Source organism: Molossus molossus, unplaced genomic scaffold, assembly GCF_014108415.1.
Source record: "Molossus molossus isolate mMolMol1 unplaced genomic scaffold, mMolMol1.p scaffold_m16_p_20, whole genome shotgun sequence".
Taxonomy (NCBI): Eukaryota; Metazoa; Chordata; class Mammalia; order Chiroptera; family Molossidae; genus Molossus; species Molossus molossus.
Genome location: NW_023425356.1, coordinates 40177807 through 40321985, shown reverse-complemented (window position 1 = coordinate 40321985; position 144179 = coordinate 40177807). Strand labels below are relative to the sequence as shown.

Below are 144179 nucleotides of genomic sequence, written 5' to 3'. Positions count from 1 at the left end.
TATCAGGTACTGTGCTGGACCCTGCTAGAGGGGTTCTGTAATATGAAATGTGATAACTGTTTACCATTCTGAAGCGCTTGGAAATCTGAATTCTTTTTTTTTTTTTTTAATCCTCACCCGAGGACATTTTTACATTTTTTTGTTCGGATAGAGCGGGAGGGACAGAGAGGAAGAGAGAGAGAGAGAAACATCGATGTGAAAGGGACACATCGAGTGGCTGCCACCCACACGACCAACCAGGGCCGGGGACAAACTGCAACTGAGGTACATGCCCTTAGCGGGAACCGAACCCAGGTCTCTCCGGACCGCAGGCCGACGCTCCAACCGCTGAGCCAAACCGGCCAGGGCAGAAATCTGAATTCTTAATTCTGAAACACATCTGGTTGCAGGGGTATTTAAATAATAGATATTATGGATTATTCTCGATAATCACTCACATAATAATAAATACTGAACTTCAATTTTGGTTCCTCTCTTGCACCCAAGAGCAGGGCGAACAGACACATGTTTAATACAAATGCTTGTATGGGGTTACTTGGCCTAAAAGTCCTCAGTCGCTTAGAGCAGAAAGGAAATATCTATGGTCTCTGCAGGTCTGAAGATGGTTTGTAACCTCAGTTTGGTATTTCATTCACAGGATTCACAGTTCCCGGAGTCCTTTATTAATATATCCATCATCTCCTGTCTTCAATTATGGCCACAAAGAAATGTTACCACCTCCAAGAAATGATTTAGTTCTTTTTAAAAACAAAACAAACAAACACTTCTTTTTTTTTAGTACGTGCCCCTAGCGGGAACTGAACTCGAGACTCTCTGGTCCACAGGCCTACACTCCAACTGTTGAGCCAAACCGGCCAGGGCAAACAAACACTTCTTATAAATGAGACCCAAAACTTAAGAGAAAAACAAAAATAAACACACACCTGTACAACGTGTACTTTCTGATGTGAAATCTCCACCATCACCGGTAAGAAGACAGTTTTCTCTTCGTGAACCACCAGTAGGATGACCCTGAACCAATAAAAGACTGTAAGTCAAGGTTCCTCTCCTAGTAGTGACCCAGGCATTGTGATATATACACCAACACTGTAACAAAACAACGTGTGGGTGCCTGGTGACTCTCAGTGCAGTTTTGAAAACACTAGATTGAGGTTTAATGACAGAAACAAAAATCCCAACAAAGTGAGACCTATTATTTTAGTGCGCCTCTTGTTGGGCATTGAAAGCTATGAAGATCCCTGAAATTTTATTTAAACCAAAGTGGTTTGGGTGCCGTATACCTAGGCCAGTGGTCCCTGGACCAGCGGCATCAGCATCACCTGCAAACTTGCTAGAAAGGCAAATTCGTGGGCCCACCGCACACCCTACTGAACCAGAAACTCCAGTCTGGGCGAGACAGCATTGTGTGTTAACAAGCCTTCCGCTGATTCCGATGCAAGCCAGACCTCCAGAACTACTGGCCTGTGCAAATGCCCCATATATCCCAATTTCATTTGGAAAAGGCTTGATATAACTTCCCCTCTCACAAAGGCGTGGTTCGCATTGACTGCATGTTAAAGGCTCTGAGTAGTCTTGCGGCAAAGGAAACATGAAAGCATAGAGCCCAGAAGAATGAAAGCCGGGCATGACCGTGCCCGGAGACAGAACTTCGCTCTGTAGAGACTTGATCTGCTTTTCCTTTAAGCAGAGCAGTACAAATTATCTTGAATAATCATTTCTGTTCTCTTGTTGCCTTGCTAGGTCTCTTGGTCTTTATGTAGGGCACATCTGTGCCTATAATGAGGTATGATAACCCGCTCTGGTCCCCGCAGGGACCACACATGCTTGGCAACCGCTCCCTGTCAGGGGCCAGGCTGTAGCCTGCTGTGTTCCATAAAGGCAAAGCAGGAATGTCAGTCCAACCAGAGACAAGTCGCAAACACTCGGAAGCTGTCACAGACGGGGTTCATTAGCAATATTCTGAAAAGGCCGAGGGAAGCCAGAGTAGAACATTCTCTCCCTTGCTCTCTCTCGTTCTCTGTATGATATTCTTTCTTTCTTGTGCATAGCAGACTCATCCTTCGCCCTTTCAACATCTGTTTAAAATTAAGAGAGCAATTTATGATCAAAGATTCTGATCGTCATGCTGCCTTTTTATTTTTATTTATTTTTTATTAATTAATTTTTGTTACAGATGTTTCTCCTTTTTCCCCCACTGATTCCCCCCTCCCCCTCCCTCCCTGCCCTTTCCCCAGTCTGTTGTCCATGTCCACTGTTCATGCACACATGCATATAAGTTCTGTGATTTATCTCTCCCCCGCCACCCCCCTCTTTAGGGGATTGTCATACTGCCTTTTTATTAAAAAAACAAACAAACAAACAAACATCTATTCTTCCTGAAACCCCAGGCATGAAAATGTAAGGCTCAAATTGATCTTTAAGAAGTAAGCAACCCTGGTTTCATTACTGTCATAATTGTGCCATAATAAGCAAAAAAAGGAAAAAATACTTTTTATTCTCAACAGAGGTACAGATCAAACTATCAGCCTTATTCTTGCCTCCACACACCCCACCTCAATGCCCCCTTGGAGCAGCCTGCTCTCTTCCGATCTGCACTACACTTGTTATGGGGGGGGGGGGGGTTGTTGGCCGTGCTGCTCTCCATTTGCTTCCTTTACACCCTTCACACCTTGGCAAAGATTTGTCGAGTAGCCACGGTATCTGCCCACAGATATACAACGTCATGTCACTTTTTTCCTCGAAGTACAAATGAAATGATTAGGCAGATAAGCCGGGCAGTTGGGACCGGTCCAGTGGCAGCCCAGACAAGGAGGGGGTGAGGGAGGACTGGGAGGAGCTACGCTGCCCAGTAGCAGAGGCTAGAAGGCTGTCTGCGCTCCCTCCTTCTCCACGGGAGATAGGAGCTGGGGGATGAAAGGTTGTTGAAGTTCAACATTTTAGTGGCTCGAAATTAGTGCTGTTTCAATAAAGGCCTTATGGCTAGACTATATAATATATAAATAGTTCTTTTAAAAATCAAGGAGAAAATGATTAAAAAATAGCCTGATTGGAAAAAAAAAATTTTTTTTAAGATTTTATTATCGATTGTTTTAGAGAGAGAGGAAGGGAGAAGGAGAGAGAGGTAGAAACATCCAGGTGAGAGGAAAACACCGACCGGATGCCCGACTGGGAATCGAACTGGTAACTTTTGGTGCCCAGAACGACACCCAACCAACTGAGCCACACCAGCCAGGGTGAAAAAAATGTTTGATGTAGGAACAGACAGTACACACACACACACACACACACACACACACACCTCTTGAACATAGGGAGAGATAGATGTTCAACCACACTTATAATTGAAGAAATACAAATTAAAAGTACATTTTGTCTTTAACATATAGGCAAAAAATGTAAAAGAATAGCAGTGCATTCTGGTGGTGGGCTGTGGAGAAACCATCACTCTCATATACTGCTGGTGGGATGTTTTGAGGGAAATTTTGCAAATTCTAACAAAACAACGTCTGCACTTAATTTTTGACCTAGCAATTCACTTCCGGCAATTTACCCCGAAGCTATACCTCCAATGATACAAAAGTGTTATGCACAAGGTTATTGTGCGCAGTGCTGACCATAACTGAAAAGTATCGGAAGCACTCGAATGCTTACACAAAATAATTGGATAAACTATGGTACATCTACACAGCGAAGTACCACACAATGGCAGAAAAGAATAAGTACAATGAACAGATAGGGAATCTGTTCCAAAATAATTGTTAAATAAAAAGTCAAAATTCAAATGAGCATCTATAATATGAAGAAAGTGGAAAAAGGGAAATACAAGTATCTGCTACATTGTGCAAAAACAAGCAAACAACCAGGTGGGATAAATCAGAAACCATAAGATTGGTTCCCTGTAAGAAATGGGGGTAAACGTGGGAGGAAAAGGTAGGATGAGGGAAATGTCCTGACTAACCTAACCCCAACGGAGTGGCGTGGGAACCAAACCAAACTAACCTAAGTAACTTTGGATAATAGTCCGTTAAACTCTATACTCCCAGGATAAAGACAAAAGGAACTGTGCACAAATACAGTGCTCAGTGAGTAGATTGTTTTTCACAGGGATACAGGTCAGCCTTTGAAACTACTTTATGTGAACCCCGGGACTAAGGACACACGCCATCAAACAAGTAAACGTGTTGTGGAGGAGGAGAGCCAGGGCTGTCACCGTTAGAATAAGGAGATGAAAGGCGCGAAGAATAGAATGCACACTGTTGTGTGGGATTGGAATTGAAGGTTTCAGTATGAACATGTGGTTTTAACATACACACAGATGGACTGCTGTAGAAATAGATACAAGGTGTGTGTGTGTGTGTATGTGTGTGTACGTGTGTGTGTGCGTTTCTCTGTCTCTGTTCCCTGGCATCCCAGCCCCAAGGAGCACACCTAGTGCTCCGATTTTGGTTTCTAAACAACATTCCCCCCCAAAATAAAAGGAATCAAGGCTCCCTGGAGAAGCGGCTGATTCTAGTGCTGCAGGAAAAATACAAGACGGGAACACCTCGTGATGCCAGAAAGAAAGTGCTCGAAGGAAGGACGGGGCTAAGGCACATGGGATCCAGCTTGGAAGGGCTCCCAGTGGCCAAATCTGGAACAATTTGAACAATTCACTAATTGCACTAGAATCAGCCGCTTCTCTAGGGAGCCTTGATTCCTTTTATTTTGGGGGGGAATGTTGTTTAGAAACCAAAATCTGAGCACTAGGTGTGCTCCTTGGGGCTGGGATGCCAGGGAACAGAGACAGAGAAAAGTAACAGATTATAACTCATCTAATAAAATCAGGATCTATGAGTTCATTCTGAACAGATAGAAAAACGCTCCCTTTTAGTAGAATTCCAACTAGCAAATGTTGACGGAATGAAGAAATTGAAAATGACCATTTACCCAGCACCGCTGTGGTAACTGTTTTAGGCAGAGATCACCATGGATGCTAACGCGAGTGGATGGAATGATAAGGAGGAACAGAATATGTAGTTTAAATGCTCTCCTCACAGATATTTACTAATTGCAAAGGTAACAGAAAAAGGTAACGTTCAAGTGAAGAAACTGGCAGATGGCACCTTAAGGAAGCAATTCAATATGCGAAATGTGCCTACTGGTAGGATATATTGGTAAGAATATGACATCACTTCCGTGCTATTCTTTTTGTTGCTGTCAATTCTCATTCAAGGATACTGGACATTTTTTTCATTAATTTTTAGAGAGAGTGGAAGGGAGGGAGAGAGAGAGAAACATCCATGTGAGACAGACACATGGATAGGTTGCCTCCTGCACCCCCCCCCCACCCGACCAGTGTGGGGATTGAACCTGCAACCCTGGTAGGTGCCCTTGACCAGGAATTGAACCCAAGAACTTCCAGGGCGAGGGCTGATGCTCTAACCACTGAGCTTCACCAGCCAGGGACTTTGTGGTGTTCTTGACAAAAATGCATAACCGGAACTTAATCATGAGGAAAAGTCAGACTAACCCAAATTCAGGGAATTCAGCATAATAGCTGGCCCGTAATCTTCAAAATTGTCAATGTCACGAAAGAAAAAAAAATTTGAGAAAATTGTCTAAAGTCAAGGAGAATAAAGATACATGACATACAAATACAGTGTATGATGCTAGATTAAATCCTGGGTTAGGAAAAGGAGTTTAGTGGAACAATGAGAGAAACAGAAACAAAGTCTGTGAATTAGACAGCAGCACTGCGGTAATGTTTCTTGACTTCGAAATTGTGGGCTGTACCATGTTTGCCTTTAGGAAATCTGGGTAAAACATATGTGAAAAATTTTGCATCATTTTGCAATTTTTTATAAATCAAATCATTTCACATGGAAAGTTTAAAATAATGGTTTTGAAGCCCGGCTGGTGTGGCTCAGTGGATTGAGCTCTGTCCCATGGACTGAGAGGTCCCTGTTCCATTCCCGGGTTGCAGGCTCGATCCCCAGTAGGGGGCGTGCAGGAGGCAGTCAACCAATGTTTTTCTCTCACATCAATGTTTCTCTCTCTCTCTCCCCTTTCCCCTCTCTCTAAAAAATAAATAAATAAAGTAGTGCCCTTGTTAGCAATCGTTCTCTTTCAAAATATGTTATCTGAGTTATAAAAATATACTGTTTTCTCTATAAAGCTTTTTATTTTTAATTAAAAAGTGCAAATTATAACCATTTCAATTTTTTCGGAATTGCCATCATGAAAAAAAAGGGGGGGGGGCGGAATGAACCAAAGTTTGTTATTTTATTTATTTATTTTATTACTGAAAGTATTACAGATGTCCCCCTTTATTCCCTTATTGACCCCCTTCTTCCTGCTCCCACCCTCTCCTTGAAGTTTGTTATTTTAAAAGTCGGTGAGGGATCCTTGGAACCTCCATGGGAACCAGTGTCAAGGTAGCAAAACCAGGACTTGAACTGACGAGGTGCTGGAGGCTCAGCTGGGACAAGGCTGAGGGTTGAAACCTACAATGGGACCCAGTCCTAGGGGAGCTCCCATACTTTTGTGAGGTTTACCTCGGAGCTCCCAGCAAAGCGAGGGGAGAGGGGAGCATTTTAAAATACACCAGAACACTCTCTTCTTCTTCTTTTTTTTTAATGTTTTTCTTGATTTGAAAGAGACAGAAGAGCCCTGGCCGGTTTGGCTCAGCAGTTAGAGCGTTGGCCTGCGGTCTGAGAGACCCGGGTTCGGTTCCCGCTAAGGGCATGTACCTAGGCTGCAGTTTGTCCCCGGCCCTGGTTGGGTCGTGTGGGTGGCAGCCACTCGACGTGTCCCTTTCACGTCGATGTTTCTCTCTCTCTCTCTCTCTCCCACTCTATCTGAACAAAAATTGGAAAAAATGTCCTTGGGTGAGGATAAAAAAAATAATAATAAAAAAAAAAAAAAGAAAAGAAAAGAAAGAGACAGAAGAAGGGAGAGGGAGAGAGAGGTAGAAACACTGATGAGAGAGAAACATTGGTTGGCTGTCTCCTGCATGCCCCCGACTGGGGATCGAGCCCGCAACTCGGGCATGCGCTGTGCGTGCATGTGTGTGTGTGTGTGTTGGGGGTGGGGGGTTAGAGAAACATTTGTGAGGTTCTCCGTTCAGGGGCAAAGGCTCGCTAACAGACGGAGACCTAATCGTAGGGTTTCTGCTCCCCCCCCCGCCCATGCCTTACCATCGCATTACCAAAGGCCTGTTTACAGCAGTTTCTTTTACCAAGTATATTACGTCTGGCTACAAGCAAAACTTAAAAATATAATAAAAGGCCCCCAAACCCCACAGCTTGAAGATACAGAGCAAGCAGAACCAAATATGGCAGGGATGTTGGAGTCATCAGACCAGAAATGTAAAACAGGTGTGATTACACGCTAAGGGCGCTAATAGATAAAGTAGACGGATACAAGAATTGGTGGACACTGTAAGCAGAGAAATGAAAATCCTAAGAAAGAATCAAAGAGAAATGTTAGATACCAGAACTACTGTAACAAAAATGAAGAATGCCTCTATGGGTTCCTTAGTAGACCGGATAGGCCGAGGAAAGCGTCTTTGAACTTGAGGAAGGATCAACAGAAATCTCCAAAACTGAAAAGCAGAGAGAACACAGACTGAAAAAAACTATAACAGAATTTTCAGCAACTGTAGGGCAGTTACAAAAGATAAAACAGATCTGTAATGGGAATACCCAAAGGACAAGAAAAACACAAAAGAAATAATAATAATAATAATAATAATAATAATAATTGAGAATTGGTCCCAAATTCATGTCAGACACCAAACTGTAGATTCAGGAAGCTCGGAGAACACCAAGTAGGAAAAATGCAAACAAACAAAGAAAAACCCCAAAACAAAAAAACTACACCGAGGCATACTGTTTTGTTTTGTTTTGTTTTGTTTTGTTTTGTTTTGTTTTGTTTTAATCCTAAAAGAAGCCAGAGAGGCGGAAAGTCTTACCTATAGAGCAACAAAGATAGAAACTGTATCTGGCTTCTCAGAAACGATGCTGGCAGGAGAGTGGAACGAAAGTGTGCTCTAGGTTTGAGAGAAAACGTGTAACGCATTGTGGAGTGTGACATTTAACCACTCCCCATGAGTGCTGAGCTCCCACAATGGCGAAGTTCGGGGTGATGCAGCTGAAAGTCATAACGCTACTCGCAGTTTGAGGCAAGGGATTTTCCACTCATTCACCGCAGACACTTCATAAAATTACCAGAGGTGGGACTGTTCTAACATGCTATCTCAAGGGTATGCTCTACTTTACTGGAAGAAAAATCAATTTATATTTGACCAGTGTTGTAAGATTGTTGTATTAGTCAGGCTATGCAACCTGCTACTTAAAAAAAAAAAGAAGAAAGAAAGAAAGAGAGAGAGAGAGACAGGCAAGCAGCCCTGGCCAGTGTGACTCAGTTGACCGGAATGTTGTCCTGAACACCAAAAGGTCATGGGTTTGATTCCCAGTCAGGGCACATACCCAGGTGCATCGGGGTGCAAGTGGGCATGGCTCAGTGGTTGAACATCGACCCCTGCACCAAGAGGTTGCCGGTTTGATTCCCAGTCAGGGCACATGCCCAGGTTGTGGGCCCGATCCCCAGTGGGGGACATGCAGGAGGTGGCCAATCGATGTTCTCTCTCATCGATGTTTCTATCTTTCTCTTCCTCTCCCTCCTCTCTCTGTAAAATGAATAAAGATTTTAAAAAATCAGTAAAAGCATGTCCTCGGGTGAAGATTGAAAAGGGGACTCTAGTGCACTGCTGGTGGGAATGCAGACTGCTGCAGCCACTGTGGAAACACTATGGTGCTTCCTCAAAAAGTTAAAAATGGAACTGCCACTTGACCAGCGATCCCACTTCTAGGAATATACCCTAAGAAGCCTGAAACACCAATCAGAAAGAATATATGTACCCTTATGTTCACAGCAGCACTATTTACAGTTGCTAAGATCTAGAACAGTCCAAATGTTCATCAACAGATGAGTGGATAAGAAAGCTGTGGTACATATACACAATGGAGTACTATGCAGCTGTAAGAAAGAGAGAGCTCTTATCCTTTGAGACGACATGGAGGAACCTGGAGAGTATTATGCAGAGCTAAATAAGCCAGTCAGAGAAAGACAAACACCACATGATCTCACTTATTTATGGAACATCATGAACAAAACAATCTGTCAATCAAAATAAATGCAGAGTCATGGAAATAGGAAACAGACTGACAAACCTCATAGGGATGGGGGGTGGGAGGGGTGGAAAGAGATACTGTAAACCAAAGTAGGAGGGGGGCAGGAGCAGGGAGGAGAAGGTCAATGGGGGGAAAAAGTGGGACATCTGTAGTACTTTCAAGAATAAACAAACAAACAAAAAAAACAATAACAAAGAAACAAACAATAAAAGCCCAACAACTTCCCAAACCTCTAGAATACCAGCAAGGTTTATTTCTTGTTCGTGGCATAATCTAATACAGGGATTAGAGGAGGCCTCTGATCCACAGTCATTCAGGAGTCCAGGCTTCTTCCGCGTGGCAAATTGTCATCATTAGGGCCTTGGCGTCCTCCGCTTTGGGGCCAAGTGAAAGAGGTAAACACCGTTTCCACTCATGATCCCTTACAGTCACACGGCCCCACCCACTGTACAGGAGTCAGCAAATGCACTCCGGCCGACTGTGTGGTCAGTTTCCCGCCCCCGTAAGTCTTGGACTAACTGGCTCCACATTTCTGATTTATTCCAGCAATGTTTCTGTGACAGTTTTCACATGGTCTTCCGATCCCTCCATCTGCTATTGACTGGACGTTGTCATGACTCTCACATTCATATCATAAACATTTTAATATGTTTGCTTTCTCACTAACTCTTTCCTGTTCATATTAATTTAATACGGCAGACAAGAAAATGAGTGGTGTTCACAAAACCTATCTGAACATATTTCCTCTTTTTTTATTTAACAGAGAATTTATTTTACTGAGGCATTTGAATGACGTGCTACTTTATAGGAACATTTATGACTCAAAAGGCCATGGTTACAGTTAAGTCATAAAGTTAGCCTTAAACGTTCTAGCAACTAATATGCGTGTTGAAGTATTATTTGATCATATATAGATCCTAATTATTTATCATCATAATCATTTCAGAAGATATTTTGGAAGGCTATGGAGAACAGAGGCAAGAACCAGAGAGGTGCCAGGAGTCACCGAACACCAAAGGGTCCTTTTCCTACCTTTTGTAAAATTATCACAAAAGTTCACACACCTATACAAATGCTGAATGTACAAATTATATTTTGTGTGTGTGAAAAAACAGCAATAACATCACATAGAATGAGTAGAGCTTCATATCCAGGTTTGACCCAGGTGAGTGACGGGTTTGGCGGGGGGGTGGGGGGGGTGGGGTGGCACTGGGTTCGGGAATAGGGAGAATCCAGATGAGATTCTGTGACAAAAGTGTACCGTGTGCCAGGGAAGTCTTCAGATTCCAACCTACCCATTTCCTTCTCTACTTTAAATGCATTTTCTATTGGACAATGTTATACTCTTTCATATGATAATTGAGTAAGTCTCTGAAGACTGTCTTTTGACTGTGGAGTTAGGTATATCACCAGGTAACTCTTAAACTTATGTAACAAAAACAACAATGCTAACGAAAGGCAACTTTCACTGCAAATTCACTAGGCAGCTGGTATTCTGGGTGCTTTACATGCATCCACACACGTGGATCACTACAGCATCCTTCTGAGGCAGGTAGTGTGGGTGCAGAGAGGTTACATAATTTCCCCAAGTTTGTACAGCTAGTGATAGGCAGAACCAAGGCTTGAGTAATTTTATTATAGTTATTTTTTTTCCATTTTTTGTTCAGATAGAGTGCGAGGGAGAGAGAGAGAGAGAAACATTGATGTGAAAGGGACACATCGAGTGGTTGCCACCCGCACAACCCAACCAGGGCCGGGGACAAATTGCAACCGAGGTACGTGCCCTTAGTGGGAACCGAACCCGGGTCTCTCTGGACCGGCCAACGCTCTAACCGCTGAACCAAACCGGCCAGGGCTATTATAGTTATTTTTATATAATATTCTTCCAATCAACAGGGCAGTTTTCAAAAACTTTTCAAAATGTATAATAGATCACCAATGAGATTATTTCCCTGTTAGTTCACAGTATAAATGATCAAAACAGACACCTCATCTGTCTTACCTCATCTATGTGTTATTACTGCCAAAGATGCCCACATATTAGATACCATGTAGTATACTTAAATTTATAGTGTTCTATTATATCTGGATTTGCCTCCAAATTTACACCCCGTTCCCTATTTTATGATTATATAAGGTCACAACCCTAATTGTAAGAAAGCCACTCAAGTCTGCTCATAATTCCCTGATTAATGATGAATTGGTCAGAACCTCTACATGATTCCTTTTCCCAAAGTTCAATATGAAGCCTTGCTTATTAAATGCATACAGGCAAAGTATTTATACTAAAGGTTGACATTGTAATTGCAATTATGGGTTTCCATGGTTTTAAAATATATTCTTTTCTTTAACTAGATAGATGTTTGTTAATGTCTATAAAAGCAACTCAAGAAAGAATATGAAAAAAATATATCAAGGTTGCACATGAGAAAAAAAAAAAGTATCATACTGACCTGGGGCAGAAGTTTATGATCTGATGTGATTGGTTGCTCCTTCCCAGAAGAAATTCGAATTCTACTTGATAGATTTTAATGAGTTTTCGAGCCCTCTCTTAACCTCACCTCGTGACCTCAGTCCTGGGAGGAACCTAATAAACGTTAACCTTTACCCTCTCAAAGAGTAATGACCTTAGACTACACTAGTTTATTTTCTTATCTAATCTAATTATAAGAATATAAGTTCTCTACTTTCCTATTTAATGTCTCTATCAGGGGATAGATCATTCAATTGATTTTCTCAGAGAACGTTTCCTTTGCAGCAAACTTGAAATAAATATGATATTCCCTATAATGATTTTTGTCTGAGGGATTGGTTTAGAAAAAGTGTTAATGGAACCTCGTGATTTTTATTAAAATTCAAATTCAACTGAGATAGAGGTAACACTTAAGTCTTTATCAGCCTCATTGTTGAATTTACTCATTTCTTTTTCAAAGGCTAGTTTTTGATTGAGGGCTAGGGTAGGAGCTATAGTCCCAGGATACTGATGCCCTAGGGGATGAGAGGGAGATTTCTAAAGGGAAGAAAGTAGTAGATTAGAACATGAGCATAATTAAAATCCAAGAGACACCCAAGGACACGATTTGGTGTGTTCTAAAAGATAGTCCCTCTCCAGCTCTGTGACTATACACCCTAAAAGCCAAGTGTGAGTTCTTATACAGTCTTGCTTTGCTTAACAACAGGGATAGTTTAGAGAAATTAGTAGTTGAGTGATTTTATCCTGTGCGGACACCACAGTGTACTTACACAAACCTAGCTGGTACTACACACCTAGACTGTTGTGTAGCCTACTCACTTCTAGGCTATACACCTGAACAGCTTGTTACTATACTGAATACTGTGGGCAACTGTAACACAATAGTATTTGTGTATCTAAACATAGAAAAGGTAGAGTTTCTCTGGGTGAATTAGTGAGAGGCGAGTGAACGGGAAGGCCTGGGACAATACTGTTCGATACCGCAGACTTCATAGACACTGCACACTTGGGCTACGCTAATTTATTTAAAATCTTTTTACTTCTTCAATGCATCGTGCTACAACAGTTACGATAGCTACGACCTCACTAGGCGACAGCGTTTTTCAGCTCCATTATAATCTCATGGGACCACTGTTGTATGTGGTCTGTCGTTGACCAAAACGTCATTATGCGGCTTTTGAGTGTGGATGCATGTCTCTCCACTTTATAGATTACTTATTTAATGCAAGTTAACTTTCGAAAAATATGTCAATTTCCCTGCGCATTCTTTATTTCATGATATTATTTGATAATCCCTATGGATCATACAAAAACTAAGAAGAACGACTTAACTCTAATATCTGCTCTCTGAATGACTGGGATAGAGTTGCCCCCACTGACAGAAACTATAAAATTTATGCTTTTGAAAAATATGTAGATTTTTTATTTTCTTATTATTATTATTTTTATTAATTTATTTCTGTTACAGATGTTTCTCCTTTTTCCCCCATTGACACCCTCCTCCGGATCCTGTCCCCAATAGGTTTTTTGAAATACAATAAACTCATCAATGTTATTTAAAAATGTATTAATTAAAATGATCCTTTGAGGTACTGTTCAGTCAAATAGAGTTGCCTCAAAAGGTAGAAAGTTAAAAAAAAAAAAAAAAGACACCACACCTGACTTCCGGGTTCTCCAAGCAGCTGGTTTGTCTATTGAGAAAGGCTGTAATTAATGTTTCCAAGGTGAGGTGGGGGGATGGGGGAAGGGGTTGGGGGATTGTGGTGGTGGAGTCTGGTCAAATGTCCACCAGAGGGCGCTCCACTTAGTCAGGTGTCAGCCTTTCCTTGCTCTGCTCTGTCCGGTACCAGTCACAAGATGCTATTCATTATTGTTCCTGGATGATCAGAATGGCTGGGTTGTCCTCCACCTCCAACCTGGCACCCTGGAGAGCAATTACCTCCTCAGATCCAAGTTTCAGATGGGTGACTCATTCTTTATTTCCTTAAATTCCCGTCACTGATTATTACTTGTTTTATGTTCTACAATTCCCTGCTGGTACTTTCTCACTAATGCTAACAGTTCTGTAGTTGGCAGCTTTAAGCAAAATACACTTTTCTACTGAAATTTCTATTATGATTCGCCCCATATAACTTTTAGACTCCCCCTACCTTTGATTTTTACAAGATTCAGTCAATAACCGTGTACTTGCTGGTCTGTCTGTCCCATGGGTCAGACTCCTAGGGTGAGCCCATCAGTTGTCACAGAAATCTCAGCAACAGCTGCAAATAATTAGCACTAGCAGCTTCTAAAAGAAATCTTCTGAGGAGTGAATGATTTGGTGTGTTGCCAATGGCAGGACGCCTGCACTAGCAATTAGGTTACCCACTGAGTCTTTGAGTCATAGGTTTGCTTTCCTGTAAGAGGCTTTAAAAAATCAGAGTTGAACCCAACTTTCCTTGATGCAATAAAACAGCAAAAGAGCCCTGGCTGGGTGGTTCAGTTGGTTGGAGTGTTGTCCCATACACCAAAATGTGGCAGGTTCGATTCCAAGAAAGAGCACATACCTAGGTTGTAGGTTCAATCCCTGGTCAGGGCATATGTGGGAGGCAACAGATCAATGTTTTTCCCTCTCACATCTATGTTTCTCTCTCTCTCTCCCTCCCTCTTCCTCTCTATCTAAAATCAATAAAAACATATCCTTGGGTGAGGATTTAAACACACACACACACACACACACACACCAGAAAAGAATGTTCAGGTGAAATTCCAAGAGCAAAGGGAGGGAAATAGTAGCTCAAACTGCTGGCGGCATTGGGAGCAGCCAGGTGTTCGACCAGCGGGGTCAGACCAGACCTGGATTCAGCAACCTAGTACTTGAGTTCTGGCTAGGAAAGAATTCGGAGCCAAGATTCTAACTAAAAGAGAACATTTATTTAGAAAACCACAGAGGTAGAAGAAATAATTCTTAGAAGAAATGAGCTTAGGAAACAAACTGTAGAGGGGAAATGAGGGGCCCTTGGAGCTTGGGGGTGAGGAAGGTCAAGGTTACATACCTGGGAGAAAGGCACGGCGCGGGGGCGGGTGCTCCTGGGAGCGAGAGTGTGCTGGGTCCTCCTCCTAAAGGTTTTAAGGGTGAAGACTTTAGGGGTGGCCCTGGGGGAAGATCTCAATAGAAGATTCATCAGCTTCCCAGGTGTGTCCTTTCAAGGTCGGGGTCTCCATGAATGATTGGTGGTACCAAGGCAGGGGCTCATTATTCAGTGCAGCTGCGCCTGAGGCCACCTGTGGTGTTGCTTGTCTGGTTTGGCTGCTTTTCTGGGCCTGGAGCTGAAGTACAACTGAGGCCTAGATGTTCTCTCCAGGGGGAAAGGTCAGGGGTCCAAATCTCATGACCAGCAATACGCCAGGGGAGGAGAAGTCACCCTGGGGACCAGGTCTTACCCTACAACTGTCCAGTGCTAGACACTGGGGCTTTCCACCCTGGTGACCTTCAGTACCTGGCCCATGTCCTTGCTCTGCTCATGTCTGTCTAACTGCTGGCCACAACACCAGAAGATATAAAGTGGCTTATTACCCAAAAGTTGCTGTAGCCTGTTGACCAGTTTTCCCATAATCCCTTCAGTGAGTCACTGGGGCTTGTCGGACTTCATTCCGGTTTGGAAGAGGACATCACTTATAAGAATCACCAGCAAGGAAGGAGGAACTGGCCATAATCCATGAATAACAGCCACCTTCTCCTTTCCCTTTTCATGTGTCAAAGTTCTCCCTTGCTGTTAGAATTGTGTTCTTTATATCATGATTCACTGCTGTTCAGTTCGATGAGAGAACGAAATATAAACAAGCGCCACGCTGCTGTCTCTCCAGGCCTTAGATACCTCCACCCAGGCCTCTGGAACTGCGGCTTGAGACCAAGAATCAGCCCAGCCCGGGAGCGGGCAGGGATCGGCTCCCCCTCCTTCCACATTAGCCTCCCAGGTCTGGGAGGTGTTCTCTCGAACACTGTGATGACCTCTAACTATAACTTCCCGTGTTGGAGCTATCCATGCTTTCAGCCCATACCCCTCCTCGTGCTTATACCCCTCTGAAAGCTGATCTGACGACGACAAGCCTTTTCCTGCCTTGTCACATATTAGATCTCGTCTCATTATCTAGTTTCCTTAGAGGCCAAGTATTGGAGTAATCCATAGTAACTTTCCTGGTTGTGCCCAGTGCCAGCCATGACTCCTCTCTCTCATTTTATATCTATCTCTAAAAGAATCTACTGAAATCCACTGATATCAAGGTGTTTGTGCAAACCGTGGGGTTTATTAAAGATTGTGTAAGGGGCAGGGAGAGGAGGGGTCAGCTACATTCTCAGCACACAGCGCGTGACTTGATACGTGTCCACCAGTCAGTGGCTGTTTATCTCAATCCCGCCTCCACCCCACTCTCACCCCACTGGAGATCTGTCTCCTCCTCCCCCTCCGCATCCCACCCCAGCCCCCTCTCTGCTCCTGCTGCCTCCCCCCTGCCGAGTGCCGGAACACCTTTGCTGAGGGTTTATTACAAATCTTGTTTCGACAAATGGGTGGCTCTCAGGAAGGCAAGACAGGTGGAAAATGGGTTGTTGTTTAAAAAAATAATTATTCCAGCCCTGGCCGGTTTGGCTCAGCAGTTGGAGAGTTGGCCTGCGGACGGAAGAGTCATGGGTTCGATTCTGGTCAAGGGCACGTACCTTGGCTGTGGTTCGCCCCTGCCCCTGGGGTCATGTGGGAGGCAACCGGTCAATGTTTCTCTCTCTCTCCCTCCCTCCCTCCCACTCTATCTGAAGATCAATAGAAAAATATTATATTAAATATTATACAAATAACATTATTATGATTCCAGATCATGACATTATACAATACGTAATTTCTTTACTTAACCATGTTAAACTAATTTTTCAATCCCAAAACAGAGCCACAAAATAGTTCACTTGGTTTCTCAAAAGTTTGAAACAATTCCAGTTTCAGTTTTACTGGCATTCACAGAGATGACTACTTTTCCCCTCTGCGATTCCTACCTGCCTTCTGCCAGGCAGGAGATGGATGGCGGGTGGAAGACGTCATCTATCTACCTCAACACTTATCTTCCCTGGCCCTTCCCGCCCTCCCACCACATTCCACAGCCTCTCCTACAAGAAGCACACAAGAGATAAAGTGTATCGGGAAAGAAATTAGTTTGGGGCTATGTTTCTCAACTTTGACCTTCTGTGTTTATTTGATAACTTTCATCCGGCAATGTTTTAAGAAAAGAAAAGGAAAAAAGGGAGAAGAACCAAAGCAGGTAGCTGCTTGTGTTTTCAATGCAATGGAGAGCTGATTATAACTTCCCTGAGTCCCGGGATCGTTTGATGGAAGCTTCCTGCGGAAGGCACTTATTTCCAGTCCTACTACCTTGTCTTACTGGTTTTTACAACCTGTTCTCCAAGGCCAGAAGTCACAACCATCTGTTAAGTCTTTCCCTTGTTGCACAGGGGAAAAGGGAGCTTGAAAATGCCTATGATACTGATGACAATTTTACAGTTTCATTAAATTCAATTTGGTATTTCATCAAACGCTTCTTATGTGCAGTCCTTTGCTAGATGCTGGGGATAGAAATGTACAGGAGATGGTTTCTTTGCCTTTGATGAGTTTACAATCTAGACTGTCCTTTGACAATAGTTAGCGAGTCATAAAGATGTTCCCACTCTTAATAATTTATTTTAAAAGGTAAAATTCAGTGCATGGGGGGAAAAAGGAGTTTTTTGCAGCATTAATCATAAGCAGAACTGGAAGCAACTTGTTCAGAGGTCAATAATAGAACATCATTAAGTAAAGATTGAAATAAATATCATCATTTAAAATAATAATCCTGAAGACAAAATAGAAAGATTAACCCTGAGGGTATACTACTTGTATTTACTAAATTCAACTTCATTATGAAGGTATGCTCAATCTCATTTCCATAGTTAATAAGACAGATTTAAGGACATATATACCCTAAGATCTATGGGATATAGGACCAGGGAATTTATAGAAATTAGGACAAGAAGAGACTAATTCTTTTTTTTAAAATAATTTTAAAAAACTGATTTCAGAGAGAGGAAGGAAGAGACAGAGAGAGAGAGAGAGACATTGATTGGCCGCCTCCTGCACACACACCCCGACAGGTAATTGAGCCCGCCACCTTTTGGTGCATGGGACGATGCTCCAATTAACTGAGCCACCTAGCCAGGGTGCAGCTAATTCTTTTAAACACACTAGTACTGTACACTGGCCACCAGGAGGAGACTTCATAATACGTATAATTTTTCTTTAGGAACCAAAGTTTAAATTTATGCAGTTAAACTCTAGATGTTTCTATGACTGCCTCTTCGAACCTCCAAATATCTCTTCTATGCAGAGCCACCAAGTTTTCTTTAATAGAAGAAAAAAGCTAAATGTAAATTTTTATTACAAAATAGCCAAAAATTGTCTTACAATAGAGAAATAGTTCAATAGAATTAAATGATGATACTTTAACTACATGGAGTATTATATAAAAATTAACATAAGCCCTGGCCGGTTTGGCTCAGCGGTTAGAGCGTCAGCCTGCGGTCCGGAGAGACCCGGGTTCGGTTCCCGCTAAGGGCACGTACCTCGGTTGCAGTTTGTCCCCGGCCCTGGTTGGTCATGCGGGGAGCAGCCACTCAATGTGTCCCTTTCACGTCGATGTTTCTCTCTCTCTCTCTCTCCCTCCCACTCTATCTGAACAAAAAATGGAAAAATATTCTCGGGTGAAGATAAAAAAAAAAAAAATTAACATGACATTTATGAAAAAGCATAAACATGTTTGTTAATTCAATAAGTAAAACATCAAAATTATAAAGTACTATTGATCTTGAATACATTTATAAAATTTTAATTGCATGAAGACAAAATCCACAAGAAAAATATGTAAGAATGGAAACAGTTGTGTTAGGGTGGTAAAATTATAGCTGAATGCTTTTCTTTTATCAATTGAAATATGTTTACAACAAAAACAAAAAAGAAAATTAGAGAGTTAGAGTTACTTGTCTTCTATTGAGTTTATCATGACAGCCCTTATACTAAGGAGGAAGACACATCTATCTTTTAAACTGAAAAATATTTTAAAGATCTCAACACATTCCATGTTAGAATGTGGAATCTAATATCAAAGGAAGTCTACTTCTGTAATGTTCAGGCCAATGCAGGCTGGAACCCACTTCTGCCATTTTCATAGGAAAAGCTGCTGAAAGTCTGATGCTCAGTCTCCTTATTTATAAAGAAAATAATTTTTAAAAACCTACTTCGTCATTTTGTCTTGTTTCTATTCATGTTTGTTTTGCTTTAATGACAGTTAGGTGCCTGGTCCCTACTTGGTACTCAATAAATGTGGATGGTTGGTGAGAGTGTTATCCAAAGCCTTAGAGGACTCTGGGGACATGACTGTGACCTTGAGTTTGCTTCCACTTAGGTCATGGCTCTTCACTAAACTACATCAAGGAGGATTTGGGGGGACAAAAAGATCTGGTCCTGCTAATGCCCCATTGTGAAAAGAGCAGAATACAAATACAAGGATAAAAAAAATACCATTTGTTTCTTCGCCCTTCTCCGCCCTTTCACTCTTGAGGTCTGGTTGGCACGTACAAAGAACCCAGGGGTTTGTAAACACCAAGGTCCTCCTTTCCAGTCCAAGGGAGAGGCTGGACAAGGGCTAACATTAGCAGTGACGTTGCCCCATTAATCCATTCAACCAACATCTAATGATCCCCAGAGATATAAAGCTCTTCTGATGTCTAATTTCATGTAAGATCAGCAAAAAGGACCAAGAGAAAGGAAATGCTGAGTTTGGTTTTCTGTATCAAGCTTAATCAAAGTTTTATTGGGGCAATTCATTGCAAACGTCCTCTTGACAGAAATTAGCTAGCACTGCAGGGAAAGAGATTTCACAGGGATTATTATGAAGTGTTGTACAATCAGCCCAAACTGCATTATATTCAATATCTTTAAAGAACCTGGTGTTTCTGCTGTGGAACAACTCGAGGAAATGTCCTCAGATTGCCTCTTGGGAGACTTCTCTGTTGTCCCACCTATCTGTGGTCCTTTGACCACACCCAAACTTTGCTCCCACTCTCTGAATTTCCCAATTCTCAAATATTTGTCACACTGAGTTATTATAGAACCCAGTTCACTTTCACTCACTTAAACAGCTATGTGGAAATTACTCATGGTGTTGGCTACTCGGAAATAAGTTTGTAATGATTTTTGTCTGAGTTGTGACATAGCATGCTGCCTTGACCTCTGGAATCCCAGGGATGTAGACCAGCACTGGTCACGAAGCTTAGTGGTGAGAGCTAGAAAACAGGTATGGTGGCAACGTGGCCATCGGATGAAAGACAGTAAACTTAGTTTGAGTTCAACGGGCAGATACGGAATTAGCGATCATGCACAAAGAGAAGCTACGCCGTGGGAAAGGCTGCAAGGTGAGCAGGCTGTAATCATTCTGGAACCTCAGGCAGCTTAGGGCCTCACAGGAAAGTTGATATCGATAAGTGTAAAATGTCATTTTAAGAATTCAAATAAAGTTATGGTAGGACCACAAAGAAAGGAGTTACTAATCCTGACTATTATAGCATATAGGTCATCGGACTGGTTAAAATAATGGGCTTTGCGGTCAGAGAGACCTGAGTTAAAATACTAAGTTCACCACTTACTAGCTTTCTAGTTTTGTGATCTTGAGCAAGTTACCTCACCTTTCCGTGCCTCAGCGATCTCAAAGGTAAAATGCGTTTAATAATAATTATTATCTCAAAAGATCACTGTGAGGTTCGATAAGGTCTTCCATATGCGCCATGTGACAAGCAAATACTCAACATGTTACTTATTATTATTAGGTGATAAAGGGTCCACTAGAGGCCCTGACCAGGCTTAGAGCATCATCCTGATACACCAAGGTTTCGGGTTCGATTCTCAATCAGGGCACATACAGGAAGCAACCAATGAGTGCATGAATGAGTAGAACAAAAAATTGATGTTTCTCTGTCTCTCTCTCAAATCAATCAATCAATCAATCAATCAATCAATAAACAAATAAAGTGGCCCACTAGGAAAAGACTGTATTAGGATGATTACAAGGTTACTTTTTACCTTCTGCTGTTCAGTTCCATGCAGGAGGAAGAAACCAGATTATTAAGAGCTAAAGAACCAACAGGCAAGAGGAATGGGAGAAGCTCCAGCTCACATGGCATCCTTCCGTGAAGAGTTCCGCAGGCGGAATTGGCGCGTCTTCATTCCTGTTCCCATAGCAGTTTGTAAACAGCGCTAGAATCATAACCATAACCACAATCATAACACCTATCATTTGTTGAGCACCGGTCACTAATATGTAGTGTCATTCTCTCTTATCTTTGATGCATCTCTGCAATGCCAAATTATAACGGGAGTTATCACTCCCATTTTGCAGATAAGGCCACTGAGGACTAGGGAAGTCCAAAGAAATGTATTAACCCACCAGGTGGAACATTTTGAAGCTGAGGTTTGAACGGGAGTACAACTGATGTCAAAGGCCAGTTCTAGCTGTTTCCCACATTGTCTCCTCCTTTTCACAGGTGATGTGAACTAGTGATTTAAATGTTCGGCTCCCTGACTGGACCGAGAAATCCAGGGACCAGAGACACGAGCTTGCGTACATACAGCACGTGTCCCCGGTAATCACACGAGGGCTGACACGCAGTGAGCACTACTTGCTCATCAGAAGACGTGAATGAATGAACAAACGAGGGCGCTCTTACTTTTTGAATATTCAAGAGAGGCACCACATCTGGGCTTCTGCCTGACAGTGGTCGCAACATAAATCCTGTTACTGATCTTGTGTCATAGGATCTTGATAAATTCATTTTTTAAGCTTTTTGTAGATTTCTCGGGTTTTTAAGCTTTTTGTAGATTTCTCGGGTTTTCTACACAAACAATCATGTCATCTACAAATAAAAAGAGTTTACTTCCTCCTTTCCAATATCAATAGTTCATTACCCCTAGTTCCTTCTTTTGCACTGTTGTGCAGTCTACAAACCCATTCTTTGGAATATGACTTCTGTAAATATTTGGGGATTTCCTAGGATTTCTATGTTAGGGTAATATCTAAGCTGAAGTAACAAAAACAACCCAAATTGGAATTGTCCAAATAAAATGGAGATGTATTTCCTCTGATGCAGCCCTCGGGCCGGTCCGGGCGGAGGAAGTCACATGCGTTCCCTGGGGATGCTGTTGCCCAGGCTGCTGTTCCCGTCTGCGTGACCCATGCTGGCGTCCGATGTCCGCCGTCCAGGCTCGGGAAGGTGGGAGAAGAAGTCCAGATCTAACAATGTCCTGTTAGGACAGCAGAGCGAAATTGCCCGACCCCTTCTGCTCACGTTTTATTGGTTATATATAGCTGGTAGGGAAGCTGGACTATGTCACCTCTAGCCGGCCCGCTACGAAAAGGTAGGGAAAAAAATCAGGAGTACTTCTAGACTGCCATTGTCTCCAAAAGCAAATGCAGTAATACTTATCTTATCTAATGGTCAGACTTCTGATCAACATCCAGGAAAAAAAAAAATCATGACCCTATCCGGTACGTGAAAACCACAGCCAGTCCCCATCCAGGTCTCTACCCCAGATGGGAAGGGAGGAGGTACCCCGCTTCTAGAGCACACTGACTTAGCACTGTGAGCAAAGCTGGGCACTAAAGAGCCAGCCTGCCGCTGTGCCACCCCCTCCCCCCCCCCAGCATGCTTGTTTCTCCTAGGCTGCTGCTGGAACGAAATGAAACACATCGAAGACGTGGAAAGGTGAGAGGAGCCACTAGGCACAGACACACGGGCTATAGGACTAAGTGACAGCTGACAGCAGCGTTGGAGACAGAGCACGCCACGTAGAAGGGCACCAGAACCTGGGAGGATTTACTGCAGAGAAAATACCCCTCACACACTCGCGTGTGCTCTGAAGGAAGCACCGTGGGGCTGCCAAGGACAGGAACTGGGCTTCACGAGCGTGAACTGCGTGGAAGTCACACCCAAAAGAGGAGTAGAGGATCCGATATTATCTACGTCCTTTTCATCCCCTTACTCTCCCCGCCTCCCCACGTCTGAAAGCCAATCCTGTGATCACTGTATCCCAATTAAATGAGATTCAAGTGAACATTAATAAAATACCTTTACTAAGAAAAGAAATCTCAAAGGGGGAACCTAAACCTAATGGAACATTTGCTGTGTGATCGACCAAGAAGGTGGAATGGCCCAATAGTTGCAGAAGAAAGTGTTTAGTAGAGTTTATAAAGATATATTAAATAGATAAAATTAAAAGGCTTGCATGCTTTAGGGGCAAATTTTATTTTCCCAGGCAGCCTCATTACCCAATAGAATTATGCAACTCAGGTATACATAAGTTAAACCTCAGGAACTTGATATTTAATAAAGTTTTTTATTCTTTGCTTTTTCATAATTATACAGAGAAAACATATTTGATGACAATGAGAAGGTATTAATGGGTTGGTCATAATAGTGTGTGTGTGTGTTGTTTTATTTGTCAGTTTTCCAAGCTTACAGCTTGAATTTAAGAATATATGTTACTGGAGCAGATTATTCAAACCATTTAAGAATGTCATTTGCACCCTGGCCAGTTTGGCTCAGAGGTTAGATCATCTCCCCCTGACGTCCAGAGAGACTCAGGTTTGGTTCCCGCTAAGGGCATGTACCTCAGTTGCAGTTTGTCCCTGGCCCTGGTTGGGTCGTGCAGGAGGCAGCCACTCAATGTGTCCCTTTCATGTTGATGTCTCTCTCTCTCTCTCTTTCTTTCTCTCTCTCTCTCTCTCTCTCTCTCTCTCTCTCTCTCTCTCTCTCTCTCCCTCTCCCCCTCCCTCCCTCCCACTCTATCTGAACAAAAAATGGAAAAATGTCCTTGGGTGAGGATAAAAAAAAAAAAGAATGTCATTTGCCATCATTATAATAAATTTGTCTAAAGGAGAAAAATGTTAGTACAGATAAGTTATAAGAGGCAATAATCAGAAAACAATTTACATTCGTTTTGAGACTATGTGTCTGTATGTATATCTTTGTCTGATTTCCTGGTATTCCCAGCATGTCAAACAAATAATAGAAAACACTGTCAAGGTCCGACTTGAAAAAAAATTACAAAGCTTCTAGCTTCCCGCTCTTGACCTCAGTAAAATTAAGAACTAAGAGAATTTGGTTTAATTCCATCTAGTAGGGTGTTTTGAACATCTACTATGTTTTGACTAGAGAGTTAAGTAAGAGAAAGCATCTTCAGCCAGCTTCAACCCCCAAGAGGGGGTCTGTCATAGAGACACAGAGCAAGAAGGCACCTGGATCTCAGGGACACAGTATGCAAGACCTAGAGAGCTACCAGAGCGCTCTGCATGGCTGCTTCATCCTTTCCCTCTATTCTGAAGCACTTCCTCTTACTTCTAGACCATGGACAGAAATGAACACGTTAAACATCTACCCAAATAGACTTGCAGTCTCTGAATCACTCTTCCCAAATTGCAGGGTTGGGAGACACACGGGTTCAGTTTAGTTTAGGCTCATCCTGTCAGCTGTGGTTGGTGTGACAAGATCACATGTTTGAAAGGGGCTAAAAGGGAAAGGCCCCTAAAGAGGAGGTAGTTCCCAGACAAAGGACATTATTTAGACGGTGGCAGATAGTCCCTCAATTGTCTTTGTACTTAATATATTTAACTCAGAATAAGCATTGGGAGAACAAAAGAGATGCCTATAGCATAATCTCTGCCTTTTCAAAGGTCACAATCTCATAAACCTACATGTACCTGTGAAGGAGTAAAATTCAGGACTATGATTAAGTACCGAAGCGATGGCTTTGATTCAAAGGGAGCTGGATATAGCGGAACTAGATGGAATTTAAAGCGAAAAGACATAGGTTCAAATCTTCGCTCTGGTTCCAACTCCTGTGTGTCCTTAGACAGGCCACAGATTCTTCATTTGTGGGTCTTCATCTCATTTGTAAAATGTGGGTAATTAAATTCAACTTCAAGGCATTTTGTAGTAATTCAGTGCAGCACCTAACCACTCCACAGCGTGGTGGGATCCAGGTTTGCGTCAATGAGCCTGTGTCGAACCAACCCGGGTGAATCGCTGGACTAGATGTTGGAAACAATTAATTGACACTGGTTGTCCTCGCAGGAATCCGTCCGTTGGGGTGGCAAGGAAACAGAAGCACAGATCATTTCGATAAAATCTAGTACGTTTGTTGGCTATGATTCTGGATATGATTGATCTGCGATTGATCCAGGATTTCACAAAGGGGCTGGGGCATGAGCAAGGGCTTATGCAGGTAGGATGTGAACAGGAACATTGCTTCTCAAAATCGGTTCAAGCCTTGAGCTGAGCTGCTGCAGCTCTGCAAAATGTGGTAGTTCCCATTTTCTCTGCGAAGCTGAGCTAGTCATTTCAAAGACCTCTTCCAAACATGGCTGGGCTTAAATAAAGGAACTAACGGAGTGATATAACTTTTAAGCAGGTTTTTACTTGGTCAAGGAACCTAGAAAATCCACACTGTGGATTATGCATGTATAAGTCATTCAGAGCATGTTTTCCGAGTTCTATGAAAACTAAAATACTCAATGGGAGGAGGGGGAAGTACATCTGATTGAACACTGTAAGATAAAAGAATACATGCCACAACCTAACACTAGATCAGTTTAAACCCACTGTTTTTGCTAGATTAACGGGAAGAAAAATAAAAGAAAGCGATGATACCGGCGTTTGACATTTTCAAGTTGCTGTTTCAGCCCACTGGGCAAGCCTGCCAGCGTGCTTTGCCATCTCAGAACAATTTGTTCACTTAGAAATTCGAGGTGTTTGGGCCAATATAACGAAATGTATTTTGTAGTAGTCATTTTTCTTAATGGAAGTGTTTTCCAGATGTTGCCTAAGTCTAGTCGTCTGGGCTCTCTTCCAATAAATGAGGAAAACTTGATTTCATAGGTTGTCACTGTTGATTTTTTTCTAACCTTTGGACTAAACGGTTCATCCCAATTTATCTGCACTGATATATAAGCCTTCCAGGACACTGGAGAAACTCATCTATCCTCTTACGGGTAAGTGTCCAAGGAAACTTGCTGCGTGGAATTAAACGTGTTTTCAATTCAGTAGGGATAGACTTGGTTAAAGGTATTTGAAAAAGATTTGTAAGGATAGTAGTTGGAAAGTTTTGAAAAAGATCACATTTATGCAATACACCTGTTGGAAGCTTGTAAATTTATATGGAGAGTTAAGGGAAAGTTGGAACAGTAACTCCTGTGTTTATTGAATTACATTTTACTGAAGCTGGTTATTTTTCCCCTCAAGATAAGATTTAAACCTTGCACTGTAAGTACATAGTTTTTATTTGAATAGAGTTTTAAGATCAATTTGTATTCTATTGGGGGGGAATTTTAAAGAATTAAAATGTTCAATAACATGACTGAGATGGTGACTTGATTTCTTCTGCTTAAGATTCAATTCAACGGTCAAATAGGCACTGGAGAATTAATGCTGATTGCTTTAAAAAGTCTAGTTTCAAGAATGGGATGGTTTTACCTTTGAATTGCTTTTTAAACGTGACTGAAACTCTATAAGCAGCTCAGATAACAAAACACTGTATAAGCCAGTGGGGGGATTAAAGTGTAGTTTTCTGATACGTTTCTTCTCTTTTCAGTGATGGCCATGGAGTGGAAAACACTTCCCATTTCCCTGCTGCTGCTGCTTTCTGTTGTCCTGATTCAGCACGTTTCTTCTCAAGGTACCTCGACTACTGAAAAGTGTTTTATTTCACAATTATTGCTAATCATGCAGTTCTGACTCTTATGCCAACAGCAACAAAAAACAGATTTCTAGAAGTGTATATTTGTTTGAGTTTAATGCAGAGTACAACCTTATAATTATGTGAAAATATGTAAGTTTATGAACAGTTTGGAATTCTCACTTTTGTCTACGAAATCTTTCAAGAAGTCTGGAGCTTTTCCTATGGATACTTTTTTGCATTATTCATTGTTCCCGTGGTTCTCTCAAAAGCTAAAAAATATGCAGACATCAATGGCATGATACACTATCATCTGATTAACTGATAAGAACAATATTTAAATCGCATATACATTTTATCTACATGTTTACAAAGAAATGTATCCAATCCTTTACATCAAATAAATTATTGATATATAACTCACTTTGGCATAATGTAGATATAAATATCATGTTGCAATGGACATTTGCAATGCTCGAAGTGGCATTTTATTAATCTTGAAAATGCTCTCTCATTCTAATAAGGACTGTTCATCTGGACCCAGACTTATACAGACACGAATGTCATTTGCTATTAGGTGCATGGTGGTTATGGTGCAATCACATTTATAAAGTAGACATTTCCAGTAAAATAATTACAATGCTCATGAACCTGCGCAAGAAAGATAACTGCCTGCCACGGACATAGTTTCAGAGTCATTTAGATAAGAAAAGACAGGTAATGTACGAAGCCAATACAAACATTTCAAAAGGAATGATGATAGCTCTGGTATCTCCAGACCCTGCCTCTGTCTCGTAATAAAACTACAGGGTTCCCGGCACGGGGTGTGCTGGGTGCTTTTCCTAGTACACCTCTCCTCTGTGACAGTCCACTGTCGCTGCAATGGTTTTACTCTCCTTTAAGGAAATGAATTTGAAAGTAGTTGTTAAAATGAAACGCAATAGGACAGACTTTTAATCTATGAACATAAACTTTTCCTGTAAAGACATTTGATTTCATATTTCAGAAATCTGCTGACTGTAAAGTAACCTTTTGATGTTGTCTTGCCTGCTTTTCTTGCCTTCTCAACCTCTTCCCATTCCCCCTTTTATATATAATATATGTATTTATTTACATACACTATATATGCATTTTTGTGTATTGTGTGCATATGTATGCAAAAACTTCTGAAAGTTTTCCTAATAGTTACTGTTTCATTTGCATTTTAAGATCTTAATTCTCCTGGACTCATCATTTTGAGATTTTTTTCTGGTGTGTTTCAAAGAGCCCTCTATGGATTTAGGACATTGCACCTGCCAATTTCTATTCCAGAGATGGATTCAATTATTATATTTCTGTGGTTATCTCTCAGGGAGGTGTTCAAGGTGTTTTCCAAATGATTTTGAAAATATATTTGAGGATAAGTTTGCTTTTGTTTTATTTCACCCAGAAAAGCTCTGTTCATGACCTTTATATTTATGTCCAGATGCTATTCTGAGAGCTATCCATTTTGCAGTCATTTTACTAGTGGTTGTAAACATCCGACTTCCCCCGAACTTCAAATAATCCAGTTGCCCCCACCCCTAAAACGAAAGGAAGCCCAGGGGAGTTCGTGCTGGCATAACCAGCTCACTTTAAACTCATCATCGAGAATGAGAGGCACTGTGATTGGTAGAAGTGTTCGGGCTTTAGAGTCAGATATATCAGAGTTCAAGTTCTACATGGGCTGTTGATGTAAGATGACCCTATAACTTAGGATTCACATCAGGACTTCTGAGAGTAAAAGAGGTCAATACAAATAATTAACAGGCATTCATTGACCTGCCATACACGTATACTGGGTCTACTCACTAGCTGGGTGCCCTTGAACAAGTTATTACAATTTCAATGTTTCAGCTTCCTTATCTCTAAAAAGAAGCTACTCATACTCTCTTGGCAACATTTTTATAAGCATTTGAGATAATGTATGACTCAGTGCCCAGCACAGAGATGCTCCAATAATGGCAACAATCCATCATCTTAGCAACAGCCTCAGTACACCTGTAGCTGCAACCCTGCTCCCAGGAGGGGGGCAAAACTCTTTGACTCATTTTCAAAAGAGTATTGATCTTCTCAGTCTAGGAAAGAATCAAGTGGGCCTCGTAAAAAAAAAAATCAGGCAAAGATCACATGGACCTATTGCTGATGATCATTCCCAACCTTTTCCAATAGACGAAATATTCTCTCACCAAATGGCTTTTGATCTCGCCCTTTCTGTACGGTGGTGTGGCCATGTTTACATTATATTGTATAATTTTAGATTTATCAAGCTGTGCAGGGAGATGTGGGGAAGGGTATTCTAGAGATGCACCCTGCAACTGTGACTATAACTGTCAACACTACATGGAGTGCTGCCCCGATTTCAAGAGAGTCTGCACTGTGGGTAAGTCCTGAGCTCTGGCGCCTCCTCGGTCAAGCACCTCTGTTCTTGAGAGTCCCTTGCTGTGCTGTGTTCACACTATTTCACTCCTCTTTGCTCAGTTTTCCCTTCACTTGCATAAATGTCGCAGCGTGCTGTACCTAAGGATGGTGTCAAAGCTTGTCACTGCTTGGGGAGGCCAAGGGTGCCTGGAGATCTGTCACTTGCACAAGGTTTTTGACAAGTGCCAAATAAAATGTCTTGTTTTCAGTAGAGACTTAACATTGTGACTCCGGAGTCATTAAATAAATAGCAATGAGATGAAGTTGTTTAGCAATGAGGACCTTCAGACGTTTCACCAGAAGAATCCATGGACATAAAATAATCTTGTCTACTACTTGACTTTTTTTTAATATTAGCATGTTTCTAAATTATCTGAAAATGGCACTTTAAAGATGAAGCATTAGTGTTTAATGACTAGTTTTAAGGAAAACCCAAAGGGTTTGAATTTCCAATGAAGGGTAGTTTATTTGGGGCCATTTTGTTGTTAACCCAGAAACATTTCATATTTAATTTATAAAAAATTATAATAAAAATGTTTTGAAAGTTATATTTGCTGCCCTGGCTGGGTTTTGCTCAGTGGTTAGAGCATCAGCCTGTGGACCCAAGGGTCACAGGTTTGATTCCTGGTCAGGGGCACGTACCTGGGATGCAGATTTGATCCAGCCCCGAGGGAGGTCGTGCAGGAGGCAACCAATCAATGTGTCTCTCTCACATGGTGTTTCTCTCTCTCTCTGTCTCCCTCTCTGCCTTCCACTCTATCTAAAAAGCAATGGAAAAACATCCTCGGGTGAGGATTAAAAAAAAAAAAAAACCCACAAAAAAACAAAGTTATATTTGCTTTAGAATTTGCATATGAAGCTCATAAATATATTGTCGTACAATGTATGTGTTGTGTAATTATTTCAAATAGGCCTAGTTGGAGTCATTGCGCCTCGAACCAAGGCTTTAGTTTTTGCTTTTAATAAGCAGGCCTGTCCGACAAGCCCAGCTCTCAGTGAGGCTGACAGCTTTCAACTGGACTCCTCACCCAGCTTGTCAAAATGATCAATAATGTTGAGCTGAAACATGGACCCACTTCGAATAGCAGCGGTGGGGTCTGGATGTTAAACTAACTAAAATCTATCACAAAGCAGTGGTAATGGATAAAGGAGGGAGGGATTCCGTGGGAAGGGGAATTTACTGCTGAGACATCCCCGTTTTCCATCGTCCAAACGCGTAAACCACGCGGGTAGCACCGGGCTGTCTCTTGGAGCCTTGAAGGGCAAGAAACGCTTCCCCGAGTCCCCATCTCTCTTGACTTGACTGTCTTCCCTTGGGAACCACCCACCCTCCTAACTCGCGGGCTCGAGACGGACCCCGGGAGCCGCGCTCGGCCCTCCGCGGGCGGGCGTGTGGCTGCCTCGTCAATAACCACCACGTTTTGTTTGGCTCCGGGCAGAGCTCTCCTGCAAAGGCCGCTGCTTCGAGTCCTTTGAAAGAGGAAGGGAGTGTGACTGTGACGCCCAGTGCAAGAAGTATGGCAAGTGCTGCTCGGATTACAGCGCCTTCTGCGAGGAAGGTAAGCCCGCCCCGCCGGCCCGCGCGCCCTCTCCAGGTCTTGCTGGAACGAACTGTGGCGCTTTCACGCGGACTGTTTCATGGGGATGGATCGGGGAACGCAGCATCCCCACTGCACCCCGGCTCAGCCAGGCCCGTGCTCGCGTCGCGGGGGGGCGACAGGGGCGTGGCCTGAGGGTAAACGCGTGGATTGGGGTGCATCCGCGCAGCCGGCTCACGGGGTGCTTTCCTGGCCGCCTGAACGGTGCGGACCCCACGGGGCCAGCTGCCCCTGGAGAGGCCGGCACTTCCCACTCGTGTGTTTCAGTGGGCACCGTGGGGGCGACCGGCGCTCAGCTTCTCTGAACTGGCACATGTATGAGTTTCTTTGAGGCACTATATTGACAAGCGAACCTGCCAAGAACGTAACCGTCCATTGTGTGTTCCTTCCCACCCCACAGTCCTCCCAACGCCCTCTCCGGGCCCGCGTGTGACAGGCGGTGGAAAGGGAACGTCCCATCTTAAAACGTCCTCTGGTCGCAGGTCCCGCAGGAGTACCCTGAGGGTGTGATAAAACCCCCCATTTCCCCAGAAAGCCAAGACTTTAAAATAGACTTTAAAAATGGTATATATTTGTTTTATATTTGTTTTGACCAAATGTCCGTTGTTCAAGCCTCCTTTGTCAAAAGGAGTATTTGTGGAAGAGTGGAAATAAGCCCTGCTGGCGTCACGTGACGAGTCTGGTTCACCGGGCTGCGCCTGCGCCCCGGGAGCAGTGGAGGCGGGGCCGGGCTGAGCGGCCGAGCCGGGAGTTCTCGCTGCTCCGTGTTTTCCCTGGAGAGCTTTCCAACGAAAGGAGATGCCGCCCTTGTGATCAAAAGCTCCGGGCACAGACGTCCCGCAGCTTCCACAGGGACCCCCAGCGGGCGGGCCTATTTGCTCGTCTCCCTGGGAGTTGCGTTGGCTGGGAGCCAGGAAACAGTGCACTTGGGGCAGGGGGTGGGTGGGGAGCGGCGCGGTCGGAGCGCCGCGGAGCATCGGAGAAGCTGTGGCTGGGGACAGGCTCCCCGCTACTAAGGGGCGGGTCAGATTGCCCGGGGTGTAAGGAAAGCTCAGTGAAAAGCACTGGTGAAGGGAATGAATGCTACGTGGACAGAATTCACAGGGGTAGTTGGGCTCCCAACGGAAAATAAAGGCACACCCAGAACTTCAGAACTTCTTTTGCAAAGAATAGCAACCCCACTATCTTGTGATGCAGCGCCCAGCTGTTGCAGGATGGCGAGACACTGCCCGTGGGCACCTGTGGCCCCAGCGTCCTCACACCCAGCGCTGCGGGGCTGGGCGCCGGGCTGGGCTGGGCGAGAAAGGCCAGGGGCCCGCGGGCTCGGGCGGGCAGCGCAGTTTCTCTAACGGAGGCGCTTGCGGCCGGTGCTGCGGGGAGGGGGAGGGGGAGGGGGAGGGGGAGGGAGGAGCGGTGGGCAGGAGGCTCCGCAGTGGAGTTCTGAGATGTTCCCTGAGAGAGGCAGGACTCGGCGACTCTCCGCTGCCAAGCTTTCACCACCCCCTCTTTCCTTCCGGTTCCTCACGACCAACCCCTGCCTTCTCCTCCAGACCTGAAAAGCGGTGGGAGGCGGGGTGGCAAAGCGTTGAAGAGAAAGGCATCAAACCATATCAGCTGTTTAACTTGAGGAAGCATAGGGTGAAGCTGTGAGGTTTTTGTTTTTTTTAACAAGAGTCAAATATTCACGGAGAACTTTCGTAATTAAAAAAAAAAAAAGTGAAAGGTAAATCAACATTTATTTTAAAAGAATATGAAAACAAAAAAATGTAATTATTGTATTTCTCATCCACGTGCAGTAATTATTTTGATCACCACAGAAGGCAGGCACAATGGATGGCGTTTATAAACTCCAGTATTTTTTTAGACAAATACTTCCAAAAAGCACCTAGAATAAATATCTCAGTTCGCAAACAAGAAAACGAAGTTCAAAACGAATTCACCCATTTCCCCAAGGCCACCATGGTAGAGCTTGGCAAGTCTAGGACCAGAATTCTTCTGAGCCCTGAGCCTTTGCTCCCCGTCCTAACTCAGAACAGTCTGAGAATCGGTATTTTATAGCAATGCATCTGAGCATTAATTGGTTTGAGGTCACTAGTGTTGGGCCAAAGCCTGTCTACCCTGGTTTTCACCAGCATCCATCTCGAACCCAGAGGCACCCATGGCTTTCAGTAGAGTTGCTGAATATAAACATGTTAACCGACCTGTCTTGCTTGGCCTCAGTGCATAACCCCACATCACCACCATCTTCAAAGACTGCACCTCCACCTGCAAGACCTGAGCCCACCAAATCAACCACCAAACGTTCACCCAAATCAACAAACAAGAAGAAGAATAAGAAAGTTATAGCATCAGAGGAAATAACAGAAGGTAGGAAGATGTAACACAAGGAGGTTTCTGAGATGAAATAACCTGTAGGTGACCGCTTTTATGACTCCTCATAGAACAGGATCATTTTATGAGCCGTTAAAGGCTCATTACACTTTTTGTTTACTTGTTTTAAGTAGAAGTTTAAGCCAAAGTATAAACCTCAGATATTTATTTTCCTTATTCACTGAACCCAGTATGGGTCTAGGTTAAAATAATCAGAATAAAGAAGTCTTAATGTTAGGACTATGATTTTTATATTTTATTTTTTGAAGAATAGATTCTGTGAGATATGAAAGTTATAGTTACATTGCTAATATCTATGATAAGCTCAGGTATCTTTCTTTTAACTGACCATTAAATTAGAAGGGCAGTTGATCATGTTAGTGATAAAATCAGAACACAGACATTTATCGATTAGTAAATGGCATTTCTTGTTGCATTTGGACTGGCGGTTCTTTTTTGCTTTAAATCACAATTGGTGTGATCAACCTTTTTATTTGATTTATAGAACATTCTATTTCTGAAAATCAAGAGTCTTCCTCCTCTTCTTCCTCTTCCTCTTCAAGTATTCGGAAAGTCAAGTCTTCCAAAAATTCAGCTAATAAAGGATTAAAGAAGAAACCCAAAGGTTTGAGCATTGATAAAGATCAAAGACTATATCAATGCCATAATTACCTAAAAGTCATGCGTGTTGGTAGAGTGATTTGAGGATGTTTCGATATGGGGGCTGGGAGGTGGGGAATAACTTTAAAGAAGTTACTTTAGAAGGTACCAAAGCAAACTTCCTATAGGACATGAGTACCAAGTGGTTGAGAAACCTACTAAAGACAAGGCTAAGAAGATGCTGTAGCAGTCACTGTGGAACCACAGGATGGCGCCAAAGATGACTATGATTTTCTATTTCAGTTCCTTCCTACCTGACATCATTTCTTTCTTCTTCTTCTTCTTCCTGTATCTTCCTTGTGTTTTCACTTTTCCTTCCCCGGACTTTTTATTTTATTTAACTAACACTTACATGCTGCTTTACGTACTGCTCTTAAATGTTAATTTATTCAATTCTCATACCCCTTTCTGGGAAAGGCAATATTATTCTCCACATTTTACAGATCCTCTTTATTGTTTTCCTACTGAATTGGATGTCATATCTGGCTGTTTTTTCTGTAGTAGAAAATGTGCTACAGAGTAGGCTATTATCTCTGAAAAGAGGTTCCCTTTGTTCTGCTTTTTACTTCCTGAAATTCTAAACTACATTCTCTTTCTCTAGGAAATGCTGGATTTTGGATATTGGAGTTTTAAAGAACTATTTCCTGGGTGGTTGTGCCTTCCCCGAAGCCTTCTCTCTAGCTGAATAGCCAGATATTAATCTTTGAGTCATCCACAGAGTCCTGCACACAATGGAAGTGCAACATGTTTGCTCATTGAAACCCACCTGCCATGTGCCCCTGGGGCTCTGTAATTCACCCAGCGGGAGCTGCTGTGGCAAATCCTGTCAAATAGGGTCTTTTTGCTGCCATGGTATCGAATCTCCATTCTATACCCCCTGGGACTGGGCAGGGGAAAAAGAACAGCTAACAGCCCTGGTGTGGACACAGGGCTCAGCCGAGACCATGGGGGTGACTGGGGCATCCTTGGATGTAGTTGTAGAGGCCTCTCAGCTGACTGATGCAGTGAACCTACAAGATGTTGAACGAGGAGGTTTCCAGGAGGAAGGACAGGGCACTGAGCAATGAGGAATGAGAAGTGGAGAAAGGGAAGGCCAGGGAGCTTGAATGTAAAGAGATGAATTAGTGTTATTGATCATGTGGGTAATTTCAAATTTGCCACTTGTTTCCACATATTAATTGTATCGTTTTACTAGTGCTGTTCACCCCACCCCTTATCTCATTTATTCCCTAAAATAGCCCAATAAGATAGGTTGAGTATTTAACATTTTATAATGAATTCACAGACATATTAGAGATTAGCAACCTGCCTAGAGACACATAGCTAGTCAGCGATAAGGGACCTTTTTATCATTATTAAAAACAAAACCATAAACTACTGAAAAATAAAAGATATCTATTTTTTCTCTAGTAAAAAATAACAACAAGAAACAAACTCCTAAAAAGAAACCTGCCCCGGAACCATCAGATGAAACCGGAAGTGGAGCAGACAATGGCGATCCGAAGCCCACACCAACTCCTCAAAAGTCTACCACCCAAAGTAGTCAAGTTACCACAACTTCCAAGGTCACAACAGTGAAAACAACAAGTCCTAAACCCAGTCCATCGCCTAGTTCTGAAACATCCAAAGAAGCATCTTTGACAGTCAATAAGGAGACAAAAGTTGAAACTAAAGAGACTTCTAAAACAACTAAAGAGACAGCAGCTAGTGTATCAAAGAAATCGACTTCAGGTAAAGAGACACGAAATGCAGAAAAAACATCTGATAAAGATTTGGAAACCACATCAGTTTCTGCTAAATCTACAACCGAAGCTGAAACTACAACCAAATCTCTTACCACCACCACCACCACCACCAAGGAGCCTACAACCACCCCCAAGAAGCCTGCACCCACCACCCCCAAGGAGCCTACAACCACCCCCAAGAAGCCTGCACCCACCACCCCCAAGGAGCCTACAACCACCCCCAAGAAGCCTGCACCCACCACCCCCAAGGAGCCCGCTCCCACCACCCCCAAGGAGCCCGCTCCCACCACCCCCAAGGAGCCCGCACCCACCACCCCCAAGGAGCCCGCTCCCACCACCCCCAAGGAGCCCGCTCCCACCCCCCCCAAGGAGCCCGCTCCCACCACCCCCAAGGAGCCTGCACCCACCCCCCCCAAGGAGCCCGCTCCCACCACCCCCAAGGAGCCCGCTCCCACCACCCCCAAGGAGCCCGCACCCACTCCCCCCAAGGAGCCCGCACCCACCACCCCCAAGGAGCCCGCACCCACCACCCCCAAGGAGCCCGCTCCCACCCCCTCCAAGGAGCCTGCTCCAACTACAGAGGACTATACTCCAGCTACCACCATGGAGCCTCCCACTCCTCCCACAAACCCCGCTGATTCATCTCCTGACTTTCCTGTGGAACCCACATCAAAGGCTCTTGAAAACAGTCCTAAGGAGCCTGCTCTACCTACAACCAAGGCTCCTGAAGGGACCCAACCTGAAATAACTACCACAGCAAAGGATAAGACAACAGAAAAAGGCATGCATACCACAACTGAAATTACAACAGCTACATCTAAGAGTACGACGAAAGAGACAGCAACTCCAACAGAAGACAAGACCACTGAATCCATACAGGTGACATCCACCACAACCAAGGATACCACAGCAGCGTCCAAAGTTACTCCCAAAGTGATGGCTGCAACAAAAAAGACTACAACTGAAGAGACTGTGAATACATCTAAAGAAACAACTGTATCAGAAGATACAGCTATCAAAGGGATGACTCCTAAACCCCCAAAGCCAACTAAAGCACCCCAAATGTCCACATCTACCAAAAAGCCAAACACAACACCTAAAGTGAGAAAACCAAAGCCTACACCATCTCCTCCAAAGACGACCCCATCAACAGTGCCTACAGTGAACCCTGCCTCTTCGGGGGAGGACGTGCTCCAAACCACCGCCAGCCCTAACCACGACCCTAACTCGGAAGCGGCTGAAGAAAAGCCGGAGAACGAAGACGCCAACGCCGCCGGAGAACAGCCTCGCGTGATCCTCAGGCCCCCTGCACTCACGCCTCTCCTCGTTCCAGGCACTGACATCGTAGTGAGAGGACCCGGGCCAGACACTGGCGTCCACCCCATGCTTTCAGGTAAAGAGAGCGCTTTGTCAGGTTCGTAATGTCAACGTGAATCTACCAGAACCGAGATGCCCTGATTTAATGTCACGTACAACACCTAGAACTGTTAACCGGGGAAGTTTTACATCTTCTCTACAGGTAAGCAGAGGAGTAATCACAGTAAGATTATTTGATCTCTGGAAAATGGAGTAATGACCTAGTCTTAGGAACTTAGTGCATCTGTAAGCAGAGCCAGCATACGGAATGCCAAAAATATTTAGTTGGAAAGTCTATCCTTATTTATTTATTTACTTACTTACTTATTTTGGTACGTGCCCTTAGCGGGAACCGAACCCGGACCCTCTGGTCCGCAGGCCAATGCTCCAACCGCTGAACCAAACCGGCCAGGGCGGAAAGTCTATCCTTAAAAGAAAATACAACATAAAGCAAAATCTGCAATATTATTTTTTACAAACCAATTCCAAAGGGAACTGAAAAATGGAATGTCATGTTGAGATTAAACATCCAATAAATAATAATTTACTTGAAGATCAGGTAACCTGGTACATTCCAATTCATCACTTACTTTTTAAAATTTTATTTTATGGTGGGGGGGCAAGAGAGAGAGAGAAGAGCAGAAACATCAGTGTGTGAACCATCGGTCGGTTGCCTTCCGCATGGTGAAACATGCTACCTGGGTACGTGCTCTGCCTGGAACTGCACCAGCCACCCAACGGAGCTACACTCGCCAGGGCCATCACTTATTTTTATATACTTCTTAAATAGTATCACTTTTCTCTCACCTATGCAACACACACCTCAAACTATATACCCTTCAAGAGCTTAGGAAAGGGCAGAGGAAATGGAGTTCTGTGGGGGGACCTGGAAAAAACCACTTTCTCATTTTGTTTTGTATTGAGTTAACTTCTTGTTAATTTGCTCTAGATGAGACTGACTTATGCAATGGTAAATCGGTAGACGGACTGACTACCCTGGCCAATGGGACATTGGTTGCATTTCGAGGTGAGCTGTGCACACACTTCTGCCTGTCACTTTGTCCTTGGCATTTATGAGAACCAAAGCCACGGCGGTCAGTAGCCGGGGCTGAGCTTCCTGAAGAACCTAATTAATGACCTTACCTCACACAATTTATGAAAACCTGAGATTAATTACCAAAATACTAAATTAACAAAATTAGACATATTAGAGTAACAAACAAAACAAAGAGCTTGAAATGATACTGATTTTTCCTACTGTTAGGAATTAAAAGGTAGTTCATATTTTAATTTCATATCAAATAAAATGACATCAGGATTTGTTTTCCCTGCTCTATTGCATTTGAAAATAACACCCCGATTGTGAAGTACTCAACAGTGTTACACTCTGTGGACGAATCACAGAACAGCAATTACATGTGAATTCTCTGTCCTGACACTAGTTCCGTCTTAGACTCAGACTAAATCTGAAGGGAAGGAAGTCATAGACTTTGCTCAATCGAGGCTGAAGAGATTTTATTCGTTCTTGAGTCATAACTCCTTAATTCTGAAAGATAGAGAAATTAAGAGAAAAGTGATTTCTGTAAGTCACAAAGTCAAAAGGCTCTTCTGGAGAAACTAGATAACTAAACTATTTCTTCAGTTTATGCTACACCTCAGACTTGAGAAAGATCTCCTCTCAGAAATGTCCAAACACTGTTCTGTATGAGTACAGTTCTCTCTAAACTTTCAGTCATAGAATGCTTGCTAACCCATTCAGTGTTTTCAGTACAATTAAAATTTGTTTCATTTTGGTGTCTCTTGTGATGGGTTTTAGTATTCATTCAGCTTGTAGGTTGATTTATCACTTTCAATTTCAGGTCATTATTTCTGGATGCTAAATCCACAAAGTCCACCATCTCCTCCTCGGAGAATTACTGAAGTTTGGGGTATTCCCTCCCCCATCGATACTGTTTTTACTAGGTGCAACTGTGAAGGAAAAACTTTCTTCTTTAAGGTAAGAAAAGTATCTTTGTAAGAGGAATCAGCAAATAGTTATTCTTTTATTATGAAAACATAAATCAGCTTAACCTCTGCTTAAGAATGGTTTAATTTTTTATCCTTACCTGAGGACATTTTTCCATTTTTTGTTCAGATAGAGTGGGAGGGGGAGAGAGAGAGAGAAACATCGATGTGAAAGGGACGCATCGAGTGGTTGCCACCCGCACGATCCAACCAGGGCAGGGGACAAACCGCAACTGAGGTACGTGCCCTTAGTGGGAACCGAATCCGGGCCTCTCTGGACCGGAGGCTGATGCTCTAACCGCTGAGCCAAACCAGCCAGAGCAGAATGGTTTAATATTTTAATAAACTATTCTATCATCAAAATTCAATAAAGAGTTAACACAATTTGGTAACATTAATGGTCAACCTATTCAAACACCTAAATTAAAACTTTCTCCGTATACTTAAATCTATGAATTTCTAACCTTTTCCAAAGCTGTTAACATCACTTCTTCTTTTAAATGATCAGGATTCTCAGTACTGGCGTTTCACCAATGATGTAAAAGATCCTGGGTACCCCAAACAAATTGTAAAGGGATTTGGAGGACTAAATGGAAAAATAGTGGCAGCTCTTTCAGTACCTAAATATAAGGAGAGACCTGAATCTGTGTATTTTTTCAAGAGAGGTATGTATTACATAATTGACAAAAATTATACAATTTTCAATAACTGATTTGCCAGGAAAGTTTTATTTAATATTTTCATTTACTACTGGATTTACTGTCAAAAGATATCTTTAAGGCTGGATCAAATATTTCCAATAAAAAAAAATTGAGGGCACTAAGAAGTATTTAGATCTCTCAACATGCAAATCACAATTTCACCTGAGTTTTCTGGTCGTTGATATAAAGAATGCCATCATTGACTTTCACACAAAGTTAATTATTTCACTATACAGTCTGTTGGCTTTATTCATTCAAGCATTTCAGGGTTTAGTAATTATTTCCATAATGACTAGCAGCCATTACTGTCTAGACACACTTTATGACAAACATTGTTTCTTCCACCTTATAAAAGCTCTTTCCCATCTTTTGGGGGGATTGACATGAACTTTCACTTATACGTGATTTTCTAATACGTACCAGGCGGCAGAATTCAGCAGTACACTTACAGACAGGAGCCCACCAGAAAGTGCACCAGAAGCCGCCCTGCTCTGCACTACCCAGTGTATGCGGAAACCGCGCAGGTCAGGAGACGTCGCTTTGAACGGGCTATCGAGCTGCAGCCACACACCATCAGAATTCACTACTCGCCACCCGTCAGAGTCGTTTACCAAGACAAAGGTAGTGTTTTTTACTCTGTTAAAAATTCTGACACATGAAGTAGATGAAACAGAGTTGCTTATAAAGTAAAGATTATTAACTAGAAATCCGGACCCAACAACCCTAATATTTTAAGCTTATTGATGCAAAATATCAATTTGCCGCAGTGAATGACCAAAGATCAACACTTTCTTTGCCTTTGTGGTAAGAAATGCAGTTTGAATGTTTGTTGATTATAATACATACCATTTATCAAGTATCTCTGACCAAGAGCATTATACACAAATCTGTCACCTTTGAAGCAGTGAAAAGGTCGGTATGCACGCCCCATCAGAGGGCCAAGCCAGGCCCCAGTCAGGGAACACCCAAGGTAAGGAACGGAGCTACCACGTGACCAGACTGGACGTGGACCAGCATGTCCGACTCTAACAGCTGCCCTTTCCACTGCCATCTACGCACAGGCTTCCTCCACAACGAAGTCCAAGTGAGTGCGATGTGGAGAGGACTTCCCAACGTGGTCACTTCAGCGATATCACTGCCCAACGTCAGAAGACCCGACGGCTACGATTACTATGCCTTTTCTAGGGGTGAGTTAAGTAAAATCTTAATAACTTCCCACAGATGTGATCTAATCTCTGAAATACAAATATAATAAAAATAAAAACACAAGTGTTCGATGGGACTGAAGGTGAGAAGTTCAACTATAATACTTATTCTAATTGCCTTGAAGAAGAGAAAGTGTAAAATTTTGGTTTGCTTTCCTATTACATAGAAAGGATTACAACTGAATTCTGCCCTACCCGTCTTTCATGAGATGAAAGTCTATTATGATAAAACTGATTACTTATGTAAAATTGCTACTGAAAACAGTATTTGGCATTTAATGGAGGCCCTGTTTGCCATCAAGTTATACCGAGTTGCATCATTACACACCCCATAAGAGCTGAAATAAGTTCCTGAGAAACTTAATTTTCTTAAATAAATTATATTTCCTGAGACACTTTTCTTTAAAAAATCCAAAAACCTGTTACTCTGCCTATATAAATGACATCAGAATTCTTAAAACAGGATAAAATCCAAGAAAATTATTATTTGAAAAATTAACTTGGTTTTCTCAGATTTTTACTTTGAAAAAGGAGAGTTAAACGTAATTTTCTTCAAAGGTGGAGAAAGGTCAATCTGTCAAGGCAGTTGTTTTTCTTTCTGTCAGAAAGTTCAAATTGATTAGAAACATTTCTGATATTAAAATGATAAACACTGCCTTTGAGTATAATAATCAACATAATCTATTTTTTAATTCAAGTGTTTTGTTTTCCTTTTAGTTAATAAAATGATTTCTCTTCTCTGTAGGTCAACCCTATAACATCGATGTGCCTAGCAGAACAGCAAGAGCCATTACAACTCGTTCTGGGCAGACCTTATCCAAGGCCTGGTACAAATGTCCTTAGACCAATGGACAAAGGAAGAGACAATTAAAATGAAGAATGATAAATTTTGACACTGAAATGTACCTTTTATTAATAAAGAACGTTGAAATAAGCATACCATTTTAAATACAAAAATGTTTTTAAACTCGACAATCATAACACTAAAACAGATTGGACAATCTTATTCACAGTTATTACAATGTATAGAACATTTAATTAATATTTCCTCTATTTATTCCTCCTCTCCCTCCCATTGCATGGCTCACACCTATAAGAGAAAAAAAAAAGAATCAAACTGAATGTATCTTTTAAGAAGATAGTCCAAAACTAGAGTATTTGCTTACTCTAGTTCATTACAAAAATTGTTTTAAAAAACTTAGTGTGAACATTCAAAATCATTAAATTTAGATTAATATTTTTATGACATGAATGCAATCTCTAACAGTTACATTAGAAAACATGGAGATATGAAAGTTTTACCTTTTTTTTACTAGCTAAACAAAGTCACAAAGCTTTATTCTGTTGTATAAAAAGTATAATAGACAAAGATGCACCAAATGACTACATAGCACTTTTCCAAATCTTACTTTGAGTCCAAGGAAGAAAAGAATAAACAGAAGCACATATTCATTACACACCGATGGCATACCTGTCTGTCTACAAGAAGCTTATAGATTAGCAAACATCACACACTCGATGCATAATTATTTAATGAATCCTTGGAACATTTTTAAAAAATGAGATACAAGTTGGAAGCTTAAATAAGGATCAGAGAAGCTGTTCCATTTATTACCGTCCCACACCCTGTCATGTGCTCAGTATGTTAGAAATGTACCTCTCTGTCTGTTAAACTGTCGACCACGAACACCTTGTCTCAACGTTGTCTGAAGTCTTACTCGTCTGAAAGGCTTTGGCTGACTACTGCTAGTATCTGAGAAGAAAAACGTTAAGACATAAGAAAGCAAATTAAAAAAAAAAAAAGGAGAAAGCAGTTACAATGGCAAAAGTAACCATATGAATGCAGGGATAAAATGCAGGGGAATCCATTTGTTTTCAATATTTAAAAAGTTTTTTAACAAGGAATTTTTAACCACCAAAAAAAAAGGTAAAAAAAAATATTTCCTTATTTGAAAAAAAAGTTCTTGATTTTTTCATTCATTCACTCAACTAATTTAAGAAATATTTACTTAGTGCCTGTCTATGTATCATAAACTATGATAAGGCCTGGGGAATACAACAGAAAACAAAAACAGGAAAAAAACAGTCCATTACAATATACTGTGAGTCACATCTGACTCTTCTCTTTTCCAGACACCCCAAATCCAATCGTCTGAAATCCTGCCAGCTCTAATTTAAATAGATATCCCAAATCTGACCTCTTCTCACAACCTTGACTCTACAATCCTGTCTAAAACATCATCATCTTTACCTTAAATCATTGCAATACTCTCAAATATTCTCGTTTCTGTCCACTATTCCTTTTCAGTCTCTTCTCTACACAGAAGCCAAGATGATACTGTTAAGTCTTTAAGTCAGATCATGTCACTGCTGTTTGAAGTTCTCCAAAAACTTCCTTTGTCCATGAAAGTCAACGCAATCACAGTGATCTACTAGATGTACCCTTCCAATACCCATCTACTACCTGCTAGTCTCTCTGTCCTTACTGTAGTCTAGCCACACTGGCCCCCTTGCTGACCTTGAACACATCACACTCCTGCTGGTGGACTCTGCATCTGCTATTTCTCTCATCCTAGAACAGTCTTCCCCCAAATGACTGCACAGCTTCACTCCTGAACCTCTTGTAGGTATTTACTTACATTTCACTTTCTTTTTTTTTCTTTATTGATTTTAGAGAGAGAGGAAGCGAGACGGAAACATCAATGAGAGAGAACATCGACTGGCTGCCTCCTGCATGCCCCCACTGGGGATTGGGCCCACAACCTGAGCATGTACCCTGACTGGGAATCAAACTGGCGACCTCTTGGTGCATGGGTTGACGCTCAAACACTGAGCCACATCGGCTGGGCAAGTGTCACTTTCTTAACAGTGCTTTCTGTGAAATTGCCTGGCACATGGTATTTGTTGACAAAACGGGTAACTGCTCAGATGGGAAAATTTAGTGTTTTATATCATCAAATACATTAAAAGAGATCCACATTGTACCATAAAAGGGAACAGGGATCATATTTTTCCATGCAAGTTCTAATAACTAGTTCCCATTCTTTTGAGAAAAAACAATTCCCATGAGACATCAGAACATAATTGGAGATACCAAACTTCAATAATTATATTATTAGTAATTATGATGGTCATAATTTTTGTAAGGTATCAAGTGATATAATTTATATACATTATTTCTAATCTTGGCTGCAAGATTAATTATTAACATACACATTTCATAATAAAATGTGCAGTGATGTCAAGTGACCAGCCATTAAAGGTGGATGAGATGGGAGACTAAGGGTGTTGGCTATGGGTTGGTGTGTCAGAGAAGCAGCTGATAGGAAAAGAGAATTGAGATGACAACGTTCCATGACTGAAACGTAGTAACTGAGCGTGTCTTCCATAAAACCTGGCAGAACTGAAGAATGACTGCTACATCAATTCAAAATGAAAATAATCAGAGTGGATGGCTGAGCACTGTATTTGTTTAATAATAAAAGTAACTCCCTACCTAAAAACTTTGAGATAGGTAAAAGTTGGTATAATATATTGTTTGGACTCTCTAGAGCCAAACTTTGTGAGCTTGCACTGAGCTTACCCATTCTTCACTAGCTGTGTGACTTTGGAGAAGTTTCCAACCTCTCAGCACCTCAGTTTCCCTAACTATAGAATGGGGATGAGTGCTTACCACATTGGGTTGACGTGAGAATTAAATAAGTAAATATACATAAAGGGCTTAGCATACTGCCTGATATACAGAGTAAGTGTTCATCAAATGTTTTTTAAAAAGTACTGCAGAAATAGTTTTATTGTAGAAAAGAGACAAAATAGATTTTTTTGAAGTAAATTTCAAAAACATGAAAAACCACACTTTGAAACTGTTTCCATTAGTAAATTTCAAACATTTTTTAAGGAAAAGACCCCTTTCCTCTCGGCTCTCTGTATCAGATCTCATGCAGAACCCTAAATTATAGAACAAATAAAAATGGAGTTGCTCTGGTTTAAACAGAGGCAAAAGAGAGCGAGCCTGGAGCACAATTCCTTAGCTTCCCTCCGAGTAACCCACCCCCATGGCCCTTTTAGTACCACTAATACAACCAATTCCCTTTAATATAGACCAAGTTACCTGTAGTGAAATTAATTTTTTTTTAAATAGAGCATTTTAAAATTCAGAAAAAAAGATGACAAAATTGCTACTACATGTGTCTTTTGCAAACAAGTTGTACGTGTGAAGTTACACTGCAGTCAGCAGCAGGCACTTACCTACAGAAGAGCTAGAAGGAGGGTCTTGGCTGGTGGAAGGAAGATCTGACTCATCAGATGCCTGAACAGGCTCTTCTTCCTGCTGGCTATCAATTTCTAGGCCTGCTTCTGAACTAATACTAAGAAGGGAAAGCAAAATGGATTAGAAAATACAAAACTGATTCTAGAGTGTATCCTATCATTTCCAACTCTTTTCCATATAGTTTATCACTTAATGCAAAGCTCTACTACAGCTCTAACTTGTGAACTCTGATGCTGGGAGCCAGATTTTTTTTTAAAGGGGCAGGGGATACGTTGCTTCTTCTTCATTCCTCTTCTCACTAGGACACAGTCCAAATTTAGTTTCCCCCCCCCTCTTTTTTGTTATATTTTTTTCCTTTTGTAAAGGGGCATTTACATTCTTAACATTCACAGGAGATATACTATCCAGATTTTAATAAGTCTCAAATAGTTTCCTAGGAAAGTAGAGTAGTAAAATAATCTACAACGCTCACTCTTAACAACAGACCCCTAACTCAGCAAGGTAGTGCAGATGAGACAGGCTGTGGATAGAGCCCCTGGCTCCATGGCTATAACTCCATCTCTCTCTCTCATTCCAGAAAGCACATCAACAAGCAAGTGAGACGAGAGTATACGAACAGCTTCAATTTGCTCCAGTTTGTTTTATCATCTGCAAACTTTAGTATAGTTATTGGTAACAATGTATCCAAAAGCTTGCTCTCATGATCACGTGATGATGTTGAAAAGCTGATGAGGGGTAAAGGTGTAAAGCCAAAGCACATGGGGCTGAAGTCAGTCACCAGAGATACATGCTCTGACTCCGAGCTTTCTCATCTGTAAAATGAGGATACTTTGCAAAGGTATTGTGTGGGTTAGAAATGACATATGAAGCGACCTGCATACATGGTATGGAATTAATGGTAGTTTGGTATTGATAACCTCCTCAGAATTAAGTAGTGCTGTGTTAGGCATAATAAATAGACCTGTTTGTTTCCTCATATGCTAGAATTGGCCTATAATTACACCAAGAAAATACCATAAATAAAAGCTTTGAGCTCCACCTAGGAAATCAGTGTCTACTCCTACTAGCTATGCTTTTGACCCATGAAGGAGTCCAACTTATTTAGGTTTCACCTTGAAAGTTAAACGTCTCCAAGACCACTTTGTTTATAACAGATGTGTTACAAATGTAGTTAGGTCTTGAAAACTACTAGATAATTTCTAATTTGTATGAAGATTTAAATGCACATAAATAAAGGGTAAGTGAGGTTTACTTGAAAGCCCACTGCTAAATGGAAAGTTGAGCCATGTCCTAATTTTCACAGAAAGACTTCTTTCTTGGGGAAAGTTAAAGCAGCTACATTAATGGAAGGGTACCAGTGATTTTAAAGAAATACTTTGTTCTAGAATAAATATAAAATTTTAAGGGAGCTAACATTTATCTTCTGTAATAACAACTCCCAACTCCCCAATTATTATTATATGCAAAAATTAAGTCTTTCAAAATATATGGCTTGGTTGACTTTTGTAATAGGATGCTGTTGAAAAAACAGCTCAACAGATTGTTTCCTGGCTAAAGGAAAACAAATGAAAATGTCTGGCAAGTCTAAAGCAAGGAAATATTACAAAGTAAACATTTACCCTTCAGATTCTGCCTCTACAAATACTTCATCTCCATCATCACCTGTTGCTGTTTCATTGGTTGTGGATAAAGGGCCAGTCGATGTTGTCACCATTGGAACAGACTGAGAGGCATGTTCTGAAGCATCAGAGGTGGTACTCTCAGTAAATACATTCACTTCAAAATAAGACCAGAAAAGTAATGAACACTTTAACTTTGTGGTTTACCTAATTTTCAGCCAAAAGATGCCTCACAAGTTTCCATTTTACAAATAAAACATACACTCTACTAATCTGCCTTTGACACCTACCTGGAGCTGCTACTTGTAGAGGGGTAGTGGGAACACTTCGGCCACCTGACTCTTCTTCATGAGCTAGGAAGAGGGGTGTTTCATACATTCCCAAACCTAAAGACAATTCTGAATATTAATAGATAATTGAAATAAAGTGTCAAGATGCGAGACATCTGAAAGAAAGCATTAATCAGCAAAGATATACAACTCTGTTAAAATCCACAATTAGCCCTGGTTGGTATGGCTCTGTGGTTAGTGTCGGCCTGTGCACCGAAGTGTTGCTGGTCAATTTCCAGTCAAGGGCATGTACACCTGAGCTGCACATTTGATCCCTGTCTCTCTCCCTCACTTCCATTCTCTCCAAAACTCAATGGAAAAATGTACTCTGGGGAAGATTAACCAAAAAACAATACAAAACAAACAAACAAAAAAACACCCCACAATTAGCCCAGTAAGCAAACATCAATCCCTCATAAATGTAAATATAATTCAAACACATCCTTTAAGCTCCCTAACACAATATAAGTACCCTTAAAAAAAACAAAAAAAAAAAAAAAACAGCTAAAATGTTGTTCTTATACTTTTCAAATAAGTTAACTTTACTGAGTATCCAACTATGAACTAGGTAACTATGTTGAAATCTATGTATCACCCAAACTGCAAGGTATTATTAAGACCCTTTTTTGCTAACAAAACTAAATTTCAAAAAGGTTAACCAACTTTCCCAAAGTTACAAAGCTAGTAAGTGGTGGCATTCCAATTTAAGCTTAGAGAGAACTTCAAAGTCTAGAAATTGCTCTATAATACCAAGCCACGTACAAGTTTTAATTTTTTTTTTTACCCTCACTTGAGGACATTTTTCCATTTCTTTGTTCAGATAGTGTGGGAGGGAGAGAGAAGAAGAGAGAGAGAGAGAGAGAGAACATCAACGTGAAAGGGACACATCGAGTGGTTGTTACCTGCACGACCCAACCAGGGCCGGGGACAAACTGCAACCAAGGTACGTGCCCTTAGCGGGAACCGAACCCGGGTCTCTCTGGTCCGCAGGCCGACGCTCTGACTGTTGAGCCAAACCGGCCAGGGAACGAGTTTTAATTTATATGAAGTGAACTCACAATTCCATACTGGTAGAGGCATTCAGTGTTAGAACTAACATCCTAAACCATCAGGCATACTACATGACTTATATGAGGGCTGCAAATTAATCTTTTGTTTGGGGCTCATTATTCAAGTAATGTGAGTTCCCTATTCACTTATAAAATGCTGTAACAGCTTCTCAGAAACACAGTGGGCTATATGGGTATCAGATGAAGATTAAAAGGTAATTAATTCCAGAAATAGTATAACCAACTATTATTACTTAATTTAGGGGTCATTTTATGCTATATATTTTTAACATTTAATTTTCTTATTTTAATGTTAATGGAAAATATCTAACTAGTTTTATGCATTTAATTAAAAATGTTAACTGTTAAACCAAACAGAAAGTATGTTAAATTCCTTCTAAAAAACTTTAAAATGGCTGGTAGTAGTTATGTGTATTTACTGGTTCAAGAAATATTTCTGAATAGTTAGTACATGTATGATGCTATACTGGGATCCAGAAGAGATACAAATATAAAAGCTAGTCTCCATGTTCAAAGAACTCGGAACTTTGTTGAAAAGATAAGATTTATATATAAGGTAATATTTTCTAAGTAGTAAATGTATTATAGCTTTTCCCATAAATCAGCAAAGGAATTTTTTACATATCAACATATTTTATATGTGCTTACTTTAAAAAAATCACATCTAAATAGTTGATTACCAAATACACGCAAACCCAGGAGCCGCAAGCTTTCATGCAGCAGTTTACCTCCTTGCGAAGCCAGCTGGCCGAGATCAGAGTGACTGGAACTTGTTTGTGGCATGTCTTCAGGTGGCCCAAACCGAAATCTGGGAACGCCAGCAACCTGTGGGGAACTTAACAGACAAAAATAATTTAAAATGAAATTTAAAGTTACCCTGTTTAAACCACAACACTATAAAGAATACAGAAAGAATGAACATAAAATGGGAAGGAAATCAAGTGAAAATACAGTTGATAAAGGAATTCTTATTTATACAAACATTTTAAAAGTTTCAGTGGTCAAAGAATCTGGTAACATGAATAAAATTCATAATATATGTGATTTATACATACATGATTTATATATAAATAACTTTAATTTCTCCTGAACTATATGCCTCACATTACTTGACTCTGCTAGAAGTCTCTATGTATATATTAACATATACATTATATATTAAGCATATCTCTATGCATACATTAAACATACATATTTTCACATGGAAAACCTATAGCACAACGGTTAACACAGGTTCTAGAGCCAGACCGACTGGTTTAAAACCCAAAATGCCACTTGCCGGCGGACTGACCTCTGGCTAATTCATTAACATCTCTGTGCTTCTTTATCTATTAAAGAGCAACAATAACACTCGCTTAGCTATGAAGACTAAATAAACTGATTCATGGAAATGCTCAGTAAGTATAAGGTATTCTTTTCCATAACTCAATTCAATGTTGTCCCCATTAAGTCCTCTCAGATTCTTTCCTCCTAATTGTTGAAATAAATCACTTCTTCATTTGTGTTAATAAAGCCTACTGGTTATGCCTCTATTATCCTAGATTAAGATTACAGTTATTTGCTCATATGCTTAGCTTTACAATACTATCCACCATGATCACTATAATTATCAACACCATCACCAACACCTACAAAGCATTTTACTTTGTGCAAGGTAGTATTTTAAACATGTTTACATAAATTAATTTATATTTAATTCTCATAATTTACAATGTAGCACCTACTGTATCAATATTCCCATAAGTCATATGAGGATACTCAGGAACAGAGAACCTAAGTAATCTGATACAGCTAGTAAACAGCACAGCAAGGTTTCATACCCAGGTATTCTAACTCTAAAGTCTATGTTTTAACCATTGTTATACTGACTCTGAATTTCAAATTCCTGATGGAAGCAAGTGTTTCATTCACCTCTATATAATTTTCCCCAACACTACATCCTTAATCCTCCTACCCTACCTCTAAAACTCAGTTATAGAAAATAGAGGACTCAATGACTAATGAATCAATAAAATGTAAACAAATTAACAGGCACACTGGAAGAACTGGATCAGTCACAAAATGTTTCTCTTCCATTAACTTACTGAATTGCTTCAGCAAATCCATCGGTACGATGTGGCACCACGAGAGTTGGGGTACTTGGAACTGTTCTGTCTTCATCATCAAAAAAATGCTGCTGCTGAAACAAAAACAGAAAACAGAAACTGAACAGGCATGACAAGAATCGACTACACAAATATTTGCTGAACAAATAAACTGACTTTACAGGGGGGTAGGTACTTACCATGCTACCAATTCCTGGAGTCAACTGAAGCCCTCGTCCTACAGACTGTCTTCGAGTCATCTGAATTCTCTGTGTCAAGAAAGGAATCACCTTTGTTTTGAGGAATTATATAATGAAACAAACACTAAATAATCAATAGATGTAGCTTATTATGCTGGTAATAAAATAACCAAAATGTCAGCAGATGATGTAATAATCAAGATACTTTCTCAGGGAAAATTGCCACTAATCCTACACTAGAGAAATCAGTTTTAACCAGTGACAACTTTTTAATTATACAGACAATAATATTACCAACAGACAAAATGTTAACCAATATTTAAAACCAATCTTTGATCATATCTTATTTCTTTGTAACAAAATTTATTTATTAGTAAATATGCCTTTGGATCTTATGGTTTAATTATCCTTTAGAGTTCAAAGAGCAGTACTAACTACATATAAACCATTTCCCAATTTAGACAATTCTAAATTGATAGATTTGGTATATTTTGCGGGATCCATACACAATCCTTTAAGACTTAATATTTTTACATAATGTGGTTTTCTTCACCAATGGTATCTTAGTAGAATCTATACTTGAAAATGTTCCATACACTAAAGAGTTAAGACTCAAGCTAGATTATTAATCGAGCCTTTGTACTTTTCCTGTTTCTGCAAGAACTTCTGATTAAGAGATATCCAAAGAGTGCTACATGTAAAAGATCATACACACTTTCATTAATTTTAAAAGTGGGAATGAACATGTGTGATTACTAAAAAACGAGAAAAAATGTTTTGTTAAGCAGAACAGAAATTCCTTAAAAAAAAAAACATGTGCACCTTTGAGAAAGAAACCTTCAAAACAGACAGTGATCAGTTTTTAAAATACATTTACATTAATTAAAATCCAAGAAAATCTTTTTCCTTTTGTAACCTACAGAAACAGTTACCAGAGCCCTGGCCAGGTGCTGCTAGTGGTCAGAGCACCAGCCCAAGCACCCAAGGGCCTCGGGTTTGATTCCTGGTCAATGGCATGCACTTGGGTTGCAGGTTTGATCCTTGGCCCCAGGAAGCCATCAATTGATGTGTCTCTCTTACATCAATGTTTCTTTCTCTTTCTCTCCCTCCCCCTTCCACTCTTTCTGAGAAAAATCAATGGAAAAAAATATCATCGGGTAAGGATTAACAATAAAAAGAAACAGTGACCAGATTTTTATTTGCTACGACTATAATTCAACTTATACATATCATTTAGTCAGCCTTGCCTTTTCAAGGAAAAGAAATCAGATTCATTTCAGTTTAAAAAATTTACAAAAATAAGCCAAAAGGTTAAAAAGTTCATTTAATTTCTAAAAAAAAAAAAGTAACATCTAATATAATGGGAGAAAGTCCATTTTTCAGGATGACCACTACTTTTAATACCTGAACTGGTGGTCCCAACTCTTGAGGTGGGGCATGAATGGTCAGTCTTGGGGGAAGTGGGTGTGGTGGGCGTCTTGGTGACTGAGGTGCTCGAGGGGTCTGTCTTTCAGATGCTGACGATGGCTGTTCTCTAGAAATCTCCTGGGAAAAAGAGGACTCTGCAGTGCCTGTATTTCCTTCACCTACAGGAAAAGAGAAGCTTATTTTGAACTATTAGACTTATCACAAAATAACTTGGGACAATCCTTAGAAGCATGAATCTTGCCTCTAGGAATGTTCACCTCACTAGTATTTTCAGAAGGAAAGTAGTGAAGTATGGTGGACCCAGAGCTAATGGGTACACAAATATCAGTAGTATGGCTTTTAGGATGGTCCCTTAACTTCTTTGAGTCTATTTGGTTGATTAATGGAACAAATGTAACCTACAAGAAAAGTTTTTCTGAAGATTTCAAATAGTAAACACAAAGCACTTAGTCTAACACATGATTAAATAAACATTTAATAAATTTTGGCTCATATTATTAAAATGGGCAAATTACCTAAAGATCAGATCACTGTGGTATCAGTATTACACTCAAACAGGATGGAGAAGATTGAGAAAAAGCCTTAAAACGACAATCTTATATTTTGGTTTTCCTAAATTTTGAATTTGAGGGTCCTTCAGATGTTTGGGTCTTCTACCTACATGGTAGAAACAACTGAAGCTGTTCTTTACTTTGAAAGTTCAATAGGACATCACAGAGTTTAGTATTTTAAGTCAGGTCTAAGACAGAATCAAGCTCTAACAGTTAATAGCTTTATGACCTTGGTTAAGTCACTTGGCTTGTTTCTGCTTCTGTTTCTCAGAGTTTACGCTACCTGACAAGCTTATTGTGAGAATTAATTCAATACAAGCATACATGTTCAGAAAGAGCATTTTTATAACTATTGGCAATGTACATAATCTATCCACTAACTTAATTTTATCCAGAATACTAGGCCTATTTTCCTTGATTGTAAGAAAGAAAAAAAAAAACTCTCTTAAAAGTATTCAGTGAGCATCATGTTATATGCTTTGTATCTGGGAAAAGTAGCTATGAACACTTTCCTTCAAAAAACTTAATGTTTAAGAGATAATACCTAGAGATGCAACCACAGAATCAGCTCAAAATTGTCCTATGATAACAAGATAAAGAATCACTTTTCAGAGAAAACAGACCAAAGCCACAAGTCATGCAGTGAAGCATATGCAGAGGAGAGAACTTCGACCTCCAGATGGACCTGGAACCAAAGTCTCACCCCTCAACTGAAAAACCAGGACATAACCAAACTTGAGCACCAGAAACCTTTCAGATACCAAAACAATCTGTTGTCCAGGAAGATCTGGTGTTGCTGCCCCATTACAATAAATGGCCAAGTCTCAAGGTCCCCAATTACAACAGGCCCGCCAGTACTGTCCCCAAGACTCTTAAAAACCCTTAACCTAGGCCAGTAAGATGGATAAGAAGTACTATTAGGTCTCCCATTTTCTTGGTTGGCGTCTTCTCAATCAATAAACCTTTCCTTACTCCAAACTCTTAACGTTCTGAATTTTGGCCTTCGTAAGTGTAAGGGTGCACAAACTCTGGTTCTGGTAATAATTTGGCGAGCCAGCTAGGAGCTAATGAACATGGTAGCCCAACCCTGGAACAGCCACCAAGGCTTTCTGCCTTTGGGGACTCAAAAGGGATCTTCCCTGGCAGGCAGTGGTCAACCCAGCACACAGCTCATTCGGATAAGAAAACACCTTTGGACTTCAATCTACCGTTGGTTTGGTTCGGTGGTAAGCTGTTCCATTTTGGGGGTAAGTGTGCAGCCAGGAATACTTTCTTTTTTTGTCCCTCAGGACAAAGCTATCTGAGAGTAGGATCAGGATTGCTGGGCTCTACCCATTTGCGTCTTTGTTTTTGGTAGAACGTGGTAAGTTTGTTGTATCCATGTGTCTCTGCAAGCCAGTGGGCTTGATTTGGAAGTAAGGTAAGTCACCCTGGGATGTACAACCAGCAACTCCCTTCTCCTCCCTTTTCCCTTGGAATAAGCCACATTGTTTTGATTTGGAGTACTCTATTGGAAAGGGGAATAATTGTAGGACGTTTACCTGATTTCTGAACCGGTTCATTTGCGTTTATTTGGCCACTTGAATTTGAAATCTGTAATTTGTCTAGTTTTGAGATTTGGTTAGGAGAGTATTTAATTTATTACCTTGTTTGTGTGTTATCTGTGTATATTGATCTTGCTCTGTAAGTACTTGTTCATTGGCTTGGAAGTTAAGAAGTAATACTGGGTCTGAGGCTTCTTCCCCTCCCCCATCTTCGTCTCCAGACACACGGCAGCTGCCATGTGTGCTCAGGTCCAACCCCGCCATCTTCCTCCAGGGAAATCTACCACTTCGACTGTGGCATTCTGACGCCACTCTTTTTACCTCCTGAGCTTTTCAACCTTTTTGTGCACATTCACTTTCCATTTTCTGTTGTTTGTTGACAAGTCCATGTTAAGAGGCACACTTGAAGGAGAGGATCTCAGGTCTCTTGGAGACAACAGAATGCATTCTTTGACTGATAATAAATTAATTTTAAAATGGCTTTAAAAAAATTCTTACCGGATGCAAAGCTTGGTCATCTGAGCAAAATCTTAACTCAGGCCATCTATCAGAAACATCATTTGGATCCAGTTCTACCCCTGGGTTATTCACTGTACCTGGGCCATGAAAGTTAATGTTTTAAAATGAAAGCTATGAGATCTATCTACATTGATCTGTATGTTTATCAATACATGTGTGTCCTAAATATAGGATATTTCTACCCTGAATGCTACTTTGTATTAAATTGGCTTAAACAAACAAGTACTTTTATGAGGATTCTCAAAACATATAACAGACTAACCCAAATACTTTTCAGAATTACATAATCTAGGAAAATATATGATATTAAAGCTGGTTTTAAGTTGGTTTGGTTAAAGAGGCCTTATCAGAATTAAATAGTACTTTTATTCTATCTGTGTTAGTCAAATAAATAAGTTGATACAAAATTAGAGTTAGGTTTTCTCTCTGCTAAAAAAATACTACTGGTCTATTACCAATACTGTGAAAAAGTATTCTTTGTATCCATGTATTCTGCCTGGAGAGCAGATTCTGTGCTTTATCAAAATAATTTTGTGTTCTATTGTCTTAATCAGGTACTTGATTACTTAAGAACAATGAATCTCCTAAACAGTAAGAACTTAAGTTTTGCTATGTAAATGTCTGTATTCTTTTTCTTTCGGACTTTATGGAACTTTATGGCAAATCTGGAGAAGTCTCCAAAGAAAGACACACACCTTTACAACAAAGAAAAAATATCCATATTTTCATATTAGAGGCACTAAGAATAGATTATCTTCCAAAGTAAATTAATCACGTTATGTGAAAGCCACAGTATATTTTCCTAAAGACACAGTGAAATAGGGTGGTTACGGTTTCCGCCAGAGCTCCATTGAAGTCGGAAGTACTTGTCACTGTAGTGTTTGTATTTAAGGGTGTCTGCAAGTATTTTTCTTTAAATGGATAATTAAGTATTGCTTCATAATGACTTATGATTCTAATTTAGTCAAATGTCCAAATCTTTTGATATATTCTGACAAACTTCCCCAAATTTAAATTATAAATAGTCACAACTTGGGAATAAAAGATATTCAGGAGGGCCCCTGAAACATCTCAAAAGTATTTGTTTTTCTCTCCTTACAAAAGAGAAATATTAAACTAGGCTTACTTTGGTGTGCTGAAAATACATGGGAAACTTGTCAAATAAAAAATAACACTGAGCCTTTTTTATATTGTATTTGTTATAAACATTCCAGAAATATATTTGAAATCGAAATCTGAGATATCCTGACTTAAGATGTCTGTGATCAAAAGTTGAGGGCCACATAAAGCTACTGAACCTGAGTATCAAACTGTGGCACACGGAGATGAAGTCCATTCTGTTTTTGCAAAAGGACTCCTCATTGCCAGACTTTCGCCATCCTGATGTTCTTGTAACATGTCAACAATCTGTTTCTAAATAAGAGAAATTAAGCTGGGTAAGCAATGACTATAAATTAAATGATAGCTGGGGCTATGGGAAACCCAAGATGGCCACTTGGTTAACTAGGGTCCCTGGCATATTTTCATTTTTTGCATGCCTTCCTCCACCACGGTACATTTAAGCTCAACTTCATTCAACTGCCACTTAGTTTGGGTTATCAATATGTTCTTTCTTTTTGTGTGTAAGTAATCTGGATGAGTTGAAGCTTTCTCCTGCCACAAGGTGGATGCCCTTAAAATGGCAAGGAAACTATTAGAAAATGTTTCCCACTTGGGGTATACCTTCCATAATCTCTAGTGTTTGAGGCACTCACTTCACTGAGCAAACTATACGGATCTTGAGAGACAACCTTGCAAGTATCAGGAAAAACTGCATTCAAGCAGAACAAGTTCAATTTCATTGGACTGAATGAACTAATGAAAATGATTACAATTTTTGTGACTTTCTCATTTGAGATTGTTGACTTTTTAATCTTTGTTTTCCAGATAAAAGGAAACTTGTTTACCAATGACTTAGCAATTTGGTAAATTATATCCCTGTTAGCAGAACTGAAACATTTTTTTCCCCCTCCCTACTGGGTCCCTCCAAAATCTAGGAACTTCTAAGGAGTATTTTTATTTTCATGACAAAGTGATTATTTGCATAAGTTCGATAAGGTGCTGTTTTCTTTATAACAAAATACAATTGAAAACTGTCTTTTATTACCAGGGCTTTGATCAGCAAGTTTTGGGGTGCTAAGATTGACTTTGGAAGCCAATAAAAGACCCTTTGGGAAAACAGCCTCGTACCTTGTTTTACATGATTCACAGTACTTTTACCAGGTGAGAAACTAAGTTGCTTTTTTGAAAATCCAAAGAAAGAACCTCAGAATATGTTGGAGACATTGAGAAGAGAGGAATTCACCCAAATCTATAGGTACTGTAGAAGTCTGATAGCTTGGCTTCTTAGTCTCAAGAGGCTATTTAAAGTTCAATTTGAATATTCCTTAAGAAGATTCCAGCAAAGCAGATCTAAAGGTACCTGTGTGGTTAATTACTATTCTTGCTGGAATCACACAAATAGGTCAAGTTTATTGACACTAGACTTATTTTGCAGATAAATTAGTCTCAAGTTGGCTATTTTAGTAAAAATGAGGGTGATTTTAGAAAGAAAATTATGTTTTATAGGAACTAAAATATACCTCTGTGGATATTAGGTTCTAGTGCTCTCCATGGTCTTTTGAATTTTGTTTTCTACTTGTAAACTGAACTAGATCCTGAATCCTTATAGTGACTTGAAATCATTAAGAACTAAAACTGCCCTTTTGCTGAACCTTGCCAGTCCAGGGAGGTTCTGTGTTGTCACCCCGTTAACCATAGATGGTCAAGTTCGGTTCCAAGGTTCTCCAATTAAAATGGCTTACTAGTATTTACTGTGATCCTATTCCCTCAACTTAGTTCAGTGAGCAAGATGGATCTAAGGCACCATTAGGTCTCCTATCTCCTTTGTTGGCACTTTCTTGATCAATAAACCTTTCCTCACTCCAGATTCTGACATTTTGAATTTTGGCTATTCAAAGTGTCAGGCATATGAACTTGGGTTTCACCAACAAGGCAAAAAATTTCCCTCTTTATCTCAACTACACAAAGGATGTATCTTAAATCTACAAATGTTTTACAAAATGTGTATTACCCCAGTATCATTAATCTCTCCCTACCTCATCTCGCTTAAAAACTATTCTTCGTTATATGGTTTAATATTCACTAGTTTATTTTTCTCTTAAAAATTTAAAATGTAAAATTGCCCATCTTTACTTTCCTTAATTCAAACATATGCCTTGTACTTTAAAATACACAGAACTATTTGAAAACTCAGACACTGTTTTCCCATTAGTAAATATATAAGGTTTGTATTATATTACTATTAATGATTTTGGCTGAGTATTATCTGTAAAACCAGCTTATACCAGATGATTACCAATTATTTAAAACACATTTAGAGTCCTGGCCAGTTTGGCTCAGCGGTTGGAGTGTCAGCCTGCGGTCCAGAGAGACCCGGGTTCGGTTCCTGCTACGGGCACGTATTGTGGTTGCAGTTTGTCCCCGTGGTGCGGCTGGCAGCCGCACCTCAATGTGTCCCTTTCACATCGATGTTTGTCTCTCTCTCTTCCTCTCTCTCCCTCCTACTCTATCTGAACAAAAAATGGAAAAATGTCCTTGGGTGAGGATAAAAAAACAAAACTAAACAAAAAAAATAAAACATACTTAGAAATATTTCTAAAATACATTTTTTCTATGAATTTCATAATCCTTTACTGCCTACATCATCTCTCAATAGCCCTCCTTTCAAAGATTTAACAAAAAGCATGCTATATTGGTCAAAGTCTTTTATTCATTGGATAAGCAGACAATATTGCAAAGCTCCAATACCCACACTCTTGAAACATATAGCTTGATTAGACTGACCTCTTCTGGTTGTGAACTGCTGTTAGAAGTTCCTGATTTAATTTTTCCACTTAATAAGAATAGCAGCAATACATGACATTTATAATACTTTATAGATTTCAATGTGTTTTAACCTTACAGTAGTCCAATGAGGTAGAAAAGATAGTATAATGACTGCACTTTACAGATACAAATATAAATAGCAGACTTTATGAACAGAATAAAATGACAAAGCTAGAACAAGAGCCAATCTTTTGCTTGCCAATTTACTAAGTTTTATGACCTATTTGATAATTAAATGCAATTCTAATTTAGAAAATATTACCAAAATCTTCAATGAAAAAGAGACTAAAAATCTCACCACTATTTTGAGAATCAGCAGCTCTCTGATTACTTTCACCTCCACCCATACTTTCTTCTGTTTCTGTACCTGGATCAGTCCCATCACCACCCTAAAAACAAAATATAAACACTAAGTGCAAATAAAACAAATACAATTATCTTAAGAAATATTAACCGACTAAACAAAAGATGTAAAAACAAACCCAAAAGTATAAAAAGTTGTAGTGTTCTGAGAATAGAGGCCTTTTAATACCCTTGGAGAAGAGTACATTTTCCGAGGAAGCCCTTAAAATGGATGGTCAAAATCCTAGCCAGTCACCTCAGCATCGTCAGCTTCAGACCCGTCATTGCCGTCTGCACTCCCGGTGCCTTCATTACTGTCCTCACCCTCGTCTCCCATCCCTGGGTCATCTTCATCATCTTCATCTTCTTCCTCGTCTTCTTCATAATCCTGGCAAAAACATCCCGAAGTAGAAATAAAGATCTCGGACATGGCACACGTGGTCTGCACATCTCAATACTATGCTTAGAAATTTACGTGACACTCTGTTGATCAGGACACAGTTGTCCTGAAAGCTGTTATGGGATTAGCTCAGTGGTAGCAACTGTGATGTTTACCAGAAGTAGCACAATACAAATTCTGAATGCAGGCAGTTCAAAGATGAAAGCTCCAGGATGTCCACAAAGTGTCAAGTGGTCCACTTTAATTCTAAATTGAAAATGTGGCATTGAAGACTGATGAAAGTATACTACACTATGAGGTTGGGTTTTTTTTCTACACTATGAGGTTTTAAAACACATTGTTTGACTAATGAAAGAATCTAAAATGTGAAGCTGTCGATATAGGATTAATTCCCCAAGTAAAACACAAAGTTTCGCTTAAAATATGCTTCAATTATCATGATACCTCAATTTCTTTTGAAAAGGACTGTGGGGCTCCATGAGGAAAAAAAAAAAAAATCCTAGTTTCTTCTATTATATCCAGAAACTATAGATCTTACAATTAAATTCAGTCACTCATCAGTAAGATTTAAGATTAAGTTTAACTAATCTAACAAATCCTAAAGTGCTTAGTAATCATTTAAAAAACAAACTGGGCCCTGGCCAGTTTGGCTCAGCGGTTAGAGCATCGGCCTGCGGTCCGGAGAGACCCGGGTTCGGTTCCCGCTAAGGGCATGTACCTCGGTTGCAGTTTGTCCTCGGCCCTGGTTGGGTCATGTGGGTGGCAACCACTCGATGTGTCCCTTTCACGTCGATGTTTTTCTCTCTCTCTCTCCCCCTCCCACTCTATCTGAACAAAGTATCAAAAAATGTCCTCGGGTGAGGACTAAAAACAATAAAATAAAAAAATAAAAAACAAACTGGGGTGTTCCGTGACTTGTTCTATACTCAATTACACTATAAAATATTAATTTAGGAGCTAATCAGGATAAAAGAAAAACAAAGTAACTGACTTATACTGAGAATCAGAATTTATTGGTTGATGCATTAATAGTCCTAAGGATTTCAGTATTTCTTTCAGCAGTTTAAAAAAAATGGATGATTTCAAGCCAAATTTACCTCATGATCACCATCATTGTCATCATCATCCTCTTCTTCATCATCACTGTCAATTACAATGACATCATCCCCTTTGCCTTGACCATCTTGGGATGAAGTCGTTTGCTGATCTGACTGAAGGGCTCCAAGGTCTATTTGTAAAGATTGAGAGGTTTCTTCACTATCTTCCATCGGAGTATAATCTCCCTGCGTGACTCCCTTTAAAAATTAAAATAAAAATAAAGTCAAGTCGGCCTAAAACTATCAGTAAAATACCATAGATCCAAGTAAAGACTAAAGAACACATATGAACTACCAGCATTTTATTTTAATTTTAGTATGATTTAAACAAATCTTGCAATAAAACTAATATTCACATCTTATTATTTCAAAATTATTAAGCTCTTCAGATGATACTTGCTGAAAGATACATGAAAAATGTCACTGAGAGTGCTATCTTCACCCTAAAGGTTGTTTTTAGCCAAGGAAAACTGGAAAAATTAACTTACAAAATTAAGAAACTAAAATTTACTTACAATCTCTGGTTACTTATGATTAGCTTAACACAATTCCTTTATGTTGTACAGTTAAAATAATTTTAGAATAACTGATCCTGAAAATTTATTCAGACAGAAAGTATTGTTTCAAGCTTAAGAGGGTTACAGAAAACTAGACAGCCCAAGTACAAATCCCAGCTTCAAAGCTACGAGAACTTGGTTATGTGACCTGTCTGGGCATTGTTTTTTTTTTTTCACCTATAAAATAGGGTAGTTTTGAGGATTAAATTAGTTAACAAAGCAAATTTCTTAGAAACAACACTTGGCTTATAGTGATGAGTTCTGTGAACACCATTATATTACAAATTCACAATCTGTGGGGCAGAAGGCTTGAAGGAAAGAAAATAAAACTTTGAGTGCCTAAAATGTGATAGATATTATTTTAGAATACTAAAAATTATGTTATATTAGCCCAACAGATGAGAAAATTGGGGCCTAGAGCGAATTAATGACTTGCTTATTATATCACACAGCTTCTAAGTGGTCAAGTTAGGAATGGAACCTAGTGCTTTGTTACTTCAACTAGTGAGGTTATCTCTGGAGAGGCCTCAATGACTGTTCCAAAAAATGAAGAAAGTGCATAAATGCATTTCCTTTCATGTATTAATTTAATTCAGCACGGAAAGCAATAGAAGACCACCACATTGGGCACTATGGGTTAACAACTCAATCAGCACTCGTCCTTCCAAATAACTGAGTAGATAATCTTTACTCATGGCAACTCTTAGCATGGAAAATCTGTGCTAAGTATAAATAAAAACATTTCTTTAAAAAAGTTTAGAAGGCATTATACCAATTAGGAGTAAAAGAAAGCAGAAATTTCACTGGTAATGCTGATATTTCATCAGATGTAAAAGCAGCCAATTAAAAAAAAAAATCCAAATAATGATTCAGTTGTCAACGCTAGTTCCATTCATTAAAAGCAACAATCTGTTGCTTTAAATATGTTTTAACTTACTTCTCCAATGGAATCTTGAGAATCTTGGTTGTATACTTGAGTCTCTACTTCTCCATCAGTACTTTCTTCTGCCATAACTTCTTCCTGAATCACAATGGACAACAGTTAAGTCAAATCAGTTCATGAAATAATGCGTTACGCTAGTTTTCCCAATAAAATACAACTCATCAGTAATTTTATAAAACTGCATATCAGAAATGTTCATTTATACTTTTACTTATAAAAATATAATCAATTTCCTCTTGACTAACACAAAATAAGGCTTATGAGCATTAATTAAATACATACTAATGAAGTTAATTTAGTAGTCTCAATATTTGACAGTAAAACAATTCATTATAATTATCTTCAAAAAAAAGAAAAAGAATTAACCAGGCCAGTGTGACTCAGTGGACTGAGCATCATCCCATGGACTGGGAGGTCCAGGTTTGATTCCTGGTCAGGGCACATGCCAGGGTTTCAGGCTCAATCCCCGGTAGAGGGCATACAGGGGGTGGTCGATCAATCAATGTTTCTCTCTCTCTCTCCCCCATCCCTTCTCTCTAAAAAAATTAGTAAAAACAAATTTAAAAAAATTATAATTTTGGTCATCTGAGAAAAAGATAGCAGGTAACAGTTTAAAATGTGCATGAGACTATAAATTTCCTTATTCTTTGAATTAAACTGAAAGTGAATTCAACTTATGTTTCATAACTGTATATTTTTTTTTACCCTCATCCGAGGACATTTTTGCATTTATCTTCAGATAGATTAGGAGGGAAAGGGGGAGGAAGAGAGAGGGAGAAACATCTACGTGAAAGGGACACATCGAGTGGGTGCCTCCCACACAACCCAACCAGGGCCGGGGACAAACTGCAACCGAGGCACGTGCCCTTAGCGGGAACCAAACCAGGGTCTCTCTGGACTGCAGGCCGACGCTCTAACTGCTGAGCCAAACCGGCCAGGGCTCATAACAGTATTTTTAAAGTTGAAATGGGAACTATCTCATCAAAAATATGCAAAAGACTGGTGGCAACAGCAACAACACCTGAGCTTGTCAGTGGAAACTGCAGTAAGTTAAGAAAGTTTTATGGATTTAGGCCCCCAAAAGCCCATTCACCCAATAATGCTGTAACTGAGAGCATATCTTAACTCTATTGATAGAAAATAAACAGAAGACCTTTACACACCTCAGTTCCTACAGGTGTAACACTTTTCAACTTCTTTGGAAGAGGCATTTCCACTGTATCATCAGAAACCTGGTCTGATGCTTCTATGGTGCTATCTTCTTCCTCTTCACGTGTACGCTTCGGCAGAGAAGAACTTGGGGTAGCTGAAACTTGAAATGACATAATTTAAATCTTGAATTAGAACATTATAATAAACTCAATTTAGACAAAGTTGGTTTAAAAAACTAAACATAAAATAAAATATTAAGAATACATTCAGCCATTCTAATACCTGGTAGAAAACAAGTATGTACAAAGAATACACTCACGATAAGTATTATATCCAAGAAACTACAAATGCACAGGCCTACTACAACTTCATTTTAAAATTAATCTTACCAGTGCCAAATACTGCTGTGGAAGTAGATGGTCGCTCAACTGGTGAACTCTGAACCACCTCTACTATGTTTGGGGACAGCTCCTGATTTGCAGGCTCAATCTGAGGATGACTCTGTTGAGTGGGTTGCACAAAAGCCGTAGCCTGTGTTTGCTGTTGAACAGTTAAAATGGACTGAGGAATAGAAGGCTGGACATTAGGACTAGTAGAACGAACAGATCCACTTGTGCTTCCAAAAACTGGAACATGTTCCACAGGCCCTTCAGATTGCATAGCTGAAAAGTAATTATAACATTTAATATGTTAAGTTTTCTATTCTTATCAAAGCTGGGATTGTCCTCCATATTCTGTGTTATAGGTAACATTTTATATAGTTATTTGTGTATATATATATATATCTCTCTTCTACCATTCAGTATACAAAAAAAAAAGGGTAAAGGTAATGTATTATGCATTTTTGTATTGCCTATGTGACTGATGAGGTAGCTGAATTAAGTATGTGAAACTGTTTTCAATCTATTATTTTATTTAAAGTATATAAAATTATATGAAATTTAGAAGCTCAGAGTCAAATATAAACTTTTATTAAGCATAATTTTTTCACTGATATAAGTGACCAATAAGTTTAATTGGTAATACATCTAAAAAATTCATTGTACTGAAATATACCGGTAGCTGAAATATTCTGTACTTTTACAGTATGTACACATATATTTCTAAATGCTTGAAAAATGTATGGAATTATAACACTTGTTAAGACAAGGAACTAAGACAGCTGCATTTAGTGAAGTTTTACTAAACACCTACCTATCTGGGGCGGTGGATGAAAGGATTAAATAATGAAAGTTCTTACCCTTTAGGAACTCAAGCTAGTGGAGTATAAAGGCATGTATTTAAATGAACTGTAACTGCTGTAGTGAGTAAGAAAGTGCCATGAAAACAAAGTGGAGAAAGCAATTAAGAGATCAGACAATTTCAATGAAAAAGTGATGCTTGGGTTCAAGCACTGACTTAGTAGGTTTCCCAAAGTGGATTTCATATAATCTTTCTTGGCCATTAAAAGTGAAAATCTGCCCTGTCCTGTGTGGCTCAGTTGGTTGTTTGACTGTTATCCCATGCACCAAGAGGTCGCTGGTTCCATCCCCAGTTAGGGCACATGCCCAGGTTGTGGACTCAATCCCCAGTAGGGAGCATGTAGGAGGCAGCCAATCGATGTTTCTCTTTCTCTCTTTCTTCCCCCTTTCCCTTCCTCACTCTAAGGTTAATAAAAACATATTTTTAAAAAATTGCTTAAAAAAATAAATGTCAACTTTGGTCCTGAAAAAACATGCCATATACTTATAGGGGTAACATTTCCCCTTTCTTTAGTTAAAAACACAACAAAGCAAGAAGGAAGGGAGGGAGGAAATTTGCTGCATTAACGAGTATCCTGGGAGGTATTTAACTGAAAATATTAACTGCCCACCTTCATTATCATGTCTGATGTTAGCTTTAGTGGCAGCTTCATTTATCCTTGAAACTTTTGTCATTCTCTCATAATAAATCTAAATAAGCAGCCAGTCCACTCATATCTGTTTTATTTTACTTACCTTCTTGTGATTCCACTTGTGTAGTGGGCATCACTGTAGCTGTAGGGGTAGTAGTAGGGTTTGTGACAGTTGCAGGTGTAACCATTGGGCGGATACTAGCCCTGGGTGTTGACTTATTTCCAGCCATAGCTGCAGCTGTCACTTTACTTGGAGTAGACACAACAGGAGTTGGCTTGATATTAGCTGTTGGTGGGTCTGATGTGCTGGCACTTATAGAAGGAAAAATACAAGAATGATTGAATTACTATAAATATTCTTTATGAAGGACATATACTCTATGAAAGGCAAAATGCAAATATTTCCTGAAATGAGTGTTCAACAAGTATGATTTTTTTTTTTATCCTCACCTGAGGACATTTTTCCATTTTTTGTTCAGATAGAGTGGGAGGGAGAGAGAGGAAGAGAGAGAGAGAGAGAGAGAAACATCGACGTGAAAGGGACACATCAAGTGGCTGCCACCCACACAACCCAACCAGGGCAGGGGACAAACTGCAACCGAGGTACGTGCCCCTAGCGGGAACTGAACCCTGGTCTCTCTGGACTGCAGGCTGATGCTCTAACCACTGAGCAAAACTGGCCAGGGCAACAAGTATGATCTTAATATGCATTCAGACCTTACTAATTCTGTTTTTCCTAACATTGCTTCAGGTAGACTTTTGGCAGATTAAAAAACAAAACAAAAACAAAATTAATGAGACAGTAATTATAGTTCTCTATTTTTTGTTCACTAAATATTTCAAAATTCTTATTGAAGAGGTTTTGAATTTAATCATTAAAATCTGTGCAGGAAAGATTCTGTAGTGGTGCATCCTGACAATGTGAAATGTATGCAACTGTTGATCACTTTACCTAAGTCTCAGCCCCGCCTCTTATATTTGTAACCTTAACATCACAGAGAAAATCGGTAGCTTATCTTAGATGTCAATCACAAACCAAAAGATGAAAGATGTTTTCTTTGTCACAAAACTCTACCTGATGGGGCATATTTTGTAATCGAGTAGATTTTAGATTTGTTTTTCTCCCTGCAAAATCACTAGATCTTCCCTGATTTTTAAAAGAAAAGCAGATAGACTATAAAAGAACTAAAACTCACATTCCTCTTTCACCAGAAGCTGGAGTTGTTTTCAGCGTGATCTGTCTCTGCTGTTCTGGGACCTATAATAAAAAGAAAACTGGATTATTGCGCCTATCCCACAAGATTCCACTAAGAAAAATGCCATTAAAATATTTTACTTTTTTAAAAAAATCCTCACCCGAGATATTTTGTCAAATATCTTCAGATAGAGTGGGAGTGAGGGTGGGGGTGGGAGAGAGAGAGAAACATATCGACTGGTTGCCTCCTGCACGACCCCAACCAAGGCCGGGGACGAACCGCGACTAAGGTACTGTACATGCCCTTGGCCGGAATCGAACCCGCAACTCTTTGGTTTGTGGGCTGATGCTCTAACCACTGAGAAAATTGGCCAGGGCAACATTTTACTTTTTAAAATTCTCTTTGTATTCTTGGGTTAGCCAAAACTCACTTTGATAAAGGCTCCTCAATCACCAGACAGCTTCAAGTAAAATATACAAAAAGATTTGTCATTTAAACAGAATTAGCTAATCACCTTATTAGTAGGTTCTTGAGGCTCATCTCTCTGCTCAAGGTGTCTCTCTTGATGCTCCCTGAGTTCTCTCTCTAAGCGACTAATTCGACCTTCATATTGGGACTTAAGAGCAGTCATACGAACATCTAATTCATCTTTCTGCTGATCCAAGGCCCCATTCCTTTGTTTAAGCTCCTCATTTTCTTTAGTCAGCTGATCTTTTACACCTAAAGAAGTAATGGTGATTCTATTAATAGTATAATCAAACAATGAAAATAAAAAATAGTTATGTGCTTAATACTTAAAGGTCATATCAGATTCTATTCCTGACCTTTTACATTTACAGTAAGTCTGATACACTATACATCTCAATAGGCAAAGTTCTAAACATATCTGTTTATTACTCCAGTATAAAATATACTTATTCCAACATAAATAACATGAAATGTTTCCAAAAAAAGACCTCAAAAAGATAAAGTATCTACCATAAACTACAGCCAGCAAAAGTCCTTTTATATAGCCTTTAATATTTCAATGTATTATTTCATATAATCTATTGTACATGCCAAAAACAATTAAGTAACTTTATTTTTTTAACCTTATTTGTTGCTGGGACACTATCTTAGAGATTCATTAAGAAAACTACTCATAATAAAAGCCAACTAATTTGGCATTTTATCTACCTACTATGCAGACTGGCAAGCAAGGTACAGTAAGGCCCCATGTGTTACAACACAGGGCTCCTCCAAACTTGACATATTTTCCCTGAAGGGGTAGGCTAGAGGGGCCTTCAGTGAAGTGAGGCACAGAAAAGCCCTGGGCTGGTAAGATCCAATGCTGTCTAGAAGTTTACAGAAGGTCTCTGGACAGTACACTGTGGATCCAAAGAATCTCCATCAAAAGGTTGTAATGGCCAGGCCGGTGTGGCTCAGTGAATTGAGCATCGTCCCTAGGACTGAGAGGTCCCAGTTCGATCCCCGGCCAGGGCACATGCCTGGGTTGCAGGCTCAATCCCCAGTAGCGGAGTGTGCAGGAGGCAGCTGATCGAAGTTTCTCTCTCACATCAATTCTCTCTCTCCCTAAAAAAAATCAATGAAAATATATTTTTTTAAAAAAGGTTGTAATTAGTTATACACTAAAGCAGAAAGATAGCAGTACTCCCTATCTATTCATTACTAGTTAACAAGAAACACTTCACATATCAAGGACATCCTTAACACTTGAAAATTAAGATTGCTCTTATTTTTTATCTAATTAAATAAACCTAATATTTAAAACATACAGAAATCACTTTATGGTATTTACATGTTTTTACCTAATTTAAGCCCATATCATTTAACTTTCACTATCAAGTTTACACTTAAAAGTATACAGAAATTTACCAGCTAAATGTGCAATTTTTGATTTTGCTGCTACAATAGCCTTTCTTGTCTTTTCTTCCTTTTCAGTGATCTGTTGTCGGAGCTGCTCTTCCTGTGTGGTTCTATCTTGAAGGTCCTGACGGAGTCGTGCAAGTTCGGACTGAAGCTGCACAGTCTGTTCCTGGAGATTTCTTCCTTCCGTCTCTTTTTCAGACAATGTCTTTTAAAAGAAAACAAAGTATTTACTATGTAGGGCAATCAAATCAATATAAACTGCATGCCCTACAGACTTAAAATGTAAAATACTATTTTGCTTATGTAGATTAAATGGAAGTATAAACATAAAATGCTGGTCAAATCAAGTAAGTGAACACTTGAAGATAATTAGATACTACTTTCATAAATGAGTTATTCAAAGTAAAAAGGATAAAATATATACATTTCCCTACAAAAAGAGAAACTGTTAGTTTAACATATATTTCTCTAAAAAAATTATTTTTCTTTGATTTTTATAGAGAGAGTAAGGGAGAAGGAGAGAGAGAAACATCGATGACAGAACATTGACTGACTGCCTCCTGCATGCCCCGCACTGGGGATCTGGCCCACAGCCTGGCATGTGTCCTGACCGGGAATCAAACCAGCGACCTCTTGGTGCATGGGTCGACGTGTAACCACTGAGCCACAAGGGCCAGGCCATATATTAATTTTTTTTAAATTCTTTTTTATAACTAATATTCCATTTTATTCCTTTAGGTATTTAAGAAGAAAAGAGTTTGAACATACACCTTTCACTATTTCACACTCATACCTTCTGCAGATTCTCTACTTGACTCTCCAGTGATTTTGACTTTGTTTCAGCTTGGTTAAGGGTTTCCTTGAGCTCCTGCATTTCCTGGATTGAGACATGCGCTTCCTGATGGTCTCCGGAAGACTGCGCTGAGGCCTCCATGACCTAACATAACAAATAATAGTAATACACTCCACTGCCACGTTTATATTCAATAATCCCACTTCTCCAGTTTACCTAAGAAAATATCATAATTGTGCAAAGAAATGTAAAGGTATTCATAAATGAATTTTCTATTTAAAAATTTTTTTTCTTTCTTGACATGAGAGGAAAGGAGAGGAGAAAGAGATAGAAACATCGATGAGAGAGAACATCGACTGGCCGCCTCCTGCATGCCCACTGGAGATCAGACCCACAACACGGGCATGTGCCCTGACCGGGAATTGAACTGGTGACCTCTTGGTGCGTGGGATGGTGCTCAACCACTGAGCCACACCTGTTGGGCCATAAATACATTTTCTATGGAACAACTTTAATGTCCAAAATTAAGTTATTAAATAGGTGTTTTCCATAAAACTGAATATTAACCAGCCAATCAAAATGATGATGCATTAACATAAAATTGCTTGGAATGACAAATTCCTCACAAATAAAGAGCATACTAAAAGTGGTTAGCACTGAGTGGTAAAAATTTTGTTTTTGTTAGATATTTCTGATCAATCGTGCAAAATATATCTTTATGTTTGGGAATTAAAAACAAACTGCAGATTCAAAATATAACAAGGATGTAGAAATCTTTTAAATAGGTGGTTAACATACACAGCCCACCCTGGCCGGCGTGGCTCAGTTGGTTGGAGCACTGTCTTGTACACTCAAAGGCCGCAGTTTGGATTCTTGGTCAGGGCACACCCAGGTTGAGGGCCCCATCCCCAGCTGGGGTGTGAATGTGCGTACAGGAGGTGAGCAATCAATGTCTCTCTCATATCAATGCTTCTTTCTCTCTCTTCTTCCCGCTCTCTCTAAAATAAATATATCCTCAGGTGAGAGAAAAACAATTTAAATAAATAAAACTAAAACACAGCTTAATTAAAAAACTATAGTTTTTTGATATACACAATTTTAGTCAGCAGTGAGTTACGAGAACATAGTTCTTTTGGCACATATTAAAGAGCTAATTTATAAATAACTATCAATAAATTAGCTTATACTCAAGTTTAGACTCTAAAAACCAATAATCAAAATTATGAAGATAAAATTTTTATGTTAATCTTGATATATAAAATTGTGTGTATGCCTGGGTGGTATGGCTCAGTGGATTGAGCATGGTCCCATGGACTGAAAGGCCCCGGTTCGATTCCCAGTCAGGGCACATGCCCAGGTTGTGGGCTTCATTTCCAGTAGGGGGGTGTGCAGGAGGCAACCAATTGATGTTTCTATCGCTCTCTCCCTTAAAAAAAAAAAAATCAATGAGAACATAAATATAAATAAAATTGTGTATAAACTGTGTAGATCAAAATTGTGTATGTCAAGATATTATATATATGTGTATATATATATATATATAAAATAAGGAAATCACTTCAAAATACCTTATCCTGTTGTGCTCTGAGTTCCTCATATTGAGTCTTGTACCTACGTCCAATTTTCTTGACTTGAGTAATAGTTTTGACCTTTTCTTGGATATCAAGTATTTTGGCATCTAAGTCCTTCTGGATACCTTCCTTTTCAGTTCTTACTTTATTTAAATCTTCCTTTAGACTCTGGATTAAGTTCTGATTGTTAGTCAAAGATGCATTTGATCTAAACAAAAAAATCAAAGACTAAGTATATGAGACTCTCAAGTTTTAAAATCCTTTCATTTACATTTTGTGTTGCTTTAATAAGATTTTTATTTAAAAATCCTAAAATAACCCACACAAACTTCAAAAGATAATCCCTTAACTTATGAATCTGTGGTCCTTTATTAAGATTCTATTTGTGCCCTGGCCAGTTTTGCTCAGTGGTTAGAGCGTTGGCCCGCAAACCAAAGAGTCCCAGGTTCAATTCCAGTCAAGGGCATGTACCTCGGTTGCAGTTCGATCCCCAGCCCTGGTTGGTGTCATGCAGGAGGCAAACCAATCAATCGACGTGTCTCTCTAACATCAATGTTTCTCTCTCTCCCTCTCTCCCTCCCACTCTACCTGAAAAAAAAAAAAAATCAATGGAAATATATCCTGAGGATTAAAAAAAAGATCTTATTTGCTTATTACATAGGCGTACATGCCCAAGTTAGAAATGAGAAAAATCAAGTTACAAGTAGTCAAGTAACATTCAATTTTACAAAGTAATCAAGTGTTGGTACACAGATTTTAATTCACATCTACTTGATAGCAAAACTACACCACACTTGATCAGGTGTTGAGTACATATGTTATGTTTTGTAGACCACATTCAGTCTTTGTCACATTCTTCCTTTTAAAAGATATTTTAAAATGTAAAAATCATTCTTACCTTATAGGCTGCACAAAACAGGCCTGTAGGTTATAGTTTGCCAAACCCTGTACTTTATCATAAACTTAACTTAAATCAGATGACCCTGAATTAAGAGTATGGGGTTTAACAACTACTAACTCTGCAATCTCAGGTACCTTTCTGAATTTTAGCTTTCTCATTGTTAAAATTAAGTAGTATTATTGTAGAAGAAATAAAATGCTAGACTACTGTTATAACATAGGTAAAAAAATATATGTGACAAAAATTTGTAAGCTGTCAAGTATTGCATAAATACAGATTATGACATGGACAACCGATATTAAATCTTTAGAAAAGTAAACCAGAAACATTAATTTTAATATTCAACTTATCTTTAAAAGGATAATATAAGTTCATTTAAAAAATTTTAACTTAAATAGTTCCTGTAGTAAAATCTTTCAAAATAGGTTCATAAATACATTCTAATAAAAAAAAAAACCCAAAAATCCTATTTGCAAAATTTGATCGTTTAGGAAATAAACACATTTAGACTCATACCTAATCTAATTTTACAGTCATAAAATATAGAGAAATAATTCGTATATGAAGGCATAAAATAAATTACTGCTTACTTGGCTCCTTAAAGTAAAACAGGGAAAGTCACATGTAAGTGCTTCTGCACTTTCCACTCTTTCTAAAATCAGGAAGCACTTGGCAGGGGGGGGGGGGGGGGGGGTGTCTTTCAAAGGGTAGAAATACACTTCTTTGAGAGTTCATGTATAGTATACAATTTATGGTTTCTTCCTTATACCTTGCGATCTCAGCTTTAAGTCTCCCAATTTCTTCAGTTAACTGTTGAATACGCTTAGTATGAACTTCCTTTTCAGAAAGGAGCTTCCGATACTCTTCTGTATCTGGATCTTTCTGTTGATTTATTAGATGCTAAAATAGCAAAAATTCATAACATGGTTTTATAGGTTTTATCAAACCAATGTGCTATAAAATAGCAGGATACCTAATTATGTTTACGTTAGGTATCTTGCATGCACAGTAATAAAACACCAAACTACAAAATAATTAAGATCAAAGCTTTAGTTTATTTAGCTAAAAAGTCTAGCCAAAATGGAAAGGGAAAATAAAGTAAATATCATTAACTATTCATTATACAGGGTGGGGCAAAAGTAGGTTTACAGTTGTGAGTATGTGAAGCACTTTATTCTTGCACTATTTATTAATTATTGTACTAATTTCCATAGAAAAAACTGTGAATCTACTTTTGCCTTACTCTGGATTTCAGTTGCAAATAAAATTTCAGAATAGTTACAAAGAAGCCAAATAAGAGATCCAATAACCTATAAGCTTTTAATATTAAACACTTATTTCATTAAAGAAACATTGACAAGAAAAAACATGTTTCTAATACATTATGATCTAGAAAAAATAAAACATAAATACAACTAATTAAACAGGGCACAGGGCAGCACAATTTAGTAGAAATATATGTAGATTTGAGTAGATCACCCTCCTTTCTTGAACTTTCAGAATGCTTGTGTGTTTACAAGAAAAAGATTAAATAGACTCTTAAATTCTATAGTCCCATCCAGATAACAATGATTACCATTCTAGAGCATTTTCTAGGTTCCGGATGATGGGTGAACTGCTGCTGTACATTTGTTATTTAAATTTTGTAACATGAAAAGTGGTATTAATGTCCTCATTTTTACAAATGAACTGGCTCAGATTCAGAAACCTGAAAAATCACATAACTAGTACGTGGCAAGGCAGACTTTCAACCTTTTGTTTGAAGCTAGAGCTGGAGTTTCTAACTGTACTACGTGATTGGTTTTGTCCCCCAGTGAACAAATCTTCTTAAAATGCTTCAGCAAACTAGATAAATCCATTTTTTTCATGTACAAAAGCATTTCAGAGATCAAGTGAAACCCTAAATTTGGAATTAAAAGACATAAATTATCCATTTTTACAAAATAAGTAAAATATAACCAAAAGTTTCAAAAACTGAGTTGTTTGCATATGTGATATATTAAACTCACTGTTATAACTTTCACTAGTTCTTCAAATAATTTATTCCCTTAAAATTTACCCTATTTTACAAAATAAACATGTTTCCATGTTTTGGAATGGGTTTGTTATTTACCTGGTTACGTGCTTTCCAACGTTTGACATCTTCTTCTAATAACTTCTTCTCTGCTTGTAACATACCGCTTTTCTCACTTAGCTCAGCATTTGCTTCTTGTAAAGGTAAAATATCTAACTCCAGTTTCCTCACCTGAAAATAATGCCAATTTGTTTTTAACAAATGATGTAAATATTCATAATATAATAAATATAACATGCCTCTGATCTTGATCAGTAAGTTACAAACCTTTGCTTGCATCTGCTGTAGATCCTGTTCTAGCCTTTCCTTTTCTTCTCTTAGCATCTTATTAGTCTCCATAACTACATTCATTGTTTCTGTTTTCTTCATCAGTTCTTCATGCTGGGCCATTGTTTTTGCAGTTACCTAAAGATTTCAAACACATGCATATATCATCAACATCTAACAACAGGTGAAGACTTATGTTTTCCTACCAATTCTAACCTTCCCTACAAAAAATGAGTTTAATTGTTAACTTCTAAAACAAAAAAATTTTCAAGTTTTACATGTTTATTTTTGTTATGCATGATAATTACAGAGTTTAAACAAATGCAAGACTACAAACCCTACCAACAAATAATCCACTTTACCCTTAGCTAAAAACAGCAATCCAAATCTCTTTCTATATCTATTCTTTTTCTTGTGTAATTTATTAATAGTTCTAAAATAATGTTATTTTGGTCCTTCTTCCCCCTTGTTCAGAAATTCTTTTCATTTTCATCACTTTGGTTTGAGCACTCTGAGTATCTGTTTAACTGTGAAGAACTTTTCTCTTGTTCTCAATGGGTATACTTCTCCATCATGTACATGTTACTATGGCTCATGGTTCCCATACTGCAGTGTTCACAGTGGGTAGACGTTCTATTATTTTTTATATAATGTGTTACTTCTTGACTCTCTTCCTACTGTGTGTAAGAGTTGTTGTTTTTTTCTCAAGTTGTTTGTGGGCTAGACATTTTCTAGTACTATTTGCATTTCTATAGCCCAAAGGAACAGCAAAAGAAACAGCAGGAACTGAGAGAATATGCAGTCTTTGTTAGAAACCCCGATTCTGCTGCTTTCCTCCCAGTCTTAACTCCACTGAGTCAGAAGGTTTGTTTATTATTTCTGTGATGGGATATATTTGAATTTGGACTGCTTTCTCAACATGATGTAATTCTGGAACTTTTAATTTGTCTGAAAACATAAATGCCATAAATCTAATTAGTCACCTTTCTGTTTTAATGGTTTCTCTCTAGCAGTCATTCCAACTACCTATCAGTTGAAAGAAGGTAAATAATTCAAGGTCTTAATTTCCTTCCTTCCAGATGTGGGGTTATATTACTGCATCATGCAACAAGTTTCTGGGTGTTAGTGAGGGTTAAGAAGTCAAGCTTGTGTTGCGATTATGCAATCCAGTCACGATAGCATCTTCTTTTCCTTTCTTTGGTTGACAGTTGTTACTATTTTTTGTTCCTTTGCTGAGGAAAAAATATTCTGTAGCTGTTTCAATCCACCATGTTATCTTAGAATGACTGTCCAAAATCATATATAATAACATCTATAATAATTAAGATAACTGAAACATGATTCTAAATGCTTCATGTGCAGTAATCCACTTAATCGTCATTATAATCATCATCATCCCATTACTACAGACGAGGAAATTTAAGAGCAGGGAAGTTAAACAGTGTACCCAAGGCACACATCTAAAGATATGAAGCCAGAATTTGAAACAAGGCTGTATGGTTACCACTAGTCTCTTACCACTATACTGTATTATTGCCTAATAATGTTTAATGAATTGATGAGTTTAGGAAGAATGATCACTGCAAATTAAGTTTTTATGTTATTAGAGACTAAAATGACCTCAATTTAAAAACTGCTTTCTTTTTTTAAAAAACTGTTTTAATTGATTTTTTAGAGAAAGAAAGAAACATCAATGTGAGAGAAACAGCGCTCAGCTGCCTCCTGCACGCCTCCTACTGGCGACTGAGCCTGCAACCCGAGCATATGGGACCTCTTAGTCCATGGGACAATGCTCAACCTATGGAAATAGACGGCCAGGCTAAACTCTGCTTACAGCCTTGGAGGGTTTGGCTCAGCAGTTAGAGCGTAGGCCTGGGGACCAGAGAGACCCGGGTTCGGTTCCTGCTAAGGACAAGTACCTTGGTTGCAGTTTGTCCACAGCCCTGGTTGGTCGTGCAGGAGGCAGCCACTCGATGTGTCCCTTTCACTTCGATGTTTCTCTCTCTCTTCCTCTCTCTCCCTCCCACTCTAGCTGAACAAAAAAAATGGAAAAATGTCCTCGGGTGAGGATTAAAAAAAAAAAAAAGCTTGGATACATACCTGGACTTTCTCCCTTTCAGCATTGAGACTATCCTGCAGTTCCTGGAGCTCTCTTTCTAAAAGTTCAACCCTTTGTCGGTAACGCAGACTCTCAACCTGAGCCACCTCAAACCTTGTTTCAGCAATTTCTTTCTCTCGTCGTATAAATCTACAAGAATATATAAGATTTTATTTGAATAAAAGAATGAAAGCAACATTTTAAAACTTGGGTAATTTTAAAATGACAAGATCTACTCATTTTAATAACTATTTTTAAACAATGTCTCCATTGACAAATAATAATGCGAAATACAGGTATTATAAACGGTGGCTTTAAAATTGTGTATCTTTAAAATGATCTGAAAGGCATTTAGTTTTTCCAAGAACCCACTGAAGTTCTTACTATCAAATTCAACTTAAAGCTGTTTCTTTAAATTGGCGAATGTTTAAATGTCAAAAGTGACCACTACGTAAGTGGCAGTGGGTTTGCTGGCCAGTAAGATATGGGATGAGCTTTATACCTAAATAGCATGTAACTCCCACTTCTCTAATTTATACATTTGTAGTTACATTTCATAGTTGTCATACCACAGAAATAAAGCATTAAGAATGTATTCATTTGGTTTACCTGAGAATTTCTAGAATTTGCTCTTGAGATTTTCCTTCTTCACTGAAAGATACATTCAGTGGACCTTGTACACCTTCCTTCACAGAGGCAACGACCTTGTCACTTAATTTTTCAATCTGATCATGAAGTAATCTGTTCTGTTTCTCTAGATCTCCACAGCGAGACACACATTTGGATACTTCATCCTGTAAGCCAAGACTCTATTGTAATAGCAGATTTTCCCATGCATATTAAAAAGAAAAACCCAAACTTTTCAATTCTCCAGAACATTCTATTATGATGTGCAATAATACCTTTAACATCCTCTCTCTTTCCTCCCAAGATGCTTTACACTCCAACAACTGTGACTCTGCTTTCTGGGTTGTTTCTTCCAAATGCTGACGTACTGATGCCATTTTCGAAACCTGTTCCTTGGCAGCTTGTAGAGCTTCAACATCAGCAGCGTGGAGCATCAGTTCTCTCTCATACTTATTCTGAGCTTCCACAGCTATTTTAGCCTGTAAGAAATTATTATCCCATGGTCACAGATTAAAAATCCAAAGCTAGTCAGTACAAAAGAAAAGATGCACATTGCATTATTTAAAATAACAAAACAGGAGACAATACAAATGCATAAAAATGAAATAATTAAGAGTTATACTTTTATCTGTTTAATGAAATACTGAAGAACTTGTCCAAATAAAACTTATAAAGACTATGTAGCAATTTGGAACAGATTTTATAAAATAAAAGCTTAAATATACTCACTTACGTAAAATACATGCACACACACACACAAATGTAAAGTGAACAAACAGAAATGAAAACAATTGATTTGAAAACTGAATTACAGACTTTTTTCCTCTAATTTTTGTTTCCAATGTTATGATGTCTAGTAGTAAGTCAAGGACAATTCATTTTTGTCTAGTTTATCTTTGAAGCATTTCCCCCTGTATTGTATTATTAAAGTTAATTGTAATACACATACAGGTTATATATATATAAGCAATAAAGATTAATAATCAAACAAATGGCTATATCACTGAACTTAAAAATGGTAACATCAGTAATATTCTTACAGATACTTCCCATTCTACCATTTTAATAATCTCCATTACCCTGAATTGTGTTTTATCTTCATAAAAAATTTATAAAAAGCTTTTATCACATAGGCATATGTGGGAATGTGTGCACATATATTTAAATAATGTGGTTTTGTACTTTTTAAGCTTTATAAAAAGTAGTGTATAAAAATCTGTAACCTCAGTAATTTATTAAAAATGTTTTGCTGAAAAAGTATCTCTATCTTGTTTATAATACAGTTTTATAATCATAACTAGTGAAGGACTGCAACAGTAAAAAAAAAAAAAAAAAAGTTTATATATGAGAGCAAGCACACATTTAATCTCCTACTCCTATCTTTATATTTCAACCCATCTGTCAAGGTTGTTTTGTTAATGATTATGACACTATTTACTTTCAGCTATTATCTACACTTTTTCAATTGATTTTAGTCCAAGTTCCACCAAGAGTAGAAATAATCTTGTTTCTTAGTAAGGCTCACTAAATTCCCCAAATGCATTAATATACCCCAAGAACTATTTCCCAGGATTAAAACTTATTTATCAATATTGGCTCTGAGAGCAACACTTACTTGTTCCTGACAGTCCCGTCTGGCTTGCTGTTCATTACTCAAAGCTGTGCTTGCTCTCTGAAGAGCTTCTTGTACTTCATTCTGAACACTACTGAGTGTTTTCTTTAACTCAGATAACTAAATTAAAAGAACAAGATTAAGACCAGAGTTAATTACAAACTTACTATTAAAATAGTGAAGACAGATTTTTAAAAGCCCAATTACCAATGAGACCAAAGGGACTTCTTACAAAATTTAGAATAGTTATAACCTGATATAATCTTCAAATTTTGCACCTCTATATTCCATCCCTACTAATATCTGCAGAAGTCAGTTCTTTGGCAGAGGCTTCTAAAAAGCAGCACTGAGACCTACTACCATAAAGTAGTCTAAAACATTTAAAGGAAACATGAACACATGTACAGAGCAAAGTAAAACATAAAACTAAAATTGTTGTTTATGTGTTTAATCAATATCTGTTGAGGTGAACCAAATAGTAACTAATTAGCTATTTAAAAGAAGTAAAATACTTACACACACACAAAAAGATTGATATGGTAATAACCTAATTTACCTGTTGTTCCATGCTCTCTATGGCTTTCCTCTTGTCATCCTGAAGTTCCTGTTTTTCCTTCTCTACTTCCATCAACTTCTTTTCCAACTGTGTCTGAAACTCAGCTGACTCTTTTAAACGAACTTCAATATTCTTACGTACTTCTTCTGTCACCTTCACCATCATCCAAAGAGTAGGATACAAATATTATACACACTTAAATTAAACAATTACTTCCTCCAAATCCAAACTAAAATTGTAAAGTACTAAAATTACTGTTTGCCTTGTTTTTTGGTTTTTTTTTTAATCTACCAAATGATGATTAAAGAGTTCGGAAACATTTAAAAAAGTAATTAACTCTCAATTTGGCTACTGGCCATTTATCTCTCTTGAAGTGAAATTTCCAATTCTCACTTGTCCTTTCTACTACTGAAAGAATTCTACCATCCACGTATTTTTTTTATCCTCACCCAAGGACAATTTTTTATTTTTGTTCAGATAGAGTGGGAGGGAGAGAGAGGGAGGGAGAGGGGGAGAGAGAGAGAGAGAGAGAGAGAGAGAGAGAGAGAGAGAGAAACATTGACATGAAAGAGACACATCCAGTGGCTGCCTCCCACACAACCCCACAGGGGCCGGGGACAAACTGCAACCGAGGTACACGCCCCTAGCGGGAACTGAACCCGGCTCTCTCGGGACCACGGGCCAACGCTCTAACCACTGAACAAAACCAACCAGGGCCCATCCACGTATGTTGACTTCCATGATGCCAACCACTAAAGGATCTTTTAAAACTATGGCTCTAGACTACTGCTATAGCCTCCAAAACCAATTTTACATCCTTCAATCTACCACATTAATCTAATTAAAGCAAATTATGGCTATAACCTGTTGGGGGACGAATCAATAATTTTACAAAACATGACATTCAAAACATTTTACATTTGGTTCTCGACTACACTTACAATTACATTCCTCAGTACTTAACTTCACAAATTCAATACCCTAGTCAAACTGTCATCATCGGAAGGAAGCCTTTCTATCTTGGCTGAGGGTTCCTGCTACACAGTAACTTCCTCTGGCTAACCAAATGATACTTTCAAGGCTGTGCACAAATGCCGTCTATTTTGTGGAGGCATACATGTTCAGGAGACAAATACTCTTACCTACTTCCCACTCACATCAACATTTGATCTATACCTTTCCTACACCGATTATACCCTCTCTTGTTTTATGAATTATATGAATTTTTTTTTAATCTTGCTTATTAGACTCAAGCGCTTTCAAGAGTAAGTGTAAGGATGTCAGTCCAATTCATCCTTACCATGGAGCCTTATACACAGCAGGCTAATTTTAAAATAGAAAAATAAAAGTTAACGAGTGTATTCAAATTGAATTCAAAATGGTACATACCTGCTTTTCCTTATTAAGGGATTCTTCTAAACTAGTAACCATTGCTCGATACTGTTCCACATTACTACTACTTGTTTTGAGTCTCTCCTTCAAATCATTCACCTGCTCTTCTGCCTGCCTCAGTTGACTCAGAAGATCATCTATATCTTCTTTGTTGTTAGGCTGACCTGAAAGATTTAACAGCTTTCTTAAAATTATCATTTTAAATGATATAAAAGAAAATTATTATCAAAGAGTTTGTAAAATTAAGATTAAGGCTCAAATGTGAAAGAACTTAACTACCTAGAAAGTATATTTCAACCCATGCTGAATACCAAAATAAAAACATCTATTTTGTCAGTATGCTATTTCTTTAAAAAAAAAAAATCAAAATCAAGTATTTAAAGTCTGCTGTTACAAATATTAAGAAAAGGATATTTAAAAGAGAAGAATACAAACTATTTCCACTGAACTGAGGAGCTTCTTGAAGAAATTACCTGATTATTAATTTATTATTTAAACATCGCTTACTCTAAAACACCAAATCTTAAATCATTTAGCCCTATTTTCATTCTAAAATCCTTGGAAAAGAAAGAAATTGCAGACTGAAGTATTTGTTTTTTAATCAAATGGTATCAGTAAGAGAGGACTATTAGGTAATCATAAGTACACTACATATAAGATACATACTTATGTACATACACATACATATATATACATACATATATACAATTATGTTTTTTTATTTCTCCTGTATTAAGAAATAAAACCATATAGAAAGATTATCTGGACACAAAGCCTTTGCATTTGAAATGGTGTATTCCCAAAGAGAAACAAAATCTAACGAAACAAATCTTTTATCTGAGGCTGTTAAAGAGCAATAATTAGGAATACTGCTCGGAAAGACACCAAGCAAATCAATTACTTCTGTAAATGAGCCTTATTACTACAGACTTAACAAGTGACTACATCTCAAAAGGGAGAGTTTAAAATTAAAATATCAACCCCTCAAAAGAAATATTTTAAAAAGTATTAATAAATGGTTTCAACAATCAGAAAACTAAGAGCATATCTTGGTCAGATGCCTGCAGAACTATTCTGAATCTTCCAAGTCTACAAATCTATTAATTTATGCAGATCTATAAATTAATTTTATTGACAGATGTTACAAATGTTTCTATAGAAATACTTTACCAGTCTAATTATTTATTTACCTTTACCAGTTCTCTGTGAGGACTGAGAAGCAAGCTGGACTTCCATATTACTGAGGTGTTGTTTCAATGTAGCAATTTCCTTCTGAGCATTTTTTAATAGTTCTTTTGTGTTAAGATGAAGATTTGTCTCAGTATCCAACTGCCTCTTTGTATCTAAAAGTTGAACCTAGAAGAAAAAAAATACATTAACCCCATAAACACTGTTTTTAAATAACTAGAAGTTCAAGTTAATATTTTTATAGAACTTCAAAACTCTGGCCAAGATAGAGTAAGAGAAACTAGATTTACTTTCCCATCTGAAACAACACCCCACCAACCTCCCCACCCCATGCAAACAAACAAACAAAAAACCAGAAATTGATACAACATATAAAACAATTTCACAATTGTGGGTTGAAAGCCTAGTTCTACAACTCTCCTAGGTTACTGAGATAAGAGTGTCCAGGCTATGGCACAGTGAAAGGGAAATGAGGCAGAGGTCAGCAGACCCCATAAGTTGAGAAAACAGAACTGAGTTTTATGCAGATCTAAATTAGTAAGAAAGCTAAATTAGTTTGAATTTGTAAAACAGACTATTAGAAAGCTAAGAATACCTTGGAGATTTGCAGAAGATCCCTCTCAAATATTCAGTGAAACTGATCAGGGCATGCATGTGAAATTACCGCAGACAGGGTCAAGAATCATCCAAGAGACTAGAGTGAAAAGAGCCTGGCACTCACAGAGAGTGAGGAATAATGCCTGTTCCCAGTAGCCAGACTGAAAAAACTCATAATCCATCCAACACTGAGGACCAGGACTCAGGAAGGTCTAACCTCAGTAAGGAGGAATAATGTATTCTAGACTAAGCACTGATTTGGGTCTGCCTAATAAATGATAAAAACACCATACTAAAGAGAACAAAGCTCAAGATTTACAGAAATACAAAAATATCCAGCACCCAAGAGGATAAAACTAACAATGTATGGCAACCTAGTAAAAGTTATTAGGCACACAAAGAGGCGAGAAAAACTTGTTTGTAAAGTCTCATTAAAACCATGCTTCAACATGAGATGGCAGTGTGTCCACACACCAGCTTGATGACTAAACATAAACAAATCCACAGAAATTCAGAATCCTGACAGACTCACATCTAGATTTCTAGTAAGTGTATGCCTTTGTTCCACCTCATTTTCCAACTTCTTTTTCAGATGAGATATCTCATGCTCCAGTTTTTCTATTTGGCTACTAAGCCTTTGTTTGGTTTCTGTTTCAGATCGCTCTAGTATTCCCTAAGGTAAAAAAAGATTTTCAGTTATGCTTTTAAAAATAAAAATAAAAAAAGCAATACAATTAAAGGATTACAACCCCTTTCTACATGAAGATCTATGACATTGACTAAGAAAGTTATTTTGACATTTTACATATTAAAGCACCTACAACATAAAATATATTACAATAGTCATTCAGATTTCTTCAAGTTTTAAATAAAAAAATTTAATCTTATAAACTGTTAAAATACCCAACACCCTGTAAATATAGACCTGAAGATCAAAACTGCCAAGTGCATAAATTTCAGATCTTAATGTTTTATGTATTCATTGACACATATTAATAATCCTCAAAATTCAATGATCAAAATACATGACAAAAAATGAGATACATTTTCTAATTAAGAAAATTGAGAAGATACAATGTTAAAACTATTTAAATTTAACTTTCAAATTGTTTTCTATATATGCCTTTTTATTTGGTTACCTGAATTGTCTGTAGATTAGTTAGCAGTAAGTTTTGCCCTCTTTGTTCAGCTAACAAAGACTCTCTTTGCTGAGAAAGCCGAACTTCTGACAACTTTAGCATTTCCTTTTCTTTTTTCAAATTTTCTGCTCTTACCTTGAAGAAAATACAAAATTAAAAAATGTTGGAAAACAATGTGTCAAATGTAATAATGCAATTATAAAATTAAAATGATCCTTTATTATTCCATAATTCTTAATGCTAGAGATGACATCTTCTCATCATATACGAAGATATAACTTAGTTTCAAGTGTTGAACTAGGAAACAAAAATAACTGGGAACACCAACAGATCAAAGGAAAAAAATCTTGCAATTACCACATATACTTATAATTTCTTTGCTCTAACAAATCAGACTTGAAAACAAACAACAAAAAAACCTAAAAGGTGAGAACAGAAGAAACACAATTATAAAATTATGGTACGGTCTACTTGCATACTATTAAATCATGCATGTTTTAGAAGGTAACTTGGTTATTATCTGTTTCAGAGTGAAAGAGAGAGAGAGACACATGGATCATCTGTCCCCCGCACCCCCCCCCCCCCAATCAGGGATAGAGCCTGAAACCCAGGCATGTGCCCTGATCAGGAATTGAACCGGCAATCCTTAGGTGCATGGGCCAATGTCCTACGGAGTCACACAGGTCAGGGTTCCCCTTCAGTTTTAATAGAAACAAACAGCCAGCTGATGCACAACTGGATCCAGTTGACCCTTCAACATAGCAATTAGGGGCACCAACTGCATACATAGGTGAAAATCCATGTATTAACTTAAGTTGATCTTCTGCCTACAGATTCCCAACCTTGGATCTAACTACTATTGACCCCTGAACAACATGGATTTGAACTGTACTGGTTTACTTATACGGGGTCCACTTATATGCAAATTTATGGATAAGTAGTCCTATACTGTTCAAACCCTGATAAAGGGTCAACTGTGTTTGGAAACTATGTAATAAGGACTTGTAATACACAAACCTCCCAAATATCTATGTCATACCAAACAGTAAAATTATAGTAATAATAAAAAAAAAATGTCAAATGCAATTCATCATGCAAGTCAGATGACAGAAATTGGTCTCACTTCTGCAACAGCTAGCTTCTCATTTGCTCCTCTCAAATCTTGCGTCATCGTATTGATGATCTGTTCCTGCTTCTGAGTTGTTGCCGTGAGTTTCTGATTTCTCTCATGTAGAGATGTTATTTCTCGGCGATATCCTTCAACATTATCTTGCAGCATTTCATAACTTGTATGAAAGAAAGATAATTCTATAAGACACCAAAATACTAGACCCTAGCTTAGTTCCTTAAAGAATTTCACATTAACTTAACTGTAAATGATTAAGTATATATAAGAAAGTGGCTTTATAATAATGCAACACCTTCATACTTTTTTCTAAACTCCAAAGTTAGTAGTTACATTCAAATTCTAAATAAGCACAGTATTTCATGCTGAATAATCTGATTTACAAGAATTTTAATCATATTTAAAATAATGCCAATACAATGTTGATACACCAGACATCCACCATAATAGTATACAATTTGATATTTATGCATAGTTAATGATTGATTTTTGCCATTCTTTTTTCTGCTATAACTCTTCAACTTTTTTTAAAAAAAGTAAATTAATTTTTTGAGAGAGAGAAAGACATTAATGTGAGAGGAAAAAGATCGATCTGTTGCCTTCTGCACCTGCCCCAGTGGGGATCGACCCCACATACTGTGTATGTGCCCTGATGGAGAATTGATCTCGCCACCTTGTGGTATATGGGAGAATGCTCCAATCAACTGAGCCACACTGATCAGGGCTCATCTCATTTTCTCATGTGCTTGAAATGTTCAAAAATGGCTGGCTAGAGCTTTGAATGTAGGTGAAAAAAAGGATTTTATTTGGAACATCAAACTTGGAATTTATACAAGTAACTGCTTGCCACATCCTTACAAAAACAGTTTTATCACGTAGTGCAGGCATATCTCGTTTTATTGTGCTTCGTAGATATTGCATTTTCACAAACACCAAGGCAAGGCCCTTACCAGCAAAAAGATTATGACTTGTTGAAGGCTCAGATGATAGTCAGCATTTTTAAGCAATAAAGTGTCTTTTAATTAAGGTATGCACACTTTTTAGACATAATGCTACTGCACATTTACTATGAACCTGCAACATCTCCGAGATGTGCCTGTACACAAAGAAATAACATTTGTTCTACTTGTTAAACTAACAAGTATTTGATGGATCTAATAACTATAGAATGAAATCTATTATTCCTTTGTAAGTGACTGAGAAAGTGAATTTTCCCCAAATTAACCAGTACCTGCTTGTCTTCTACCTAAAATAGAAAGGGCTGAATAAAATTAGCTCACGTTATGCTCATCCTCTGGTGCATTTATAAAATAATTAAGTTCAACAGAAACAGGAGGCATTTCAATCTCAGGAAGGAAAAGTAGCAACATTCCTCACGTGAACTTCAGCTTTAAATAGCTATGTGGCCCTGGCCGGTTTGACTCAGCAGTAGAGCGCTGGCCTGCGGACCAATGAGCTGCGGGTTCGATTCTGGTCAAAGGCATGTACCTCAGTTGTGGGTTGTCCTCGGCCCTGGTCGGGGTCTTGTGGGAGGCAACCAGTTGATGTGTCCCTCTCATGTCGATGTTTCTCTCTCTCCCCTCTCTCCCTCCCACTCTGTCTGAATATAAATGGAAAAATACCCCCGGGTGAGAATAAAATAACCAACCAAACAAACAAAAAATAACTATCTGGATCCCTTATCAACTCCCAAGAGAATCATTAACCAACATTAAAACTAAACCCTTATACCTTCTCATCTGGATTATGGTCCACAAAAAAGTAACAGTGTGGCAAATTAACCCTTGAATTTGGTTCACTTGAATACTAAAGTATACCATTTAGACTTTATCAATTTTTTTTGATAATCTATGATTTTTTAAAATTAAACTTACCGGGGTGACACTGGTTAATAAAATTACATGGGTTAGAAGTATACAATTCTATGACATAGCATCTGTATTTTGTACTGTGTACCCACCACCCAAAGTTAAAAAGTATGGAACATGTCACAACTGTCCGAGCCACCCCGGTGCAGGAGCCATACTAATCTTCTCTGGATCATTCCAATCTCAGTATATGTGCTGCTGAAGTGAGCCCCGGACTTCATCAATTTGTGAACAAAAGAAAATTTACCGTTTAGAAGCAAAATCTAGCTGGGTAGAAATTTTGGTGTTTTGTGATCGCAAATCTGTAACTTGTTCCTTAAGTTTTTCAAGCTGTTCATTCTGTATTTTTTCATTATCTGCCTTTTCTTTTTTGTAGTTCTCAAAAATTTCCTGCAACTAAATATTAGAGAAATTATTAGATGACAATCTGTTCTCAAAAACCTAACCAAAGATAGGTTGTAAAGGTGTGTGGTCTTTACCTGTTTAAGGGCAGCCTTGGCTTCTATAGCCTCTGCTGACTCAATTATAGGTACTGGAGTAGGCGTGGAAACAGTCTGTGATGTACTTGAACGTTTTGGAGTTGACACAAGAGAAATATCATCTAAGCTTGAAGCTTCAGAAATGTAAAAAAGATGTAACATTTCTTTGCAAATACATCATTCAAAATCAACAAGCTAGACATATTTAAGTAAAATCATAGATTGCAGAAATTATGAAACAAGGAACCTAGTAAATAACCTATTAATATTATTTTGAGCTTCTCATTAGATTTTATCTGCAGATTAAAGGTTAAAACATGACCAAAATAAATATATTTAATTAATTTTAAGATGTACACTTTTCAATAATGGTCAGCATTTCTTCTTAACAAGAACTAAAACAATGGTATTCTTTAAGATTGATGACCAGTTATGATCAGTCATACATGGTAGTCAAATTTGAAGTTACCATCATTATATAAACTGCTTATGTTGCAAAATCCATTTCCTAACATACATTTCATAAAAATTTTCTCCAAATACTTGGAAACTTTTAAGACAAGACATAAAAACGTACCTTGTAAAGGAATGACAACTCCTGTTGTTTGTGACAACAAAATACGGTACATATCCCGCTGACGAACTATGGAATCGACAAGCTGCATCTGATGTTGTCGTGACCCACGGAGTTGTTCCAATTCAGTGAGGGCGCTTTCAAGTTTGAGCTGAAGCTCAGTAATTCTACAAAAAACCAACTGTAAGTCTATTTCACTGAGATTAAGAGGCAGTTATAATTTCTACTGTATACAATGACTAAGAATTTTATAGTATCTATCACTAAGCATGTTTTTGTCTCTCTTATGACCTTTCTTTCTACTGATATTGTACGAACCACTTTTAAAGCCCCACCAGAGGACTCAGGCATTCACCACTGTCAACCTGAAAATTTTGTTTGCAAAAGTTAAACCAATTCCACCAGTCTAACCTCGAGTCTTCTTGCTTTCATAGCCATTTTTCTCCTCTAGCACCAAACACATTTTTTAAAAATTCTTTACTCTGCCTGAATAAAACTTCCTACACATCTTCTCCACAAAGCCAGGTCTGTTCTCTAAAACCTAGACTACATCCTCCACCTCTATGTTCCCACGAGCAAGCTTTTATCTATTATAGCACTAATCACACTGAACTAAAATGATCTACTTATGTATCTATCTTATTATTGAGCTCATCCACAAACTGAGGTCTCTGAAAATGTTTTATTTTTTTGGTATTGTTGCTTAATTTCTCTCTCTCTCCTAATCACTAATTCTCAGTATCTAGCACTGTTAGGAGGTACATAAGAAGTTTTCAACAAATGTTTGCTAAACAAACCAAGGTAGTCAATAACTTACTTGGATGACGTTGTTTCTTGTTCTTCTCTTTCTCTAGTTTCCCCAAGTTCCCTAAGAGCCACTAAGAGACGCTGATTTTGCTGTTGAAGTTCTTCAATATTTCTGTAAGATACTAGATGCTGTGATATTACTTCAGATGAACTGCTTATATCAGCAGAGCTTACTTCCTCATCACGAATTACATGGTTACCCCTTGCTTCTTCAAGCTCCATCAAAAGCACTCTAATCTATAAACAAAGTTTTAATATATTATCAAATAGTACTGGCTTCAATTCTGGAGAAAATGAAAATTTTCAAATGAAAATACTACTTTATAAACACCATCAACTTATATTATCTTAAAAAATATCAAGCATATCATTTTAGATATTAAAACCTAAAATAAAGTTTAATAAAAAGAGCTATTTTCATTTCTATAAAAGTATACAATGAAATAATGTGCCAAACTACAATTCCGGAAGCATGGCTCAATTTTTGGTAAAACAATAACCCAATACAATACAGAGAAATAGATACGTAATGTGTGTATAAGTGCACGGTTGCACTTGCATCCTTATATGTATTGTATAATGGAGCAGAAGAGCATGAAAAATAGATTTTAATTTCATTCATGTAAAATTTTTGTATTGCGTTTATGTGTGTAAACCCACAAATAAAAATTAGGGTAAACTATATGAATGAAAATAGATGTATATTTCCTGACTAGTTCGATTTAAAAAAAAGCAGAGTAATGAATATAACATGGTTCTGTATCAGTAAAAACAAAGAAAACTTATATGTGTTTATGTATGCTCAGGTGTGTTTGTACATATAGAAAGAATGACATGGAAGAATATACAGAAGTCTGTTGTTTGGTTATACTCTGGGACATGGGGGGAAAGAACTTTTATTTATCTTTGAGTTATTTTACTTATTACGAGTATCTATAATTTCCAAATTTATCAAACACCTGACAAAAGAAAAAAGGAGGGGTTATGAAAAAACAATGACTAGGCTGCAATTCTGCTCCAGCGGTATTTCCTATTTAATAAGACATTCAAATGTGGTGGTTCCCTCTTAAGACAACTGCAAACAGACTCAAAGATCACTGGGATGTCAGATCAGGGAGATAAAACAAGAAAAGAAGCATAAACTTCAAACCTGTTGTGAAAGATCTTTTATTTGTATTTCCATTCTCTGATTGTCTCTTTCAAGTACAGATGAATGTTTATTGGCTTTATCAGTGTCCTCTTGCAGTCGCTGAATCTCCTTCAAAATGTAAATTCATGTGAAAATTCTGTATTTCCTTCTAAGAGCTATACAAATGAAGCAGTTATACGAATAACAAAAACATACAGTGCTCAAATACCCTTGCAATCAACTTATAAACTAAAAACATTCTATATAACATGTATTCTATATAGTACAGTAGCCCTTAAAGAGAGATTCTTTATAAATATGAATACATGCCCTGGCCAGTTTGGCTCAGCGGTTAGAGCGTCGGCCTGCGGTCCGGAGAGACCCGGGTTCGGTTCCCGCTAAGGGCACGTACTTCGGTTGCAGTTTGTCCCCGGCCCTGGTTGGTCGTGCGGGTGGCAGCCACTTGATGTGTCCCTTCACATCGATATTTCGCTCTCTCTCTCCCTTTCTCTCTCTCCCTCCCACTCTATCTGTACAAAAAATGGAAAAATATCCTCAGATGAGGATAAAAAAATAAATAAATAAATAAATATGAATACATGTATTTCTTAATATCTCAAAAATTGCTCATCATTATAGTGCTCATCACTATATGAAAATGATGGGCCCTGGCCGGTTTGGCTCAGCGGTTAGAGCATCGGACTGCGGTCCAGAGAGACCCGGGTTCGGTTCCTGCTAAGGGCACGTACCTCGGTTGCAGTTTGTCCCCGGCCCTGGTTGGTCATGCGGGTGGCAGCCACTCGATGTGTCCCTTTTACATCGATGTTTCTCTCTCTCTCTCTCCCTTCCACTCTATCTGAACAAAAAATGGAAAAAAAAAAAAGTCCTTGAGTGAAGATAAAAAAGAAAATGATGGGCAATGTGCCAGTCCCTCCAAATTAACTGTCAATTACAATTATATAGCCACACCAAATTCAACTGATACCACATAAATAATCTCAAAGGTTTTGTTACTTAAACAAAAACCAAGGACTACATTATAATAATAATTATGCCCTGGCCAGTTTGGCTCAGCAGTTAGAGCGTCGGCCCGCGAACCGGACAGTCCCAGGTTCAGTTCCCGATAAGGGCCATATGCCTCGGTTGTGGTTTGTCCCTGGCCCCGGTTGGGGTTGTATGGGTGCCAACCAGTCGATGTGTCTCCCTCACATCGATGTCTCTCTCTCTCTCTCTCTCTCTCTCTCTCTCTCTCTCTCTCTCTCTTCCTCCCTCTCTCCCTCCCACTCTATCTGAAGATAAATGCAAAAATGTCCTGGGTGAGGAAAATAAAAAAATCACTATTACACTGGTTATCTGAAAATATCAAGTAAAGAATATTGAGTAAGATGTATAAAAGACTTGATTTTATAAAAAACGCATGAGAAATTAATTTTAAAGAATCAGTAGTCAATGTCACAAGCCTGATTAAAAAACAAAAACAATAAACCAACAATGACAGTGTATGTAGTGCTTTGTAAAGTTTTGTATCATAGTATATCATTAGGGAATTAGAGGTACAGTTTTAAGGAGCCTGATATAAGCACAAAATATCTTTGAAATATTATATGTTACCTCAAATTCATACAAAGTTTGCTTCTTAGTGTGTTGTTTTCAAATACAAAATTTTAAAATACTATTCATGTAAAACATGGCTCATATTTATGTTGGTGTTCCAAGTATTTCTGAGCATACTGCCCTAAAGGTATGCATAAGCCAATTTCAAATAAACATGAGTATGTGACAAAATGAAGCAGGCAATTTTATAGACTATGGCAATAACACAAATCTACTGAGCTCAAAATGGGATTAAGATGTCTAGGAAGGAAGTTAGTTGGTTATAAAACCCTAAAAATCTAACAAATAATCATCACAGAATCTGGACTGAAGGATACTGGACGTATGTTAAGGTAAGAAGATTCATCTATTCAAAAATGCTGTAAGAATTATCTTTACATTCGTTGGCAGTTATGAACTGCTATTTTCTGATTCTTAAGCCCCTCTACCTCACTATCTGTCCACTTCAGACAATAAGGTCCAGGAAAAATGCTCACTAAACAGTGAGAAACTCAAAATCTAATCAGACCCAAGGGACACTGCTGAAACCAGATGAGGAAAGGGAGGCATCAAAAAGCCAATATTCTGTTAAAGTAAAACTGGTAGATGTCATATGATTTAGGAGAGAAACAATTAGATATAACATACTCTGATTTAAACTGATGCCTAAATTATATCAGCAATAGTAACAAAAGTTTAAATTTGAATTAAGGATACAATTTATTTACACTAGTCTCAAAAAAAAGGGAAGGAAGGAAATGAAATTTATCACTTTAGAACAGGGGATGCAATTTGACTTAATTGAATTTCCTCAAAAAAAACTTACTACATCTTGAAGATTTCTCAGTAATATTAATAGTTATACCCTAAAAGCAAAATTATCAGCGTATAAATACTTACTTCATCATTATCTATAAAATGGAATCTTAAGAGGTAAAAGATATTTATGAATTTCTTTGGTAGTGACAACATGTAAAGGAACAGGAATAAAATAATGTATATAAAGATTTCCCAAATGGTCACATGGTATAAAAAAGTTCTACTCTATGGTGAAACAATATAATTTTTAGACAGAATTACCACAAATTTTCCCCCCACACTGTATGAGGAGAGAATGGACCAACTCAGCTGTTTCTGAGGCTATTACATTTCAATCACAATTACTTTAGCAAACCGAATTCCCCTCAGTTCTGCAACATCACGCATAGTTAGTGAATGAGTTTGCACCACAACTGTTTGACAAAATATGACTATGCTAAATTTAGGAGCATTCTACTACAAAGATAGATCTGGGGCTACTCATCATCTGCTACAGACCCCTACAGAAATAATCCCAAATATCTTTTTTTTAATCCTCACCCAAGGACATTTTTCCATTTTCTGTTCAGATAGAGTGGGAGAGAGAGAGAGAAACAGGAAGAGAGAGAAAGAAACATCGACGTGAAAGGGACACATCGAATGATCGCCACCCACACGACCAACCAGGGCCAGGGACAAACTGCAACCGAGATACGCACCCTTAGCGGGAACTGAACCCGGGTCTCTCTGGACCGCAGACTGACGCTCTAACCGCTGAGCCAAACCGGCCAGGGCAATCCCAAATATCTTTAAAAATGTAAAAGGCTCTCACAATTTTAGCTGAATAAAGGTAGACCATTTTGTGATTAGAGGTGTTTCATAATGTAATGACAAACTTTAAAATTTATAATTACTGTTTCTCATATGTATTTTTCCTACAGCAAAAATTTGGGAATGGAACCAACCTTCATAGCTTGCTCAAGCTTAACAGATAAACTCGCCACAGCTTTCTGCGCACGTTCATACTCCTCACGCTGGCGTTTCAAAATTGGTGCTTTGGCTTCAACTTCTTTCACTATTTCATCTAAGTACTTGTTAATTCTTTTGTTCTCTAGTTTTTCCAAAAGCAACTGATCCTGAGTTTCCACATAAGCATTATACAACTGAAAGTACAAGAGGGTTCATTTCAAATGTAGTCATAACAAATATAAGTATATAGTCTCTCTATCTTCATAATAAATATTCATTAGCACTTCACAGATATTTACTATGTTACAAAGAACGAGGAACCAAGAAAGCCTTTCCTAGAATAAAAGATTAATCATCAGACGATTTTAAAAATATTGTTTCTAAGCATTAAGTTTCAGAGAGATCTGAACACTTTTGCTAAAAGAAAATAACATTTAACAACATTCTTGCCTCAGTTAACTTCATGCCAGGTTTCACGATCTTAGCTACGGCCGCTGCAGTAGGAGACATGGCTGCAAGCTCTTCCTCAGATAATATGGCTCCTGTACCAACACACAGAAAGCTAGTATATTTTTGTAGGATTTCAAATTAAAGGCATTAAATTTTTTTCAAATAAGTGACACCTATTACATATTACATATAAATTTCTACATTTAAAAATATGACATCAAAGAGTAATATAACACAACTCAATTTAAAAAATCATGCAATAATTATTCTGAAAATTGACACACAGTTATGTGTGACCAAATGGTACTTCCATATGACAATACAGTAAAGGAACATATAAAGTACTAATTTTAACCTAAAAGCACATTCTAATGCTATAGCTTGATGGAATTTCCTACATCACAACATGACAGAGAAATTCAGTTAGTAAAATTAAGTAAGACCCATGTAGGCAAGTTCTAGTATTTCAAGCCATTAATAAGCATTGTAATCCATACCTTTACGTTTTGTGGCAGAAAGCAGGTCATTTGCATTCTCTAGTTCTTTCTCCAATTTCCCTATTTTCTCAAGCATTTCTTTTTCCATTTGCTCCTTAGATGCCTCTACCTCCAGAAGATGATCTTGTATTGCTTTATTTGCTAAAAACATTTGTAAAGGCAATATTCAAACATATAATTAAAATGTTGGAGCTTATAAAATGTAATAGAATAGTCATTTTCCCCTCCATCAGACAATATTTAATTCTAGACAAGTTGTGGTTAATAGTTATTACACTGAAAGCTCTTGCTCTACTTATGATTCCAGAAATGTCCTGGCCTGGCATCTATTTCTCCTTTTTATGTCTCCCATCCATAGGGAAAATAAGAGAACTCAAATTATAAAAAAGTGCCTCTAAGTATCTCTTTGGTTTTAACCTGATCCTTAGTCTAGAAGATAGAAAATAACTGAAACAGATTATACATAAATAAATTACATTTCAAAACAGCAAGAACATAAGAAAATCACAGACTTTAAAATATACTATTTATAATTTAAAAGTGAGGCTTGTTTACTGATTAAGAGATTATCCAAACTATAAACCCGTATGTACTTACCAAAGTATTTTTAAAATGGAAGAAAAATTTTCTACTAGAAATCAGATTATATACATAAGGCTATTAGCTGAACAAAATACAAAAATAGTATCTATGTTTTTAAATATAGTATTTGCTAAAGATATAATTTAAAATATCTTAATTCAGGATCTGTCTTCTATACCAGAGCTTGTGTCCCTAATAAAGTTAATCTAACTTCTAAATTCAACAATCTACACAAAAGCAAAGAAAAAGTACTTTCTATCTAAAAATAAAATAATCTTTGCAGAACTGAGAAGTTACCTTCTCCACCTTCTTTTAAAAGTTTGTGTAATTCAGCCACTGCTCGGGTCAGTTCATTGCTCTTTGCCTCGGAGTCATCAGCAGCACTCTAAAATTTAATTTAAAAACTTAACCACAACATCCGATAATATAACATTAAAACACTAAAATGTGTGGTAGGATACCTACCTTGTATAGATTAGAGAGTTTTATGTGAGCATTTAATTCATTGTGGAACTTCTCTTCCATACTGGCCTGCTGCTCCTTGGCCTGAAAAAAAACAAACACAAAAACTACAGCAGACACCTTTGAACTGAATTTAGAAGGCTTATCAAACACCAAGATACAAAAGGACAGTTCTGCATAGTAATGAGATAAAATTTAAAAACTATATTAAAATAAATTTTCATGATAAAGATGAATTACTTATTGATAAAATATTAATAAAAGTGGAATACTTAAATAATATTAAAATTAATGATACTCAGATACTTTGGATATAGCACATAATTATTATATGTAATTAGGTAAGCATCTTATTTTATGGTACCAGGAACAGTTCAAAACATAAATTTTATAAAATAACAGTTTCATAAAGGACTTAATATTTCTGTAAGAGACATTTTAAAGTGGTCGCTATACCTCTTTCAGTTTGGTCAACAGATCCTCTACATGCTTTTGAAGATTTTCATTGGACGTTTTCAAGCCATTCATCTGTTCTTCTATTCTAGTAACCTAGAAACAAAAAGTAGAGTTAGGTGGAGGGAGAATGATGAAAAAGAATAGTTCATGAAACAACTAGCTCACAAAAATCTTTTTTTGTTTTTAACTGATTATTTAGAGTGAGGAAGGGAGAGTTAGAACATGAATGTGAGAAACATTGATCAGCTGCTTTCTGCTGCCCCCTACTGGGGATTGAGCTGGCTGCCAGGGCATGTGCCCTAACCAGGAATAGAACCTGGACCTCTCAGTCCCTGGCACAATGCTCAATCCACCGAGCCACAGCGGCTCACAAAATCTTATCATCACTTCTTAAACATGTCTGAGGAAAGATATACCATAAGACAGCAGTAGTACCAAAATTCATCAAAGAATATCATAAATTCTATTTAAAAGTAATTGGTTAGCTTCCCAGGCAAATGTTATGAGTTATGTTCTCCACATTTGACCCTTACTCCTTCATTTACTTTTGTACACCACCAAATAAATGTTTAATAAATTGGTACACAAATGTAATTGTACCCAACACAAAGGTAGAATTTTACTAACATACCTCCTCTTTTTTGTTTTCAAGATTACATTTAAGCTCTAGAATCTCATTTCCTTTTTCTCTGCCAAGAGCCAGAAGTTCATCAGTTTTGGTTTTTAACTCTGTATTCAGCCATGTATTCTGATTATGTAACAATTCCTTTTCTTGCTCCAAGCGTTTTTCTCGATACTAAAAAAGTTTAAAAAAATTTATAGTGAAGGATAATATATATTTAAAAGATTTTGTCTGCAGCCAAAGAACACAAGCAGAATTACTTTACAATGGAAATAGTATTGTAAGAATTCTTAACAGAAAACAAAATCAGAAAAGAACAAGAAATTTAAATATCACATAAGCAAAACAATTCAATTAAAATTAACTTAATGCTCAATTACCTTATATTAAAAAAAACAAAACACAGCTTTAATTACGTTATAGATAACTTGCCTAAACTTAATTTAGGTGAAATTTAAACAAAAAAATAAATTTTGTTCATTAGGTATAATTTGTTACTTGCCTTAACAGAAACATCAGAAGCTTGAAGTTCATCCAATCTTAACTGAAGTTCACCTTTTGTTGCGTTGCTTTCTTTAAGTTTTTCATTTAGACGTTTGACATCCTCTAGAAAGGTCAGAAAAGAATTTGAAAATAATTATTGGTTAGAGAAATCAAACATCAAAAATTCCTATCTATGAATATAATCATTTAATACTAAGTAGTTCTCAATATCTCTATTTTAATTTCTTTCTGAGGTACTTATTACAAATTTAATTTTAATAAATAGATGATAAAGGAGCCAAATTCCTGCACCCAACCAAACAAAATAGCCACACTGGCTATTTTATTTTAAATGCAGTATCTAAAGCAAATATAGAAAATTAACATTAATTTTTCTGATATATAACCAAAGGTCTATTAAAATTTCACAAATAGCTATTTGTTAAGTTAAAAAACAATGATTCATATAAAGATCTTCTATTAAAATCTACCAGAATATATATGCTTACTTTCCTTTATATTCCTTACATCAAAGTTTTTATGGAAAAAACTTTTTATTTATTTATTCTTAAATCCTCACCCGAGGATACCTTTCCATTTATCTTCAGATAGAGTGGGAGGGAGACAGAGTAAGACATGGAATGGTTGCCCCCAGCATGACTCTGACCAAAGCCAGGGACCAAACTGCAATGGTGGTACGTGCCCATGACTGGAATCGAACCCTCGACTGTTTGGTTTGCGGGCGAATGGCCTAACCGCTGAGCCAAACTGGCCAAGGCTGGAAAAGTCTGTTTAAATTTTATCTACTCACCTGCTGATCAATCTTATCAACAAATACTTTGAAGTAAATTTTTGCTGAGAATGGAAAAGTCTAATTAAATATTATATAGCTACATAAATATTTGAAAATTCTCCCTTTAATGGAAATAAAACTTTTTAGAACACTTACAAAAAGCAAGCAAAGGGAACTCGACACCATTAAACTACATAAGAGTCATGTTCACCTGACTACATCAACTGTATTATATACTCTATAGTCTGTGCTTATATATTTTATATTCCTGCCTCCTAACTACTTCAGTGTGTGTTTTAAATATGGGTTCTCCATTTAGGTTATATTGAATGCTTCTGGACAGCTTACGCCAGCAAAGGTATATTTAAAAAGTAAAAGATTTCAGCCTATATAAACAAATATTTAAACTGCTTCCAGTTTGATATTATAAATAACATTTCATTAAGTATCTTTGCATGTAAATCTTGGTCAAAATTACTTCTCTGAGATGTTTTTCATTTTTGTACTTGTCTAGACACTTTTTTAAATCTTTGAGAATGAGCTAAAGGTAAGTAGGAGACAACAGGCTATTACCCTGAACTGTATTCTGAGCAATGATAAACAAACACCAACAACAGACGTGTAGAGGGGATTGACTCTTAGCACTGTTAGAAAAGAAAGAAAAAGAGTGAAGTTAGAAGCTAAAACACTTTTTCATACCTGTTAAATATTCAAGTTCTTGAGACAGTCTCTCATTGGTTCTAATTAAGTCTCTTTTCTCAGCTTCTAGTTCTTCCTTTGTCCTTGTAAATTGGCTCTGTCGTAAAGAGTAAGCATAATACATAAATAAGAAATATCAAGCTGATCAATCAGTCAATACAGGAAGTTGAATATAGAATTGTCACTTGAGTTAATGTTAGCTGCAGTTTTTATTTTTATTTTATTTTTCTTAATCCTCACTCAGTGACATTTTTTTCCCCTTGCATTTATTTTTATTATTTATTTTATTTTATTTTACTTTATTTTTTTTTTATCCTCACCCGAGGACATTTTTCCATTTTTTTGTACAGATAAAGTGGGAGGGAGGGGGGGAGAGAGAGAGAGAGAGAAACATCGACGTGAAAGAGACACATCGAGTGGCTGCCACCCGCACAACCAACCAGGGCCGGGGACAAACTGCAACCGAGGTACATGCCCTTAACGGGAACCGAACCCAGGTCTCTCCAGACCGCAGGCTGATGTTCTAACCGCTGAGCCAAACCGGCCAGGGCCCCCTTGCATTTACTTCAGGTACAGCAGGAGAGAGGGAGGAAGAGAGGGAGAGAAACATCAATGTGAGAGGGGCACATCAACTGGTTGCCACCCACACAACCCCAACCGGGGCAGAGACAAACTGCAACCAAAGTACGTGCCCTTAGCGAGAACCGAACCCAAGTCTCTCTGGACCGCAGGCTGACGCTCTAACCACTCAGCAAACTGGCCAGGGTTAGCTGTGGTTTTTAAATGGTTAGTTTTCTTTCTCTTATAATTCATACAGCAGAACGTTTTAAGATTACCTATATTCTCAATATTTCTGTTCATGTTTTGGATTTTTAAATATTGTTTTTCCTTGGCACATGAAATAACTCATGGCACTGCACTTGAAAGTGTCCTACTTAAATGTGCCTTTGTAGGACCTTTAATTTACTCCTAATTTTTTTGCTGTCACTTCATTTACACCTTGCTTCAAATTATTTCAAGAAAAGATCCCTAGAAATGGACTTTCTTAAAACCCATTAACAGATTTAGTTCAAATAGAAATTTTCAAGCCACCTATGCCAAAACTAAAGACTTAAAAAAAAAAAAAATAGCCCTTTTGCTCAGTGGTTAGAGCATCGGCCTGCGGTCCAGAGAAACCCGGGCTCGGTTCCCAGTAGGGGCGCGTGCCTTGGTTGCAGTTTGTCCCTGGCCTGGTTGGTCGCCACTCGATGTGTCCCTTTCGCTTCGATGTTTCTCTCTCTCTCTCTCCCCTCTATCTCAACAAAGTATCTAAAAAGTGTCCTCAGGTAAGGATTAAAAAAAAGAGAGAGAGAGAGAAATAACTGTTAACATATGGAGGTGAAAAATAATTATGTTATTGTTGTTTTATCTACCTTTTTCTGATTACGAGTGAAGTACATCAGCACTTCACATTGCCATTACCATTTACGCAGCTTCCTCTGTTTTTCTTGTTTTTAATTCCTTTGCCCATTTCCCTCTTGAATTTTTCTTGTACCTTTCAAACTCAAATCGAATGCATTTTTAAAAAGTAATGGAAAGAGTCTAAAATTCTATCTGGTTAAAGAATCACCGGGTGTGATCACTTTTTTAAACAAATTGATCAACTATCCTTGTAATCACATTCAATCTGTTATTCATATCACTACTCTAAGGAAATGATTTCTGATGTGGATTTACCCATATCCCAAACTATATCACACAATACCTGAAATAATGCCTGGGCAATAATATCCATTAAATAGACAGTTTCTGAGAACAGGAAAGATGGGAGGCAGAGAGATAAGTGGGTGAGTGAGTAGATGGGTAGATGGACCTATGTACATCTAGCCTGTATCTAATTCTATGGCATTTTACTTAAAATGATAATTTTAAAAACCACAACTTAAGAACTTCAGAGCTAAAAGCAAGTGTGTGTGTGTGTGTGTGTGTGTGTGTTTAAATCAAGTACCAATATATTCTAATGAGTAAAAGAAATGTCCAACCTATCAATAAAACATATAAAGATTCAATTAAAACATTTATGTATAGTTTTTTTTTTGGAGCTTCTCCTAATAGAACGTTTCATCTTCCCATTGACTAAATAATAAATAAAATCAGAATAGAAAAATTCCTCAAGTACTGTGTTTATAATTAGTTTTATTCATAGGAATAACATTTACCTGAATGGCAATATTGCGATCCTGAGCAAATTCAAGTTCTTTGTTTTTCTCAGATAGTGCCTTCAGTTGACTGCCTGGATAAAAGGAGTTTTATGATCATACACACAATGGTTAAACTTGCAATTAACAGGTTTTATCCAACTGCCACCCATATACACTTTAAAATTAAGAAACTGAGTCTCAGAAAGACATCGTATTCCAAATTCATAAATACATTCCAAATTTACTGTACTTCTAGACCAAATTTTAAAATATTCTATCCTGTCTCAAAGTTACATGTGATCATTCTAGCCAACATTTATAGGAAAAAAACATATGTAATTATCAATTTCCTTATTTTTCAACATCTTCCAGATCAATTATAAAAAATAGTGAATTGTATCTACAAATAAGAAAACGGAGCTAAAAAATAATAAGCAACATTTATACTACATAAAATGTATATACAATAAATCACAATAGATAATGAAATTGTAATTCAGCTTATTAATCACTCTAAAGAGAGCCTTTAACATGGAAGAAAGAAAACTATGCTTGAAACTAAATTACCAATCCCACAACATCCACTTACAGTGGGCTATCTCTCTCCTTATATAGTTTCTCTTCTAAATACATGAAGGTAATTAGGAATGAGTGTACTTTCTGAACCTTTCTTCCATTAAAACTTATCTATATTTACGTGGTAGCAACTTAATAAGCAAATACATTATTACTATTTCCAGTGTTAAGTTCTATTTCGACAATTGGCTTACTAAAAGAAAAAACTCTGGTAATTAGTCTAAGTTTTCTATTTTGCTTCAAGATTACAACCTTCTAAATGTATAGATCTAATATAATAAATTAACAAAATATAAATGTAACTGTACACCTCAGGTGCCTGTGTAGGTTCATCCCACCTTTCCCTCCCTCTTCCTTTTCCAGATCTCATTAAAGGAACTGTAATAGGTCATTTTCCTGAAATTCTTCAACATCACTGCTATACAGACCTTTTTATTATACCAAGGCAAAAAGACATATAATCAACTGGATCTAGTTACTCAATAAGTACTTATGCTCTCATTACACATGTATCCACACCATGCCATCATATGTATATTTTAAAAAAATGAGTGGTACCAAAATTAGTTGGAAAAAAGTTATGACTTAAACAAACAGCCAATGGGCATGAACAAGGCTGAAGTTTTAACCATCCTCCTTATTATTAGCTTCCTGAGTTCCAAATTCAAGTCCAGGTATATCTAGTAACAAATATTATTCCCCTTCGCTACCCAGGTCTTTCTGACATTTGCACATAATATACATCACCTTCCAAGAAATGTGAGGACCTTTAACTAAGATCTTGTGTACCTTCTAGGATTTAATGATGTAAGAAAAATAATTGAGAAGGAAATTAGCTGCTCATCTTTCACCTGAACTAGGATTAAGTAGGAAATTCCTGAAATACTTATAAAAATTATAAAGATAGTTAAAACATAAATATTACGAAACTAATAGGTTTTAATTTTTCAACATAAAAATAATTAAGTCACCCTCTTTACCTTTCAGTTACATAATTGTTTTAATTTTTCAAAATGCTTTCCTATATATCACATATGATCTGTACAACTGTGTAAATAGACAGGCATGAGTTCTAGCCATTTTATGAACAGGTAGGCACTGTTTTGAGTCACATGTGGCAAAAGGGCTTTTTAATAGTACTCAGAATTAGACACCAGGCTTCCTGACCATTACACCCTAGATTCTTTTATAGTCTTTACCAATGAATGAAAAATCAAAATGTTACCATAAATGAAAACAATATTTTCATATACGGTACACAAATGTTTCCAAAGTATATATAGGTGTCTAAAGATCTCAATACTCCACAAATATGATAAAGATGTAGTGAAATACTCACTGAGCTTCTCCAGCTCAAGCCGCAAGCTCTGGCACTCTCGGGTTTCATTCACAAGTCTCTCCTGACTGTGAGACAGTCTCTTCTCTACCTCAAAGTACTGTTGTTCTTTGGAAGAGCAGAGGAAAAAATTAAAATCAAACACGTATGTACACACAATTTCAATACTGCCACTTAGTTTTAATAAGCTTCATTTAAAATGTAAGACAGTATTGGGACTGCACTCCAACAACTTGAGTAAAGGCAAATACATCAAGCACGGAAAATGATGTCAATATTTCCAACTGACTTATATGTATATGACAAAAAAAAAAAAAAAAAGGCCTAAGGGGGATTTTACAAATTACATGTCTGTCTATCCCACACAATTACGAACTTCTTCAAGGCAGGTAACATATGTCACCTTAGTACTTTCCCCACATTTTAGCATAAAGCAGCCAAATAAGCTATATTAAATGGAGAAAAAAAAATTAGATTAAAAACTGTTTTGCTTTAAAAGGCTTGTTACAATAGCCAAAATAATACCTAAAGTATAAAATTACTAAATTTACGTGAAAACAAATGCGTTACCTTACCAAGGAAAGTGACTTGAGTATGTACTGTTCAGCATTGTATCAAGCACATCAAAGACACTCAATATTTTTTGTGTCAATTAATGAATAGAATGCAGTGTATTATATTCACTTTTGAGACTCAGAAAATTCATTTTCAACATCAATTCTGCTTGATAATTACATTTCTTGAATTAAAATGTATTCATAATTTTCAGTCAACTTCATAAAACCCAGTGCCAATCCCCCCAAACAACTGATAAACCAAAGCATACAACATGAAGTTTGTATTTTACTAATGGTAATTATTATGCTCTTAATCTTTTATCACGATGTTCAAAAGGCACTATTGTTGGTAACTGCTTTTCTTTAAGGGTATACTACTGGTATTAATAAAATAATGTCTTAACATATTTTCTATTACACTCCAACGTTTGGAGACAAGTCCGATACATTCAAGTTATTCACTGCATGTTTCACTTCGTTGCCAACGGCGTCCTAGGCACCTGCTCATTTTTGTGAACATCTAATTCGTTACTGGACCAGATTCACACACACTCAAAACAAATGCATGAAGCAGTCAATCAGACAAAGGCCTCCGAAGGCAGGTGACCGGACAACAGAATGAAAATCACCATTTATTTCCGTGCAATTTACAGAGAGGGTGCTCTAGGCTGAGATTTGGGGTTGTTTAGTCCGGAGAAAGAAGATCCAAAGCTTCACAATTTCTCCTACCCGGTTTACAAAGAAAACGGACCTGAATGTGGATGCAGATTTACAAAAACAAACGAATGAAAAGGCTCCTTCGTACCAAACTGTGAGAGGGGCAGGTCAGACACGGCCTAGGGTGCCCACCGGAGGAGGAAGCGATGCGACCAGCGAAGTCGTCGCCAGTGTGAGCTCGCGAGGGGAGACCAGCCGGAGCTCCGGGCTCGGGCCCAGAACAAGGGCGGGAAGGGCGTCCCACTTACCGCTCTCCACCTTAAATTTCTCGTGCCGCCCCTTCAGGCCATCGATCTCGGACTGCTGGTCGGCCAGGAACTTTTCAAGTTTGTTCTGCACGGACTTCGGCAGCTTGTTGAGTTCAGTGCGCTCCAGGACCTGCTGCAACACCGCCGCCATGTCGGCCGGGCCGGGGGCCGCCGCTGCTGCGGACGACGGGGCAGAAACGGAGAAAGGAGCAGACCAGGAAGACCCAGAGGCCTGGGCGGCCACCTCTGCCACCTCGCTCGGGGGCTCGCCCGCGCTTGCACGCCGCAGGCTCCCGCGGCGGGACCCTGGGAAATCGAGTCTTGTGTTAGCCGGTGCCCCAGAAGCGCCCCAGCGTCCGCGCCCGAATGCGCGCGCAGCTGCTGGAAGCGGTGCACCCTGGGAACGCGAGTTCAGAGGCAGCCTCTGACGCGAACCGGCACCCGGATTTCCGGCTCCCTTTCCCACCCGCTTCAAGCCCCGCAGGACTCTGGGAAACGTATTTTTTTCTCAATGGTTCGGGTGAGCCCAGTTCCGCATCGGCGGTTCAGGTTCCTTCTTTTCCCCGCCCCCCGGCTCTCCTGGGCCGGCCGCGAGACCGCTGTCCGCGAGGTGGCGCCACATAGTACATGTTCACCCCCGTCCAGCCCTGAAAAGCAGGGCAACCTTACCGTCGAAGCTTCGTGATGCCATGGGGAGTCCTCGTTGGCGGCTTCTGGACACTGAGCCGCTAGAGGGCATCGGTCCCGGCAGGGCCGGACGGCGGGCGCCAGGCCAACGCCACGCTCCCAATGGTGCCCGGAAGGGGGCGGGGTGGCGACCGCCGGCGCTTTGGCGGAGGCAGTGCGGGGAAGGCAGGGGCGAGCGCGTCATCAGGCTGCGCCGCCGCACTCCGGAGACCCCGGGCTGGGAGTGGGAAGTGAGGCGGGGGACGTCCGTCGCTTCCTGATGAATTCATCGGCCCTGGGGGCCGGAGGGGAATCTGGCCCCTGGAGGCTGGTATTTGAACCCTAAACTCCCTTCTCATGCCGACTGCAGGTCCGTCTGCCACGCGTGCAGGTGAGCCAGCCCAAGGGTGTAATGCGTGTGCGCGAGGGTGGTGTGTGTGCACTTGGACACAGCTTCCAGTTTGAAGGACGAAAGCACCCGACCGTAGGAAACATATGGACAGAACTTCGTACAACACACTCAGATCCAGGCAGGACACACTCACCGTATTTGAAACGGTTCTTTAGAGGACGTGTGCGCGCGTGTGTGTGCGTGTGTGTGCGCGCGCGTGCGTGGCGGGGTGGATAGCCGTGATCCAGCAGGAATGTAAGAAACCCGGTTCATCTTTCAGGGAAAGATTTTAAAAAGAAGCGAGGAGGAGTTGGAGAGTAACCTTGTTTATGATTTAAGGTAACATTTTCTGCGATGTTAACAGAACTTGTATTTTTTAAATTGGAAAACTGTTGTAACAAAGTTTTTAAACACATTCTTTTTGTTGTTGTTGTTATCCTCACCCAAGGACATTTTCCTATTTTTTTTGTTCAGATAGAGTGGGAGGGAGAGAGAGAGAGAGGAAGAGAGAGAGAGAGAGAGAGAGAGAAAGAGAAACATCCACCTGAAAGGGACACATCATTCTTAAACACTTCTCGCTCTGCCACCATAAGAGAACTGTTTGTGTCCAGATCTAACTCTGTGGCTTCTGAGCTGAATCGGAAGATTACTTAATGTTTAGTTGCGCTTCTAAAATAATTTATTAATTTCTTTATTGAAAAGAAAGCACAATGGATGTCGTTCACTCTGCAGCTCCCACAGTAGCAGGCCTTTTGTGAATATCAGTAAGGAGCTTGAGGTTGATTTATTTTACCCCCCAAGTATTTTACGTAAGCATTTTAAATTAAGTTTGCGGGTATGTGCAGTCCTGCACTGTGTCCTAGGTCCACAATATTATCATATAATTGATCTGCCATTTGGGAAATGCAGATAGTTTGTACATGAACTCACAGAATCCTGTAATTTTGAGACCTGCTGGGATTCAAATTCCTTATTTTGTAGATGAGGTAATCAGTACAGGGAGGTAGAGTTGTCTCAAGGCACCGTGTTTGGAAAACTTGCAAAGCTTCTGCTGACACAACATTTCAGGAAAAAATGAACTGTGTAAGTTCCTTTGTAAAATATGGTTGGCTACATTTAAAAGTTTAAAAGGAGCACTAAAGAAAAATAGCTAACATTCAACCAGATTTTATAACCCAATACATTTTCATCTTCCTATTGCATTCAGTTTCTTATACGTTAACATGGCTAGTAGGTGACACCTTAAAAGAAATAAAATTAAAAGGTTACACACCATAACTTTGGAGTCACTGTCATGGCTGTTTCTTGCAAGAATTAGGAATTATTAGGCCAGAAAGAATGGAGTGGAATAGCATGATGAAGTAGAGAAAAGTTTAATACACAGAAATGCATACTTTATTTATTTATTTATTTTTAATTTATTTATTTTTGTTACAGATGTTTCTCCTTTTCCCCCCACAGATTTGACCTTCCTCCTCCCTCCCCACCCTGTCCCCAGTTTTGTTGTCCATGTCCATTGTTCATGCATACATGCATACAAGTTCTGTGGTTTATCTCTCCCCCACCACCCCCCTCTTCTGGGGATTGTCAGTCTGTACCGCACTTCCACGTCTCTGGGACTACCCCGTTCCTCAGACTGTTATGTTCATTATATTCCACAAATAAGTGAGATGATGTGATATTTGTCTTTCTCTGCTTGGCTTGTTTCACTTAGGATAATACTCTCCAGGTCCCTCCATGTTGTCTCAAAGGATAAGAGATCTTTCTTTCTTACAGCTGCATAGTACTCCATTGTGTATATGTACCACAGCCTTTTTATCCATTTGTCTACTGATGGACATTTGGGCTGTTTCCAGATCTTAGCTATTGTAAATAATGCTGCTACGAACATGGGGGTACTATATTCTTTCTGATTGGTGTTTCAGGCTTCTTAGGGTATATTCCTAGAAGTGGGATCACTGGGTCAAATGGCAGTTCAATTTTTAAATTTTTGAGGAAACACCATATTATTTTCCATGGTGGCTGCACCAGTCTGCATTCCCACCAGCAGTGTACTAGAGTCCCCTTTTCTCCACACACTCGCCAACACTTGTTGTTTGATGATTTGTTGATGGTGGCCATTCTGACAAGTGTGAGGTGATACCTCAAGAAATGCATACTTTAAAGCACTACCAAAAGTCAAAAGCCCTTACTTTATAGAGGCATTAATGATTTAGACAGGCCTACTTAATCTAAACAAAAATAGTGTGCAAACCCACCTATTTGCATGGTTGTCGGAAAAGAGATAGGAAGAAATGTATTTTGAGGCAAAACTAAATAGGCTCTTTGAAAAAACAAAACAAAAACAAAACAGCACTCAGTAGACCATTTCGAACTGGGACCAGTCTCTGGGCTTAGTTTTAGGTAATGCAAAATCACTGTGACTGGCGTTTACTGGTGTCAGATACGCCACCCAACACATCTGTAGTTGCCTTGACTTTGTTGTATTGACTAAGATTGAAAATTCTTTACAGAACTCAAATAACTGTAATCTCTATTTAAAATGCTACAGCTGTGTTCCTACAGTCTTTTACAGCTATCTTCTAACATTTTGAATATCACCTCTTTACATTATTGTCTCCCACACTGACTGTGAACTCTTTGAGATCATCATTCATTATTGCCTAGCTCTTTCAGTCAGCATCTTTGGTTTTTAGCTGCAGAAAATCAAATCAAAGGAGCATAAGCCAGGAAGAGGAATACACTGATTCTCATCCACAGTTGGGAGTTAACCCGTAGTAATGGTTTAATAAAGAGATGGTATGATTCTTCAGTATGAGCATGGTATTTAAGGGCATGGATTTTAGAACAAGACTTGAGTTTAAATCCCACCTTTGCCACTTACCAGCTTTGTCATGTGGGCAAGTTACATTACCTTTTGTTTGTTTGTTACATTACATTTGTGAAAATGTACAAATGTTATTATTGCATTGCTATTCATCTACTTCGACAGCCCTTGTTGTGCCATGAGTTACTGAAGAGCAGAGATCAAGTATTACCTTTACATCATCCCACCCGGTACAATTTCTAGGATGTAGTAGTTCTTCCTAGTATGCTTATTGAATAAATGAATCTGCTTCTTTCTACCTCCTGGTGAGCAAACCAAATATTACCATCTTTGCCCTGGCCAGTAGCTCAGTTGGAGCATCGTCCCGTACACCCAAAAGGTTGCTGGTTTGATTCCTGGTTAGGGCACATACCTGGGTTGTGGGTTCGATCCCCGGTCAGGGCACTTACAGGAGACAACCAATGTTTCTCACCCACATCCATGCTTCTCTCTCTCCCTTCCTGTCTCTCTAAAAATAATTTAAAAAATATCCTCAGGTGAGGATAAAAAAAAATTATCTTTTCTGTTTGAGAAATGAGCACATTGAGACTCAGCAAGGCTTATCAAAGATAACACAAGTAAGGAGTACTACATCTGAAATAAGAAATCTAGTGTGTTGACTACTTGAAGTGTCCCCTCCCTTATCCCAGGTATGTAATTAAGTTTCATCTCTCATATCAACTCTGGTTGATTAGTAGTCATTTACTGCAGCACCATGCTCAGAATTCTAAAGCTACATTTGAACTTTGCAGATAAGAATACCCTGTTCAATAAGCAATCACCGTGAGGCACGGGGCAGCATCGAGGAGGCTTCTCTCTGCACTTCCCCCATGAGAAAACGTTGCAAGTTACCAGTTTTTCTGTATATATGTACATATATGCATACATATACATGCACATGTATATGTATATATATATTGTGTGTGTGTGTGTGAGAATACATATAATTTTTTTTTTTTGGTAATTTAGGAGATTGAATTAATTCCCAATAATGGGAAGAACCTACATTGTAGAAGAGACTGTTGGCCAGTATCTTTCAAACCTCAATCTCCAAGGAAAGTCTTTTGTCTCCGGTCTTTTAATAGGACAGGTATGTATCTTTTACAGTGTATTTATTGACAGAACAAATTACCTGTTTACTTAAAGTTGAAATAATACTATTTAACAATAAACTCAAGGTTAGGGGCTGAAGGGATGGAATGTAGAAGTAAATTTAAAATGGCTTTTTGAGGGAAAATGTGGAGGAGTAAGACAAACCTAGTCCAGGTTTGCCCAAGTCAAAACACATTCCTTTTTGACAATGTAAAAATAATTTATAGTGGGGAAACACCAAAGTTAGAATTTTTACTGACTACATTATTTGTGGTTTTTGTGTATGTGTTTCCAAAGTGTTTTGTACTCCCTTCTAATCTTTATTAATTCCTGGTTGTTCAATTCTTTATAGAAGGAGCTTTTGACAGTTTTATTCCTGTTCTAGTTTGTCTTATCTCAGACTTGTAGCAACAGTGGTTCTATATTTTGTTGCATAGTATAATACCTAACTTAATGTTGATTCCATGGAGAGGGAGAGGAAAAGGTGAGAAGTTTGAAAAATAGACACATTCTATTTCCTTCATAGAATTAAGCCTTAAAAATCAATACACACTGGAATAGCCATTTGGACAGTTACTTTAAAAAGCATAAACACCAACTGATTTATTATAATTTAAGGAAGACCATGTTAATGAGCAAGGAGAAGTAGTCAGCAATACAAAGCAACACCACCACCAAATTGAGTTACATAGACAAACTGCCTGTATCTGTGTAAACACTATTTAGGGGAAAGTGCACTGTGGCCAAAGGACTTGATTTGGAGGCCTATTAATAAAACTCTATTGTGACAGTTTTCTTTCTGGATATTTTATCATGGTGCCTTAGAACATTCAAGTTGCATAATTAACTTTCCTTGTTCTGATTATGTCCACATTCCCAAGCTACTTTATCTTATAATTTGATGCCCCATGTTACCTGCTACATGAGTTCTCTGGTCACACCTTCGTGGTCACAAATCTGATTTCTTAACCTGTAAGACAGAGGGCAGACCCTGCACTGTTCACCCAGGTAGTACCATCCTATGAAGCCTCCCATTAGATAGCCAGCCCACCTGCCTCTCTGGGCAACAATCTGAACTTTTTTATTCAGGATACTTAATATCTAATATAGGGCTCTTTTGGCTAGGAACTTTTATTTTCCATTATTTAAAAAAAAATTAAGGGAAGAAGAGTTTTAGAGAAAGATGGGATCAGTGAAATAAAAGCCTATGAGAAATATTCTTCTCCAAACTTGCCTTACTGTACAGTTTCTTATAAATAACTCTAATTTAGGGCCTAACTTCTGCTCTAGTTTCATGCTGCCTTTTCATTCCTTCCATTATTCTACATGTTTTTTCTTCCTCTTTATTCCAGGTTCATCACTTTTCTCTCCTTCCCTTCAAACTTGTCTGATTCCTACTACTAGGATCATTTTCTTTTCAAAGTCATAGAATTATGAGAAGGAAGAGCTTTTGTAATCAGCTCTTACCTTTTCCTGTGTACATTTGAATGTAACTCTCTGGAAACAACTTTTGTAGAAATAACTTCTCTTTCTTTATTTTTTAATCCAAGATGACACTAATGATGCAATTTTAGGTCATGTCTGAGGATGACCCGATATTAACTTGTATTATCGACCTTATTTTTACTCTTTCTTTATTGGAAACTTCCACTGTAATAACATTGAGCTACTGAATGTTCCCTAAATTTATCTTTGTATTTCCCACCTTTGATTACCATTTAACTGCCACTAAAACTGAGGAACATAAATCTGATGTCACTTCAGTGACCTGTCCTGTTGTTTGCTGTTGTGTTTTTTTTGTCTTTTTAAATTATTGTTGACATACTATATTTGTCATTTCAATGAAAGTAAGATGCATAAGATCATTTGTTGCTTTATTTTACTGAATCACCCAATCTGTTCAAGTGATATAGGAAATAAATGTAATACCTAGGAAATTGACTAAGCATATTGATTATCTTTTGGTTTAAATGCTGTTCATTCACTCATCCAGGAAGCTATTTTTAGTGACCACTATGTAATTCACATTTGGTTGTCCAAATAAATAAGAGGCTAATGTTAAATATATTAAAAGACAATGTGCAAAAGAAGCGTTATAAGGATATTTATGACAATCTATAGATTCCATTATAATACAGATTTTAACAGTTTTAAGCTGTTACAGATATTACTCAGTTTTTGCATGTCTTAAGAGCTTTATTCCTCAGTCAGGTATCACTCTAAGTTTTTCTAATTTGTTTTTAAGTGTTCTTCACAAAAGGATTATGTGATTCTTGCTACTAGAACACCACCCAAAGAGGAAAAAAATGAGAACCTCAAACATCCCAAAGATAAGTTGGATAACTTGGATGAAGAATGGGCCACAGAACATGCTAACCAGGTCATCATATTTTTCGCCTTATATAGTTAAGTTTGTGTTTATTGACTGACAAAATAAAAACACTTTATCTTCAGATTACCAGACTAGGATTTCAAAATACTCATTCTTAAGTTTTCATAACTTGCATTTTCTTACTTGAAGTTAAGTAACCTACCCAAGATTAGAGATTAAGTAGTGGAACTGGGATTTGAACCCAGGCAGTCTGGCTTTTTGATCTTATGTTTTGTTTTTCCACTGTTAATTTTTATCCATTGTATTTCTAATGTATCTCTTACTATTGGTCAAGTAGCTTATTTCCAATTTTTCTTTTCTGTAAAATAATACTAGTTATTAATAATAGAGTTTTTTGATCAGATTGCTTTAAAGACTTAATCTAGGCACTGAGGGAATAAAATGATGGTTAAATTAAAAATAAAAATATCACCCAGCTGGTGTGGCTAAGTGGATTGAGCGTCCTCCCATGGACTGAGAGGGCCCAATTCGATTCCCAGTTGCAAGCTTGCACATGTCCAGGTTGCAGGCTTGATCCCCAGTACAGGAGGCAGCTGATTGATGTTTCTGTCTCACATCGATGTTTCTATCTCTCTCTCTAAAAAATCAATAAAAGCATATTTAAAAATTTTTTTAAAACGTAAAAATATCCTCAGAATGTATGTTTTAACCAAAGCAAAAGATATTACCCAAACCAGTGTTAAGAGAAATGAGATAGAGATAGAAAGTGTTGCAGTAATGTAGAGGGGGAATGACTAAATACCTGCCAATGGCCAGATTCAGACAGCTTCATAAAAGGCTCTGAACTTGAAAGATGAATGGGACTTTGCCAGTAGAAGTCAGGGAACAAATTAATAAATGCTCAAAAAAAGTTATGGGTAAGTGACCTGAAGCCATGAAAGTTAAAGGTATGTTAGGAGAATAGCAAGAAATTGGGTATAATCGAAACACGGGTATATAAAAGAATGTAGTTAGACATTAGACATAAGGGGCCGGTTATGAATGGCCTTGGAATCCCATCCTAAGAAGTGAGCAGTTTGTTTGGTAGACAGTAGTAGCTCTTTGTAGACTTTCAGAGCTCTTTTTTTTTGAGAAGGAGTTAATAATGATTCAACTGTCAGTAATTTAGAATAATTTTAATTCCTTGGTACAGTATAAATGGAGAGTAGAGACTGGAGACAGAACAGAAAACGTACAGTCATAGCAATAGTCCAGAAAAAGATGATGGGAATCTAAGCTAGACTCAGCTTCATGAGGAACAGGGGTTATGTCTGTTTTGTTTATGGCTATATCCCAGTGCCAAGCATAGTATTTTCATGGTGTGTAAAGAAAACTCCAAATTATTGCATAAATTAATGCATGGATAAACTGAAGCAGTGAGCTAAAACTTCATTGCCAAAACATTCCAGAGAAAGAGCTAGTATCAAGACGATTAAGTGACCAAGTAGATTAGTAGAGAGAGATTGTGAAAGAGTAGCTAAAGATTAATAAGATTTTTAGCCTGGGTTTCTAGGATGGTGTTGATATTACATGGCAGGGAACAGATTTGAGGGTAGGCAAGGAAATGATGTTTAATATCTTCTAACAAAAATATTAAATATCTTTTTTTTTTTATCCTCATCCGAGGACATTTTTCCATTTTTTTGTACAGACAGAGTGGGAGGGAGAGAGAGGAAGAGAGAGAGAGGGAAACATCGATGTGAAAGGGACACATCGAGTGGCTGCCACCCGCACGACCAACCAGGGCCGGGGACAAACTGCAACCTAGGTACATGCCCTTAGCGGGAACCAAACCCGGGTCTCTCTGGACTGCAGGCCGACGCTCTAACCGCTGAGCCAAACCGGCCAGGGCCAAAAATATTAAATATCTTAAACTTAAATTTCCAAAGGGCTTGTGTGTGTACATATATGGATATATGTTTATTTATGTAGTTAATATATGTGTATATAGAGATATTATTTTGCATATACATAAATATATATGTATATATTCACATACAGAAACATAAAACTTATATAGCAAACTAGATTCACATTTTTTGCCTCTAGGAAGAAATGCTTCATTTTATGTTGGTGATTTTGAAAAAATATGCAGGTGCCCTATGCTAAATACAAAAATTATTCTTTATATGTTAGGCTTGTGTTAGTATAGTAAATAGAATTTATAAAATCAGAGGAAACCATCCACTGGTATATACCGGTGATACTACACCGGTATATTAGGGATTATATTATGGTATCTAAATTTCTGAAAACTTAACTGTGTGACCAATTTGTTCGTATATTAACTATACAAAAGATAACCTGTCTCTGAGTATAGATGATAGAAAAAAATCCAGCCCTGGTCGGTTGGCTCAGTGGTTAGAGCATTGGCCCGTGGACTAATGAGTCACGGGTTCAATTCTGGTCAAGGGCACATACCTCGGTTGTGGTTTGTCCCTGGCCCTTGTCAGGGTCATGCAGGAGGTAACCAGTCGAGGTGTCTCTCTCACATCAATGTTTCTTTCTCTCTCTCTCTCTCTCTCCTCCCTTCCCTCCTTCTCCCTCTCCCCCTCTCCCCCTGCCTCCCTCCCTCCCTCCTAATCTATCTGAGGATAAATAGAAAAATATCCTCAGGTGAGAATAAAAAAAAATGAAAGAAAGAAATCCAGGTGGCATTAAGAAGTAGCCACAATCATGTGAAGGGAAAGAATAGATATTATGGAAGACAAACTTGTAGTATGTATCAAACACTTTAGAAATTTGCATAACTGCTTAAACTATTAATCCACCTCAAGAGACTTATCCTAAGCAAATAATCCAGTGAGCACAGAAAGACTTGCTAGGATTTTTAACCAGTATTATTTTAGAGTAAAAAAAATTAGAAGTAACATAAATGCTCAATTATACCAACAGATAGGTTTTTTAAATTGAGGTAAACCTAAACAATAGGAAACAATGGATTTCAAGTCAGACTCCCTCTGTTCAAATTCCAGGCTCTAGTATGCTGCTAAATATTATGGGGATACAAAGGTAGTTGAGAATTATGTCTTCCTTTAAGGACCTCCCAGACCAACTGGTAAGATACCCAAACGTGTAAGAAAAAGTCAGCTCAGGCTGAGGGAACAGCATGAGTAAGGTACAGAGTTAGAAAGCCTGGGCATATGTGCAGAGAACCGTGAGAACTTCTTGGTTGGTGTTTCGAGAAAGTAGTGTCAAATGAGGAAGGCTCTGAATATTAGATTAGCCAGCTTTTAGAGTCTGAAATAGCGGTCTAAAGCAAAATTAACATTTTATTTAGCTGATAGCAGAAGCCATTGAAAAATTTTTAGAAGATATTTCAGTCTCTGATTTCATGAGAAAGGATTTTTTTGGTTTATGTAGCTAATGGGTTTAATTATTAAATGGTTTTATGTATAAGGTAATTTTAGGATAAAAGTTCAGGATACTCTAGGAAGGTTGTGTACATAATGGCCCACCATTCGCCTTGGTTATCATTCGTTTCTCAGCATTTTAAGCAATTTTTCAAAGCCCCTATCTCAATGCTATGCGTATAGTTGGTATTCAGTTGGTATTTGCTGATTTAATATTTAGCTTTTCAAACGAAAAGGATTGTATATAATGCCCAATGTTTATGTTAGCTAATACTATATTTCTATTTTAGGTATCCAGAATGCTACCTGGGGGACTTTTAGTTCTTGGAGTATTTATTATTACAACTTTAGAAATGGGAAATGATTTTCAAAACACCCTGCGCAGAGTAAGTCTGAAATATAAAAATTCTTAATATGATTCAAATTACATCTTATTTTAACTGATTATACATATGTGCAATGATCCTAGGCATATTTAGATTATTGTTCCATAATTCTTTATGCCTAGATTATGTTGAAACAGCTTTTCCATCCAATTGCTTGATATGTTGTGTGTAATAAATATCTATCTATTTGTCTGTCTGTCTGTCTATATATATATTTTTTTTAGTCCTCACTCGAGGATATTTTTTCACTTCAGATAGAGTGGGAGGTAAAGAGAGCAAGAGAAACAGAGAGAAATATCGATGTGGAAAAGACACATCGACTGGTTGCCTCCCGCACGACCCCGACCAGGGCTGGGGACCCAACCACAACCCAGGTACGTACCCTTGACCAGAATCAAACCTGCGACTCTTTGGTCCACAGGCAGATGCTCTAATTGCTGAGCCAAACCTGCCAGGGCCAATATTTATATTTTCAATCAAAACCACATATTTTAAAATAGTCTGTTTAAAAACATTATTTACTATTATGAAACACGTTATACTTATTTAACTGTTTTTGTCATGTAGTCATATTCTGCTAGACCTTTCATTTAGTTTCAAGTGATTGCTATAATGTGAAATGAACAGATTTTGCAAGTCTTTGCCTGTTCAGTTCTCTCAGTATCCTGAAAGTAAAATATAAAGTAATAGTAATCAGGTACTTATTTTTCATTCCTGGACAGAGTATCTGCCGTGAGTCTCCTGCCTTGTTCTAGTCCTACATCCGTGAACTGGGTAATGTGGTGTAGATGCAAACATGTAGGTTCATAGGTCATTTCCCCTTAAAACCTAAAGCACGCTCTGCAGCCAGCTTTCATCTCTCTTTTACTCAAGATCCAAATGAGCCTTTAAACGTTATTTACCACCCCAAGAGAGGAGACCCCACCATCTTGAGAGTGTAAAAATCCACCCCGGCTTATGTGGTGCAATGGTTACAGCATTGGCCCTCCACCGAAGGGTTGATATTTGGCTCGATTCCCAGTCAAGGGCATGTGCCTGGGTCGCAGGTTCTATCCCCAACCCTGGTTGGGGCGTGTGCGGGAGGCAGCTGCACACATTGATGTTTTTCTTTCTCTTTCTCTGTCTCTCTCTCTCTCCCTCCCTCCCTCCCTCCCTCCTCCTCTCCCTCTCCACCCCTTCCACTCTATCTAAAAATCAATGGAAAGAATATCCTGAGGTGAGGATTAACAACAAAAGAAGTGCAAAACCCACAGAATCCCACAAAACTTTTTCTAATAAAAAAGTGTGCAGCTAAGAATTCCAGATGCTATAGATTCTTCTAGTTTTATAACCTTCATATCAAATGCCCTCAAACCTTTGATATTTGTTCCTAAGAGAGGAAGGGAAGTTATTCAACCTTCTGCCATCTTTTGCCTTTTAAATACATGTATATTTCACACTCATTCTCATTAGCATTTTAGAATACAATCTACATCTTTATGTATTTAATAACATTGTTTGTGCATCCTGTTGTGGTTGGTGCAGGATTGAATGGGGTGGATATGGGCTCAGTGACAGATACAGTCAGGTCCTAGGAATCTTTCTTCCAAAGAAGCATGAGACTTGAGAAATGCTGTATTTCAGAAATTATTGAGTTTAAATTTATCTAACTTTGCTTTCATTGGCCAGCATTGAGAGAAACTATAAGAAAGAACTTTGTAAAATTTGCCAGTATCTCCCATAAGGTCATTGTTAAGAACTTTGTTATATCACGTTAATATTGTCTTTGAAGAAATTTCTTTTGATGTCATGATGAAGAAGGTTGTGCCTTTTCTAATCAGTTGTTATCAGCTTTATGGCCCACATGAATTAGGTAGCAGATTAGGTTTCTCTGTGCATATTATAAGAAAGCTTACAGCCAAATTTATGACTCCTCTCCCCGTATCAAGTATGCGCTTTTATAATTCTTAATTCTAACATAAGTATATGTCGCTATTTCTTATTTTTTTTCACTTTTTATTTATGTTACTACTATATTTTATGTGTTCTTATATATTGTCTTAATGCCCTGGCTGGTCTGGCTCAGCAGTTAGAGCGTTGGCCTGCAGACCAGAGAGTCCCAGGCTCAGTTCCCACTAAGGGCACATACCTCAGTTGCGGTTTGTCCTTGGCCCTGTTGGGGTCATGTGGGTGGCAACCAGTTGATGTGTCTCTCTCACATCGATGTTTTTCTCTTTTCCCCCCTACCTCCCAATCTAACTGAAGATAAATGCAAAAATGTCCTGTGTGAGGATAAAATATATATATATATATATATTTACACACACACACACACACACACATAGTCTTAAATCTTTGGTGACATTTAAATAAGAAATGCCAAATGGGTGACATGCTCATTTTTACAGTTTAAAAATAACTTGTCATTTCTCACTCTAATTAAAATAAAACCTTTATTCTGTATTTCACTGAAATGTTAGTTGCCAAAAATTAATTGTTCATGTCTGGTTGATTCTTAATACAATGGATTATATTTTTCTATTTAATAACCAATTGTTATGTAAATAGACCCAAATGGTTAATAATCAGTTTCTCGCCCTGGTCGGTTTGGCTCAGCGGTTAGAGCGTCGGCCTGCGGTCCTGAGAGACCTGGGTTCGGTTCCCGCTAAGGGCACGTACCTCGGTTGCAGTTTGTCCCTGGCCCTGGTCGGTTGTGTGGGTGGCAGCCACTCGATGTGTCCCTTTCACATCGATGTTTCTCTCTCTCTCTCTCTTCCTCTCTCTCCCTCCCACTCTACCTGAACAAAAAATGGAAAAATGTCCTCGGGTGAGGATAAAAAAAAAAAAAAAAATTTAATAATCAGTTTCTCTCTTTCTTTGGAAGAAAAACAATTTAATGGTAGAATCATGGAATTTTAAAGATAGATGGTGTCTTAGGGCCATTATAGTTATTTTTTTCTACACTCACTTCTTTAATTTTGCATTCAATTGGTATGTGTTTTCCTCTCTTTCAGCTAGTATTTGCCATGGAAAAATCTATGAATAAAAAGAGACTATGGAATTTCACAGAGGGGGAAGTCTCAGATCGAGTGACACTTCACGTGTGCTCTTCTACAAAGAAGTATCTTTTAATTATGTGTTTATGTTTTTAAAGTATATGATGGCAAAATAATATCCTTGCAAGTTTCTCCCCCAAACATTTATTTAAATTGTTATTTAAAAATAGGCATAGTTTGTGAGTTTTTCTGTAAATAACACATAATTAGGACTGCTAATAATAGTAATAGTGGTTGTTTATTATGTCTCAGGTTTGCAAAGAGTTTGACAGAGGTAGGCTAGGACTGGGGACTGGGGACGGGGAACTGTGTACCAGCTATCTGCCCTGTATGCTGAAGCACAGCAGGTCCCCTGCAGAGAGGTAGATACCCAACTGACAGCTTAGGTGAAGTAATGCTTTTATTATGTTAAATTGCACCTCCATTTGCTATTGATAAAATGTTCAAAGCACAGGTGCACTGAGCTGGACAATTAGGACATCCAAGAAATTCTTATATGCCCAGCCAGTGTGGCTCAGTTTGTTGAGTGTTGTCTCATGCATGAAGAGGTCCCGGTTCAATTCCCAGTCATTGCACATGCCCAGGTTGCGGCTTGATCCTAGTAGTGGGTGTCCAGGAGGCAGCTGATTGATGTTTCTATCTTTGTCCCTCTCTAAAATATCAGTTTAAAAAAATAAATTTTTATGTCTTTAGCCAAGGTCATAGGACACTAAAATCCTGTTTTAGGGCTTCCTTAGTTTTCTCCTCTACAGTCGGCCCTCGTTTATCACGGTTAATCAGTTCCAGACTCTACCGTGATAAATCAGTTTCCGCGAAGAAAGATTCTTTCTTTATACAGTCATCCCTCGCGGTAGAGTGAAGCGGCGAGTCGAGCGCGAGGTGGCGAGGAGGACTGCACATCTTGCCAGGGCGAGGGTGCCTCCCAAGCAAGAGACAGCCTCGCGAAAGGAGGGAAGCGATGGAAGGGCCCCGGTGTGTCCGGGTTTGAAAAAGACAATTCAGAAAATGATCATTCCTGCAGAAGCTTGGCTTTTAACTTCTTTGGATATTTAACTAGATAGTTTTATATACAGGCCCCTTGACCCAATAAAGATTCTCAGGCTTGACTCCATCCAAAACAGCACAACTATTTGTATTACAGGGTGTGTATTTGAGGAAAATTTTGCAAGTGTTTTTATTCTATTCATTGTGATTAGCAGAATTTCCTATAGCAGGTAAGGGATAGGAAATAGTTTAAAGCGCAACTATAGTCCTAGCAATTTATATATGCATGTGTGTGTGTATTTGTACAAACATATGTACACATAAATATGTATATATATCATTAAGTGTATAAAGTTGGTATGATTTTGTAAAAACTCATGGATGCTTACACTTTATTTTGTTTTTATCTTTGATGGTTTATTTTCTTTTAATTAACAAGCATTACTTCTTTTTTGGGTCAGTTCTATCCTTAATTAGTAAAGAATAGTTTGTCGAACTTATGATATCCACGATCCAAAGGTAAGAGAAACTGCTCTTTAAAGGTTTTTCTGTGTTGCAGACTGTTTTAAAAATAAAATTCAATTCTTTATTTAGTTTTAATAATTGTCAATGCTAACCTCTACTATTGATGACCACAACCACCTATAGTTTTTTTATTTTGAAATATTTCATTACAGACAAGGAAAGTTTGTTTATTTTTAATTGTTAACATATTATTATTAAGATCCCCCTGTCTTGTTTATATGTCTAATATTACATTTGAGTGGCTGGTAGTAAAAGTAAGTGGACTTTTGGTAGCTGTAATGCCTAGTAAGGAAGCTGTTGTACACAGCAGAATCCATAGTAACATTTTACTAAGGTGTTTCAAGGCAATGTGAAAAAGTCACTCGGCAGAATTCTGTTAGCTAGGATGGGACAGAAAGGAGAACATCTGGCACCTAGTCAGTCACTCAGTGATTGCTTGCTTCACATCAGAAGCTTCAGAATTGACATTGTTGAAGCTACAGATGAGAACTGGAGGCCCAGAGGACTTGTCAGAATTCTAAATGTGGACTCTTTGATCTGGGAGTTGCCAAGTGCAGTATTCTGAAGATTACTAAATTAAATGAATGCTTTGTTTTTATTTGGTTCTAACCTATTGCCCTTTGATGAAAGAATTTGGCCAAATATATTAGTTATCTGGCCAAATATATTAGTTATCAGGTTGTGTAAGTTATTAGATTGTACATATTATGACCAAACTCACATTTTATGTTTTTCCCCCTTCTTCACTGCTAAAGAGTTCAGCGAAACCAGCAGATTGGAAGTATCAAAATGGACTATCAACTTCCTGGCTTTCTTTAGAGTGTACAGTTCATATTAATATTCACATCCCGCTGTCTACTACTTCTGTCAGCTATACTCTGGAGAAAAATGCAAAGGTATCTGGTTAAATGAATTTTCCGTAGTGATTGCTGAATAGATAATCTGCTCTTATTCTGGTTGTCTGCCATTCATTTTATGATTCTCAAAAACTGCTAATTATAATGATATTGTTAGGGCTAACTAATTTATTGCCCCAGATTACAAATTTAAAGGTAGAACAATGTCATAATACTAATATATTTAGCATAATAGGTACTCCATAAATATTTTTAATTAACATAATTATGTACATTGTAAAACATAGTTATGTAAGAAGATACACTGTTTGGTCTTTTTGCTATCTTTTGGTCTTTAGTTTTTTTTCCCTTTTTCAGTCCCTTTTAGAAATTTTTATATCATTCTTTTGTTCATGTCTCATTTCTTTTCTGTTAAAGGAGGCAAATGGAGGTTGCTTATTTTTCCTCTGTATTACTGCTTCATATGTTTGAGGCTCTTTTCTCTTTTCTCACATTTTTTAAAGATAATGGGAATAACTGAGTTTATTTGACTGTGGTCATGTAGTTATTAAGCCTCCTAAGTCTGTTATATGTATAGTGGTTTGGGATAAAGATCAGAAAAACTATTATTAAATATGAATAAGGTGGCAAAATTTGACATATACTTTTTTGTTGTTTATGAGACCGAGTTTAAATACCATAGTATGATTTTTCCTACTTCAGAGTATTAGTTGGGGAAAGTCCACACTAGAAGTTTATTTGAAATGGTATCGTATCTGAAAGATATCCATGTTGTGTTTCTTATAAGAATGGACTTGCACGCTGGGCCAAGCAAATAGAAAATGGTGTGTATTTGATTAATGGACAAGTTAGAGCTGAAGATTGTGATCTACTAGAAGGACAGGTGAGTTAAAAGAAAATAAGTTAAAATCTTTCTTGTGAAATTATTTGTGTTGAGGAAAAATAAAAGATGATTTATCCTTAGTTCTTTAGTCCTTTCGTGTATGAAAACAATTTTCATCTACTTTTTATTTGTAAGGTCTTTTAATGTAAAGGGAAAACTGTAATTGGAAAATTAAAGAATTAAAAACTGGTAATAAATAAATAAAGTCAAGAGCAGATGTTTTTCTTAGAAATGATGGGAGATTATTTCTGAAATAATCAGAATCCTGCTCTGGTAGCAGTTTGAAGACTGTTTCACCATTTTAAAGAGGGGTCTTCATGGGCTTCTAAAATAGCTTTGATCTGAAGAGAAGCTTTGGTGATCTCTCCTTTCAGAACAGGAGTCAGCTAAGTGCATAAAAAACCAAATGGTAAATGTTTTGGACTTTGAGGGACCATTTGATCTCTGTCGTAACTATTCAGTTCTGATGTTATAGCATGAAAGCAGCCACAACAATATGTAAATGAATGATCATGGTGTGTTCCAATAAAACTTTATTTATAAAGACTGGTGGTAGTCTGGATTTGACCTATAGACCATAGTTTGCCAGTCCTAGCTTTAGAGGAATAAAAGTAGGCAATTAATAGTTTTTATCAGTATACATTGATTGCTGTAGAATACACGAAGCAATATGTCTATGTAAAAAGCTAAAATAAAACAAATAAGACTTTTTTCCTCTAAATTACTTAGTAGGTGTAGGATAGTTCCTAAATTGTCTTTTATGTTCCACTCTGATCTCAATAACCTAGTTTTTAACTTTTTTTTTTTTTTTTTCAGAAAAAATCTTCTAAAGGAAGTACTCAAGCAGTTAGTCAGTCTTTTGATGTCAGAGTATTAACCCAGTTGGTAAATATTTTAAAATCCTACTTATCTAAAATATGTCATTTCTAAAAATAACCTTAATGAAATTGTTTCTGTTAACTATGTTTATAATTAGAGAGTCAAAGAATTTTTGAGATATAAGATACTATGAAATATGTCCAGTTCTAGAAAAGTTACTCCCAAGAAACATTTTAATAAAACCTATTCAAGTCTTTTGGCCCAAAACCATTAAATATAAATACACACATGCATGCACACACACACGTGTGTATGCGTTAATGTTAATATTTTGGATTGTATGTCTTATGAGCATAGTAATACTTTTTTTTTTTTTATTCTCACCCGAGGACATTTTTGCATTTATCTTCAGATAGAGTGCGAGGGAGAAGGGGGAAGAGAGAGACAGATCGGGTGACTGCCACCCACTAGACCCCAACTGGAGCCTAGGACAAACTGCAACCGAGGTTCGTGCCCTTAGTGGGAACCGAACCCGGGACTCTACTGTCCACAGGCTGACGCTCTAACCGCTGAGCCAAACCGGCCAGGGCCACAGTTATAATTCTTAACAACTTAAAAGTAAAAGATGTGTACACTGATACATCAAGAATTGAAATCAACTTAATTTGAAGTTGATTTATACCTCCTTTCAGTTGATAAAAAGCACATGTTATTAACAATTTATATATATATATATTTTTTAATCCTCACCTGAGGATATTTTTCTAATTATCCTCAGAAAGAGTGGGAGGGAGGGAGAGGGAGAGAAAGAAACATCAGTGTGAGAGAGATGCATCCACTGGTTGCCTCCCACACCACCCCAGCCAGGGCAGGGATGAATCACAGCTGAGGTATATTCCCTTGACCAGAATCGAACCCGCAACTCGGTCTGCAGGCCGACGTTCTTATTGCTTAGCCAAACTGGCCAGGGAAGCAATATTTATATTTTTATATGGTTGTTTTAAGTTACATATCTTTTCAGAAATTGAAAGTTGGGTATCTTGAAGAATAAGAAGTTAGAGCCACTGATTATTCCTAAAAGCTTGCATGCTTTTGATTTTAATCCTGCTTGAAATTTTCCTTGAAAACAGACTGAGTATAAAGTATACTCATATTTTTTAAAAGTTTTAATTTCAGCCCCGGCCGGTTTGGCTCAGTGGTTAGAGCTTCGGCCCGTGGACTGGAGAGTCCCGGGTTCGGTTCCCGCTGAGGGCATGTACCTCCGTTGCAGTTTGCCCTGGCTCCGGTTGGGGTTGTGTGGGTGGCAGCCAGTTGATGTGTCAGTGATGTTGCTCTCTCTCTTCCCCGCCTCGCCCTCCCGCTCTATCTGAAAATAAATGCAAAAAATGTTCTTGGGCGAGGATTAAAAAAAAAAGTTTTAATTTCATATCATACTGCATATGTTGAAACAAATATTACTAGGACTTGTATATTTTTTAATATAGTAATAAAGACATGTAACTTAAAACAACCACATAAAAATATAAATATTGCTTCCCTGGACAGTTTGTCTCAGCAATAAGAACGTCGGCCTGCGGACCAATGAGTTGCGGGTTCAATTCTGGTCAAGGGAATGTACCTCAGTTGTGAATATAATAGACTTATGAGGATGTTTTAATTTTTTCTTGTCATTATCTGTGTTTAGCAATAGAGCATTACTAAATTGTTGTCATTGGATTTATGCCACTCAACACGAGTTCTTAATCTCTTCTCAATACTTGAAAAGTATGTTAATCTTTTGTTTTTCTCCTTTTGATTTTAGAAGTGTCCTTTAAAGCTATTCTTTTACCTAAATGCCTTTTACTGGTTATGCTTATGTGACCTCTTGACTTACCCAACAATTCAGTTAAAATTAATTAGTGATAGAATTGCAGTTGGGAGATGTGTAGAGTGGACATATGGAAAGAAGAGTGCAAGATGATATAATAAATTATTACAAGAGACAATTTATTGTTATGATATTTAATATTATATAGGATAGTATATTTTATCAATCATTCCATTGGTCAGCCAGCTGGAAACTAAAACAATCAACATATAGTGAGTAGTAAGTAAGGACTTAATGTCACTTTCCTCCCACTCAGCCTCCATCAAGTCTTGTTGATTCTTTCATTGCAGTGTTAAGCTTATCTTTTACTTTTGTTACAGTCAGTCCCACTCCCATTAGTCTTATAACATTTAATTTTTTTAAATGTTTTTTATTGATTTTAGAGAGAGGAGAAAGGAGAGAAAGAGAGAAAACGATGTGAGAGAGAAACATCCATTGGTTGCCTCCTGTACATACACACCGTGATAAGGGATTGGGCCTGCAATCTGGGTATTTGCCCTGACCACGAATCAAACTAGCATCCTTTAGGTTCATGGGACGGCACTCAGCCAACTGAGCCACACTGGCCAGGGCTCAAGTAACTTAAATGGTCTCTCTCCATCTATTCATTCTTGTCAAAAGTGATTATTTCTCTGAAGATCTTGATATCTTTTTTTTGTATATATATTTGGCATATCTTTTATATTTCTAATCTGTCGTGTACATAACTTCAGATTATCCTTTCTGAATCATAATTAACATTGATTCAGCTGTTCATTTACTTATTTGGTTTTTTTCTGGAAATATTCATTAAGTGTATATAAGGGTCAGATGCTGATTGTGTTGTTCTCCTTGCTTAAAATTCCTTAAGTGCTCTTTATTGACTAGTTAAAAAATCTAATCGAAGGCTCTAGCCTTAGCATGTCTTTTTATTATTTTCTAGGAAATTCTCTCTATGCCTTCAAAACCCTGTGTGTTTCCCGAGCCATGTGTCTGGCCAGTGCCATCTTTTCTCTATCATCCGGTCTGTTAGGATCATATCTGGACTGAGATCCAGCCCGAATGCTGCCACTTCTGTGGGGTTTCATTTGGTTACTGTAACCAGAGGGATCTTTCTTTTTCCAAAATATCATATAAATATCACAGAAGTTCCTCCGCTTATGAACAAGTTAGGGTCCCAAAGCCTTTTTGTAAGCTAGTTTGTTCCTAATTCCAAAGAAACCGAGAGGAGTTGACATTTGTAGAACTCAGATACATTTCCACCCAAAAGGAGTGAGCCAATCCTTATATCTTTTATAAACTTTTTCTTTATGAGTGTGTGTGTGTAGTCTTTTATGCATGGTCTCATTCATTTTGAAAAACAATGCTTTAATTTATACATATATAGCTTATATGTTATAAATGTGTTACATAATACAAAATATATATTAAAATTAGATATTAGGTATGTAAATAGGGCATTATTTTCCAAAATAGAATAGTTTCATCTACAGTAAGGTTCTGTGTAGTGGATGAGGGAAGCCCATTAATCCTCCTCCACCCCCACCTTGGGGATGTATCAATGGTCTCTACAAGTGTCACAGGAAACTTATTCCAGATATAGTATCAGCATTGTCACCTTGCTGCTTGGTTTATTGATAGACATTTTTTTAATGGACCTGGAACCTTTTGACTGTTTGGTCTGTGAAAATTTTTGACCAACAAGACCTTTTTTTACTCTGCTTAAGTTTAAATGCTTAAAACAAAACAAAATAAAAAAAAACTAGCCTTTGCCTGAATTACGTTAGGCATTGATTTTTTTTTTTTTTGGTGGTATGCGCCCCTAGCGGGAACCGAACCCCAGACTCTGGTTCGCAGGCTGACGCTCAACCGCTGAGCCAAACTGGCCAGGGTGCCATTGATTTTTTCTTTTTTTAATTTTTGGTGGTGTTTGTTTTGTTTCTTTCCTTTTTTTTTTTTTTTTTATCCTCACTTGAGGACATCTTTCCATTTTTTGTACAGATAGAGTGGGAGGGAGAGAGAGGAAGGGAGAGAGAGAAACATCGACATGAAGGGACACATCGAGTGGCTGCCACCCGCACGACCAACCAGGGCCGGGGACAAACTGCAACCGTAGTACGTGCCCCTAGCGGGAACCGAACCTGGGTCTCTCCGGACTGCAGGCCGACGCTCTAACCACTGAGCCAAACTGGCCAGGGCTCTTTTTTTATTTTAAGTTTATTTATTTATTTGAGAGAGAGAGAGAGAGATAGAAAACCATTGGTTTGTTGTTCAACTTATTTGTGCATTGATTGATTGATTGATTCTTGTATGTGCCCTGACCTGGGGTGGAACCTGCAACCTTGGCATATCAAGGTGATACTCTAACCGACTGAGCTACCTGGCCAGGCCTGTAACTGGTAACTCTCAATGCTCTTCAGTAGCTACATGTTAAGTTGTTTGATTTCTTCATCGGTTTTCCTCATCACTTCCTGATGTTTCTTGATTGCACACACACAGTTAGCACTGTTCACAAGTTGTGTCATTCATTTGTTTTTGTTTTTCAGAATTGACCTTATTGTTGAATGATTTATTCCAGGTGTACTTAGAACATATTTTTTCTGTCCATTTTTAGGGTTTAAAAAAAATCATTTTTATTTCCATTGTGATTTCTATGGGCCTCTCGTAGTATTGTCAGTATGCCAGCGCTCTCCTGTTCGGCACTTACTAAAATGATAAGGTTAAACATGTCTGAAACATCGGGAACCCAGCACGAACTAATGCTCTAGAATAAAGAAGAACGGGATAGTGAGATGACAGTAACTGCTTATAACCGTTGATATCTTTTCTGGTGGCAGGCAGAGCTGACTTGCTATTTTTTTGCTGTGGAGCATATAGCATTACTTCAGTCTATGAAAGTTATGAGTTAAAAACATATAAATAAATGAGTGTCTATATATTGCTTATAATTTTACCATATTTATCACAACCTCTTAAGTATTCTATTTATTTTTGTGCAAATCTTACATTGCATGCCATATCACTCCTATTAGATCATGTTTTCTTTATACATCTTTTCATTAGAATAATACTTATGTGAATAATCTGTTAATATATATTTTAGGGAGTATAATGATTGAATATTGGTACTTTGGATGATTATGTCAGTAAGAAAAAAATTTAGATGTAGCTGTATTGAATTTCAGACTATATTCAAAATACTTAGGCCCTGGCCAGTTTGGCCCAGCAGTTAGAGCGTCGGCCTGAGGTCCAGAGAGACCAGGGTTTGGTTCCCGCTAAGGGCATGTACCTCTGTTGCAGTTTGTCCCCGGCCCTGGTTGGTCATGCAGGTGGCAGCCACTCAATGTGTCCCTTTCACCTCGATGTTTCTCTCTCTCTCTTCCACTCTCTCCATCCCACTGTATCTGAACAAAAAATGGAAAAATGTCCTTGGGTGAGGATAAAAAAATATATATATATATATTTGGTAAATAATATATAACTTATACGGAGAAATATGAAGGCCTTTTATAATGTGTGGAGAATATTTTCAAACACTTGGTTCAGTCAAAAATTTCTTCTTTATGAAATGGCTTCTATAATCTTTACATATTTTATATAGTTATTAATGTAGTTTGTGTAGTTAATATCACATTGGCTATTACAACTTAAAGTGATATTTGTCTTTCAGCTTCTGAATTCAGACCACAGATCCACAGCCACCGTCCAGATCTGCAGCGGCTCCGTAAACCTCAAGGGCGCTGTGAAATGCAGAGCTTATATTCACAGCAGCAAACCCAAGGTTAAAGACGCTGTGCAGGTACAGAGGGAGTAGCTGGTACATGAGACACAAGAGCGTGCTAACAGTAACTATGCAAAAACCCTCAAGGTTTATTTTTTTCAATCTTGGATGTCATAATTATTAATTTAATTTAAACTAATAAAGTCACAATCAGTTAGGCGCTACAATTATACCTTGTAATTAGTCACAGGATTTTCATACGTAGAATGTCTATTTTATACCTTTTTTAAAATGATGATTATACAAGTTTATTAAGTGCTCCATAATTGTGACTTATTAGTACATTGGAAATCATTTCTTCTAAGGGAAATTGAACTTTTTAAATAATGAGGAAAGTATCCACTGGAAGAATTATTAGGTAATGTTCTATCATCTATATAATTTAGAAATTTTAAAAAGGATAACTGGCACTTTGTCATAGTTATACATTTCCTGGTTCAGAACACTGACATTATTTGTTTAGATGTAAAATTTCATTTATTTTATTTCAATTTATTATTTAGACTAGATAGGCAAATTTGCTTTTAAATGTTAGTGTTGCTAATAAGCATGTTAAGTTGACATTTAAAAAGGAATGGTGTATCAGTTATTTTAATATATAGAGAAACCAGTTATGTGAGGGTTTTTTGTTAATAAAATAATGCAAATCTAAAGTAACAGATGTTATTTCTTATTATAATTTGTTTTGTCTTACTGTTGCATAGGCAGTGAAGAGAGATATATTGAATACAGTTGCTGATCGTTGTGAAATACTATTTGAAGATCTGCTTTTGAATGAAATCCCAGAAAAAAAAGTTATGAGTATAAAATTAAGTGCTTTTTCTTTGCATATGTCCAATTGATAGAATGCCAAGATATAATAGATATGTCGTCTTTTATAACTTCCTGTATCTGTCTTTTATAATAGTATGCCAACTTTTACTTTTTTTATTGAATGAAAAATTCTCAGTTGCACCAAAAAAGTTTGTGAATACCTTATAATAGTAAATCTGTCGATATTTAACAGTTTCTGGAAAGATTTAAAAAAAGAATTCTGCGTGAATTTCTGCCAGACTAGAAAACTGTTAACATTTTAAAGCTAATTTTTAAAATTAATATATATTGGGTTTTTGAGGAATTTATTCACTATCAAAAAATACATTAGTGTTGAATATTATATAATATATTCGTTAATAAGTATTAATTTGTGATATATATGCAGTTGCTACCTTATTCTTAACACATTTCTTGTACACTGTTTTATATACTTATCTATTATTCTAACAGACGTATTAGTTTCAAAAAATATCTGGGTCTTGGTGTCATAACCTGTTATAAATAGTCTATCTTTTGTAAATCAAACAATCTATACTGTTTTGTAACTGGCATTAAAAATAATTATTTTATTAAAAAGCAAAGTTATATTGGGTATGCTTTTATTTATTTATTTATTTGTTTGTTTGTTTTTTTGTTTATTTTTGTTATCCTTACCCGAGGATATTTTTTAATTGGTCTTTAAATAGAATGGAAGGGAAGGAGAGAGAGAGAAATCAATGTGAGAGAGACACATAGATTGGTTATCTCCCGCTCGACCCCGACCAGGGCCAGGGATTGAACCTGCAACCCAGGTACGTGCCCTTGTCCGAAAATCAAATCCAAGACCCTTCAGTCCTTGGGCCAGTTCTGTAACTGCTGAGCCAAACCGTCCAGGGGTAATTTAACTTTTTGATTTAAAAATTATAAGAGCTTTTTCCATTTTAATGAATAATTAAAATTCATCACAACCAGTTCTTTAACATATTATTTTATAGCAGACATATTTATATCTTTTGGGCAAAGCTAGAATGAATGCAGTTTGAAATAATTAAGTTTTGCATGCCAGTTACACATACGCATTATAACCATCATTAATAATTTTGAACTTATCCTGTTTCAAGAAACTGTAGCGCCAAATAAAATAATATATTTTTAATATCAGTGTGTGGACAATTCACGTGCTACTCTACAAATTGCAGTAATATAATTTTACAGATAGGTGGCAGTCTGGTCAAAGAGTAAAATTATTCTTCCAGTTCTCATATGAAAACAAGATAATAAGCAGAATATGGCTGGAACACATAATTTAAGTCATTGCATTTTCCCTGACAGACATCCTCCTCTTTTGATTGTAGTTATATAAAACTACCACTAGTATCTTGGCAAGGAAATAGGTTACTATTAAAGTGAGCCCTGCTTTTCTACTCGGTTTGTATATTGGTAGCTTTTAAATCATATCCATTGCTGAAAGAGGCCATTCGTTACATAAAATCTTGATCTTTGTTGATAGTTCATTAGAATCATGGTGTAGAACCAAAGAATACTTGTGTTTATATGGACCAGTGATGATGTTAGTTAGATTGGGGGAAATACATTTTACTTTGTGAGTATTCAAGAAGAGTGAAACATAGGTCTTCATTTTTTATTTAGATCCAGATTATTTTTTTTCCTAAAAATTATTTAATACTATTTGTGACAATAGGTAGCACTAGTTGTCGCCCCAGAAATATTAATTCTAGTTTAGAGCATTTAGTGTGTCTATTTATTAGATATTCATTAAGCATTTGCTCTGTTTAAGGCAGTGTGATAGATACAAATCAATGACCAGATTCCTCACCTCAAGATATAATCTGATTTGAAAGATAGAATGTGTATGCATTATTAATTACGCAGAACATATAATAAAGTCCCAAGAGTAACTAAGAACTTAGTCAAGATTAATGATCAGAATAATAAATATTAGTAATAAGAATGAGGCAAAGGGAAGATGAAAAGAACACAAGATGGAGTTGGTAGTGAGGTTAGTATATAAAACATATCCAAATGTCATACACATGCTTGATACGGGGGCTACTAGCATCTCATAGATGATGTGAGTGGTGAGATTATTTTGTACATACATGTATAAAAATGCATGTATCATGTTCTGTCCACTTGATGTAGATGAGCCACTAATTTGGCTCCAAACTTGCATGAAGAGGGGAAAACTGCTTATAAAATTTAGTCCTTGTAAAGTTAAACAAGAAAAATAACAATTCCTGAGACCAGGGACAAAACTCCTGGGTATTCTTTCATGGGACTGTGGATAATACAAGAATATATAATCAACAACATTCTCATATTGAAAGCAGTGGTAAGTTAATGTTTCATCAGAGTGTCATTTAGGTCCCCTGCAGAGGCCAGGGGTATTGAGGGACAGCAGGTTTCAGTAACAGCAATTTTGTGCCAGGTCAATTAAAAAATGAAAATAACTTTTAGGGTTTATTTCTATTGGTGTATGATGCTTTCATAGACATATAAAGTACCTATCACTGATACCAGTGACAGACCTATCTAAATATTGATAATGTTTCTTCTTTTAGATTCTGAAAAAGAGTTTCACATCCTTCCTCACCGAGTTTTTGTCCCCATTCCGGGATCCACAGTAATGTTATGTGATTATAAATTTGGCGATGAGTCAGCTGAAGAAATCAGAGACCATTTTATAGAGATGTTAGATCATAGGATTCAAACAGAAGATTTGGAAATTGCAGAGGAAATAAACACAGGTAATTCTATGATGTTATTTAAGAACCTGATTAGACTACTGCTAAGATTACCTATGAGACATCTAGTTTAAATATCACGTCTTTAGATTTCCTCAAAGCTGGTTCTGTTTTATACTTCCGAGGCACTTAAAAATGTATCTAGTGTCCACATATATAAACATGTGGTCAGTGTTTTCCTGGAAAATTGTCCTAGCATTCAGGTTTTCCTAAGCCTAGCAAGTAGACCTTCATTAAACAAGTACAGCCTTAAGTAGGTGGAAATATGTGGTTTTAAGGTATTATTTTGATTAATTATTTGGTTAAACATCATGTCACAAAGTTTTAAAAAATACTTTATTAAATGTCTTCTCCACACTATTTGCATTTATTTTCCTACCACCTTTATATAATCGGGATACTAAGCTAAAATAGGCAGGTCCAAAGATTAGATCAGAGTTTTTGTAGAGTGTAGATTTCCATACTATCGTAACTGTGACACGTTTTCTTCCCCTCGCTGCCGTTTCCACATTTGACCTTACCTTTTGGAAAGCTGTTTTTTGTTTTGCTTTGCTTTCCTTCATTTTTATTTTTGTTTTTGTTTCTAGTGAGAGCAGACTATGAAGACATGTCTATAAATAAATGTGAACATACATGTATGACAGACTTTCTGAAACGTTTAAAAATATGTGATAACTAATTATTTGCAAATATCAATGAATATTGAGTACATAGTCATTTATCAATCATGAAATTTCTGATATCATAGTAGAAAGTCTTTAGGTTACTTTTGAATATGGACATTTATGAAATTGAAATATAGCAACTTTTACATCCTTTTTCTAATTCTGATTTCTTAGTTGTTTATCTGTTTCTTAACTAATTCGCGCCCCTCACAAAAGTAGAGTGTTTGATTCAAAGTGCTCGTATTAATATGGTAAGTCAAGTAAATGTTTGTTTGGTGAATTCCGTGTCTGTCAGTGAAGTCTCAGGTTAGTTGGAGACCACCTGGTCTGTTGTTTAACTGCTCCAGGCTAGTATTCATCATGATGTGCAGTTTGTTTTAAAGGGGGGAGAAACTCACACTCCAGATCGTTCAGGACCTGATGTTATAGCAGCAGCTGTGTTTCAGTTGTTTGAAACTAAGATTTTTAAAGGTATAGCTCTAGCATACTGTATTTCCTAAATTGATAGAGATTTTGAAAGTAAACTGGTTAAAAAAAAACGTTTGTTACTTTTCAAAATATGTTTTCCCATGTTAGTGACTATGATATCTCTGCAAACCAAACTTAGAATCATGAGGGTGGAGATATTATTTTGTTTACTGCTTTCACTAATGCCTACCAATAATTCTTGACCCATTCTATTGTGGATAATCAAAGTGAATTTCATGTGTGATCATTAGAGTCGGCCTGGTCCCCCCTCCGTCTGATGATACTGACATCAGTTTTCCCTGCACATGGGTGTTTAGACTATTCTTCCTCACTCTGGATGCCAGTTTGTCTTCCTGTGATCTGTACTTTGTTCAGTAACATGGAGCAATAAAATTTGAGGGTAACTGTCATGTTCTAAATATTTTAAAGCCAGATACTCCCATATACCTTTAACTACTCTCTCTCTCTCTCTCTCTCTCTCTCTCCCCCTCTCTCCTTTTAACTATTCTCTTTATTATAGTTTTCAGGCCTCATTTTATCTTGCCACTTTGGTTGCCTTCCTCCAGATTAGGAATTTTTAACCTGTGGTACCCTTGGAGTCATAGATGGCTTTTGGGAGATCCATAAATCACTTGAAAGTAAATGTATAATTTTTCTGGGGAGGAGATCTATAGCTTTCAAAGGGTTAGTGATTTAAAACTGACTTCTTTAAATATACTCTGGTTTGCGGTTTTCGAAATATATTACCCTGAATTGAACCTGATACTCTAATAACAATATTAGCTATTTATATAGAACAAATAATTAAGACTTATTTTTAGCCTCAAGATAATATACTTCTTGTGTATTATCAAATTTAAATGTTATTCTCTGGTGGATTATTTTTATTATGTATATATATATATAGTAAAATATCCTGTTTCTCGGCTTTCCTTCAGTAAGCTTTAGCATCAGTATTATTTATGCCATGCTAAATATTAGCATTAACTGGTAACTATGAACTATTTTAAAATAATTTTTAAGCCCTGGCCAGTTTGGCTCAGCGGTTGGAGCGTCGGCCTGTGGTATAGAGAGACCCGGGTTCGGTTCCCGCTAAGGGCATGTACCTCGGTTGCAGTTTGTCCCCGGCCCTGGTTGGTCGTGCGGGTGGCAGCCACTCGATGTGTCCCTTCACATCGATGTTTCTCTCTCTCTCTCCCTCCCGCTCTATCTGAACAAAAAATGGAAAAATGTCCTCGGGTGAGGATAAAAAAAAAAAATAATAATAATAATAATTTTTAAAATCTTAGATTATATATAATATTAATCCATTTGTCTTTTTTGTGTTTTTATTTTAATAAGCTTTTAATATGAGCACTTAGCTGTATGTTTTGCACTGTATTTTACAATAATTTCCTGTCTATATTTATGCTGACAGTCAGGTACAGAAATGGATTAACTGAGTAGGGAAGTTTAATATTACAAGGACAAAGGAAACAGAAGAGCAATTTGGAAAGTTTAGGTGTGTATGCTTATGTACAGGGTGGCACAAAAGGTTTATAGTTCTGAGTATGTGAAACACAGTTTATTCTTGCATTATTATTTATTATTGTATTATTTTCATCCGAACAACCGTAAAGCTACTTTTGCCCCACCCTGTATATGCTGTATCAAACTAGTTTCTAGATGGTGTTATATATTTTTCTAGTATTGTATAATGTATTGAAAATACTTCTTCAGTACAGTAGATATGAATTGTTTAGGACTCTGTCCTGTTTATTAAACTTAAATAAATTTCAACTGAGTGATTGGTTACTATTTATTGATTGCCTATTATGCATTAGACATTAGAGTTCTAGAGATCAGATATATAGTTCTGACTCTCAAGAAGCTTATAATATAGTGGGAAATACAGGGAAATGGATTATTCCAGAACAAGATGATTCATTCTATAGTAGGGGAGTGAACAGAAAATTATCAGAACATGTATTTAGCACAGGCACTGTACCTGTGAGCCAGGGATTCACAGAAGTCTTCTCAGAGCAGGTAACATGAGCTCATTGTGAAGGATGAATACAGTAAAAGTAACTCCAGGCTTTTTAGGAAATAAACACTGGCATCAGTGGTACTGTGGCCAAGAATAGGACTTTTCTAGAGTTGTATTAGTTTTGCTTCATCAAATAAATGATTTAGTAATTAATGTATTTTTTTATTTTTCTTTATTGATTTTTAGAGAGAGAGGAAGGGAGAGGGAGAGATAGAAACATTAATTGATTGGCTGCCTCCTGCATGCCCCCACTGAGGATTTGGCCTATAACTTGGGCACGTGCCCTGACCAGGAAGCAAACCGGCAACCTCCTGGTGCATGGGTTGATGCTCAGCCACTGAGCCACACTGGCCGGGCAGTAATTAATGTATTTTTAATAATGAAATGACACATTCCCAAATTATGAAATAAGGTGAAAACATAAATGTTTTAATAGAAAAATTAAATACTTTTGCATAAACATCTTTACTGGTTTAGAATTAGATTAATTTATTCATTCACTTTTACTCAAAAATATTAGGTGCATAGTTTTACCAAGATAGTATTTTAGCTGAGTCCCAGTCTCCCACTTACAACCATATAACCTTAAACAGGTCCCCTCTGAACCCCAGATTCTCTTGTTGATATGAGAATTTAGTAACAATGTTAGGGAAAATGCTTTCTCAACAGAAAAAGATACATAAAGGCAGCATGATATTAACTAGCATTATTGTAAGGCTTTAAAGTCTCATGAACTATAATGAAAAACATTAATATTAAAGTATGAAAGTAATGTTTTATGGTGTGCATAGATTTTCCTAAATATTTTAAATTAGTCTTTTTATATAAAATAAACCATAAAAAGAGTTCAAATATTTAAATTCGAAAATTGAAGTCAATTACTATAGTTAGCATTAAACTTATTATAAATATCTGGCTTTATTTTCTAAGTATTCAGTGTTATTATTTGCTTGATTATTATTTAATTATTTCTATTATATAATATAGTTGCCAAGTAGTTGCTATGTTTAAAATACATATTTGTCAAGTAAATATCTTAAAATAACATACTTTTAAATGACTTAAGGGATGAAGAACAATTTGTATGTCAAAATGACTCACTTAAGGTGAGGGATAACTATGGCTTTAAATTTTCTTAAATGCATTAGTCATCTCCTAGTAGATATTAAAACTTAGTAATTCATATGTATATTATCCACAGCATCAGCTAAAATTTTGGAGACACACCTTTAAAGTCTGATGAAACTCATTTTACAAATTCCATCTTGATATCTGAACTGAAATTAATTTTTGCTGTTTGGTTATTAAAGAAAAAGTAATACTGAAAGTATATTTTTATCGCTAAATCACTGATTGCAACCTCATTAATCCAGGATTCAGAGATGAGGAAGGAAGATAACTAACCAAAGGATTTCGAGTCCTAACATTTTATTTTAAGCTTCTAAATAGTCCTGCCCACCTATCAATGGCTTGGAATGAAATGCAACATGTTGACAATTTAGCATGTATTCATAATGGCCCTTGTTTCCTCTTTTGTCAACAGTTGCTCAAGAAAGTTGTTTTCTTACATACTTTGTCCAGAGTTAAATTACATGGTTTTAAGGAATGGTTAAAGTCTAATTTCTTACTGAATCATATGTCACTTGCATTTGAATTTCAGATAGCATATTAAAGTAATGGTAAAATACAATAGTGTCTGAGATTTGACCTAAAAGCCTACAAGCCCACACCAAAAGTAAACACAAATAAATTATTATGACAAGGCCTTATTCATTCTTGAAAAATGCTCTGCTTCAGTAAAATTATCTTGAATTTGTATCAAATCACAGGATTCTGACACATTTAAAAATGGAAATAGCAGAGCAATGGAATGTCTTTTTTTTTTTTTTTTTTATCCTCACCAGAGGATATTTTTCCGTTTTTTGTACAGATAGAGTGGGAGGGAGAGGGAGGAAGGGAGAGGGAGAGAGAGAGAAACATCGATGTGAAGGGACACATCGAGTGGCTGCCACCCGCACGACCAACCAGGGCCGGGGACAAACTGCAACCGAAGTACGTGCCCTTAGCGGGAACCGAACCCGGGTCTCTCCGGACCGCAGGCCGACGCTCTAACCGCTGAGCCAAACTGGCCAGGGCGGAATGTCTTTTTTTTATAGAAGTAAATTATTTGTGCAGAAGACTTGACCTACTAGAACATGATCTTCACATATAACAATTAATATTGAATGTATAATATATCATGACAAATAAAACCATTTTTGTGCTCTTTATATACAAGTGCTCTAGTAAAAAAAAAAAAAAAAAAAAACTTCTCGAGCAAATAGGTATAATTTATGCTTTATCCAACATTTTTGTTTATTTGTTACCTGACATAAGGATATAGTAGCCCAAAGAAAAAGGTTTTTTTGTTATTGTTAATCCTCACCCAAGTATATTTTTCCATTGATTTTTAGATAGAGTGGAAGAGAGAGAGAGAGAGAGAGGGCGAGCGAGCGCGCAACATCGATGTAAGAGAGGCACACTGTTGGTTGCCTCCCACATTACTGGGGATTGAACCCGAAATCCAGATACAAGCCCTAGACCAGGAATCGAACCCACGACCCTTCAGTTCACAGGCTTATGCTCTTAACCTCTGAGCCAAACTGGCCAGGGTGAAAAAGTTTTTATCAGTGATATTTGCTGATAGAAAAGCCAAAGCTTATGTGTGTGTATGTGTTTTAACATGAATAAAATTGTACTATTCATTCAATTTCTTTTAATTGAATTTATTGGATGACACTGGTCAACAAACTTATATAGGTTTCAAGTGCACAATTCTGTGACTAATCATCTGTACCCTGTATCATGTGTTCAACACCCCAAGTCAAGTCTCCGTCCATCACCATTTATCTCCCCTATACCCTCCTCTACCTCCCTTCACCCTGCTTCCCGTTCAGTGTTTTGACCTATAGATAAAATTAGGGGGAATTTGAAGCCGGTAGGCTAATGCAGCCTAGAACTAAGGTATTATGCCCTGAGACAACAAGAAGCTGTAGAAATACAGGAGACTGAATAGTTCTAGAGACCGTCCATGATAAGAATTCGTTTGCCTTTGTGACTAATTTGATATTGTAGTAGGAAAAAAGAAAAATATTTTATGTATGTTTGTTTAAAGTACTTTAGCCATATGCTAAGAGGATATAAAAAAGAATGGGAGTTCCCTTGATTCTAATGAGGTAATTACCAAGGAATATTTTTTTAAATAACAGTAATCTTTTCTTCATGGGAAATTGATGAAAAGTAGGCATCTTTTTTTCTTTTAATCCATTTTGGTACCATAGGCATCTGTTTCAGTAAGTTTATGTGTCATCTTTGTGAGCCTGTGCTAGTATATTGGGATAAACAGGTGTTTATAAGGACTTTTGAAATCCATGCGATAGGCTATTTTACTTTGAATTTAAACCGTAGTATTTACTATCTCTCCTATGTCTCTTCTCTTCTTTGTAAATAAAAGGATCAACATGAAGTAGTGCTTTTCCAGCACAGCTCCCTAGATCCCCCAGAATGTCCTCCCTGCCACCCCCGAGAGGACGGGCCGCTCCGGGACCCTCCCTCCCTACTTGGCAGTCACCCTTCCTTCACCTGTTGTACATGGGGTTTTCTGTAGCTCCACTGGTCTGTGATCTCTAAGAGTGCTTTCAGTTCAAACACTCGGTGTTAAATAAATTCAAGGAGGCGGACCTTCAAAAATTATTGTCAGCATAATGAAATAGAAAGAAAACTTGTATCTGAATCCTTAGTCTGCTGCCCTTTACCCTCAAATATGCACTAACTTCCCAGGTTTTATATTCATTCCATCTGTAAATGAGATAATATGCTTGCCTTCCTTAACACTGAGTTTTTTAAAGGTCAAATTTATGATCATATTTTGCTTGTATATTTCAAATTTCAGATTAGATCAAGAGTCAGAAAACTTTTCTATATGGAGCCAAATAGTTACTATTTTACAGGCTTCGGGGAACACATACGGTCTGGCTCATGCAGTGCAAGCTTGGCCCATGGCTGCGGTTTGCTGATCCCATCTTTATTAATACCTAATTATCTGAAATTTTTAATTGCCAAAACCATAATAGGATTAATTATTATTATCCTCTTGCAGCTTTTATGAGTTCCTCTATGAATACTGAACCTTCATTGGACAACACAGATGATGAACAACCAAAAGAACCAATTAAAACTACAGTAGTATTGAAAATTCAGCAAAACATAGGTATTTTATTTATTTTACAATATTGAAAAGATGGTATTTTAGATTTGAGTTTTCTTGTTGCTTTAAAATTACTGTATTGTATTTTACTTAAAAGTGCTAGATTAAGCCAGTATTTATTGAGTATTGTGGAAAGTGCTAGGCCCTGGAGATAGATTTACAAGTGATGCATTATCTTAAGTGCCCTCAAATATTACACTTCCTATTCATCTTTTTGGTGTTTTTAGATTTTGGGAATCAATTAGTATTGTAGGGCCAGTATTTTCAAACTGGTGTTCCCAGAATTGCTATTGTAGATTTTGATATCTGTTCTATGAAAAAACAGTCAAATTTGAGTCTGAAAATTTATAATACACTTCAGTATTTTAAAGGCTCCATGATGGTGTGGCAGTCACTTTTACATTTTTCAGACCTACTGATCAAAGATCATGTACACTATTGTTTCATGGAAAGTATTAAGGTCTTTGGGAGCCAGAAGTTTTAGTTGTTTTTCTTGTCACTTACTTATTAGATAAACTTAAATTAATTATGTAAATTATTTGTGTGTGTGTGTTTCTGGGATTCTCTGGTTCATTTTTTTTTTTATCCTCACCTGAGGACATTTTTCCATTTTTTGTTCAGATAGAGTGGGAGGGAGAGAGAGGAAGAGAGAGAGAGAGAGAGAGAGAGAGAGAGAGAGAGAGAGAGAGAGAGAGAGAAACATCGATGTGAAAGGGGTGCATCGAGTGGCTGCCTCCCGCATGACCCTACCAGGGCCGGGGACAAGCTGCAACCGAGATATGTGCCCTTAGCGGGAACCTAACGTGGGTCTCAGGACCGCAGGCCGACGCTCTAACCACTGAGCCAAACCGGCCAGGGCTCTGGTTCATTTTATTTTGTTTTGCTTTTACTTAATAATCAGGTGAAAAATGAGTTGCCAACATAGAGTTACTAATTCTTAGATTTCGGAAGGGTGGAATCTGAGCTTCTGTAGTTTTCAATAGCTACGCAAATGAGTTTGCATTTTAATGATTGAGAACCACTGCACATTGGAGCTGTTCTTTGGTGTAAGCCAAGTAGCATGAGACAGCTGGAACGTCAGTATAAATCTATAGGACCCTTGAAAGGTATGGGTTAGTTTTTCTCTTAGATATGTGTGAGTGCACACATGTGTAAGAAAGACTACTTTTTGTTATTTAAGGTTTGGTGAAGGTGGTGAAATATGTGATTACCAGTCTAATCTTTGCAGTCTTTTTTTTTTTTCTTCCAACTTATTGCTATGTTTTCCTCTAAGATTTTGTCAGCTTTTAGGATGTGTTGACATGTGTGGGAATATGTATTTGTATTTGTGTGTGTGTTGTTGTTTAGTCCCATCAGTTACCTACGTTTAGGCTGGAATCCCTTAAGCCTTTCTTTTGCTCATTCTCTTTCCACTTGTTTTGTGTTTGTTTACTTTCAGGTATGATTACAGCATTTGCAGTTGCAGCCCTTGCTGCGGGTATCTCCTTTCACTACTTCAGTGACTAGGGTGAGGCCAGAGACCTTCCTGATCATCCAGAGCACCCCGACCAACAATTATGAATAATAGATGCAAACACGCCACCTGCATTTAAGACAATAGCATCTGGATCTGCTGCCAGACGCCTGTTAGGTGTGTTTCTGACAAAAACAAAATCACCAGCTGCCTTGTTTAGCCCTGCTTCTGTTGGCTCAGGCTTCCAAAAATAAACGTATTTATCTAGGTGGAAGCTGCATGTAACAAATCTTTATTATCTATTTTTTTAAATGTTCAAAATGATGGTTTATTTTCACAGATTTTAGTCCTTTTGATCTTGATCATATATTCATCAGGACATTAAAAATTTGAATAGTCAGGGTTGGCTGAATATCTTAGTGATAGAACAAAGAAGAAATTTCTACAAAGTGGGGCAACAATCTATTGGGTAAGTCGATACTGTAGGACCTTTCTAATGTATGCCCAGTATACATTTCAAAATACTGATCAAGTTCTGATCAAGGGGTAGGAAACCTTTCCATATTTGAATCAGTGAAGAGTGCCATAAATCATACTTTCTCTTATTTATATATCAAATTGTTTTACTATATTAAATAAGAGTTTTTCTTCCAGCAGTACATTAGACTAGGTACTGCAAGACACCTATATCCTGAATAAAAAGTTACCTTTGAATGTATTAATAGGCTAAAGAAAGAGGAGGTTTCCAAGAATCATACCTTTATTTTTCTTTCCCTAAAAAAATGAACACATTTTGAGTTGCAAATCATGAATACTGTGTTAAGTGTACACGTGGACTGGTGCTGTCAGATGGCAGAGACCTTACACAGTTTGCCTCAGACCGGAAACGAGGGGATTAGATTAATCTGAATCTGAGATGCTACCCTAGCCAGGACAGCTGCGGTGGCCCCGTTTGTAGTACCCTCTAACTCCTGGCAGCAACAGGTATAGGCCCGAGATTCTCATAGATTAAGGTGAAGCGATGTTATTTCATGACTAGACATCACCAGGCACACGTTGAAACTAGCTAGCATGAGAAAGTACAGAAAAGTATAGAAAAAAACAACTTTGGATTAAATTCTCCCAGGTCTCGTTACCAACATACTTGAAAGACAGAATCACAGGTAGATATGCAAAATAAAACAAACGGAACTGCTAGAAATGAGAAATATTACTTGAAATAAAAAACAAAAAACACCCTTTGACACGTTGAATATCATAGTAGTCTCAGCTAAAAAGACAGTGAATAAATTGGAAGCTACTATATCTAAAGACATGACACTATATGTAGTAGGATAAATGAGCTGCTGGAAGATACAAATACTAAGAGATATGGAGGGAAGAATTATGGAGACCAGAAGTCCCAGGGAGAGAGAATAGAGGCTGGCGGAGTGGCAATATTTGAAGAAAGAACAGTTCTCCACATTTATTGGAAAAATGTGAATTCATCAATTCAGGATGCACACTATATCCTAAGCATATATAGATAAAATTTATGCCTAAACCCAGTATAATGTAACTGCAAGATACCAAACACAAGATTTTCAAAGCAATCAGAGGAGGAAAAAGATCATGCAGGTGAGACAAATAGCAGGCTTCTTAATGGCAACGTACCCAAAAGATGGTAAAATAACGCCTTCAAAATTCTGAGACAAACTAAACTTAGAACATGTACCAAGCAAGACTGAAAGAAAGACATAGATGAAAAACAGATTTTACCATCAACAGGCCTCTATTAAAGAGGCTGCAAAAGTATGATCTTCAGGAGGAAATGGATTCTAAAAGGATGATCTGAAATCGAAGAACTAGTGAGCAAATAAAATGGTAAACATATGTAAATCAGGTGTTGTTTATAGAAAACAATTGTAATGAAAGAAGTCTTTGTAAGAATAAACAAATGTAAAACTAAATAAACTTTATGCAATATTAATGTGTGCTTTTAAAATAGGATATAATTGAAAAACTGGACCATGGCTTTTTTTTTTTTTTAATCCTCACACAAGGACATTTTTCCATCTTTATTCAGATAGAGTGGGAAGAGGAGAGAGAGAGAGAGAAACATGGATGTGAGAGGGACACATCGACTGGTTGCTTCCCACATTACCCCAACCAGGGCCAGGGACGAACTGCAACCAAGGTGCGTGCCCTTGACTGGAATTGAACCCGCAACTCATCAATCTGTGGGCCAACACTCTATCCTCTGAGCCAAACCTGCCAGGGCTGTGATTAGAATTAAAGTGTTCTGAGGTGCTTTTGTTCAGAAAATAGGTAAGATATTGTTTTACTTTAAAATTATGTGAAATATGTATAATCAAATTTCAAGTATAACTGCTAAAGAATAGATACGGGATGAATCATTCTGGAGAAAAATCAGTTTAAAATATGAAATAGGAAGTTAATTCAGTACTAAAAAGGGGGAAAAAATTACAGATGGGAGGAGGGACAAAAATAGATAATAGTAAGAAGTTAAATAATTAAATAGGAAGAGACTAAATTAACCAATAGGTTAATTTTTTAAAATTCTGCTATAGGCTGGATAAAAAAATAAAAGTAGGCAAATAGCAAAAAAAAAAAAAAAAAACATATATATACATATAGTTAGATAGATATATCTCTCTATAGCTTTTGTGATGTTAAATCCCAGACTTTATGATGTATTAAAGGTGGAGAAGGCTACTAAAGAATGGTAAAAGGACCAATTCACTAGGAATATATAACAATTTTAAATTTGTATATCCTTTATAAAATGACCTTAAAATATATGCACAATGGGTCTAAATCAACAAATTGAACGTAGTGGGAGGTTTCAGCAGCTCTCAATTATTGATAAATCAAGCAGACTAAAAAAATTAGTATAGATTTGAATAATTTAACAATATTGATTCAATGAACGTATTTAGAATAATCAACAGTTAGAGAATTTTCTTCTTAATCATTGTATATTAGTAAAAGCTGACCAAGCACTAGGCATGAAGTGTCAGTAAATTTCAAAAAATTATTAAATGGACAATCAGAGGTAAGTAGAGTTTAGTAATAAAGGTTAATTCTTAAAAATTATACATTTACAAGTTTAATAAAACTTCATAGATGAAAGAAGAAAACATACCTAGACTCTAGTGATAAGTACTACATTTGGACAGTTGGGCAATGTGATCAGCACTTTCAGTACATGGTTGTACTTAAGGGGAAAGGTGAAGTGTGTAACTTAGGAAAAAAATAAAATAAAAAAGTGTAGGAGCAAGGATGTACAGGCAATGGAAGAACTGAATGAATTAGAAAACAGAATCACAATGCCAAACTTGTTTTCATGACAAAATAAAAGTGACAATTTGCACAAAAAGAAAAGAAGACACAGCATAATGATTGAAAAAAGGGTTCTAAATTATAGATACAGTAAAGATGAAAATAATAAAAGACTACCAGGAGCATCTTAATACGCTTGAAAACTTGGACAAAATAGACCATGGTCTAGATTTCTTAAAATTGGCTAAAGAAAAAATTACAAGCTAGATAGATTTGTTCAATAGTTTGAGTAGTGAACAATAATTGAAAAACATTTTTTGACAAAGAACATCTAGCTCACCTTTACAGATGTTTTACTCCTCTTTCAAGGACCATTTTATTTCAACATTTTATGCAAACTCTTCCAAAGAATAGATAAGGGAATACTCTTTAGCTCATTTTATGAGGCCAGTATAACTTTTATTGTACTGGAATCAGACACATAAAGTCGAAAAGAAAATTACAGACTAATAGCACTTACGCACAGAGATGTTAAAGCCAAAATACTATTAATGAATTTAGTATTCTATAAAAAAAAGGATAATATGTAATGAATAAATTGTATATGTAAAAAAATCAGGGACACAACAAGAATACTCGCTATCACCACTTCTATCCATCATTGTCCTGAGCAAAAGACAAACCAGGTATTTTCAGAGGATATAATTGAACACATGAAAAGATGTTTAATCTCATAAGTGATTGAGACCACAATGAATACCACTTTATATCTAATAGATAGAAAATTAAGAAATATGATACTACCAATGAGGAAGATGTGCATCAAGAAGACATCTGCAGGTGGGGTTGTGAACTGATACACTGGAAAGCAATTTGGCATCATCTTGTAAGGTTAAGCGTTCACATACTCTCATACCGAAGTATTCTACCTCTGTACCCTAGAGAAACTCGTGCATATGTGCGCAGGAGTACACATGTGAGAATGTTCAAGGCAGCCCTGTTTGTAACCACCCAAATGTCCACTGACAAGAGAATAAAAAAAGAAATTGTTGGTTTTCTATTCAAAGTCTGATGATTACTGGCTGTGTGACCTTGGGCAAGTTGCTTAACTCCTCTGTGTCTGTTTCTCATCTGTAAAATGGAGATGATAATAGTATTTATGTCATAGGATTGAGCATTAAACTACTTTGTATATGTAAGCACCTAGAGTAGTGCCTGGTGTGCAGCAAGCATTCAATAAACGTGGGCAATTATCAAAAAAATTACGGGTTTTGTAATTTTATTTAGCAGGAAGAATTGCCTGAAAAATAAAATGATAATTAAAACAAGTCTCAGAAGCCTACCTGCAGTGTGGGACAAATTTTTATAAAGCTGAAATACAAGCATATTTAAACTGTGCTAAATATGTGTACAGGAATACATATATTTGTGGTAAAACTTTTAATGTGAAAAGTGATATAGCATAAATTCAGGATTGTGTGTATAACTTCAGGGTGAGAGATGACAGGAAGACAAGAGGGAAAGAGGAATAGATGAAACAACACTGGTGATGTTTTAGTTCTTGAGTTCAAATGGGTTTCTTGGTGTTGATTTTATTTACTTAATGACATTAACGTATGTGTTATTTTGGTTGTCTGTTACTAACCATTCCCAAACTTAATTGCTCGAAACCACAACCATTTATTTTTTTCTCATAATTCTGACTTGGCAGGTATCAATTTGGTGGTTCTCCACGTGATGTTGCCTAGAGCCACAGATTTCTGGGAGCTTGACTGAGTTTGAAACATCGGAGATAGCTTATTCATGTGGTTGGCAGTTGATGCTGGCTGTCAGCCGGGAACTCAGCTGACACCTCAGTTCTTCTCCTTGTTACTTTGGGGTCTTCTTATCATGATGCCTGGGATCCAAGAAGTAGCATCCCAAGTATGAGCATTCCAAGAAGAGATACACAGAGACTCTGTGCTTTTGAGACCCTGGTCTGAAAGTCTCAGAACATTTCCTCTACATTGTTTTTGGTCAAAGTAACCTACAGGACCAGCATAGTTAAAAGGGGAGGGGGGAAAGGACCTTTACCTCTCAGTGAGCATACAGATACAAGAAGAAAAGGGGTTGATGGGAGCCACATTTGGAGATTAGTTAATGTACTCTCTGGTCATAACAATTCACATTCCCAACATTTGGAAAATGCACTCACCGTCTCCCCAAACACCTTAAAATCTCAGGTGTATCCAGTTCAGGTTCAAGGCCTATAATCTCTTCATCTAATCAGTTTCAGGTACATATAAGCCATCTTTGCTGCAGTTACTCTCAAGCTTTAGATACATGAACTAAAGAAAG

General features: G+C 37.8%; 3 protein-coding genes and 2 non-coding genes across 13 annotated transcripts; 2 read left to right on the top strand and 3 right to left on the bottom strand.

The window, feature by feature from the left end:
• The first annotated feature begins 25689 nt into the window (after window positions 1–25689).
• Window positions 25690–41344, top strand: PRG4 (proteoglycan 4). Of its 3 annotated transcripts, XM_036271915.1 has the most exons (13): window positions 25690–25740; window positions 26340–26423; window positions 28702–28824; window positions 30302–30421; window positions 32681–32827; window positions 33336–33455; window positions 34901–36628; window positions 37541–37618; window positions 38451–38587; window positions 39104–39260; window positions 39720–39917; window positions 40358–40483; window positions 41247–41344. In XM_036271915.1, exons 2-13 carry the CDS (start codon window positions 26342–26344, stop codon window positions 41342–41344), a joined length of 3114 nt encoding a protein of 1037 aa, XP_036127808.1. In that variant the 5' UTR covers window positions 25690–25740; window positions 26340–26341. The 3 variants fall into 3 exon arrangements, with proteins under 3 accessions (XP_036127808.1, XP_036127806.1, XP_036127807.1); XM_036271913.1 differs by lacking the exons at window positions 32681–32827; window positions 33336–33455; XM_036271914.1 differs by lacking the exons at window positions 28702–28824; window positions 32681–32827; window positions 33336–33455.
• On the bottom strand, window positions 41244–102648 carry TPR (translocated promoter region, nuclear basket protein). 4 transcript variants are annotated; one of them, XM_036271910.1, is made up of 51 exons: window positions 102288–102648; window positions 100769–100873; window positions 98872–98945; window positions 96674–96770; window positions 95201–95304; window positions 94708–94872; window positions 94077–94169; window positions 93624–93704; window positions 93456–93543; window positions 92577–92717; window positions 92080–92171; window positions 91626–91823; window positions 88291–88398; window positions 87151–87377; window positions 86337–86500; window positions 85760–85893; window positions 85528–85676; window positions 83410–83572; window positions 82287–82421; window positions 81680–81820; window positions 80553–80718; window positions 79360–79526; window positions 77971–78123; window positions 77418–77534; window positions 76078–76281; window positions 75785–75969; window positions 75178–75325; window positions 73078–73215; window positions 72850–72981; window positions 71506–71636; window positions 69833–70043; window positions 68265–68408; window positions 67478–67676; window positions 66117–66322; window positions 65603–65664; window positions 64510–64718; window positions 62923–63195; window positions 62545–62693; window positions 61376–61459; window positions 59882–60079; window positions 58641–58772; window positions 58341–58431; window positions 51478–51659; window positions 50074–50142; window positions 49874–49968; window positions 48518–48624; window positions 46681–46788; window positions 46391–46547; window positions 44750–44868; window positions 42159–42254; window positions 41244–41591 (listed from the first exon to the last, which is right to left on the bottom strand). In XM_036271910.1, the coding sequence occupies exons 1-51, from the start codon at window positions 102436–102438 to the stop codon at window positions 41536–41538; spliced, it is 7098 nt and encodes a 2365-aa protein (XP_036127803.1). In that variant the 5' UTR covers window positions 102439–102648; the 3' UTR covers window positions 41244–41535. The 4 variants fall into 4 exon arrangements, 3 of the variants coding, with proteins under 3 accessions (XP_036127803.1, XP_036127804.1, XP_036127805.1); XM_036271911.1 differs by having other exon boundaries at window positions 41389–41591; window positions 46681–46776; XR_004960859.1 differs by lacking the exons at window positions 41244–41591; window positions 42159–42254; window positions 44750–44868; ... (3 more) ...; window positions 51478–51659; window positions 58341–58431 and having other exon boundaries at window positions 46681–46776; window positions 48518–48614; window positions 58709–58772.
• LOC118638115 lies at window positions 85385–85491 on the bottom strand. The gene has a single exon (XR_004961070.1). It is a non-coding gene; the product is annotated as a U6 spliceosomal RNA (small nuclear RNA).
• Window positions 90960–91089, bottom strand: LOC118638045. Its single transcript, XR_004961013.1, has one exon. It is a non-coding gene; the product is annotated as a small nucleolar RNA SNORA66 (small nucleolar RNA).
• A 544-nt stretch (window positions 102649–103192) lies between the features above and the next one.
• Window positions 103193–140565, top strand: ODR4 (odr-4 GPCR localization factor homolog). Of its 4 annotated transcripts, XR_004960956.1 has the most exons (16): window positions 103216–103344; window positions 103625–103683; window positions 107180–107300; window positions 109548–109682; window positions 113317–113412; window positions 116406–116512; window positions 117914–117950; window positions 118712–118852; window positions 119601–119696; window positions 120513–120581; window positions 126032–126160; window positions 126847–126937; window positions 129520–129705; window positions 137000–137110; window positions 138546–138737; window positions 138901–140565. XR_004960956.1 is itself a non-coding variant. In XM_036273340.1 (15 exons), the coding sequence occupies exons 3-15, from the start codon at window positions 107202–107204 to the stop codon at window positions 138611–138613; spliced, it is 1365 nt and encodes a 454-aa protein (XP_036129233.1). In that variant the 5' UTR covers window positions 103216–103344; window positions 103625–103683; window positions 107180–107201; the 3' UTR covers window positions 138614–138879. The 4 variants fall into 4 exon arrangements, 3 of the variants coding, with proteins under 3 accessions (XP_036129236.1, XP_036129233.1, XP_036129234.1); XM_036273340.1 differs by lacking the exon at window positions 138901–140565 and having other exon boundaries at window positions 138546–138879; XM_036273343.1 differs by lacking the exons at window positions 103625–103683; window positions 138901–140565 and having other exon boundaries at window positions 103193–103323; window positions 107296–107300; window positions 138546–138879.
• The last annotated feature ends 3614 nt before the right edge of the window (window positions 140566–144179 follow it).

Bases quoted from the DNA above. Each gene is read 5' to 3' on its own strand.
- TPR (XM_036271910.1), bottom strand. From the start codon at position 102,438: ATGGCGGCGGTGTTGCAGCAGGTCCTGGAGCGCACTGAACTCAACAAG. The intron at 93,544-93,623 runs GTAGGTATCCTA...ATTAAATTTTAG, and splicing joins AACTCTCTAATCTATACAAG to AGTGCTGCTGATGACTCCGA. The intron at 79,527-80,552 runs GTAAATAAATAA...TAAATCTTTCAG, and splicing joins CTCACAGAGAACTGGTAAAG to GTCAGCCTAACAACAAAGAA.
- ODR4 (XM_036273341.1), top strand. From the start codon at position 107,202: ATGGGAAGAACCTACATTGTAGAAGAGACTGTTGGCCAGTATCTTTCA. The intron at 117,951-118,711 runs GTAAGAGAAACT...TCACTGCTAAAG, and splicing joins ATGATATCCACGATCCAAAG to AGTTCAGCGAAACCAGCAGA. The intron at 126,938-129,519 runs TTATGAGTATAA...TTCTTCTTTTAG, and splicing joins TGAAATCCCAGAAAAAAAAG to ATTCTGAAAAAGAGTTTCAC.
- PRG4 (XM_036271915.1), top strand. From the start codon at position 26,342: ATGGCCATGGAGTGGAAAACACTTCCCATTTCCCTGCTGCTGCTGCTT. The intron at 30,422-32,680 runs GTAAGCCCGCCC...GCTTGGCCTCAG, and splicing joins CAGCGCCTTCTGCGAGGAAG to TGCATAACCCCACATCACCA. The intron at 39,918-40,357 runs GTAGTGTTTTTT...ATCTACGCACAG, and splicing joins AGTCGTTTACCAAGACAAAG to GCTTCCTCCACAACGAAGTC.